The sequence below is a fragment of the Rhinoraja longicauda genome, chromosome 13, assembly GCF_053455715.1.
Source record: "Rhinoraja longicauda isolate Sanriku21f chromosome 13, sRhiLon1.1, whole genome shotgun sequence".
NCBI classification, from domain to species: Eukaryota; Metazoa; Chordata; class Chondrichthyes; order Rajiformes; family Arhynchobatidae; genus Rhinoraja; species Rhinoraja longicauda.
The window spans coordinates 23,172,455-23,304,608 of NC_135965.1; the positions used below are offsets into that span (position 1 = coordinate 23,172,455).

The 132,154-nt window shown below is 45.9% G+C and overlaps 4 protein-coding genes across 8 annotated transcripts; 1 reads left to right on the plus strand and 3 right to left on the minus strand.

Annotated features, from left to right (window-relative positions):
• The first annotated feature begins 13,848 nt into the window (after nt 1-13,848).
• slc7a14a (solute carrier family 7 member 14a) lies at nt 13,849-80,926 on the plus strand. Of its 5 annotated transcripts, none has more exons than XM_078410570.1 (10): nt 13,849-14,170; nt 18,607-18,643; nt 32,211-32,302; nt 34,468-34,951; nt 51,269-51,505; nt 53,748-53,965; nt 55,305-55,451; nt 61,403-61,611; nt 66,058-66,935; nt 72,369-80,926. In XM_078410570.1, exons 4-10 carry the CDS (start codon nt 34,648-34,650, stop codon nt 72,680-72,682), a joined length of 2,307 nt encoding a protein of 768 aa, XP_078266696.1. In that variant the 5' UTR covers nt 13,849-14,170; nt 18,607-18,643; nt 32,211-32,302; nt 34,468-34,647; the 3' UTR covers nt 72,683-80,926. The 5 variants fall into 5 exon arrangements, with proteins under 5 accessions (XP_078266696.1, XP_078266693.1, XP_078266695.1 ...); XM_078410567.1 differs by having other exon boundaries at nt 32,211-32,256; XM_078410569.1 differs by lacking the exon at nt 18,607-18,643.
• A 6,392-nt stretch (nt 80,927-87,318) lies between these two features.
• On the minus strand, nt 87,319-99,582 carry LOC144599550 (claudin-11-like). The gene is made up of 3 exons (XM_078410572.1): nt 99,181-99,582; nt 89,487-89,651; nt 87,319-88,097 (listed from the first exon to the last, which is right to left on the minus strand). The coding sequence occupies exons 1-3, from the start codon at nt 99,404-99,406 to the stop codon at nt 87,853-87,855; spliced, it is 636 nt and encodes a 211-aa protein (XP_078266698.1). The 5' UTR covers nt 99,407-99,582; the 3' UTR covers nt 87,319-87,852.
• A 10,859-nt stretch (nt 99,583-110,441) lies between these two features.
• LOC144599173 (EEF1A lysine methyltransferase 3-like) lies at nt 110,442-114,465 on the minus strand. Its single transcript, XM_078409911.1, has 3 exons — nt 114,313-114,465; nt 112,403-112,514; nt 110,442-110,908 (listed from the first exon to the last, which is right to left on the minus strand). Exons 1-3 carry the CDS (start codon nt 114,463-114,465, stop codon nt 110,442-110,444), a joined length of 732 nt encoding a protein of 243 aa, XP_078266037.1.
• A 9,550-nt stretch (nt 114,466-124,015) lies between these two features.
• Nucleotides 124,016-127,054, minus strand: LOC144599055 (EEF1A lysine methyltransferase 3-like). Its single transcript, XM_078409778.1, has 3 exons — nt 126,902-127,054; nt 125,407-125,518; nt 124,016-124,407 (listed from the first exon to the last, which is right to left on the minus strand). The coding sequence occupies exons 1-3, from the start codon at nt 127,052-127,054 to the stop codon at nt 124,016-124,018; spliced, it is 657 nt and encodes a 218-aa protein (XP_078265904.1).
• Between the last annotated feature and the right edge of the window lie 5,100 nt (nt 127,055-132,154).

A 132,154-nucleotide genomic window follows, 5' to 3' on the forward strand; every position in this document is an offset into this window, starting at 1 on the left:
GCAGATGGAATGGACAGACGATGTTTTGGGTCTGGACCCTTCTTCACACTGGTGGAGGAGGGAGAAGAAAGCTGGAAAAGAGAGGTGGAGAAGAGATACGGACTACCCTTTGTGAAAATATTGCCCCTGAGGTCTCTTAGGCTCTCCCCTCAGGCCTAAGTCTGAAGAAGGATCTGAAACTAAAGGATCTTGAACTGAAACGTTACCTATCCATGTTCTCGAGAAATTCTGCCTGATCTGCTGTCTAGCACTATTATTGTTTGTTTTTATGTGTATGTATACGTGTGTGCGTATATATATATATATATATATATATATATATATATATATATACACACACATACACACACATATATATATATATACATATACACACAACGAACACATTTTCTCATTTATTATATTGTTCACATAGGACTATGTTTACATATTTTGTTGTGTTGCTGCAAGTAAGAATTTAATTGTTCTGTCTTGGACATACTACAATAAAACACTCTTGACAAAGCATGCCCTTTTTTAAGCATACGGCCTCATGTGTTAGAATCTACCCTGGGGGAAAAAGGCTGTGTTATGGGTTATTATCTACAGGAGGTGCTACCTCAAAAAGGCAGCCAGCATCATCAAAGCCTTCCACCACCCTGATCGTGCTCTTATCTCGCTGTTACCATCGGGAAGAGGGTGCAAGAACCTGACAACCATGACCTCCAGGTTCATGAACAGCTTCGGCCCAGCATCCATCAGGCTCTTGAACGCTAACCCCAGCAACAAGGCTCTTCTGTGGACAATGGTTTTGGTTGCACTTAAGGACTTGGGATTTCGAACTATTATGGTTAACTACTGTTATGATTATTATTTTATTGTGTTATCGATTATTATATATTTATTTGCGTTATTGCATTTACAGGCCTGTTAAGCTGCAGCAAGTATGAATTTCATTGTCCTGTTGTCGGTACATATGACAATTAAACGCTCTAAACAACCCAGCCCCTGGTCGCCCTGTGGACTGGAGAGTGGGGGGGGGGGGGGGGGGTGGGTCTGACCGAGGAGCTGGTTAGCGGACCAGCGGAGGGGGGCAGTGCGAGGCCCGCTGGAGGCCCTGGAGCAGCCTGCCACTCGACCCGGTGCAGCGTTCCCCGGCGAGACCCCAGCCGCAGGCCTGGCTCAGCCTCATCCACCACGGGACCAAGCGCTCGCCTGGAGAGGGAAGGCCAGCAAGCCCGGCCCCTGCTCTCCCTGTAGACCGGGGAATGGGGATGAGGATGGAGGGAGAAGGTGGCGGATGCTGGACAAAGGGCCCGGTTAGAAGAACCGGGGGGGTGGGTGGGTGGTCTCACCTTCCGTGCCCTGGGGAAGGTGCCCCCCCCCCCAAGGAACAAAGGAGAGGGATGATGGTTGACGGGACAACCGGACGGAGGTGACGGCTACAACAGGACTTTGTGACCAGCTGCAGCTGGGACGGTAAAATGGTGCCAAAGTAGTGCCTCTTGCATATGGACTCAGAAGAAACCAAAGTGCTGGAGTAACTCAGCGGGTCAGGCAGCGTTTCTGGAAAACATGGATGGGTGATGTTTCGGGCCAGTACCCTTCTGTTCCCACCTATCCCGACCTGCTGTTACTCCAGCATTTTGTGTCCTTTTTGATTCCACACTTGACTCGAATGCAGTTGGAGCTTCGGTCACCAAGCGCGGCCCAAAGAGAAGACCTTAGGGGTGGAATGGGCGGAGGGTGGTGACTGCCCGGCCGGTGGGTGGAGACCACAATGACTGAGAAGGCGGAGGAAGGCTGTAGCGAGGACAGACTTCCCAACTCTGGTGTCTATGCCATTGCATTGGGTCCTTCCTGTGGGTTTTGAGACGGCTGAAGCGGCCTCTCCTGGAGCCACAGACTTTAAAAGTCTCTCCAGGTTCACACCCGTGGGTGACATCTTCCAATGTGGGCAGCACGGTGGTGCAGCGGTAGTGTTGCTGCCTCACGGCACCAAAGTCCCGGGTTCAATCCTGACTACGGGTACTGTCTGTACCGAGTTTATACGTTCTCCCTGTGATCGTGTTGGTTTTCTCCGGGTGCTCCAGCTCCCCCCCCCCCCACACTCCAAAGACATGCAAGTATGTAAATTAATTGGCTTCGGTAAGATTGTAAATTGTCCCCAGTGTGTGTAGGATAGTGCTAGCATATGGGCTCATCACTGGTCTGCATGGGCTCGGTGGGCCGAAGGGCCTGTTTCTACGCTGTATCTCCCAAGTCTAAAATCATTGCAGTGCAGTTTTGCTGTTGCACATTGTAGTTCAACATCTCTCTGCAGGCTGGGTCGGGTGGTGTGTGAAGCGCTACATAAAGGCAAGACTTGCTGGCAGCACAGGGTGTGTGCTGAGTTTGGGGCAGTCACTGGCCAGATGTTTACTCACTCCTGTGTTTTCCTGGGGCAGATGTAATTATTATTGAAGAGCAGCTTCTATAACTCAGCCTCCACTCATTTCCTGCCTGTTGCTTATCAGCTTTAATGCAAACAATCTCCTCAGTGCGATCACAGATTGATTTGTTTACCAGCTAGGTGCGTTCCTGCTGTACGCCCTCAGATTACAGATTAGTTTATCGTCATATACACCAGGGTGCAATGAAATTACTAGTTCGCATGAAGCTCACGCAGTAAACATTACACACGCAGAAACGATAAATACAACCATAAATACAACACTAAACGCAAATCCACAGAATAATGCAAGTTTGTAGCGCCAAGACTAAAGATCATGCCGAACATGGGCTCCAAGTCCCCGACACAGTTGCCTGGCATTTACTTGATTGAAAAAAAAGACACAAAATGCTGAAGTAGCGGGCCAGAATGATCAGCCATGATCACATTGAATGGCGGTGCTGGCTCGAAGGGCCGAATGGCCTCCTCCTGCACCTATTGTCTATTGTCTATTGTCAGGCAGCATCTGTAGAGAACATGAAATAGCGACGTTTCAAGTGAGGAAGCTTCTTCAAATACCTCTCTTTTCCAGCTTTCTCCCCCCCCCCCACCACAATCAGACTGAAGAAGGGTCCTGACCCGAAACGTCACCGATTCATGTTCTTCAGATATGCTGCCTGACCCGCTGAGTTACTCTAGCACTTTGTCTTTTTTTTAATCATGAAAACAGATGATTTTATGTCAGAGTTTGATGCTGAATAAATTGCCTGTCATGCTTCCTTTCCACAGTGGCTACACAATGTGATGACATATGCCGTTAAGCTATTTGAGGCATTGTGAGGATGAGGGAGGGGTTATAGGAATGCAGGGGGCTTTGTTCCCCTGTAATAAGAAGGAACTGCAGATGTTGTTTTGTACCAAAGGTAGACACAAAGTGTTTGAGTAACTCAGCGGGTCATGCATCATCTCTGGAGAAAGTGGATAGGTGACGTTTTGGGTTAAGTCCCTTTTTCAGGCTGATTGTGTGTGTGTGTGTGTGGGGGGGGGGGGGGGGGGGGAAGAAGGGTCCTGACCCGAAACGTCACCTATCCATGATCTCCAGAGATGCTGCTTGACCCGCTGAGTTTCTCCAGCACCTTCTGTCTATCCCTCATTCCCTTGTCCGTCCTTCCCCGAGATGCGGTGCTCATGTCCGGAGTCAGGAGTCAGTGCACCTGCGGAGTTCCCAGCGGGAGAGATTGGAATGCCTGCAGCCTCGCTTACCTTTACTGCAAACACTCGCTGCACGTTAAGAAGCAAAGATGGTAGACTGGCCGTGGCAGTGGGTCTCGACAGATAGGGAGTCTAACAAGGGAACCCTGCCCAGCACAGCCCACACCTGAGTCAGGGGGAACACGTGTGAAGCACGCATGCAAATGTACACGTGAATGCATGCAAACATACACACAACACACACACATATGCACTAACGAATGCAAACACATACCATGCACACACACATTCATGAATAAGTGCAAACACACATATATATAAATGCACACTCCCTCAGACTCAAGCATGCAAACACACATGCACACAGACACAAACATACATCACACATGCACGCACATACACAGTCGTAATACATACATGCACACACTGAAGCGCACACGCATGCACACACACATACACACATGCACGGGCACATGCAAACACATAAACACATACAAAGGCACACATACACACACACACACAGCTCCTGTACACAGTTGTCTGTGTGCCCAACACAGAGCAACCCTGGAAAGCACCCCTGACGAACTGTGTGCCCCAGTGTTTGTGTGTGTGTGTGTGTGTGTGCATGCACCATCTGTGAACAGCCATTCCTGCTTTGTTTGAGGTGAAAGCTGAACATCAGCACACAATGAGGCTCTGTGCTGTGGGACGGAGCTGATTATCGTGTTAGAGGCTGCACACAACAGAAGCCTGGAAACACTCACGTTATGAGAGAGGAGCAATTTCAGTAGTGACAGAGGTGGGGGCTGTGGGGCACGATCGTGCCTCTGTTGGTTGTCATGTGGAAGCCCGTATTTACGTAGCCCCAGTGGAGGTTTGTTGCAAATCAATGGCCTTGGTTTACAGCATAGAAGGTGCTGATCACTGCTGTCTGGTGTGCACGTACTGCCTTACCACACATCCTCTGGGGAGCCGACTAATGTTTATGTGATTGTCAGAGAACTGCCTGCTGGAAGCAATAGTATAAATACAAAGTGCTGGAGTACCTCAGCGGGTCAGGCAGCATCTCTGGAGAAAAGGAATAGTTGACATTTTTGGTCAGGACCCTTCATCAGACTGATTGTAGTTAACTACCTCTGGTTTCATTTCTCCCCACACCACTCCCTGCAATCCTTCTTTAGACAAGGAACTGCAGATGTTGGCTTACAAAAAAAGACACAAAATACAGGAGTAACAGTGGGTTGGGCAGCATCTATGGAGAACATAGATAGATTATGTTTTGCATCAGAATCCTTCTTCAGACTGATTCCTATTCCCAATCCTTGCATCATTTCTCCCCTCTCCCTCCCCCTATATTTCTTCTTCTGGCTTCACAATTTGCAACTCTTCAATCCATATCTCACACCTTTTGTCTTTTCATCTCTAGCCTATCAGAAAAACCCTCGCATGTATCCACCTGTAACTCACCAGGCTTTGTCCTGCCCCTCCTCTCATCGAGATTTGTCGTCGTCCCCCTCCCCCCCTCCACTCCCCATTACAATCAGTCTGAAGAAAGGTCCCAACCCGAAACGTCACCTATCCACGTTATGCAGAAATGCGCTGAATTACTCCGGCACTTTGTGTCTTTTCTTTTCTTGGCAAGTGATAGGTGGTTACAGGTGAGGAGTGAAATCTGAGGACGAAATGTGTAGGAAGATGACGAAATGTGTAGGAAGTAACTGCAGATGCTGATTTAAACCGAAGATAGACACAAAACGCTGGATGTAACTCAGCGGAACAGGCATTCTCCAACGAGAATTCTGCAACATCCTCTCTCATTGCTATATCTCTTGTTTCCCCTTTCCCCGAACTAGTCTGAAGAAGGGTTTCGACCCGAAATATCACCCACTCCTTCTCTCCAGAGATGCTGCCTGACTTGCTGAGTTACTCCTGCTTTTTGTGCCTATCTTTGGTTTAAACCAGTATCTGCAGTTCCTTCCCACACGAATATTGAAAGGTAACATTTTGGGTCAGGGCCCTTCTTCAGTGATCGTGGGTGGGATGAGGGGGAGGAAGAGAAAGCTAGAAGGGAGGAGGAGCAGGACAAAATGTTGAAACAAAGACCGCAGATGCTGGTTTATACATAAGATAGACACAAAGGTCTGAAGAAGAGTCTCAACCGGATATGTCACCTATCCTTTTGCTCCAGAGATGCTGTCTGACCCGCTGAGTTACTCAGGGGAAGGGCAAAGTCTGGCACAGAGGGAAAACAGCGGGAGAGGGTCTCACAGAACTCCTGTCGGAGGGAGAAGAACCTCTTCAAACCGATTCATTCTCCTTTCTTTTGAGAATGTAAAAGGAAACCTTTCAAGTGGTTGGCTGAAGCCGTCTGTTTGATGAACTGGTGGGGGGAACAGCAGTGATACTCCAATCTGTGAAAATGGCATGTAGCACAGCTGAACTGTCTACTGCTTCCTGCACTCAGTGATCTGCTTTCCTTCTAATCAGATAGCACGACCGATAGCTCCCCCACCGTGACTCAGTCGGAGGGCGTCTTGCTGCTTTGAAGAGGAAGAACAGGTGATGAAAAATAATCCACAGTCATTAGGAAGTTACTCTGCTGCTTGTAAATCAGCTCAGCAACTGGGGGACATGTTAAGGAGGAACATGTGGATGATACAGTTAAGGGCTGCAGGCAGAAAAGTCTGTGGCAAGGGATCGGAGGGCAAATAAAAAGGCTAAAGTCACTCTGTTGGGCAGCAGAGTGGCACAGCGGGTAAAGCTGTTGACTCACAGTGACAGAGACCCAGGTTCGATCCTGACCTTGGGTGCTAGCTGTGTGTAGAGTTTGCACATTCTCCCTGTGATCACGTAGCTTTCCTCCGGGTGCTCCGGTCTCCTCCCACACTCCAGATAGACGAGCGGATTTATAGGTTAATTGGCCTCTGTAATTTGCCCCATAATGTGTAGGGAGTGGGTGAGAAAGTGGGATTAGAACATAGAACTAGAATGAACTGGTGATCGATGGTCGGTGTGGACCCGATGGGCCGAAGTGTCTGTTTCCATGCTGCATCTTTCAATCAATCAATCAACTCCTTGGAAAGGGCATGGAGGAGATTTACTGGATTTGATGTTACATGGAGACTTTGGGATTCTACACCTTGGAGGCAGACGAATGTCCAGGAATGAAGGAGATTACAGTGTTGAGGACACTGCCACGGGTACTGACCTCTTCACCACCAAAGGGATTTACAGGAGTCACTGCCACAAAATGGCAGCCAGCATCATTAAAGGCCCACAACACCTTGGCCACGCTCTGATTTTGCTCCTGCCATCGGGGAGGAGGTACAGATGCCTGAAAAACGTGACCACCAAGTTCACGAGTAGCTTCTTCCCATTTGAATGCTTGATTGGACCTTATTGGGGTTATTAATTCATTGGACATTTTTGTAATCTTTGTGTACTGTGTTTAAAGGCTTGTTATGCTGCTCTGTAAGAATTTAGAAAAAAGGAAATGCAGATGTTAATTTATACAACAAAGGACACAACGTGCTGGAATAATTCAAGGGGTCAAGCAGCATCTAGAGTCAACACCAACTGGAGAATGGTCCTGGGCTACTATCCACCTCACTGGAGACCCTCGGACTACCTTTAATCGAACTTTTCTGGACATTATCGTGCACTAAATGTTATTCCATTTATCCTGTATCTGTACACTGTGGGCAACTCGACCGTAACCATACATAGACTTTCTGCCGACTGGTTAGCATGCAACAAAAGCATTTCACTGTACCTCAGTACATGTGACAATAAACTAACCAAATCTGTAGAACATGGATAAACGATGTTTCAGGTCTAAAGAAGGGCTTAACCCGAAACATGATCTATCCATGTTCTCCACAGATGCTGACTAACCTGCTGTGTTACTCCAGCTTTTTGTGTTGGAATTTTAATGGAGGTCACACTCTCCGCTGCTCTCAGGTCTAATTTGAGGCACCAGCGTGGAGGATGGAGAGAGCAGGGAATGACTCACAAGGGAAAGGAATTTTACCAAGTGCCCTTCAAACATCTTTATCATGGCATTAGTTATTTCGTCTTTCATTTGTTTAAGTGCTCTTGGACACTTTCCACTGACCCATGGAGCTATAAGTGCCACAAGATGCCAGTTATCAGGACATTTTGATAAGCTATATCTCCTTGAGATGAAGTGCCTTAAAGGACTTGCAGGATTTTCTCCCCATACCCCCTCACTCTGCTATCCTTAAGAGCTCTATCCAGCTCTCTCTTGAAAGCATCCAACGAACTGGCCTCCACTGCCTTCTGAGGCAGAGAATTCCACACCTTCACCACTCTGTGACTGAAAAAGTTCTTCCTCATCTCCGTTCTAAATGGCCTACCCCTTATTCTTAAACTGTGACCCCTTGTTCTGGACTCCCCCAACATTGGGAACATGTTTCCTGCCTCTAATGTGTCCAATCCCCTAATTATCTTATATGTTTCAATAAGATCCCCCCTCATCCTTCTAAATTCCAGTGTATACAAGCCTAATTGCTCCAGCCTTTCAACATACGACAGTCCCGCCATTCCGGGAATTAACCTAGTGAACCTACGCTGCACGCCCTCAATAGCAAGAATATCCTTCCTCAAATTTGGAGACCAAAACTGCACACAGTACTCCAGGTGCGGTCTCACCAGGGCCCGGTACAACTGTAGAAGGACCTCTTTGCTCCTATACTCAACTCCTCTTGTTACGAAGGCCAACATTCCATTGGCTTTCTTCACTGCCTGCTGAACCTGCATGCTTCCTTTCATTGACTGATGCACTAGGATACCCAGATCTCGTTGAACTCCCCCTCCTCCTAACTTGACACCATTCAGATAATAATCTGCCTTTCTATTCTTACTTCCAAAGTGAATAACCTCACATTTATCTACATTAAACTGCATCTGCCATGTATCCGCCCACTCACACAACCTGTCCAAGTCACCCTGCAGCCTTATTGCATCTTCCACACAATTCACACTACCCCCCAGCTTAGTATCATCTGCAAATTTGCTAATTGTACTTTTAATCCCTTCATCTAAGTCATTAATGTATATCGTAAATAGCTGGGGTCCCAGCACCGAACCTTGCGGTACTCCACTGGTCACTGCCTGCCATTCCGGAAGGGACCCATTTATCCCCACTCTGATTTCTGTCTGTCAACCAATTTTCTATCCATGTCAGTACCCTACCCCCAATACCATGTGCTCTAATTTTGCCCACTAATCTCCTATGTGGGACCTTGTCGAAGGCTTTCTGAAAGTCGAGGTACACCACATCCACTGACTCTCCCCTGTCAATTTTCCTAGTTACATCCTCAAAAATCATCATCAGGAGTTTGCTGACAGTTGCTGTTAAACGATTTCTAACCATTTCAATTCCCGTTCCCATACTATCCTCTCTGTCTGGGGCCTCCCCCATTGCCATAGTGACGCCACACGAAAAATGGTGGAACAGCATCTCATATTCCGCTTGGGCAGTTTAAAACCCAATAGTATGAATATTGAATTCTCCAATTTTAAATAACCTCCAACAAGCCCCCTTTCACCCCCCCCCCCCCCCTTTCCCCTGTGCTCCACCTGGACTCACACCTATTCCTCCCCTCCCCTACACCTACATTCCTTCCTCTAGCTTCACAATTCGCAACTCCTCAAAGCTGGCTTCACAATTCGCAACTCCTCCAGCACTTTGTGTCTTTTTATGTTAGTTCAATACATTGTGATTATTACAGATGTTAGTCACAGCCCAGTGGGTACTGCTCTTGCATTCAGCCGAATATTGCCAGTTCAAGCCTGAGAATCACCAATGTTTCCCAGTCCTGAAAGAGAATTGCCAAGGGGGCACTGCACTGTCAGCGGTGTCCACTTTCAAATGGGATGTTACGCTGAAACCACATCTGCTTCATTAGCAAGTTTGCAGTCGTCTCAAACATTGGTGGAGTTGCGGATAGAGAAGAAGTTTGTCAAGGGATACAACAGGATATAGATTAGTTGGAGTTTGGCAAAAAAGTGGTAAAGAATTTAATCCAGACAAGTGTGAGATGTTGCACTGTGGGAAGTCAAAAGTAAGGGGAAGGTTTACGCTAAATGGGAAGACCCTTTGTATCACTGATATACCGAGGGATCTCAGGGATACAAATTCTAGCTCCCTGAGAGTGTGAACACAAGACAAGAAGGCATATGGCATGCTGGCTTTCACTGATTGGTGCACTGAGTCTTAAAGTTGGAAAATCATGTTGCACCTGTATAAAACTTTGTTTAGACCACATGTGGAGTATTGTGTGTTCTGGTAGCCCCATTACAAGAAGGATGTAGAGGCTTTGATGTGGGTGTAGAAGAGGGTTATCACAATGTTACCTGGATTAAGGGGTATAAGCTGCAAGGTGAGGTTGGACAAATTTGGATGATTTTCTCTGGAGGATTAGAGAATGAAGAGAGACCGGATAGAACTTTACAAAATGATGAGGGGCATAGGTGGGGTAGATAGTGGGAGTCTTTCTGCCAGGGTGGAAAGGTTAAATACTAGAGGGCATAACAGGGTGAGAGAGGGAGTGCAGCTGTTTACACAAATTCTACTTGCACTCCCAACAACTCCACTCAAATTCGACCCCACACCCACAGTATGAAAATTATGGCAGCCAACTTACAGAGGTGTCATTCACCCACCAACTCCCACCAAAGCACCTGGAAGAAACCCACGCGGTTACAGGGAGAATGTGCAAACTCCACAAAGGTAACACCAAAGGTCAGGATTGAACTTACACCCTTACACTGAGCATGAATGTGCCTAATGTTTGGTAGGATTCTCGCTGCATTGCTAGAGTGAGCCCACACACAAACTGGAGGAACAGTACCTCATATTCCACTTGGGTAGCTTACAACCCAATGGTATGAATATTGAATTCTTCAATTTTAGGTCACTACAAATCCCCACTCTCTTCCTTCTCCCCCCACACCCTCAGTTGCAGCTGCATTGAATATAAGAGTGAAGAGATCAAGTTAGCTGGTTAGGCTGCATTTGGAGCATTGGGTGCAGTTCTGATTGACACATTATAGGAAGATGTGGAGACTTTGCAGACGGTGTGGAAGTTTATAAGAAGGCTGCTTGGATTAGAGACTGTTGTCTAAGGATTGTTTTTTCCAGAGCATCGGTGGTTGAGGGAAGACCCGATAGTAGTGTATAAATTTATGAGAGGCATAAATAGGATAGACAATCTGAATCTTTCTTCCAGATGGAAATGTCAAAGACTAGAGGGCATAACTTTAAGGTAAGAGGGGCAAAGTTTAAAGGAGATGGGCGAGACAAGTGCTTTTATGCAGAGGGTGCTGAGTACATAGAATGCGCTGCCAGGGGTGGTGTTGGAGGCAGATATGACTGGTGTTTTAGATAGGCAAATGGATATGCAGGGAATGGAGGGACATAGATAACATGCTGGCAGAGGAGCTTAGGTTAACTTGGCATCATGTCCAGCACAGACATTATGTGCTGAAGAGCCTGTTCGTGCGCTGTTCCATTCTACATTCTCAACTAGAAATATGCAGTTTTGATCTCCTGGAACTCCAATGGATTAGAAGGCTGCACATTCTGCTCCTCACAGAAGGATGGAGAATGAGTATTTGGAATACTTGGCCAATTTATCTGCTGTCAGGAGGAAAGGAAGTATTGGATTGGGATCAATTATAAGGCCAGTGGTAACAAGGCACTTAGAACAGCAGATTGTAATTAGTCGGTCAACGCCTTTTTTACAGAAAACTTTTTTTTGTTTAGTTTGCCGACCAAGGAACCGACCAAGGTACGATGAAAAGCTTTTTGTTGCGTGCTAACCAGTCAACGGAAAGACTGTATGTGATTGCAGTTGAGCCGTCCACAGTGTACAGATACAGGATAAAGGGAATAATGTTTGGTGCAAGATAAAGTCCAGTAAAGTCCAATTAAAGATAGCCCGAGGGGCTCCAATGAGATAGATGGGAGGTCAGGACCACTCGCTTGGCCAACCTCATGTTAATTTTGTGGCTGTTGCAGGAATCTTGAGTTTATAGAAAGCATTCAGTAATGTGACAGAGTGAGGTAATCAGACAGGATTACTGTTGGGTAGCACAGTGGTGCAGCTGCTGTGACTCTATATGGCATTTACCTGCCCTTCCCTGCTTTGTATTCTGATTCCAGCAGTCCAGACCTGACCTCCACTCCCTGCCTCATTGCCAGCACTGATTCAAAGCCTCCCAGCTAATCTGTCATCTGGGCAGGAGGGCCATGATAGCATGTCAGCCATTTTATAAGAACATTAAAAATAAGCAGGAATAGGTCATTCAGCCCATCGGGTTTGCTAGCCCAGATTGTAAAAAATAAATAAAAGACAAGGAAACGGAGAGATGAACACACACACATATACACACACACACACACACACACACGCACACGCACACACAATGATGAGCCAAAACATTATGACCACCTGCCTAATATGCTGCTGGACCTCCGTGTGCCACCAAAACAGCACCGACCCACCGAGGCATGGACTCTACAAGGCCCCTGAAGGTGTCCTGTGGTATGTGGCACCAAAACATCAGCAGCAGATCCTTCAAGTCCTGTAAGTTGCGAGGTGGAGCCGCCGTGGATCGGACTTGTCGGTCCAGCACATCCCACAGATGCTCAATTGGATTGAGATCTGGAGAATTTGGAGGCCAGGGCAACACTGTGAACATTTCATCATGTTCCTCAAACCATTCCCGAACAATTTGTCAGTGTGGCAGGGCGCATTATCCTGCTGAAAGAGGCCACTGCCATCAGGGAATACCATTGCCATGAAGGGGTGTACCTGGTCTGCAACGATGTTTAGGTAGGTGACACGTGTCAAATTGGCATCCACATGAATGGCCGGACCCAGGGTTTCCCGGCAGAACATTGCCCAGAGCATCACACTCCCTCCACCGGCTTGTCGTCTTCTCACAGTGCATTCTGGTGCCATCACTTCCCCAGGAAAACGGCACACACATACATGGCCATCCACGTAATCTAAAAGAAAATGGGACTCATCGGACCAGCCAACCTTCTTCCACTGCTCCAAGGTCCTGTTCCGACGCTCGCGTGCCCAATGTAGGCACTTTGGACAATGGTCAGGGGTCATCATGGGCACTCTGACTACGCAGTCCAACCTGGGGCTCCCAGCACACGCTCAATGCCCAGCCTCCAGCTGTCAACCGGCCCCACGGACAGAGTCCCAGAAACGCTGCAGCAATCCTCCTGCAGCCTGCTGACTCTACATGCTGGATGTGGCTGTGGAGAAATACAGGCTGTGTCTGTCTGTCTATCTGTCAGCCTGTCTGTCAGTCTGTGTCTTGTTCACAGTCTGAGTCTGTGTGTTTCTGTCAGGCTATGCAGCCCCATACGCAGCAAGGTGCGATGCACTGTGTATTGTGACAAATTCCTCCCATGACCTCCATTAAAATTTTCTGTGACTTGTGCCACAGTAGATCTTCTGTCGATTCGGACCAGACGGGATAGCCTTCGTTGCCCTCGCGCATCGATGAGCCTTGGGCGCCCAACACCCCATCGCCGGTTTGTGGTTCGTCCCTCCTCGGACCACTGTCGGTAGGTACTCACCACTGCTGACCGGGTGCACCCCACAAGCCTTGCCGTTTTAGAGATACTCTGACCCAGTTGTCTGGCCATAACAATTTGGCCCTTGTCAAAGTTGCTCAGGTCTTTACCCCTGCCCATTTCTCCTGCATCCAACACATCAACTTCAAGAACTGACTGTTCTCTTGCTGCCTAATATATCCCACCCCTTGACAGGTGCCATTGTAACAAGATAATCAATGTTATTCACTTCATCTGTCAGTGGTCATAATGTTTTGGCTCATCAGTGTGTGTATATATATATATATATATATATATATACACACATATAAATACTCACACACACATATATACATATACACACACACATATCAATACACACACATATACATACATATATACACACACACACACACATGTACATATACATACACACAGGTGCCCACATTCTGACAGAAACACACAAACTCAGACTGTGAACAAGGCACAGACAGGCTGACAGATAGACAGACAGACGCAGTGGGTCGGCCTGTATTTCTCCACAGCCACATCCAGCATGTAGAGTCAGCTGGCTGCAGGAGGATTGCTGCAGCGTCTCTGGGACTCTCTGTCCGTGGGGCCGGTTGACACCTGGAGGCTGGGCGTTGAGCGTGTGCCTGGAGCCCCAGGTTGGAGCGTAGGCGGCTCCGCCTGTCAGCGTGAGGAGGGCGGCGTTAGTTAGTTAGTTACTGCCCTCGATGTGCCGGCTGCCCTTTGACGCAGGACTGCTGCTGGAACCGGGAATTAAATAATGAATTGGCGCGATCACGTGAAGCGTCGCTCTGAAAATTCAATGTGCTGGCGAGACGAGATCGCCTCTCTCAAACTCCCCAGCCCAGCGACCCTGGAGACGGCCCGCAGAAAGGGAGACCGTTGCTGAAACAAGCCCCGTGGTGAACGGTTCGGGGGTGAGTGTGCCCGCATTTTTGCAAATCATTCCCCTCTTGTCTCTGTTGCATCCGCGGGTCGGTTGTGCGAAGCCCCGTCTGCCTGTTTAGAAAACCACGTAGTGCTGCCGTGGGATAGAGATAGGTGGGATAGAGATAGGTGGGATAGAGATAGGTGGGATAGAGAGAGGTGGGATAGATGTGTGAGACACAGGACATGGAGGTTTGGAAAGACTCAGCCCGTTTGCAGTCAGCAATGTCCCGGACAGCGAGCGCGTAGGGTTTCTCTGCAGGGAATGAAGGAGTCTGCATCAAGAAGGTGTCGTCATGGTCCGCATGGCCATGTTGCAGCTTTCTCTGCAAAAGTCCTCCAACACGGGGAGAAATTGAGCGATAATTTAGTTGGAGCCCGGCTCAGACAGCGGCGAGGTTCGCTGGCGGGACGCCGCAGTGTCACAGGTCAAGAAATATTATGGTTCACGAGATGTGATGCACTCACCTTTCTCTGGTTCCTATCTGTAATTCGAGGCTAAAACACAATGCAGATGCTGGAGACCAAACAAATAAAAACAGAGGCACAAGCAACTGCAGATGCTGGAGTCTTGAGCAAAACGCAAAGTGCTGGAGGAACTCAGCGGGTCGGGCAGCGTCTTTGGAGGGAAATGGACAGGCGACGTTTCGGGTCTGAAGAAGGGTCCCGACCCAAAACGTCTCCACAGATGCCGCCGGACCCGCTGAGGAATCCCAGCACGGGGTTTTGTAAATAAAAACAGAAGATGTTGGAAATGCTCAGCGGGTCAGGCAGCATCCGTGGGAAGGCATCGACACAGGGTTTTGGGTTAAATTTTCTCGCGATCCTTGCACTATTCGGAGGGTGCTGAATGAAAGCTATTGAATGAAACGAGTGTGAGGGAGCTGAGCACAATAGTGTTACCGAGCGAGTAGACAGACTCGCCCTTCTCTCCCAGTCTCCGCGGCCCGAGCGCTATCCGTGGTGCTGAAAGAACAGAAGGTAAACATTGCTCAGACATTGTTGGTCGCAATACTGGCGCACTTTGCCATTGTAATGTAAACGCTGAACATTAGCCAGATTCGGGTAAGGGCAGGATATGGTGTTCGTGCGGCGAGTGCCCCCAATATACAATTCAGCGACTTACTCCGAATTCTCATTGCAATCGGCGCCATTCTATGTTTGTGTATCACTTCACAACAGCCTGATTTATTCACAAAATGCTGGAGTAACTCAGCAGGTCAGGCAGCATCTCGGGAGAGAAGGAATGGGTGACGTTTCGGGTCGAGACCCTTCTTCAGTGAATAAATCGATTTGTACCAGCATCTGTAGTTATTTTCTTATGCTTCACAACAACCTGTTCCCTGGAAGTGTCAAATGTTTGAAAATCTATTCTATCCAATTCCCGAAAGAATAAACGATAATCACTGTGCTCGGCTCTGTGCTAATTAACATATTCACATTTTTTCCCAATTGTAAACACATACACAATTTTTACACGAAAATATGTGCACGCATATACATGTATTGTTCTTTAATATGTCACATCATATGTATGCTGTGTCCATATGCATAACAGTTACAAATAAAGCCAATGCTTATGTAATTATTTCAGTTTCAGGGCTCAGAGATAGTCCGCTCTTGACATTTCAAACTTCCCTTTGCTGCCCAGTCTTAACCTGTGAACTGAGCTAACTATTTACTGGGAGAAAGATCCAAGGGGAAATTTGAGGATGACGTTGCTGTTTCCCCTGCCCTCCGACCGAGATGTTCTTCAGCATAGAACAGGTAGAGATTGCCCACACACTGCCAAGAGATCTTTGGTTCACTCACTTTTAAAATATATTTGGACAGATAAACGGATAGGAAAGGATTAGAGGCATATGGGCCAAATGCAGGCAAGTGGGATTAGTGTAGGTGGGGGCATCTTGATTGGCATGGGCAAGGTGGCCTTTTCTGTACTGTGTAGCTGTGTGACTCTACAACGCGATGATATCCTGCCAATATCACAAACGTTACTCTTGAATCTGTAAGGCTTGCTGAACAAATTTCATCACGAAGCAGCCATCTTCAGATCCCTTCTGATTTATCTTCAGAAATCGTCCCCCTTATATCTGTGAGAATTGTTGCTAACTACTGCATATACACTCTGAGGCTCAGTGCTGGTGACAGGTTTTTTCTCTCCCTCTTGAATCATTACAGTTCCAGCTCTCGGTGAAATATTAGTGCCCTCCTGCACAGTGTCGTTCCATTATTACAGTGCAGTCATCCTGAATCTCAGCCCCCTTCCAAAGGCGATTACTTTACTACACTGCTCAGGGGCTGAGAGAGAAAATTGACCCATAAATCTCCAGTAAACACTTCAAGTTAACCCCCTTCTTCATTGGTCAATGTATTTGGACATGTGTGGTCAACACAGAGGACTTATGGTTAGAAATACACAATCTAATGTCATCTTCTAATTGCAAATTTCTTCTCTTTGTAAATAGAGCACAATGCAGACTTTACGTGTTGATGGGCAAGAGTTATTTTCATTCCATTTTCATTGCTTTATCAGTGGTGCATCAATCTAACAAGGGACAGGTATAGGTGGGAGTGGTGTTGCATTTGGTTGGGAGGTGAGATGGCACAAAGGTCTCTTCATGATCTTCAGACTTGGTGACATTTCGGCAGGTTAGATGAAACAGTCCATCTTCTCCTTCTGTCTGAAATCTGAGAAGGATCCCACCCCAAAATGTCACCTGTCCATTCCCTCCACAGATACCGCCTGACCCATTGAGTTCCTCCAGCACTTTGAATTTTGCTCAAGGTGCCAGCATCTGAAGTCCCTTGTATTTCCAGTTTTCTCCATCTTACCAATTATATGTTTGAAAATGTATCTTTCAACAGTTAAATGATTAAAACTGCATGAGGTGCAGCCTATCCCTTCAACAGCATGAAGATTGTTGCAACTGGAACATAATTTACAATAACTAGCAGGCTTCAAAACTGAATTTATCTTGTTCCTGAGTTATTTCCGTAATTCCTTCATTTTTTAATGATTTAATGTTATTCTGGTCTCTATGGATTTCAGGATGTTGGATACTTTTGATAAAAATTATCACTAATGGTAAATGTGGGAGCTGGTACATACATCTCCCTAAATTTAGATAGCGACGTAGAACTTTACAGCATGGAAACAGATCCTTCAGCCCATCTTATTCATGCCAAACAAGTTGGGATGGTTCCATTTGCGTGCATTTGGCCTGTGTTCCTCTAAACCATCCCTATCCATGTATTTGTCCAAATGTCATTAAAAGCATAATTGCATCCAATTCTTTAGCTTCCTCTGGCTGGTCATTCAAGATACATTCCCTCTTAAAATCTCTCTCCTCCAGCCTGTGCTCTTTAGTTCTTAGAATGTACTGTGGCCACGGTGGCACAGCGGTAGAGTTATTGCCTTACAACGCTTGCAGCGTCGCAGACCCGGGTTCGATCCCGACTATGGGTGCTGTCTGTACAGAGTTTGTACGTTCTCCCCGTGACCTGCGAGGGTTTTCTCCGAGATCTTCGGTTTCCTCCCACACTCCAAAGACGTACAGGTTTGTAGGTTAATTGGCTTGAGGTATGAGTGTAAATTGTCCCTGATGTGTGTAGGTTAGTGTTAGGACGGCACGGTAGCGCAGCGGTAGAGTTGCTGCTTTACAGCGAATGCAGCGCCGGAGACTCAGGTTCGATCCTGACTACGGGTGCTGCACTGTAAGGAGTTTGTACGTTCTCCCCGTGACCTGCGTGGGTTTTCTCCGAGATCTTCGGTTTCCTCCCACACTCCAAAGACGTACAGGTATGTAGGTTAATTGGCTGGGTTAATGTAAAAATTGTCCCTAGTGGGTGTAGGATAGTGTTAATGTACGGGGATCGCTGGGCGGCACGGACTTGGAGGGCCGAAAAGGCCTGTTTCCGGCTGTATATATATGATATGATATGATCATATATATGATATGATATGATAATGTGTGGAAATTGCTGGTCGGCACGGACTCGGTGGATCGAAAGGCCTGTTTCCATGCTGTATATCTAAACTAAATTAAACAAAATTCTCTACACCGGGAAAAATATATGTTATACTATTGCGTACGCTAATATGAGGCAATGGATAAATTGTAAATGGGACAAGTTCTTGATATACTGAGGGGAAAGTCATTGATGAAACAGGTAATCGCGGTTGGTGTCCTGCAATAGCTTCCCATGACTGTGATGAACAATCTCCAATGGCTACACTCAGCTTCCTTGGTGCTAGCCAGGACTCTCCTTTTTGGAAGATCTGTGCATTTGCTCCTTTTGCCACGTGTTTTGCAGCAGAATATTAATATAATTTATAATCAAATGTTCCTTAATGTCGTGACGTTAATCCCCACCTTTGCTCTGACATTCATCTCTTGCATTCATGCCTGAATCAAATTTGCAGAGAGGTTTTGGTGGATCCCAAACCAAGCAGGTATTTGGTGAGTAGATGTCTCTTTTCTGTACCAATTGATTACTATTTCTGTCACTTCATTAATGGCTGTGCTGCAGCAGAGAGGGTGTTTGGATTTACAGGCATGAGAACCTAAGGTAGACTCACCATTGTGAATTAGTGTCAGAGTAGCTGTGGAGAGGATTGTCAACAGAAATGGCTACCTCTGGCACACAGATACTTAACTTGAAGCTTGAATGTTGCCCATTAGCGATAATTATACCCCTACCCCCTCACTCATCCATTGGCAGAACTCCTTAGAAGTGACATTAAGGGTAATGGAACAAAGTTAGGTGATGGAATTAAAGTAAGTTTAGCTTAAATCAAGTGGAAGAGAGATGTGCTGAATGGTGAATGGTTATTCCTTCTCTTCTTACTCTGTCAGCCGCCCTGCCAATGTTTGAGAATTGTAACATTCTGGCGAATGATAATATAATATTGCTTTTTATATTAAGAGGCTGTTTGGCCCATTGTGCTTACGCTAACTTTCTGGTCTTGGTATTTGGTTTAATTTATGTCCTGTGTACTGAGATACAGTGAAAAATGTTGTCTTGTGTGCTATCCAGGCAGATTGTACCACACTTGAGTACAATAGGTAGTGCAAAAGTAAAAATAAAATTTAAAAAACTGAAGCAAACAGAAAATAAAGTGCAACAAATATTTCCTTTGCAAGTGTAGGCACAATTCCCCTTTTTCACAAGTAATTGCTGTCATGTTCAGTCTAAACTTTATCTGGCCCTGCTTTTTATCCTTCTCACTAGCCACTGTCTCAGATTGTTATAATCTATGTTGTGTATCTTAGAGCTGAGCTTTTCACCTGGTAATTTCTCCATCACAGAGAGAGTGCCAATTTTCAATTTCGGTATCACTGCCAGCCCACACGTACAACATCATATTTCCATCAGCTTCTTCCTCCATTTGCCCAGGTTCCTTAGCTGAGCTGCTTGTACACTGACTGACAGGGCAGCCACTTGACATGTCGCATCTCAACTCACCTGTTCTGTGTCTCAGTTCAACAATTATTTAATTTCACAGTATTCACTGTTTTCAATCTCCTGTGTCCTCAACCCACCCTATCAGTCGAACCTCTTATAAACCTGTCTGCCCCTACATCTCCACAGCCTGTGCTTCCTCCAGTATTTTGCCCCATCACTGTGGCGGTGTGGACTCAAACCACCTGGATTCTTGCCCAAACCAGTCTCCTTCATTCTACACCATTTATGATGCATTGTGACCCCTCTTCCCACTCTCCACTTTCCTAATTGAGTGTGGCCTCAACCACAATGCCATTATCAGTGTCTGTCACCAGTCCTGTTGGTTTCTTCTTTGTCTCGCTGTTATTCTAGATCTGATCATGCTCCTGTAAAGTATCTGATGATCAATGCCATGCAAGTCTGCTGCCATATTATTCCACAAGATCTTGTTCCGTATTTAAATATCATTATTTCGCATTTTAAATGAAAAACACCCAACAGTTTTAGGTTCAAATACAACATGATTCTGAACTCTGTGGAGAGCTGGATTGGAGTTAGGACTATAGCTTTGGTCCTGATTTTCTGATGCAGGTCCTCACTGGGAGCACAGGTGCACTATGACTATGACTGGGGTGATTATTGTGAAGACATTGAGTAACTTCCTGTCATTGCGTCCTACATTGAAGCAGTCAATTTCCCCACATTCTGTCCACTCTCTGTGGCTCCTGAACATGGTAGCCACAGAGAGTGTGGCTGCCTGTGAATGCCTGCCACCAGTACAGTGCTGCAGGGGCCCCACGCTATTGGAAGAGCTATGTTTCAGCTGGGGCATGATACCAAGCTCCCTTGGTCCTTTCAGGCAGACGGAGAAGATCCGCTGCCCAACCCATGAGAAAGAGAGCAATATCATCCCTTAACTTACACTGTTGACAATTAAGCAAAAATAAATGGCAGATGCTGGAATTCTGAGACAAAAAAAAAAGAGAATATATGAAACACTCAGCAGACCCAACAGGATCAATTGAGAGAGGAGTCAAAGTTTCAGATCAATGATCTTGACTCTGCTTCATTCTCCAATGATGCAGCCTGATCGATCATGAGTTTCTGGCATTTGTTTTGTTGTTTACATCTATCTCTATTATTCGCAACTGCTTGGAGTGAGGATATTAGTCACTGTTTTCAATTGAATAATGGACAATGCTCAGGTGAGAGGCAAATATCATTTGAGCAGCGGAACTTCTCAGCAATGACAATCTCGGACACGGAGAAACTAACACCCTTAATAGTTAATGATTCCACATCTCCTAGCTTTCATTTTCAAAATCTTTGGGTGCACCATTGACCAGAAATGCACATGGACCAACTAAACGTAAATAAAAATCAGTCTGAAGAATGGTCTCGACCCGAAACGTCACCCATTCCCTCTCTCCTAGATGCTGCCTGACCCACTGAGTTACTCCAGCATTGCGGGATACATAAATACAAGGGTTACAAGAGCAGATCAAAGGCTGTGTATCAGGTGGTGAGTGACACAACTCCTGATTCCCCAAGGTTTTTCCATCTACAAGTCAGACACATCCTGCATGCACTCACCACTTGCCTGGAGGAGTGTATGATTAGGAAAGATTGCGAGGGATATGCAACAAACAGACGTAAGTGGGAGAAACAAGGAATTGTAGATGCTGATTAATACCAAAAAAATGCAAAATGCTAGAGTAACTCAGTGGATCAGGCAGCATCTCTGGAGAACATGGTAGGTGACGTTTTGGGTCAAGCCTGAAGAAGGGTCCTGACTCAAAACAACAGAGATATTGCCTGACCTGCTGAGTTACTCCAGCACTTTGTGTCTTTTTTTGTGGGTAAATGGGACCAGTTTCGATGAGTCGGCATGGACGTTGGACAGAAGGGACTGTTTTTGTGCTACATAATTCTATGAGTACAGCTTCAACATCAATCAGGACAATCCAATGCAAACCATGCAAAAACATCCTTCCCTCCATCAGTAGCACACCAGAGCTGCATTGGTTGCCATCTACAAAATGGATTTCATACATTCACATGATCTTCCCTGATAGCCTCTTCACAATGACTATAACCAAGGGGGAGAAGGGGAGCACCTCAACCTGCATCTTCCCCTCTAAGTTGCACACTATCCTGACATTCATATATTGCCAGTTCTTTATTGTCTTTGGGTCTAAATCTTGGAACTCCCTGCCCAACCACATTGCAGGAGGACCTTCACCAGAAAGTCTACAGCAATTTAGGGGATAGTTCATCACCACCTTCTCAAGGATGATTGGTGTTGGGAAATAAACGCTGGCCTTGTCGGTGACATTCTCAAAATAATAATTTTAAACACTTTAAGTACTTTATTGGCAGGAAATATCACGGCATGACTTAAGGTTACAAAGAAATTTAAAGGAATTAAAAGTAACATTAGCAAATTTGCATATGACACAAAGCTGGGTGGCAGTGTGAACTGTGAAGAGCATGCTACGAGGATGCAGAGTGACTTGGACAGGTTGGGTGAGTGGGCAGATGCATGGCAGATGCAGTTTAATGTGGATAAATGTGAGGTTGTCCACATTGATGGCAAGAACAGGAAGGAAGATTATTATCTGAATGGTGTCAGGTTAGGAAAAGGGGAAGTACAACGAGTCCTGGGTGTTCTTGTACATCAGTCACTGAAAGTAAGCGTGCACGTACAGCAGGCAATGAAGAAATCTAATGGCATGTTGGCCTTCATAACGAGAGGAGTTTAGTATAGGAGCAAAGAAGTCCTTTTGCAGTTGTACAGGGCCCTGGTGAGACCACACCTGGAGTATTGTGTGCAGTTTTGGTCTCCTAATTTGAGAAAGGACATTCTTGCTATTGAGGGAGTGCAGCGAGGTTAATTCCTGAATGGCTGGACTGTCATATGATGAAAGAATGGAGCGACTGGGCTTGTGTACACTGGAATTTAGAAGGATGAGATGGGATCTTATAGAAACATATAAAATTATTAAGGGATTGGACACGCTAAATACAGGAAACATGTTCCCGATGTTGGGGGAGTCCAGAGCCAGGGGCCACAGTTTAAGAATAAGGGGTAGGCCATTTAGATGCAGAAAAACTTTTTCACACAGAGAGTTGTGAATTTGTGGAATTCTCTGCCTCAGAAGGCAGTGGAGGCTGATTCACTGGATGCATTGAAAAGAGAGTTTGATAGCGCTCTTAGGGCTAGCGGAATCAAGGGATATGGGGCAAAGGCAGGAACGGGGTACTGATTGTGGATGATCAGCCATGATCATATTGAATGGCGGGCTGTCTTGAAGGGCCGAATGGCCTACTCCTGCCCCTATTGTCTTTGCATCTATGTATGAAGCGTTCCATAGAGATACAATTTGTTTCTTTTCTCAAATATAACAGGAACACCACATTCATGAAATTAGCAGTGGTAATTACTCTATTGTCACATGTCCCTAGATACAGTGAAATGCTTTGTTTTGTGTATAATCCAGTAAAATCATTCTAAACACAAGCACAATCAGACATAAGTACAGGGGTGAAAGAATGGAGAAGATCTCTTCTGCGGCAGTACACAGAGTCACTACATTTCTGTAGCTTTCCAGTATCACGTTCTCAAAGATATCGAGTCTTATCTTGGCCTTTGTAGGTACATCTGAGGCAATGCCTTGTCCTTACTTTACAAAACAAACTGGAATGTGAGCAGATTGTGAGAATGGTTAATGTATCAACAAGTTCTAGCACAGTGCACGGAGCTTTCCCATGTGCCAAGGGACCAGACTGTCTGGTACATGACACAAGCCATCTGGATTATGTATCGGATGACTGTTCCTCACTGTAAACCATCATATCCAAGCTTGACCTCACCTTAGAACCTATAAATATTTATTTTCAGCAGCTGCTGAGCAGCTTTAGAGATGGAGGTGAAGGAACCCTGGGCTGCAGTTCAATGTAACTCAAAAGCACAGACATTACAACTGGATGCCAGCTTTATTCAACTGGTGCATCGCTAGCCTAGACAAAATGTTACAAGGTCAATCGACTGCGGTTTGAGGGAGCACAGTATCCCATGATGTACAATGCCTGTGCAAGTTGGAGCTCCCCTTTTGGGTGTCAGAACGCATTGCTTACAAAATAGTTGGAAGTGTTGCCAATTATACAGCAAGGATCTGAGCATCAGGAGAGACAGTGTTTCTGGTCAGCCAATACGATTTAGCTGCTGGGGAATGAAGAACAGAATGAGCTGAGTTTGAGTTTAGTTCATTGTCACATGCACCAAGGAAAAATGAAGACCTTTTGTTGCGTGCTAACCAGTCAGTGGAAAGACAATACGTGATTACAGTCGACCCACCCACAGTGTACAGATACACGATAAAGAGAATAATGTGAATAACGTTTAGTGCAGGATAAGTCCAGAATTAGTGAGAATGAGGGTGAATTACAGTGAATTAACTCAAAGGCAGCTTGAAGAGCTGGAGAAAAGATCAAGGCCGGCAACAAATGACCTCAGGCAGGGTGCTGCCCTGGTGGGCCCATTGTTGGCTGGGGAAGGTGTGATCTCACGAGGGAAACAATGTAGAGAACTGTGGAACTGGTAAAATGACTAAGTGAAGGAAGGGAGCGGGGGGGGGGGTGGGGGGGGAGAGAAGGGAGGGGAGGGAAGTGTAAGTAGAATTTACTTGAAATTAGAGAATTCAATGTTCACACAAAATGCAGGAGTCATTCAGTGGGTGCTTCAGATTCCTCCCACATCTCAAAGATGTGCAGGTTTGTAGGTTAATTGGCCTCAGTAAATTGCCCCTAGTATGTAGAGAGTGGATGAGAAAGTGGGATAACATAGAACTAGTGTGAATTGGTGATCAATGGTCGGCGTGGACTCAGTGGGCTGAAGGACCTGTTTCAATGCTGTATCTCTAAACTAAACAACTAAGTCTTCCCAAAGTTAGAAAAGGCGCTTTGAAACACGTCTATGTCGATGGTCAGTATGAACTTAATGTCCATCACTCCACAGAAGCTGCCTGGCCCGCTGAGATCCTCCAGCACTTGTGTTTTGCTGAATGTTCCATGCTGTATCTTTTGGTCAATCAATCAACTCTCTGGTGTGAATTGATGAATGGTTGGTGTACAACCTCGTGACAATCACAAAGCAGAGTTTGAGTTTACATTGCCATCTTTACAAAGCTAACGATGGAACAACAATTACCATCCAGGCTCCTGCAACAATTTTTCATTCACCATGAATCTCTGATCCGAGCAAACTGCTGGAAAACTAGTACATAATCTACGGCGAGGTTTCAGACACTGTTATTTCACCAATGCCTGGCCCTGTTGTGTTTAACCATGTATATAATTCCAAAGCTATCTGGGGCCTCATTCCAGTCACAATGCTGTTTAAAGGCCAATAACTGGCAGCAGAAATGGGTCCTAAATTAATCATAAGGGTTTAAATGGCTGTGCCTTCAGTAAGATTGAAGCAGCATTTAGTTGGAAATGGCAATTTCAACAATATATATATCCTGGTAGTTGTATTTTCACTTGGACCAAATAGAAAGGCTGAGTTTAGTTAAATTTTGTTTAGAGATACCGCAGGGAAACAGGCCCTTCGGCCTACCGGGTTTGAGCCAACCAGCGATTACCCCGTACACGAACACAGTCTTACACACTAGAAAGAATTTACAATCTTTACCGAAGCCCATTAACCTACAAACCGGCATGTCTTTAGAACATGGGAGAAACCCCATGAGGTCACAGGGAGAACATGCAAACTCCACACAGATAGTACCCGTAGTCAAGATAGTACCCGGGTCTCCGGCGCTGTAAGGCAGCAACTCAACCGCTGCGCTAATGTGCCATACTGAAGCACTGAGGGTGAACAACAGCTACATGGATAGCAAAGGTTTAGAAGGATATGGGCAAAACACGGGCAAAGGGAACTGGCTTAGATGGTGCAACTTTGTCAGCAAGAATGTGTTGGGCTGAAGGGTCTATAATATTTTAGGTTTAGGTTTATTTTTGTCATGTTTATATACCTGCATCTGCAGTTCCTTGTTTCTTAAAATATAGCTATTGGTTTATTGGTTTATTATTGTCATGTATACTGGGATACAGTAAAAAAACCCACTTTGTATGCATGCTTTCCAGTCAAATCACACCATACATGAGTGCAACAGGTGGTGCCAAAGAGAAAGGAAACAGATTGCAGAATATACAGCTTCTGAGAAAGCGCAGATTGAAAAAAGTGCAGCGTTCACAATGTGGTAGATTGGCAGCTCAGGAATTCATCCAATTAATCTAATTCATCAATTAGATTCAGGGGAAATTTAAAGGATGTAGAGTAAAACGTTGAGTGATTTTGACAAAATTGAAGGAAGCTGTTTCCAATGGCAGAGGAACTGATAGTAATTGGCAGAAAACTGATGCAGAAGCGGGGAAATAAAATTACCCAATGCAACAAAGTCTCCGGTAATGTGTTGCAGGACAATCGAAGGAGATTCAGTGGCGAAGATTCTCAGTAATGTGTAGAGCGGTGGGAAATAAAGAGGCGGGCCTGGGTCTAATGGAGAGCTCTGTTGAAGAACCAGGACGGACATGGTGAATGTACGTTCACCCTCTGTCCTCGGTATCCTCTGATCCTGATTAGACAATGGAAATCAAGAAAGGTTATTAATGACAGGAGTTTTCATTTCCTTTTGTGAGGCCAGGGGAAACAGCAAAGGCCATTTGGAGTTTAGACTTCAGAGATACGCCATGGGAACAAGCTCTTTGGCCCACCAAGTCCACGCCGACCAGCATTCACCCCAGACACTAGCAGTATCCTACTCACTAGGGCCAATTTACAATTTTACTGAAGCCAATTAACCTATAAACCTGTAATACTTTGGAAGGCGGGAGGAAACCGGAGCACCCGGAGAAAACCCACGCGGTCACAGAGAGAACGTACATACTCCATACAGACAGCACCCATAGTCAGGATCAAACTCAGGCCTTGCGCGCTGTCAGGCACCAGCTCTACCCGCTGTGCCGCCGGGCCGCCCAATTGAAAACACTTTTTTCCATAAGGCTAATGTTTACTCCGATGAGAAGCCCCAGATTCTCAAGCCCTCACTTACCTGTTACCAGTTTCAAGAAGGGTCCCGACCTAAAAAATGTCATCTGTCTATTCCCTCCACCAATTCTGCCTGATCCACTTGAGTTCCTCCAGCACTTTGTGTTTTGCTCTAGATTTCAGCATCAACAGTTCCTTGTGTCTCCATTCACTGGAGATTTCCAATTGGTGGTTGAATAATCACCACTTGATGGTCGTCTAGTCTATGAAACATCATTAAATGCTGCCATTGGTAATAAACTCACTCATTCAGATTAAAGAACTCTCCACAATTGTTGATGTTAAGTTGCCAGGGAGCAGTTTAGTCAGCCAATGTTTGTAGAAGTGGTTTATCTGATAATTAGTGCCACTCAGCAACTGTCTGTCCTTAGTCTCCATCCTGTTTAAGATTCTCTGCTGTTGCTTTCCTAAACTTCTCTTTGCCTTCACATTTCTGTGCATCTTAAGTAACAGGTTTAAAGTGAGAGCAGGCAGGTTTAATAGGAAAGTGAGGGCAACTTTTACATACAGAGAATGGTGGATGTATGAAACGAGCTGCCAGAGGAGGTACTTGAGGCAGGTACTATAACAGCATTTAAAAGAAACTTGGAAAGATACATGGATCAGAAATGTGAAGAGAGATATGGGCCAAATGTGTGAAAATGGATAGGAAATGTTTAGAGGGATATAGGCCGAACACAGGCAAATGGATAGGAAATGTTTAGAGGGATATGGGGCCAACGCAGGCTAGCTTACATGGGGATGGATACATTGAGCTAAAGGGCTTGTTTCTGTGCTGTGTGACTGACTCAGTAACAACTTGGGACAGCAGATACTGGAATCTGGAACAAAAAAGCATAATATATTCTTTACTTAGATGGAGAAGTGTGCACTATTTCTTCGAGTTTGCTGACAGGTATGTCGTTAAAATTAGAACGATGCCATCAGAGAGCAGTGATTCTGTGTGACCTATTTTTGTTCCTCTCATCCACGTGCGTAGATTGTCCAGGGGATTGCGTGGATGTGCGCACAGGTACTCATCAGGTGTGGACAGCACCTTGTCCACAACTGGCCTTGTCCACGATGCCTCACTCCCAGATTGATCGTTCTGCTCTGTTGTAAGATGTACAGGGGACTCAAAAGGCAGACACACAGAGAACGTTGACAGCAACCCAGAGACTTTGCCCTGAGAGAAGGCAACTCTGACTGTATGACCAGGCCAAGAGTTTAGAGCAGCTTTTCAAAATCTCAGCAACCGAGTTGAGTGAGTGACGTCTTCTCCCCTCTCCCATCAGGCAAAAGGTATAGAAGTGTGAAAATGCACACCACCAGAATTGGGGACAGTTTCTTCCCAGCTGTTATCAGGCAACTGAATCATCCTACCACAACCAGAGAGCAGTGCTGAACTACTACCTACCTCTTTGATGACCCTCACACTATCCTTGATTGGACTTTGCTGCCTTTACCTTGCACTAAACGTTATTCCCTTATCATGTATCTATACGCTGTAATTGATCGATTGTAATCATATATTGTGTTTCTGCTAACTGATTAGCATGCACAAAAGCTTTTCACTGTACCTCCATTGTCATATTGGCATGTGACAATAAACCAAACTGAATCACTAAACTGAAATCATTAAACTGACGTCAGGCGTGCCAACTATTAATAGAATGATCCTCAGTTGCCTGCTCTTGTTTCTGGGGATTCTACCCAATTAATGAATTCGACCAGTCCCTCTATACCTATCAATTTATGCTGCTATGAATCAGCCTGACTGAACACTGAGCTGTCCTTTTCCAGTAAAGGAATTGTTTTTTAATAAATGCAGATGCCGGAGATCTGAAACAAAAATAGGATATGCAGGGAAAACTCAGCAGGTCAGGCAGCATCTGCAGAGAGAGGAGAGTGGAACGTTTCACATGTCAATAAATCATCTTTGACTTGAAACATTACCTCTATTTCTCTCTCCGTAGATGCTGCCTGACCTGCTGAGTGTTTCTACCATTTTGATCTGATATCTCTTTCCATACTTGTTTTTAGTTTTTGAGTCAAGAGGCTGTATTGGCATTTTTAAAGCGGGTTACAGTGGATAAATCCCCAGGTCTTGACCAAATACATCCTTGGACCATGTGGGAAACTAGGGAGGCCTGTGCACTGATATTTATATCATCATTAGCCACAGGTGAGAAATGGATAGGAAGGGTTTAGAGACCAATGGGCCACATGCAGGCAAATACAGTCACACATCATGGAAGCAGACCCTTCAGCCCATCATGCCCATGCCGACCAAGACGCCCAATCTACACCAGTTCCACCTTCCCATGTTTGGCCCATATCCCTTGAAACCTTTCCTATTCATGTACCTGTTGAAATGTCTTTTAAATGTCGTTCTTATACCTGCCCCTACTGCCTCCTCTGGCATCTCCTCTGGCAGCTCCTTCCTTATACCCATCACCAACTGTGTGAAAGCGTTGACCCTCTGGTTCCTATTATATCTTACCTCTCACACCTTAAAATGGGACTAGTCTGCTATGCCAACCTGGACAAGGTGGGCCGAAGGGCTGATTCCCGTGACTCTATAATGATGACTTTAATTGGTTTCTTCGTTGGGACAGACACCGATAGAATAATCTAGGTTCCTTTGCTCGTCAATTCTGATGGCAACACCATATCTTTCTCCCCAACTCACCATAATAGGGAGAAGTGGGCTCCAGGGCAGTGCTCTTAATCACCAGAAATTGGAGTAATAGTGTGGAGAGACACAGAGCTGGGGGAGTGGAGGTCTGAATGGAGTGGGAGGTGTGTCAAAGGAAAGAGAGAGATAAAAGAGAGAACATTGGGCCAAGGAGGAGAGGGAAATTGAGTTAGAAATTGGAGAGAAATGGAAGGAGAAAAAAATGAACAGGAGGAAGTATCATTGGGACATGTGAGAGGAAAGTATGTGGTTTAAGGTGGGAAAGAGGAGAGCGGGTTGGGAAGAGAGTGCAGAAATTAAGGATTAAAGGGGAGAGGAGAGAGGCAATGAGAGCTCCGTGAGGGAGAAATCCATGCTTCCTTATATTTCATAGAACATAGGACAGGACATCATAAGATTAAGTCCTTCTGGCCCCCAATGTCCATGCCAATCTACTCCCTTCTGACAGTATGTGATCCATGGTCTGAAATCCTCCAATCCCTGCATACACATGTACCTATCTAAAAGCCCCTTAAAGGCCATTATTGTACCTGTCTCCATCACCACCCCTGGCTGGTTCCAGATACCTTTATGTAAAAAACTTGCCCTGTACATTTCCTTTAAGCTTTTCCCTTCTCACCTTAAAGCTATGCCCCTCGAGCTTTTGAAATGTCCACCCTGGGAAAAAGATCTGACTGTCTACCTTATCCATTATAATTTTACATATTTCTATCAGGTCACCCCTCTGCCTCTGACATTCCAGAGAAAACAATCCAAGCTTGGCCTTATAGCTAATACCCTCCAATCCAGGCAGCATTCTGGTAACCCCCCTCTGCGTTAACTCCAAAGCCAGTACATCCTTCCTGTAATGGGGCAAATTGAACTGCACACTGTACTCCAAATGCAGCCTGACCAAAGTCCTTTAAAGCTGCATCATGGCTTCCTGACAAGCACCTTCCTGTCTCATTTCCCCTCTACCACCCTCTCATTGGCTTGTCTAGAAGGCTGCTGCCTATGTCCTGACTCACCCGTCACCTCTCCTTATCGATAATACTCTCCAATCCAGGCAACATTCTGCAGCCTCCCCAGAGGCTCCACATTCTTCCTGTAATGGGGCAACCAGAACTTGTTCTCCCCTCCATTCTGTGCAGGTACCTGACGTTCCCCAGAGAAAGTTCCTTTTGAGTTGGTCCCAGAGTTATCTCAGGGCCCCTTTCTGTCCCTCTCTGCCATGGGGCAGTCTAATGGTGCTCACGCAGTTACAGGGCGAACATACAAACTCTGTACAGACAGCACCTGTAGTCAGGATTGAACCCAGGTCTCTGGGGCTGTGACGCAGATACTCTACCACTGTGTCACTGCGCCATCCCTTATTTATTATAATACAGCATTTCAAAGGCGGTTGTAAAAGACTTTGGAGGGTTTCTGAGTTCTGCGGGGCTTTATATACTTCAAAAGACTTTGTTTTGATTCTGCTGCTAATGAGATCCTTTTGTTCATTTCCAACGATGGCTGTGAACACAATGGGACCTCCCACTGCCAACCAAGCCTGACTCAGTGCATCGCCCGTGGTCAACGTGCAGTCACTCACATAAGGAGCCTGAATTACTCAGAGCACAACAGGATCCTGAGCCACAATGAGCTGACTCAAGAGTAGTGAGCCTTGTTGATTCTTCAAACACTTGCACGCACGTCAAAGATGCATGCCTGTGCACATGTGAAGGCACGCAAAATGCACCAAAATCACACACAATTTAAACACACACACTAAAACACAGACAATAGACGATAGGTGCAGGAGTAGGCCATTCGGCCCTTCGAGCCAGCACCACCATTCAATGTGATCATGGCTGATCATTCTCAATCAGTACCCCGTTCCTGCCTTCTCCCCATACCCCCTGACTCCGCGATCCTTAAGAGCTCTATCTAGCACTCTCTTGAAAGCATTCAGAGAACTGGCCTCCACTGCCTTCTGAGGCAGAGGATTCCACAGATTTACAACTCTCTGGCTGAAAAAGTTTTTCCTCATCTCCATTCTAAATGGCCTACCCCTTATTCTTGAACTGTGGCCCCTGGTTCTGGACTCCCCCAACATTGGGAACATGTTTCCTGCCTCTAACGTGTCCAACCCCTTAGTAATCTTATATGTTTCGATAAGATTCCCTCTCATCCTTCTAAATTCCAGTGTATACAAGCCTAGTCGCTCCAGTCTTTCAAAATACGACAGTCCCGCCATTCCAGGAATTAACCTAGTAAACCTACGCTTCACACCCTCAATAGCAAGAATATCCTTCCTCAAATTTGGAGGCCAAAACTGCACACAGTACTCCAGGTGCGGTCTCACTACGGCCCTGTACAACTGCAGAAGGACCTCTTTGCTCCTATACACAGACAGGTACAATTATCCATGCAGTCATACGGAACCATGTACAAATGCTCTCAAGACACAAAACACGCAATAGACACAGATACTCAAGCAAACACACATACAACAACGCATGTACTCACAAATAGGCACCCTCATGCGAAAATCTTGCAAAACCTTAAAAGATATTTGGACAGGATGGATAGGAAAGGTTTAGAGGAATATGGGGCAAACATGGGCACGTAGGACAAGAGTAGATGGGGGCAAGTTGGGCTGAAGGGCCTGTTTCCATGCTGTATGACTCTGAGACTCTATGTGTGTACATTACATGCACATCTACTCAACCTGCTGGGATACAAACAATGTGTTGAAGTGCTGGAGTGTAGTCCACGAAAGTTACCACTTAGCTTGAAACCTAGATTACATCTTCTAATGCTTCTTTTCCTGCAGGTTCTCTGAAGAAGTTGCAGAGCGGAGAGACAGACAGGAGACCAAGGTATTGAAATGCCCCAAACCGCGGAGATTGTGGAGAACAGTCACAGGTACTCCACCCGCTTAGACATAGTCTGACCTCACTGGCTGACAAGCAATCTTTGCACAGTGGCGGGTAGAGCTCCTGCTTCACAGTGCCAGAGACACTGGTTCGATCCTCACCTTGGGTGCTGTCTGTCTGTGTGGTGTTTGCACGTTATCCCTGTGACCATGTGGGTTTCCTCTGGGTGCTCCAGTTTCCTCCATGTCCCAAAGACGCGCAGGTTTGTAGGTTAATTGGCTCTCTGTAAATTGCCCCAGTGTGTCGGGAGTGGATGAGAAAATGGGACAACATAAAATGAGTATGAACGGGTGATCATGAACTTGGTGGGCCGAAAGGCCTGTTTCCATGCTGTATCTCTAAACTAAGCTTAACTGAACAGTAGTGAGATGGTTAGACTTTAGACTTTTGAGACACAGCCCAGAAACAGGCCCTTCGGCCCATCGTCCACACTGACCAACTATCACCCTGTACATAAACCTGCACATACAAGGGACAATTTTACAACTTAACAAAGCCAAATAACCTATAACCCTGTACATCCTTGTAGTGTGGGAGAAAACCGGTGCACCCGGAGAATACGCAGACACGGGGAGAATGTACAAACTCCATACAAGACAACACCCAAGTCAGGATCAAACCCGGGTTTCTGGCACAGTAAGACAGCAACTTTAACGCTGCACAACTGTGCCCCCCGTTGGCCTGATAATGTTCTCAACTGGGATGTTGTTTGGGAGGTAAAGGTTGGGAAGACTAGGAGAAGCAACCTTGGCTGTCCGTTACCATGGGCTACACTGGAATTTAGAAGGATGAGAGGGGATCTTATCGAAACATATAAGATTATTAAGCGGTTGGACACATTAGAGGCAGGAAACATGTTCCCAATGTTGGGGGAGTCCAGAACCAGGGGCCACAGTTTAAAAATAAGGGGTCGGCCATTTAGAATGATGAGGAAAAACTCTTTCAGTCAGAGAGTTGTAAATCTGTGGAATTCACTGCCTCAGAAGGCAGTGAAGGCCAAGTCTCTGAATGCATTCAAGAGAGAGCTAGATAGAGCTCTTAAGGATAGAGGAGTCAGGGGGTATGGGGAGAAGGCAGGAACGGGGTACTGATTGAGAATGATCAGCCATGATCACATTGAATGGTGGTGCTGGCTTGAAGGGCCGAATGGCCTACTCCTGCACCTATTATCTATTGTCTATTGTCTATTTACATCCACCAGGACAACCACTCTGTCCATGAACATTAAATCAGACATCCACTTCACACAGAAGAAGTCCTTTCTGCCCATCGTGCCTGTATTGGTGCTTTGAATATCAAACTAATCCTATTTTCTTGCTCTTCTCCCATAGTTCTGTAGATCCTTCTGACTCGCTGATTTTTTCCAGCACATTGTATTTTGCTTCAGATTCCAGCATCTGCAGTTCCTTGAGTCTCAGTGTTATTATCTGAACTTGTCTCTTGTGCCTCTGTCAGCGCTGAATGGGCAATGGCTACATATCAATCTGTTCAGATCTGGCCTGTTGTTCCTCTCCTCGTTCCAATTGTTCTATTACTAAGGCTTCATCTTACCAGCGATGATATCCACTTTGATTCTCCTTCAGTGCCTTCTCCTCTCAGCCGTGGAGGGTTATTGCAATATTGATGAAGTATTTTTTTTAATCATTATCCAACTCGGGGCTATTCTGCAATCAGAGACCGAACTTTGCTGTGACTCGATAACTGTGTGTGTCATGTTATACACTCTCTGGATCAGACAATCATCACCAGCCAAGCTGAATGCTGACATAACTGTTTCCATGTCAGCCTTCCATTATGTAGGTCAGAGTCGGCCAGGTATCATTGTTAAGCATACACACCTCAAAGTTGGAGATTTTAATGTAACCAGATTAAAATAAATGATACATGAAAGACATTAATATATTAATATCAGTCTGAAGAAGGGTCCCGACCCAAAACGTCATTTATCCACGGTATAGAGTCATAGAGTCATACAGCGTGGGAACAAACTTTTCGGCCCAACTTACCCATGCCGACCAAGATGTCCCACCTGAGATTCGGGTCAAACGGGTTGAAGTATTGGATAAGAAAACTGCCTTTAATATTTCTGGTCCTTCTGTGGACTTTATTGTTGAACACTTTTTAAGGAATTCTCTCTTCTGTTTGTTCTGACAGATTCGAGGTGTTTCCATCAGCCGCCATTCACGGACCCAGCACTATGTTCCGCGTGTCCTGGCCCACCGCCCTGTGAGCGGCTGGATGGTCTCTCCTTGACATTCTACTCTCCACAAGACCTCTCCGTCCCACTGAGACGTTTAAGTAGCGGCTGCAGCCTCCCCCTCCCCTCTTGTTGCGATGAGTGGCTTCCTCTCGTACCTGGACCCCCGGCGGGTGCACTGGGGCGCCACATGGGTGGCGTTGCATTCCCGCGTCCTCCGCACCAAGCCGGTGGAATCCATGTTGGAAGACTCCACCCAGCACAGAGCGGGCCGCTCCAAGCTGGCCCAGGTGCTCACCACCGTGGACCTGGTTTCTCTGGGCGTGGGCAGCTGTGTGGGCACCGGCATGTACGTCGTCTCGGGCCTGGTGGCCAAGGAGATGGCAGGACCTGGAGTCATTGTCTCCTTTATCATCGCGGCAGTGGCCTCCATCTTATCAGGTGAGTTACTGCAGGAAGGAACATTAAGTACCTTTCCGAAACTCAGGTTGTGGGCAGCCTAGTGCTGAGTCCCACTGACCAGGGCTTGGTCCTAGGATGTCCTGAACAGAGCCATATTAAGCTAGTGCTAATAACCTACAAACCTGTACGTCTTTGGAGTGTGTGAGGAAACCGAAGATCGCGAAGAAAACCCACGCGGTTACGGGGAGAATGTACAAACTCCGTACAGACTGCATCCGTGGTTGGGATGGAACCCGGGTCTCTGGTACTGCAAGCGCTGTAAGGCAGCAACTCTACCGCTGCGCCACCGTGGGGAGAATGACGGAGGATTGCGAGAAGAGGGCTGGAGGAGTGGGAGCTGAGGGTGCCAGAGAAGTAGACGGAGGGCTGGAGGAATGTGGGAAAAGTAGGGCCGGAGGAGTGAATAAAGGCGGGACTGGAGGTATAGGGTGAGAGGGACGGAGTAGGGGTAGGAAGTGCTGGAGCAGTGGATGCTGAGAGGCATGCAAGGTGTGGGTAGAGGAGGTGGTAGAAGAGTGGAGGAGGAGACAGGACCCGGGAAGTGAGGAGAGACCGGGGGATTAGTGAGAAAGAGGGGTCGAGCTTTTGGGATGGGTGAGAGGGAGTTGGAGGATTTTGGGAGTATGTGCCAGAGAGGAGAGAGAGAGAGAGGGAGAGAGAGAGAGGTACGGACGCATAGTGACTGAGAAAAGGCTGAAAGTGTGAGGGAAAGGTGCCTATGGAAATGGAAAGTAAAGGCTGGAGGAGTGGGGGTCATGGAGGGAGGTGTTGGGGAAAGAGGTTCAGAGGAAACGGAGAGAGCGTAATGGAGATGCGCAGGGGGGAGAGTGGGATGGAGAAGAGAAGGGAGAGTGGGACAGAAGACTGGGAATAAATGGGGGAGGTAGATTGGCGGAAGACAGGACTGGAACAGTAGCTATTTGGAGGGATGAAAGTCTGGGAGGTGAGAGAAAAGGGGATTGGGGATAGAGACGCGCAGTGGAATGGAGAGAAGGAGAGAGCCGGAGGAGTGGGGAGAGAGAGAAGACCGCAGGAGTGAAGAGAAAGAGAAGGCCCTAGCAAGGAGAGGGAGGGGTAGAGAAAGAACAGGCGGAAGAGTGAGCGGAAGAGTGAGCAGCGGAGGATTCGGGGGAGCAAGTGCCAGAGGAGTGGGGAGAGAGTGCCGGAGGAGTAGGGAGAAGGAGGGCCGGAGGAGTGGGAGAGATGGGGAGGGGGGAGGGGGAGGGGGGGGGGGTTGATATGGTGGTGAAAGTGGCCCGGGGACTTGAGAGAAAAGAGCCGATGAGCGAGAAGTGAAAGGTCCAGGATGTGTGAGGAGACAAGGCCAATATTCGAGCAGAGAGGTCTGGAGGAGTGAGGTGTTTGGGTGAGGCCGGAGGTGTGTGGAGTCAGAGGGCCGGAGGTGTGTGGAGTCAGAGGGCCGGAGACTGGGCGGTTGGGCGGTGACCCGCCGGCTGCCTATTGGTCCATGCAGCCCCGCCGCCAACACGTTCTAATCGTGGCGTTGGCAACACGTTCTAATCATGGCGTTGGCAACACATTCTAACCGCGGCGGCTGGTGAGAGGCACACGCAACACAGCGTCCCTCAGTGGGATGCCGATTTCAAGCATTTAATGCGGGACCCTCGAAAGTGCGGGGCCCATAGCAAATGCTACTTTTGCTACTATGTCAATCCAGCCCTGGTCCTGAAGTTGTTTTTCTCACCAAGGAGCAGGGGAAGGTCATTCATGTTCACGTCATCAGAGTAGAATTAAGCCATTTGGTCCATCAAATCTACTTCGCCATTCAATCATGACTGATCTATCTTTTCCTCTCAACCCCATTCTCTTGCCTTCTCCGCATAACCTCTGATACCCTTGCTAATCAAGAATTTGACAGTCTGTACCTTAAAATATCCAATAACTGCCTCTACCGCTGTCTGTGGCAATGAATTCCACAGATTCTCCACCCTCTGGCTGAAGAAATTCCTTCTCATTTCCATTCTCGAGGTACATCCTTTTATTCTGAGGCTGTTCCCTCTGGTTCTAGACTCTCCCACTAGTGAAAACATCCTCTCCACATTCACTCTATGCAGGAATATCACTATTCAGTAAGTTTCCATGAGGTCCCCCAACCCTTTTAAACTCAGACCTCAAGCCCATTGATTAGATCTTCCTTGAACTGTGCCCGATCATCATTTCCTCTGAGGATAGACACAAAAAGCTGGAGTAACTCTGCGGGCCAGGCAGCATCTGTGGAGAGAAGTGACATTTCGGGTCGAGACCCTTCTTTAGACTGGTTAGGGATAAGGGGAAACAAGAGACAGAGATGGTGATGTGGAGAGATAAAGAACAATGAATGAAAGATATGCAAAAAAGTAATGATGGTAAAGGAAACAGGCCATTGTAAGCTGTTTGTAGGGTGAAAGTGAGAAGCCAATATGACTTGGGTGGGGGAGGGATAAAGAGAGAGGGAATGCCAGGGCTACCTGAAATGAGAGAAATCAATATTCATACCACTGGGCTGTAAGCTGCCCAAACGAAATATGAGATGTTGCTCCTCCAATTTGCGTTTAGCCTCACTCTGACAATGGAGGAGACCGAGGACAAAAAAGTCTGTGTGGGAATGGGAAGGAGAATTAAAGTGTCCAGCAACCGGGAGATCAGGTAGGTTCACGTGGGCTGAGCGAAGGTGTTCCGCGAAACAATCACCCAGTCTGCGTTTGGTCTCGCCGATGTACAAGAGTCCCCATCTTGAACAATGGATACAATAGGTGAGGTTGGAGGAGGTGCAAGTGAACCTCTGCGTAACCTGAAAGGACTGTCGGGGTCCATGGTCAGAGTCGAGGGAGGAGGTATAGCAACAGGTGTTGCATCTTCTGCGGTACCTGGGGAGGAGTTGGTTTGGGTGAGGAGGGATGAGTTAACCAGGGAGTTGCAGAGGGAATGGTCTCTGCGGAAGGTGGAAAGGGGTGGAGATGGGAAAATGGGACTAGTGGTGGGATCCCATTTGAGGTGGCAGAAATTTTGGACGTTTATGTGTTGTATGCGATGGCTGATGGGGTGGAAGGTAAGGTCTTGGGGGACTCTAATGCGACTGGGGGAACGGGGAGCAAGCGCAGAGCTGCGGGGTACCGAGGAGATATGTAAGGGCCTCATCTATGATGGGAAAGGGGAACCCCTGTTCCCTAAAGAATGAGGACATCTCGGATGTTCCAGTATGGAACACCTCATCTTGGATCCTCCTTATCTGTTGATTTTCTTATCCAAAAATAGTTTGTTGAACTTGCTTTAAAACTTTCCTTTGGCCCTTGATCTCAATAGCTATTTGGAATCCTTGACCCTAGCAAGATGTGGCTGTTTGTTCACTGACTATATTCAAGGCCAAAATAGATCTTTGGAGATTTAAATTCTTTGGGGAATGGGCAGGAAGGTGAAGCTGTCAAGATTCAATTAGTAATGATCTTATTCAATAGTGGAGAGGGCATGAGAAGTCTTGTGGCCTTTTCCTGCTCCTGTTTTTTGTGATGTTATTAATATTAAAGATACCCCTGCAAATATCCGCTACCCCTTGTTTGAACTCACACAAAGACGCACCCACATCTGTAGTTCAGGCCAGGTGTGGGTCTAATGATTTTATAATTCTCACCCTCAATTACAATCCCCTATCTTTTAATCAAGATCGAAATGCCACAGACAAGCATGGGATTTATCGACTTTCCCGAATTATTCACAGTAAGATGACCCGCCTCCCTGAACTGCTGCAGACCTTTTAGTTAAAGTCTTGTGGTAAAATTGCTTTCATGGTGCTGTTGGAGAGAGAATTCCAGTGTCCAGAACCAAGAATGAGTAAAGATTGTAGCTCTTGTCTCACTGAGCTGACCATCAACATTCTGAACCGCATAAAGGACTCAGAGGTTCATGAATCTCCTTCAGGAAGGGACCTCTCCCTGTAACACAAGACTGCAAGGCCTGGTGAAAATCCCCTGCACCCTTTCCAAGGTAACAACATCCTGTATCTGAGTGATAGGGAGATGGATGCAAAACGGAAACAGACCCTTCAGCCCACTGAATTGGTGCCGACCATCAATCACCCAGTTTTACACTAACCCTATCCCAATCCATTTTATTTTCCCCACATTCCCTTAAATTGACAATTTATTCCATTTCCCCACCAATGCTGCACATTTCATTTGTATTGTGGGAAACTAGAGCAGGCCACATAGTCTGGGGAAGAACATGCAGCAGTCATCTCAGGGTTAGGTAGAGATGGGCAGTAAACTAGTGCAGCTGTTAGAGCCACTGCCTCACCGCGCCAGAGACCCAGGTCCGATTCTGACCTTGGGTGCTGTCTGTGTGGAGTTTGCACGTTCTCCCTGTGACTGTGTGGCTTTCCTCCGGGTGTTCTGGTTTCCTGCGACATCCTTAATTCCTGCAGATTTGTAGGTTAATTGGCCCTCTGCAAATTGGCCCGAGTGTGTAGTCAGTAGATGAGAAAGTGGGATAACATAGAACTAGTGTGAACGGGTGATCAATGGTCGGCGTGAACTTGATGGGCCAAAGGGCCTGTTTCCATGCGCTATCTCTGAACTAAACTAAACTAGTGCGTATAGGATGGGTGACAAACTGGGATAAAATAGATCTACTGTGAATGGGTGATCCATGGTGGGCATGGTGGGCCGAAGGGCCTCTCTACATGCTGTATCTTTCCATCAATGGCCAATAATTGCTGGCCTGACCAATGAATCCCACCAGCCCATGAACAAATGCACAAGAAATAACTAAATCCCTGGGCATTTAATCTCCGAGCGCACTGCAAAATGGCAATCTATCAAAGGTCTCTGTCTAATTAATGTAATGCATCCAGTCTACTGACTTGAATTATTGATGTGAGTCATCTGCTGTGTATCCTGATAGAGTTCCTTTGTGCATCGTGCTTTACATTGATCTGTAATATTAAGGTCAGCTGTCCCAGCATCCGTGACTCACTGTATTAATAAGATAAAGTGGCCTCCAACACAGTGGATGGTTCATGTTCTCAGCCTCCACCCTCTGAGCTTGGTTATGGCGGGGGATGGGGGAGGGGGGGGGGGGGGAGTGTCAGGGTTTCTGTGCGAGGGAGGGGAAAATGACAGCCTGGTCTCCCATTCCTTTTGCCCTACTATCAGTGGCCATGCCTCACCTCTCCCTACTCCCCACTTCTTTCTCATACTTTAAGATGCTACTTAAATCAAACTTTTGTTCAAAAATGGACAGAAACTGTTGGATTAACTCAGTGGGTCAGGCGGCATCTCTGGAGAACATGGACAGGTGACATCTCAGGTCAGGACCCTTCTTCAGACTAGTCAGGCCTGGTGGTGGAGGCAGATACGACAGGGACGTGCAAGAAGCTTTCAGATTGGGACATGGAAACGCAGGGAATAGAGGGATATGGATCGCGTGTAAGCAGAGGAGATCCGTTTCATCTGGCATCATGTTCAGCATGCAGTGTGTGGGCTGAATGCCTGTTCCTGGGCTGTGATGTTTTGTGTTCTAAATGCAGTTCTTAATTTCACATCTCAATGGCCTGGTGTTATTGTTTAGAATGAAGATAGACACAAAACGCTGGAGTAACAGCGGGACAGGCAGCATCTCTGGATAGAAGGAATGGCTGACTTTTCGGGTCGAGACCCTTCTTCGGACTGTTTCGGCTCTGTTCCTTGCCTGTAAGCCATGGGACCGTCCACATCCTACTCAGAGACTTAGACCAGGCCTTGGTCTAAAGTCTATATTAAAAGGCAGTGCCAACCCAGTCATTTATTGAAGTGTTCAGTAACAACCAAAATCCGGGAGGCGTTCAGCAGGTCAAGCCGTAAATGTGGAGTCAAAGGGACAGTCAGTGGTGAGGACCTGATGCAGGGTCTCAACTGAAACATCTGCAGTCTCACCTCCCCTCCCCTGTCCTGCCCTCCCATCCTCACCCTTCCCCTCCCATCCCCTTCTCTCCCCTCACCTTCTCTCCCCTTCTTTTCCTCCTCTCCCTTCCCTTCCCTCCTCTCTCTTCCCCTCCCGTCCCCTTCCCTCCCCTCACCTCCCTTCCCCTTCCCTCCCCCCCTTTTTCCTCTCCCATCCGGAGAAATATTAACCTATGTTATAGCCTCAAACCATTGTGATCTAAGCTACAGGGACATTATTCCTTCGAACGCAGGAGGCTGAGGGGTGAGGGGTGCCTCAATAGGGGAGGAAGGAGGTCTAAGGGGAGCAAGCAAGAGAGAAGGTTGCAGGGTGTGAGGGATGGAGGTACAGAGCAATTTCACTGTGGCAGTGAGCACATGTGCATGCACAAAAACACACATGTGCACACACTTGCATACATACAGCTGCAAACACATTCGTGTACACAAACACATAAATGCGCACACACAAACACGCATGTACACAAACTCAGACGCACACAAACCCACATGTACACAAACATAAATTCAGACACACAAACACACATGTACACTAACGCATAAACTCAAACACACACACGCATGTACACACATCATTTACACACATAAACTCAAACATACACACACACATACACACACACAAATACACAAGTACACAAATGCATAAACTCAAACGCATGCACACATTCAACAATCACACAGACACATATCCACGCACACTCGCCTGCACACACACACACAGCTCACACTCCTCTCCCTCCAGAGGCCTCTCTCTGACATTCAGTCTACACCCTCTCTTCCATGTCATCCCCTGACTCTCTGTGTGATGTGACAAGGGGTCAGAGGTCCTCTGAACTAATGATCCTTCCAAGTTGCAAAGTCATCCTTTTTTTACATTAACTCTCACACACTCGATCCTGGGACACAGATGTATGGGAACCCTATGCTCCCCTCTCCTCTTCCCCTGCCCTTCCCTCCCTTCCCCTCCCTTTCCCCTCTCCTCCACATTCTTCTCCTCCCCTCTCCTTTCCTTTCCTCCACTCCCTTCCCCATCCCTTCCCTTCCACTCCCAATTCACTCCAAACCCCTCCGCACCTCCTCCTCTCCAGCTTTCCCTCCTGCCTCTCGCACCACCTCCCTTCCTTCCATAAGCTGGGGTACTGTCCAATTCACCTCTACCTCATAGTAAACATTGGACTTTGTCTCTGCAACTGTTGTGCTACAATGCTGAGAACTATATTCTGCACTCTGTATCTTCCTCTTTGCCCTACCTATTACACGAGTTTGACTTGATTGTATTTATGTATGATATTATCTTATCTGATTGGATAGCATGCAAAACAAAGCTTTTCACTGTATCGTATATGTGACACTAATTAAGTTAAACCTAAACAATTTGCGACCTGCATGCTGGGGCTGTCATGATTAAAATGCTCAGGCAGCAAGTGGCTCTTGTGTTCATAGACTAGGCGTGGGATTATTCAGCCCTTTGCAGTTGTAACATCTCCTTGAAACGAGCTCGCACATGCACTCCCGCACTGTGGCTTTTTCCCAATGACCCTGCTAATACGGTGGAAGGATCCATAGATACTGGTTTACATCAATGATGGACACAAAGTACTGGAGTAACTCAACAGGTCAGGCGGGAGGTCTGGAGAACATGGGTAGGTGAAGTTTCAGGTTGAGTCCCTTTTCTTCAGATAAAGGGGTCCAAGAAATGAACATAGAACATAGAGCAATACAGCACAGGAACAGGCCTTTCGGCTAACAATGTCAATGCCAAGCATCATGCAAGATTAACTAATCTCATCTGCCTGTATGTGATCCCCACCCCTCCATTCTCAGCATATCCATATTTCTTAAACACCTGCTTCCACCACCACCCCTGCTGTTGTGTTCAACGCACTCACCACTCAGTGTAAAAAAATGGCCAGCACATCTCCTTTTAACTTTGCCCTCTCACCTTAAAGCTGTGCCCTTGAGTGTTTGACATCTCCACCCTGGGGAAAAAAGTTGCCTCATAATTTTATATCCATTTATTAGGTTTCCCCTCAACCTCAAGTGTTTGAGAGAAAGCAATCCAAGTTTATCCATCCTTATTAATGTACGATTAGTGCCAATGGATGGTGATGGCTGGCATGGATTGAGTGGGTCGAAGGGCCTGTTTCCATGCTGCATCTTTCTATAAGAAAATAACTGCAGATGCTAGTACAAATCGAAGGTATTTATTCACAAAATGCTGGAGTAACTCAGCAGGTCAGGCAGCATCTCGGGAGAGAAGGAATGGGTGACGTTTCGGGTCGAGACCCTTCTTCAGACTGTATCTTTCTATGACTCATGTGAATACATCATTTTGTAAACACATCACAAGATGGGAGAGGAAGGAAGATGTAAACGGAAGATATGTTTGACAGGACTTCCAGCATCATTGTCTTGTCTTTCTCCTGAAAATAATTCATGACATGTTGGCGTGGGAGCACTAACTGGGGAGTGGAAGGCCACAGTTTAAGGGCAGTTCCGAGGTTACAAAGGGCTCAGGAGGCTGCCAGCTAAATCGGGCACCCAGACACGATGGGAAACAATGAGAAGAGGCACAGGAGTCATCAAGGGGCATTGAGAGAGAGTGAGAATGTGCTATTGAAATTTCCATATTTCCTTAAACATTCTGTCCCATTTAAGAGACTTCTGTATAAGGACATGATTATGCAGGGAATGAGGAATATGGATGATGAGCAAGTATTTAAGAAATGGGTCTTGGCACGGACATTGTGGGCTGAAGATCCTGCTCTTGTGCTGTACTGTTCTATGTTCTATGTTCTTTCAATGTAGGAGGCCATTCAGCCCATCATAGTCCCACCTATTTGCCCTGTAACTTTTGTTCCTTACTCAACTCCCCAACAGCTCTCCCCTAGATCTTGTATAGTCTTTCCGCTGACAGGTTAGCACACAACCAAAGCTTTTAACTACTTCAGTGCCTGTGACAGTATGCGACAGTATGCTAAACTCAACTAAACCAGATTCCACCACTTACCCATACAATAGGGGCTATTTACACAGCCCAATTAACCTACCAATCTGCAGGAGGAAACAGGAGCTCCCGGGGGAAATCCGTGCGGTCACGGGGAGAACGTGCAAACTCCACACAGACAGCACCCAAAGTCAGGATTGAAGCTGGGTTGCTGGAGATGCAAGGCAGCATCACAATCTTGTGTATCCTCATGCCAGTGTGTTATATTGAGAGATGAGTTGTATCAGGTGTTCATTAGCCTTTTCAAATTCCAATTCCTTCACTTCCCCACTTCTGATCGAGGTTACTAGACATGATTCATTCATTCTGGTTCACTTTCCACAGATGTTGCCTGACCCACTGAGTGTTTCCAGCATTTCCAGCATATCTTAGTTTAGCAGCATCTTTCAATTTCCACCTTCCCTCTTCTATTCCGCAAATTTCCTTCATTCTGACACTGTTGTTTTCAAATGGTGTTCTTCCAAACATATTTAAAGTTTAGATATACAGTATAGAAACAGGCCCTTCAGCCCACCGAGTCCATACCGACCATCAATCACCCATATTCCCAATAATTCTATGTTATCCCACTTATCCACTCCCTACACACTAAGGGCAATTTACAGATGGCCAATTAACCTACAAACTTGCACGTCTTTAGAATGTGGGAGGAAACCGGAGCACCTGGAGGAAGCCCAACGGTCACAGGGGGAACATTGCAACCCCAGACAGCCCCAGATGTCAGGATTGAACGTGATCTCTGGTGCTGTGAGGCAGCAGCTCTACCAGCTGAGCCTCTGTGCCGCCCTTAAATGTTTCCCAAGGTTTCCTGGCAAAATGCCCATCTGCTCATTTTCAAAAAAGGTCACATTACTTCATGAAGGAAGCAAATGATTTCCTTTTCCCTGAATGCTCTGTGACATGTTTTCAGTTTCAGACGAAATACAGTAAATGTATGGCAAATAGTTCACCGAGGTCGGTTCAACTTTTGACACAGCTTTTGTTTGTGGGTGGATTTCTGTGCTTGCTCGGTGATGGATGTTAGCAGTTGGGCAGGGAGCTTCTCATCAGGAGCAAGCGGTCCATCTCATTGTAGAGCCCTGTACCAAACAAGTGTTAGATTATTTTATCACCTGGGCTACAATGAGTCATTTTCTTCCTTAAATGAGTGTATTGAAATTATGTCGGAGTCTTAAAATAGTAGAATCCAATCTCAAATTATTGATAGTCCTTTCCTGAGAGATAGTCACAAAGTACAGGAGTAAATCAGCAGGTCAGGCAGCATCTCTAGAGTAAAAGGATGGGTGACATCCTGGGTTGAGACTGAAGAAGGGATCGGATCCGAAACATTACCTATCCATGTTCCCCGGAGACCCGACCCGTGCACTATCTGACCCGCTGAGTTACTCCAGCACTTTGTGTCTGTCTTTCCTGAAAACGCGGTGATTGGGAGTGGGATGCGGAACTTGCTCTCATTGACTGGAGACAGAAGGAACTTCAGAACAGCTATGATTGAATGGCAGAGGGGAGGCGATGGGCCAATTGGCCTAATTCTTTCCATGTCAAAGTTGTGCCTGTGGTCCTTAAATCTCTCACCTTAATCTGGTGCTTTCTAGTTTTAGAATCCTCTACCTCAAACAGTGGAGATGGAAGTGGATGTAGACACAAGGGTTAGAGCAATGGAGGCTGATGGTGATGCGGGAGGTGGTGACTGTGGCTGGAGGCTGAGGTGTAGCAAAAAGAGTTGCACGGAGCAGAGGAGCCGGAGCCTGTTTCCAAGGGGTTCTTTGGAAGCTGATGTGGCACTCATGGATCGCGCTGTTTGGGCCTGTCAAGACCCATGGACTACCTGCAAAGGCATCATAGAATTGTAGCACTACAGAGAGGTACAGCAAGAAATGCAGGAAAGGGAGGGGTATGGATCACATACAGGCAGAGGAGGCATCACAACGATAGAGCTGCTGCCTCACAGTGCCAGAGACCCGGGTTCGATTCTGACTGCGGGTGCTGTCTGTGTGGAATTTATACGTTCTCCCTGTGACCATGTGGGTTTTCTCCGGGTGCTCCCGTTTCCTCCCACACTCAAAGGATGTGCAAGTTTGTAGATGAATTTGCTTCAGTAACTTGTTCCTGGTGTGCAGGATAGAACTAGTGCATGGGGTGATCGTTGGTCGGCATGGACTTGGTGGGCCGAAGGGCCTGTTTCCACGCTCTACCTCTAAAAATTAAAAGAAAACTAAATACAATGTTAATCTTGGATGTTAATCTTGGCATCATGCTCGGCACAGACATCGTGGGCCGAATGGCCTGTTCCTGCGCTGTACTGTTCTGTGTTCCATGTACCAAATTGAAATCTTCAGAGTTGCTTTGATGGGTTTCAAGTCCATATGCTCCTGAATGATTAATTCAGTTACATAACTGCTCTGCCATCGACTGCGGTGTTAGTGGTTACACACACTGAGAGCTACATCATCTGTTGATATAATTCCACACACCCATGGCTGACATACAGTAGTTTCAGTGTTACAAAAGCTTTGAGATTAAAGGGCAATGCCTGATTTAGCTTTGGGAGTGATAGTTCATCTGTCTAAACATCAGTCTCCAGGGATTAACGGCAACAGCACGTGCTTGTCTGTCCCGAATAAAATCACCGGAGAGACAAAGCCGCAGGGAATTATTCACCTCTCGGTTTACACAGAATTATGAGCAACCAACAAAGCGTTGGAGGAATTCAACAGGTCAGGCAACATTGGTGGAGGGAGTCTGGAGCAGGGTCCTGACCCGAAATCTCATCCATCCATTCCCTGCTTATCCATGTAAAACTGATAACATAACATAACATAACATAACAAAACTTTATTGTCATTCGGTATAAATACCGAACGAAATTTCAGCAGTCACAAGACACAGCAAAAAAGAAAAGAACACAGGACACACGACCCCAACACAAACATCCATCACAGTGACTCCAAACACCCCCTCACTGTGATGGAGGCAACAAAACTTCCCCTCTCTTCCCCCCGCACCCACGGACAGACAGCTCGACCCCTACCGAGGCAACCGACACGCACAGCCCCCGCAAGGGGATGGAAGGCCCCGCGGCCGAGCCGCCCCGGGCACTGAAACGTCCCGCGGCCGCACTGGGCGATGTTAAGTCCAGCGGCCGAGCCGCACCGGGCACTGAAACGTCCCGCGGCCGAGCCGCACCGGGCACTGAAACGTCCCGCGGCCGAGCCGCGCCGGGCACTGAAACGTCCCGCAGCCGAGCCGCACCGGGCACTGAAACGTCCCGCGGCCGAGCCGCGCTGGCGATGTTAAGTCCAGCGGCCGAGCCGCGCCGGGCGATGGAAGGCCCCGCGGGCGAGCTGCGCCCCGGGGAAGAGACCTAATAAAAGAAAGGTTTCCCCCCCCCCCCCACCCCACCCCACCCCACCCCCACCCCACCCCACCCCACCCCACCCCCCCCCCACACACCCACCCCCCCCACACATACACAGCCAAAAACAGAAACAAAATCCATCCCAACACCGACACAAACAAAAAAAAGAAAAAAAGACAAACAGACTGCCAGAGAGCCGCAGCCGTTAGGCGCAGCCAACTCCTCCCATGTTCTATGATATGCACCCATCTACTTGTTTTCAGTGCTATGTTATTATAGGGTGGTCATAAGGTCATAAGTGATAGGAGCAGAATTAGGCCATTCAACCCATCAAGTCTACTCCGCCATTCAATCATGGCTGATCTATCTCTCCCTCCTAACCCCATTCTCCTGCCTTTTCCCCATAATTCCTGACCCATAACTGGGTGCTCTGGTTTTCTCTCGCACTCCAAAGACGTAGAGGTTTGTGGATTAATTGGCTTGGGAAAATTATAAATTGTTCCTTGTGATATAGGATAGTGTTAGTGTGCAGGGATCGCTGGTTGGTGCGATGCTCTGTTTTCCTTCCACACTCCAAAGTCATACAGATTTGTAGGTTAGTTGGCCTTGGTAAAATTGTAAATTGTCCCTAGTTATTTTTTTTAGAGGTACAGCAGAAACAGGCTCTTCGACCCACCGAGTCCATGCCGACCAGTGCTCCCCGCACATGAGAGAAAACCGGAGCACCCGGTTATGGGTCAGGTGTTATGGGGAGAAGGCAGGAGAATGAGGTTAGGAGGGAGAGATAGATTAACCAAGATTGAATGGTGGAGTAGACTTGATGGGCTGAATGGCCTAATTCTGCTCCTATCACTTATGATGTTATGACCACCCGGAGAAAATCCACGCAGGTCACGTACAAACTCTGTACAGACAACACCCGTAGTTAGGATCAAACCTGGGTTTCTGGTGCTGTACAGCAGTAACTCCACCACTGCGCATGTAGCATCGTGCCACGTATGTAACATTGTGCTGCTGTAGAGGATGATTGCTGGTCAGTGCAGACTCAGAGGGTGGAAGGGCCGGTTTCCAAGTCAGAGTTTAGTTTATTGTCACATGTATGAAAGGCTTTTGTTGAGTGGAATCCAGTCAGCGGAAAGACAATACATGATCACAATCGATACATCCACAGTGTGCAGATACATGTTAAAGGGAATAACGCGAATAACGTTTAGTGCAAGATAAAGTCCAGTAAAGTCCTATCAAAGATAGTCCAAGGGTCTCCAATGGAGTAGATAGTGGCTTGCCTGCACTCTAGTTGTCGGTCGGATGGTTCGGTTGCCACGCTGTATCTCTAGCGCTGAAGCTAAACCCCAAGAGCATCCAACTTCAGCTGTGACTGTTGAAAGCCCAGCTAACTGGCATGACGCTCTACTCTGACATCTTTGAAGGAACATGGGAATCACGAGCGAGCAGGCGAGCAGAGGGCATCAGGTCACCTGCCTTTGCCACGGTCAGCAGGTGGGGCAATGACGATGGAGATGTCATCAATCACTGCAGTCACAGTTAATCGCTCCACTGTTGTTTGGTCAACTGGTGGGGGGGGGGGGGGGGGAGAATAAAGGTTTAACATGATGAGTTTCTAAAACGTTGGATGGATGTAGATTCCAAACAGATGACCCAGGAGACTAATAAAACAATCAACCTGCAGATTTGCAGATAGTTTTCTTTGTACCTAGGGAAGTTTTTTTTAGGACGTTCTGGGTTCAAACTCTGAGAACAAAATCCAAATCCTCTCCCTGACAATCAAAGAAAACTTTGAAGAAACAGCTCAGGCAAGTAAGGAAACATCTCTGCTTGCAGAGGCTGGTGGAAACCGAAACGCAAAAAACAATGAATGCAGGGTTAACTATTAATTTGAAACAGGATGCTGATGCATTTCCTCAACTAGAAAGATAAAAGGACATGAGGGAAAGTGGGTCCATGAAGCTCGTCCATAAATCGGCCTTTTTACTGGTTTGAGGAACAAGCCCAAAGGGCGGAAAGCCTGTTCCTATGCAAGCAAATATGTCCCATATACTGTACCATCTCATAATATTCCTGGAATGCCGGATGTTGAGGGGAGACTTGTTAGAAGTATGTAAAATTATGAGAGGCATACATTGGGTAGAGAGTTAGACCTTTTATTCACAGGGTGGAAATGTCAAAGAATAGTGGGCATAGCTTTAAAGTGAAGAGGGGCAAGATTTCTTACAAAGAGAGTCATAGGTGCCTGGAACTTGCTGCCAGGAGTGGTGGTGGAGGCAGTTATGATAGTGGCGTTTCAGAGATTTTGGGATAGGAACAGATATGCAGGGAATTAATTTTAGATAATAGTTGGTCTTGGCATTATGTTCAGTACAGACATTGTGGGCTGAAGGGCCTGTTCCTGTGCTGTACTGTTCTATGTTCTGTATTATAGTATTTCCTTTACCGTCTTTTGTCAGCTTCAGGGACGTTCCAAGTCCCAGGCTCGTTTACTTATTGGCAACACTCACTTCCTTACATCTGGCCACCTTTTCAGTTTGCCATAACATGACACACGTTTCCAGTGTAGTGTTTTATTCTTGCAAGGAATTTTCTCTCATTGAAAATTACGCAATGCTTCTTTAAAATGTTTTCAATTGTTTACCTACTGGAAAAGTCTTCAATCTCATTTTCCCATCAATCATAATCAACTTTCGCATTATTTTTATGTAAGGGTTCCAAGTCCATGCCCAAGTGTGTCATTACCTATCAATGCAAATTTGTAATAAAACGGAACTGCAGATGTTGCTTTATACCAACAATAGACACACAGTGCTGGAGTAGCTCAGCAGGTCAGGCAACATGTCTGGAGAAAATGGATAGGTGACGTTTCTTCTGACTGATTTTGTGTTGTATTGTTAATGCTTTTGAAGATTAAAAGCCTCTCAATCACTAAGGGTGATGGGGAACTGGCACAGATGGAAAGCTAGCCTCGGGAGATCAGCCATCACCGGATTAAGTAGTGGGATGGGGCACGTTGGTTGCCACGGGAAGGTTGGGCCGAAGGGCCTGTTTCCATGCTATATGATTCTATGAATTCTGAGGTACAATAGTGGCATTTAAGATGCTTTTAGAGAGGAACGTGGATATGTATGGAGTGATATGGATCACTTGCAGGCAGAGGAAATTAAGCCTTAGATTGATTTGAGCTGCGCAGTGGCACAGTCGGTAGAGCCACTGCCTCACAGCACCAGAGACCCAGGTTCCATCCTGATGTTGGGTGCTGTCTGTGTGTTGTGTTTTGCACATTCTCCATGTGACTGCCTGAATTTCGTCCGGGTGCTCCAGTTTTCTCCCACATCCTACAGATGTGCGGGTTTGCAGGTTAATTGACCTCCCTAGTGTGTAGGGAGTGGATGGGGAAAGTGGGATAACATAGAACTAGTGTGTGAACGGGTGATCAGTTGTTGGCATGGACTCAGTGGGCCCAAGGGCCTGTTTCCATGCTATATCCTTCAATCAATCAATCGATCAGTCAATTTCAGCATTGACACACGCCACTGCGAACAACAAGAATTGGATCTAAACTACGCGATCTAGTCTAACCTGGTAGAAGGACACAAAATGCTGGAGTAATACAGCAGGTCAGGCTGCATTCTACGAGTCTAACTTTGCCTCGTATTTCGCATGGACATTGTGGGCTGAAGGGCCTGTTCTGGTGCTGTACTATGTTCTATCTTTCCTTATAACTAATTGTTATAATTGCAGGTACTATTGCACTGTTTAATAAACATTTTGACAGATACATGGTAGAATAGGTTTAGAGGGATATGGGCCAAATGCAGCCAGCTGAGACTAGTGTCGATGCGGTATGTTGGTCGGTATGGACAGGTTGGGTCGAAGGGCCTGTTTCCACATGTATGACTATGACTCTATAACACTTTGTTTGGTCTAACTGTGGGCTGCTCTCCCTATTCACACAGCTGCTTGCGCTTTGCTCTTTGCCGTTGCAGGTGTGTGCTATGCTGAGTTTGGAGTGCGGGTGCCCAAGACCACTGGATCGGCCTACACCTACAGCTACGTGACGGTGGGGGAGTTTGTGGCCTTTTTCATCGGTTGGAACCTGATTCTGGAGTACCTCATCGGCACAGCGGCTGGAGCCAGCGCTCTGAGCAGCATGTTTGACTCACTGGCCAACCACACCATGAGTCATTGGATAGTGGATGACGTGGGCACGTTGAACGGGCTGGGTATGTCAGAGCAATTCACGGCACTGGGCCTGGACACGCTGGAATTTAGCATAATGAGGAGGGACCGTATTGAAATGTGCCAAATAGTGAAAGGCTTGGGTAGAGTGGATGTGGAGAGGATGTTTCCACTAATGGGAGATTCCAGGACTAGAGGTCAAAGTCTCTGAATGAAAGGAAATTCCTTTAGGAAGGAAATGAGGAGGAATTTCTTTAGTCAGAGGGTGGCCAATCTGTGGAATTCTTTAGCACAGAAGCATGTGGGGGCCAAACCCATGGATATTTTAAGGCACAGATAGATGGATTCTTAATTAGTACGGGTGTCAGGGGTTATAGGGAGAAGGCAGGAGAATGGGGTTAGGAGGGAGAGATAGATCAGCCATGATTGAATGGCGGAGTAGACTTGAAGTGTTGAATGGCCCAATTCTGCTCCTGTCACGTGACCTTATGAGAGCACTCACTGCTGGAGCTAAATGGCAACACTGCTCACATCCAATAAACAGCCAATAAACGTACACTAAACAAGACACAGAAAAAATAAGAAAGGAGATACAAAATACGGAGGGCCAATTAAGCTACAAGCCCGCACATCTTTGGGATATGGGCAGAGACCAGAGCACCCAAAGGAAACTACATTGTCACAGGGAGAACATGCAAACTCTATATAGACGGCACTCAAGGTCAGAATCGAACTCGGGTCTGTGGAGTTGTGCTACTCTGCTCCATGAACATTGGCTCTCAGTTAAACTATACTGTTAAGAAATGTAGTAAAAGTGAGTGAATCCACAAGGCAGGAACAGGCCATTCGGCCCATCTACTCTGTCCTAGGTTTCTGCTTCACACATCTCCTCTCCACCTTTTTTCTCCCCCTCTCCCTCTAGTATTTATCCAGCTTACCATGAAATGTTTTTCTGCTGTTTGCCTCGACCTCTCTTGAGAATGAGTTCTGCATTCTCTGGGTGTCTGGGTGGAGAAGGCTGGAGTTTGTAGTTGGATTTATCACCTACTGCCTAATATTGCTGACTTCTAGTTCTGATAGTTTTGTTTAGTTTAGAGATACAGCGCGGAAACAGGCCCTTCCTATGTGATCCCCGCACACTAACTCTATCCTGCACACTAAGAACAATTTACAATTTTACCAAGCCAATTAACCTACAAACCTGTACGTCTTTGGAGTGTGGGTTGGAAACCGGAGCATCTGGGAAACATGCAGGTCACGGGAAGAACATATAAACTCCGTACAGACAAGCACCCATAGTCAGGATCGAACCAGGGTCTCAGGCTCTGTAAGGCAGCAGCTCTACCACACCATACCTGTCGGCTGTCTCCTTAACAAGCAAAAAAGTATTTTCTTAGGTCAATTTTTACTGATGCCCGCCATCCTTACCTCCCCCCCCCCCCCCCCCCCACCCCACTAAAACTAGTAGAAACAGAAGATGGATGACAAATCCAAATGGCCACTTGCAGACACAAGGAACTGCAGATACTGGACTCTTGCAGGGAACCCAAAGTGTTGGAGCTACTAAGTGGGTCAGGCAGCATTTGAGGAGGACATGGATAGGTGACGTTTCGGATTGGGACCCTTCTTCAGAAATTGTAGTGAGGCAGAGGTAGCTGGAAAAGAGGTGGGTTCACGGCAAAGTCTGGCAAGTGATGATGGACACCAATGAAGGGGAGTTTTGAGTGACCTGTGGGTGGACAAAGGCTGGAGGAAAAGGAAACCAAACGGTGACAAAAGGAGACTAAAGGAGGCAAACCGGGGACAAAGGGGTGTTGATAAGGGGAGAAGAGGTTTGAAAGAACGGTGAAATAGAAAGCCAGAGGGACGGATGTAGGGGAAAAGAGGGGGTGGAATAGTGGGAGAATGGATGCACACTGGGAGCAGGAAAGAGGGGAAAAGAAGAAGAATGGGGTGGGCTGTTACCTGGAATTGGTGAAGTCCGTGTAATAAAAAGGAACTGCAGATGCTGGATGGACACAAAGTGATGGAGGATTAACTCAGCATTTCTGGAGGAAAGGGATTGGTGACGTTTCAGGTTGGACCTTCAAAAGTCTGAAGAAGGGTACCAACCCAAAACGTCACCTATCCCTGCTCTCCAGAGATGCTGCCTGACCCGCAGAGTTACTCCAGCACTTTATGTCTATCTTTGGAGAATTCAATGTTCGTTGGCCAATTTAGTGGCCGATGATCACTCTCAAATGAATCCTGACTGAGCGGGGTGTTTGCTGTGGATGGTTTGTACAGGGAAAGGAGAGGAGTCCTATCCTGACATCCTGGCCATGTTCATCGCGCTCATCATGACCGCCATCGTTTCGCTGGGAGTGAAGAATTCTGTGAGCTTCAACAACGTGCTGAACATCATCAACCTGGCGGCCTGGGTCTTCATCATGTTCTCCGGCCTCTTCTTCGTTGACAGCACCAACTGGGATGGAGGCAGGTTCCTGCCGTTTGGGTGGTCGGGGGTGAGTAACCACCTCAGTGAGTCCTCACTGGCAGAGTGATAATATAATGGTGGGAACAGCGCGTGATCTGTCCCTTTCCCTGACATGTTCCAATGTAAGATCCTCCAGCTCACCCCTTGTTAATGAAGTGTAGATGATGTTGCCATGTAGACAGCCAATTTGCGCTCAGCATGATCATAGAGCCCTAGAGTCTAACATAGGCAGGACCTACACAGTGAATGGTCGGGCTCTGGGAGTTTATTATAGTTTAGTTTAGAAACACAACATAGAAACAGGGTCCTTCAGCCCACTGAGTCCGCACCGACCAACAATCACCTCGTCCACTAGTTCTATCTTACACTCAGGGACAATTTAGAGAAGCCAATTGACCTACAAAGCTTCGGAATGTGGAAGGAAACTGGAGCATCCAGAGAAAACCCATGTGGTCACAGGGAGAAACGTACAACTCCATACAAACAGCACCCATGGTCAGGATCGAACCCGGGTCTTTGGTGCTGTGAGGCAGCAACTCTACCGCTGCGCCACTCTGCCGAGTTTGTAGAACAGAGGGAACTCGGAGTACAGGTACATAATTCCTTGAAAGTGGCATCACAGATAGATAGGGTGATCAAAAAGGCTTTTGGCACATTGGACTTCATCAGTCAGTGTATTGAGTGTGGAAGTTGGAAGGTCATGTTGCAGTAATATAAGACGTTGGTGAGGCCCCATTTAGAGTATTGTGTTTAGTTTTGGGCACCATGTTATAGTCAAGATGTTGTCAAGTTGGAAAGGGTTCAAAGAAGATTTACGAGACCTTTTCCAGGACTCAAGGGCCTGAGCTATAGGGAGAAGTTGAGCGTTCTAGGACCCTATTCCTTGGAGCGTAGGAGGATGAGGGGTGATATTATAGAGGTGTACAAAATCATGAGAGGAATAGTTCGGGTAAACGCAGATTCTCTTGCCCAAAGTAGGGGAATCGAGAACCAGAGGGCATAGGTTTAAGGTGAGGGGGGAAAGATTTATTAGGAACCTGAGGGGTAACCTTTTTACATAAAGGGTGGTGAATGTATGGAACGTGCTACCGGAGGAGGTAATTGAGGCAGGTACTATCGCAACGTTTAAGAAACCTTTAGACAGGTGTATGCATAGGATAGATTTAGAGGGTTATGGGCCGAACATAGGCAGGTGGGACTAGTGTAGATGGGACATGTTGGTCGGCGTGGGCAAGTTGGACCAAAGGGCCTGTTTCCATGCTGTATGACACTATGACTCTATGATTATGTTCTACTCCCAGTAACACACTACAGATGTTCACCTCCCAGCCACACTGACTATAGATGTTCTTAATCTGCTAACACAGGTACTGCAGGGAGCAGCCACGTGCTTCTACGCATTCATCGGGTTCGATATCATCGCCACGACTGGAGAGGAAGCAAAGAATCCAAATACTTCCATCCCTTATGCCATCACTGCCTCCCTCGTGATCTGCCTGACTGCATATGTATCAGTAAGTCAACCTATGTTCCTTCACTTATGCGGTATTCATTTATGTCACTTATGTAAGATGCTCAATCATGGAGTCATGGAGCAGTACAGCACGGAAACAAGCCCTTCAGCCCACCTTGTCCATGCTGTCCAAGTTGCATGTTGGACTAGTCTCATTTACCTGCAGGGCTCGAAGGGCCGAATGGCCTACTCCTGCACGATTGTCTATTGTCTATTGTCTATTGTCTATTGCTCCATATCATTCTAAACATTTCCTATCCAGGACATTTCCTATTTCAGTCAGAGGGTGGTGAAGGTGTGGAATTCTCTGCCTCAGAAGGCAGTGGAGGCCAGTTCGTTGGATGCTTTCAAGAGAGAGCTGGATAGAGCTCTTGAGGATAGCGGAGTGAGGGGGTATGGGGAGAAGGCAGGAACGGGGTACTGATTGAGTGATCAGCCATGATCGCATTGAATGGCGGTGCTGGCTCGAAGGGCTGAATGGCCTACTCCTGCACCTATTGTCTATTGTCTATTGTCTATTGTCATATATCTGTCTAAATGTCTTTTAAAAGTCACAATTGAATCCACAGGGTCATAAAGTCATAGAGCCATACAGCGTGGAAACAGGCCCTTTAGCCAACTTGCCCACAGCGACCAACATGCCCCATCTACACTAGTCCCACCTGCCTGCGTTTGGCCCATATCTCTAAAAACCAATCCAATCCATGTACCTGTCCAAACATTTTTTAAATGTTGCGATAGCACTCACCTCAACTACCTCCTCCGGCAGCTCGCTCCATACACCCACCACCCTGTGTGTGAAAAAGTTATCCTTCAGGTTCCTATTCAATCTTTCCCCCTTTACCTTAAACTTATGTCCTCTGGTTTTCAAGTCCCCTACTCTGGGCAAGAGACTCTTCCGTGGCTTCCAGAGGTTCCTCTGGCAGCTCATTCCAGATAATTCCCATATTCCTTAATAATCTTACATAACTGAAAAGCAATATAGTTCAGATACTAGAAATCTGTAAAAAGAACAGAAACTGCTGGGAATTCTCAAACAGTCATTCAGCTGCAGTGGAGGGTGAAAATCATTTATCGTTCAAGTCAAAGACAAAGTGCTGGAGGAACAGCTGGAGAACGGCAGTATCTGTGGAGGGAAATTGACCCAATATTTCAGATTGAGCCCTTTCTTCAGACTGATGGAGTGCGAGGAGAAGGCTGGAAAAGAGAGGTGATTGGGAGAAAGCCTGGCAGGTGATGGGTGGATACAGGTGAGGGGAGGGTGTGATTGGTAGATAGGTGGAGTAAGAAACAAAGACTGGAGATGAAAAGGAGACAAAAGGGTGTCAGATAAGGAGAGGAGTGAATTGTAAAGCCAGAAGGAGTGATATGGTTGGAAGGGGACAGAGGAGAGGGGAATGCAGAGGATAAAAGGAAAATGGGGGACTCGAGGATGGGAGCTGAGTGAATGGAGGAGGGGAAAGAACAACAAGATTGGGTGGTGAGAGATGGTGGGGGATATGTGTGCGTATTAGGGTAGGGGAGAGCAGGGGAAATAGAAGAGGGTTGTGGGGGGGGGGCGTTATTACTTGAAATTGGAGAAGTTAACATTCATACCATTGGGTTTTAACCTACCTAAACAGAACATGAGATGCTGTTCCTCTAGATTGCATGTGGCCTCACTCTGGCAATGGTGGAGGCCTCAGCACAGATGAAACTGTTTCTCTCCCTGAATCCTTCCTGTAGCTGTGTGAACGGAACTGCACACAGTACTCCCTGTACCACTTGTATCTTGTACCATGTTTGCGAACGGTATCAGAATGCAACTCAGCTTCTGACCTAGTCCTATTCATAGTCCTACAACGTGGAAACATGCCCGTCGGCTCAACTTGCCCATACTGACCAACATGCCCCATCTATGCTTGTCGCACCTGCCAGCGTTTGGCCCATATCACTCTAAATCTATCCTTTCCATGTACTTGTCCAAATGTATTTTAAATGTTATGATAATACCTGCCTCAACTACCTCTTTCTGCAGCTCGTTGCATATACCCACCACCCTTTCTGTAAAAAAGTTGCTCCTCAGGTTGCTATTAAATCTTTCATCCTTTGCCTTCAACCTATGTCCTTTGGTTCTTGATTCCCCCACTCTGGGTAATAGATTCCGTGCATTCACCCGATCTATTCCTCTCATGACTTATACACTAAGGGAATAATAAGAGATCAATGTGATTTTCCTCACATTTGATTTGAGCTCTGTATCCTAGTATCAATCTGCTGAGCTCCATACGCAGCTCATGTGCCCAGAACCCAAGGTTTGATCTAGGGCTAGGCAGTAAACAGGTGAAGCATCGCTCCCTCATATTGACATTCCCTCTTCAGCTTCTCTGCATTTAGCATCAAAACTTCCTTATCCTTTTTAATTGCTCATCAGATCACTTGCACTTGGGTGAGGTGCCATCTGTTCTCTGAGATCGAAGTGAAACGACAGATTGCTGAAACCACATTTATCATCACATTGTAAAGCAGCTCCTATCAGCTATCTTTGGAATTGAAAAATACTCTCATAAAATATTCAATTTTTTTAATATTCAGATGTGTGTGAATATTCCCAGGCCATGGAATTCCTGGCACTTCTGCCTGTTACTACATAAACGTGTTGGATGTGGCTTTTCCTTGTAGGTGGGAGAGCTAATAATAGTTAACATCAGAGCAATAGGTGCAAGCTCTTGCAAACACGCTGCATTCTGGTTCCTTCCCGTGTGAATTATGTTGTTACCCAGTGAAAAGCCATTTGCATCTCCACTTTTTCCAACCACGTGCTGACTCCATCAACTTCCCGTGAATTTTAGGTCAACCTCATTATTTTCAAGACTCCCTTCCAACTGGGCATTCACATGATATTGGTATTCATATTGATATTGGTATTGATATTGGTTTATTATTGTCATGTGTGTCAAGATCCAGTGAAAAGCTTGTGTTTGTGTGCTATTCAGTCAAATCATACCATGCATGAGTATACTCAAGCCATACATGTTCAACAGGTAGTGCAAAGAGCAAAGTGCCAGAGTGCAGAATACAGTGTTGGAGTATTATAGTGTGATAATTACAGAGGCAAATTAAGTCAGCTGGACGATCAGGACACACCCGAGCTTTATGAGAGGACTGTTCAGTAATCTGATAATAGAGGAGAAGAAGCTGTTCCGGAGCCTGGTGGTAGGCACTTTCAAGCTTTTATATTTTCTTCCCGACAGTAGAGGGGAGAAGGGGTCACCTGTTCCTATCAGAGTGGTTGGTGTTTACCATGGGGCTAGGACAGACCTCACTCACTCTGCTCACCAACCCTGCCTACCTACACCCTCTGGTGAGAACTCCACCCTCTCTGAATTTTTAGTTTAGAGATACAGCATGCAAACAGGACCTTCGGCCCACCGAGTCCATGCCGACCAATGCTCACCGGTACACTAGTTCTATCCTACACACTAGGGGCAATTTACAGAAGTCAATTAACCTATAATCCCGCATGTCTTTGGGATGTGGGAGTAAACTGGAGCACCCGGGGGGAACCCACGCAATCACAGGGAGAACGTACAATCTCCGTACAAACTCCATATGGTCAGGGTGGTGCAAGCCAGCCTACCTGACCAACCACGAGTGGCTGTGCCATTGGAATCCTTGTTCCCTGGCCCTAGAACCATCTACATCAGGAACTGTGACACAACTGCATTGTGGTAGCACCTTCAGCAAGACTCCAGAGATGTTACAACTACAAATAGAGAATAGGATCCCTGCTCTCCAGTCAAGAGCCTCTGGCCTTTCCCAGCTGAAAGTTCCATTACCTTTGTTTCCTCATTCACACTGGGCTTTGCTGCAATATGTTCACTTTGGACTGTCGCCAGCAGGCTCGATAGCAAAGCGCTGCCAGATGGCAGAATGTGATGGACTAGTAGTGATAACAGAACTATCTGGACATCCCTCCAGAGATAGGCCATTAAACTGACTGCATTGAAATGACTATTTGTATTAGCTATATGGGGAGAAGTTGATGGCCAGAGGAAAAGGCAGACCAGAGGATTCCAAAGATAGGAGGAGGCGAGTAATGAATATTGAGTGACAGTTCATATTCCACGCAATGTGGAAGGAAGTTACGCAGACTGTCAAGTCTATGGTGACATGAGTATTCACTGCAATCCCATTCCCCCACATTATTCCCCATGACATGTTCCCTCTCAGATGCCCATCAATTCTCCTACTGATTCTCAAGCTACTCATCTACTCTGGGTGAAATTGATGGGCCGAGTGGCCTAATTCGGCTCCTATACTTACGACTTTATGAACTTATGAAACTAACGTACCAGCACGATTACGGTATGTGGGGTGAAACCAGAGCACAGTGGGAGGGTCCATGCTGTCACAGAAAGAAGTTGGGACCAGAAACGTGGCAATTCTTTGTACTACCTCGGTGAAGTCTACTATACTTATCTATGATTGTGCTTATCTAGAGTAGGATTTTTGTATGCAAAAGAAAGAATTTCACTTTTCCTTGCCACATGTGACAATAAAGTATCTTTAAATCATTAAAGCTACAAAGTGAGAGAATGGCAAGATGCTAAAGTCAATAAACAAAGAGGAAATAACTCATCATATAGCAAAATAATTTAATCAAACCTCAACAAATCTGCATGACGTCTTTGAGGATGTGAGAATGAGAGATGATTGAGGGGCACCCGTTGATGTAAGTGCATTTGGATTTTCCAAAAGGCACAGAGAAGGTGCCATATGGGAGACTGGTGTCTGAATTAAGAATGCAAGGTATTGACAGATCTGTGTTAGCATGGATTTAAAATTGGTTGTCACTAGAAAACAGAGAGTTGGAATGAATGGCACCTTTTTAGGTTGGAGGGGTGTAGTTTTTAGAGTAATCCAGGGGTCACTTCATGGCCTTCATTATCCACATTAATGAACAAAATGTAAGCTTTGCCGATGACACAGAAACAGTGGAAGAGCAAGTTGTGTCGAGGAATTTGTGATTCCACAACAGGATGGAGATAGATTGAGTGATTGGGTGAAAACCTGGCAGATGAAGCGTTTGGTTTTGCACTTTGGTATGTGTCATAGAGTCACGGACTGCTTCTGAGCTCTATGTTCTGCATAATAAGTTATCCAAATGAGAATGATATCTACGTATCTTTAGACTTTATACTTTAGAGATACAGCGCGGAAACAGGTCATTCAGCCCAACGAGTCTGTGCCGACCAGCGAACGCCCCGTACACTTGCACCATCTTACACACTAGGGACAATTTACAATTTTACTGAAGCCAATTGACCAACAAACCTGTAAATCTTTGCAGTGTGGCAGGAAATTGGAGCACCTGGAGAAAACCCACGCAGTCACAGGAGGAAAGTACAAACTCTGTAAAGACAGCACATGTATTCAAATTCGAACCCTCGTCTCTGGCGCTGTGTGGCAGCAACTCTACCGCTGCGCCACTGTGCCATCCCTCTCAATCTCCACAATGTTGGGTAGCACAGTGGCACAGAGGTAGAGTTGCAGCCTTACAGCTCCAGAGACCTGGCTTCAATCCTGACTATGGGTTGCTGTCTGTATGGAGTTTGCACATTCTCCCTGTGACCACGTGGGTTTCCTTCGGGTGCTCCGCTTTCCTCCCACATCCAAAAGACTTGCAAGTTTGTAGTTACTTGGCCCTCTGTCAATTGCGCCTCGTGTGTAGGGAGTGGATGAGTACGTGGGATAATATTCAACTCGTGGGAATGGGTGATCGATGGTAGGCACGGACTTAATGAGCCGAAGGACCTGTTTCTATGCTGTATCTCTAAAACTAAAACCAAGTTCTTGGAGGGAGAGCTAAGGGAGATTCTTCGTAGTCTTGAGTGCTCTCCTTGCAATTCACAGCTATCTGAATGGCATTGAGTTACTGACAAAGTTTTGGCTTCCTCCTCCCTGCACTAGGTCAGTGTGATCCTGACACTGATGGTGCCTTACTACGCCATCGACACTGAATCGCCGCTGATGGAGATGTTTGTGCTTCACGGGTTTCACACGGCCAAGTACATCGTGGCTATCGGATCAGTGGCGGGCTTGACGGTCAGTCTGCTGGGTTCCCTCTTCCCGATGCCGAGGATAATTTACGCAATGGCTGACGATGGTCTACTCTTCAGGTTGGTGTCTTTCAGTCTTCTTGGGGCATGCTTTTTTTGTCCAAGAATGTGTAACCAAGAAAGTGGTTTGGAAATGTCTCCCAGATAGGGATGCCATGTAGATATATTGTCTGTATGGAGTTTGTACGTTCTCCCTGTGACCCCAAGCGTTTTCCCCAGGTGCTCCAGTTTCTTCCCATACTCCAAAGATGTGCAAGTTTGTAGGTTAATTGACTTTGGTGAAAAAAATTGTAAGCTTTCTCTAATGTGTAGGTAGTGTTAGTGTACGGGGAACATTGATCGGCATGGACTCAAAAGGCCGAAGGGCCCATTTCCGCGGTGTATCTCTAAACTAAACTCAACTAAAGTAAGATACAAGGAACTGCAGATGCTGGAATCTTAGACAACAGACAATAGGTGCAGGAGTAGGCCATTCAGCCCTTCGAGCCAGCACCGCCATTCAATGCGATCATGGCTGATCACTCTCAATCAGTACCCCGTTCCTGCCTTCTCCCCATACCCCTCACTCTGCTATCCTTAAGAGCTCTATCCAGCTCTCTCTTGAAAGCATCCAACGAACTGGCCTCCACTGCCTTCTGAGGCAGAGAATTCCACACCTTCACCACTCTGTGACTGAAAAAGTTCTTCCTCATCTCCGTTCTAAATGGCCTACCGCTTATTCTTAAACTGTGGCCCCTTGTTCTGGACTCCCCCAACATTGGGAACATGTTTCCTGTCTCTAATGTGTCCAATCCCCTAATTATCTTATATGTTTCAATAAGATCCCCCCTCATCCTTCTAAATTCCAGTGTATACAAGCCTAATTGCTCCAGCCTTTCAACATACAACAGTCCCGCCATTCCGGGAATCAACCTAGTGAACCTACGCTGCACGCCCTCAATAGCAAGAATATCCTTCCTCAAATTTGGAGACCAAAACTGCACACAGTACTCCAGGTGCGGTCTCACCAGGGCCCGGTACAACTGTAGAAGGACCTCTTTGCTCCTATACTCAACTCCTCTTGTTACGAAGGCCAACATTCCATTGGCTTTCTTCACTGCCTGCTGTACCTGCATGCTTCCTTTCAGTGACTGATGCACTAAGACACCCAGATCTCATTGAACATCCCCTCTTCCTTACTTGACACCATTCAGATAATAATCTGCCTTTCTATTCTTACTTCCAAAGTGAATAACCTCACACTTATCTACATTAAACTGCATCTGCCATGTATCCGCCCACTCACACAACCTGTCCAAGTCACCCTGCAGCCTTATTGCATCTTCCTCACAATTCACACTACACCCCAGCTTAGTATCATCTGCAAATTTGCTAATGGTACTTTTAATCCCTTCATCTAAGTCATTAATGTATATCGTAAATAGCTGGGGTCCCAGCACCGAACCTTGCGGTACCCCACTGGTCACTGCCTGCCATTCAGAAAGGGACCCATTTATCCCCACTCTTTGCTTTCTGTCTGTCAACCAATTTTCTATCCATGTCAGTACCCTACCCCCAATACCATGTGCTCTAATTTTGCCCACTAATCTCCTATGTGGGACCTTGTCGAAGGCTTTCTGAAAGTCGAGGTACACCACATCCACTGACTCTCCCCTGTCAATTTTCCTAGTTACATCCTCAAAAAATTCCAGTAGATTTGTCAAACATGATTTCCCCTTCGTAAATCCATGCCGACTCGGAATGATCCTGTTACCGCTATCCAAATGCTCAGCAATTTCGTCTTTTATAATTGACTCCAGCATCTTCCCCACCACTGATCTCAGACTAACTGGTCTATAATTACCCGTTTTCTCTCTCCCTCCTTTCTTAAAAAGTGGGATAACATTTGCTATCCTTCAATCCACAGGAACTGATCCTGAATCTATAGAACATTGAAAAATGATCTCCAATGCTTCCACTATTTCTAGAGCCACCTCCTTAAGTACCCTGGGATGCAGAACATCAGGCCCTGGGGATTTATCAACCTTCAGTCCCATCAGTCTACCCAAAACCATTTCCTGCCATAGAACTTAAATATATGGAGTAACTCAAGGGGGCAGGCAGCATCTCTGGAGGACATGGATAGGTGATGTTTTGGGAAGGGTCTCAACCTGAAACATTGCTTATCCATGTCCTCCAGAGATAGACACAAAATACTGGAGTAACTCAGCGAGCAACATCTCTGGAGAGAAGGAATGGGTGACTTTTCAAGACCCTTTTTCTGATAGTCATCGGAGAAGGAGACCAGAGATTTGGAAGGGTAAGGTGTGAAAACGACAGATCAGAGCAGATGTTAATCAAGGAAATAGACAATAGATAATAGACAATAGGTGCAGGAGGAGGCCATTTGGCCCTTCGAGCCAGCACCGCCATTCAATGTGATCATGGCTGATCATTCTCAATCAGTACCCCGTTCCTGCCTTCTAGAATGGGTTATTGTTAAGAATTGAAGGAAGTTCTTTTAGGAAGGAGATGAGGAGAAATTTCTTTAGTCAGAGGGTGGTGAATTTGTGAAATTCTTTGATGGGCCGAAATATCTACTGAATTCTTCACAGAAGTCAGTGGATATGTTTAAGGCATAGATAGATAGATTATGGGGAGAAGGCAGGAGAATGGGGTTAGGAGAGAGAGATGGATCAGCCATGATTGAATGGTGGAGTAGACATGATGGGCCGAATGGCCTAATTCTATTCCTATTCCATATGACTTAATGATTGTTAGTTGAGGGGACGATGACTACGAGGTGTACAATCAGTATAATGAAACAATTAATTAATTAATCCAGAGATGTTACCCGACCCATTGAGTTACACCAGCACTTTGTATCCTATCTAGGAATGACGAGTGAGCCACCAACTCTTTATGACCCTTCCATCAGTACATTTGCAATCTCACAGTGCCAGAGGTTATGTCCCAAGCAAACCCACTGGATCCAAAGTTCCACCAGCATGTGAGAGTTTGGCAGAAGATCCAGAGATCTTCCAGCTGATGGGAACCCCTGGAGCACGGTGGGGCCAGTGACCATGCCACTTGGGCATGTTTTAAATGGCCGCAGCAGAACCCATCCGTTTTTCTCAAAGAGTGTTGAGAGATTCGCTTGAAAGATTCAACAGGGGTGGTGAGATTAGATATTGCGACACATTTGGACAGCCCCAGTATAGTCAACGGGTGAGTGACTTTTGCTATGTTTAGTTAAGAGATACAGCATGGAAACAGGCCCTTCGGCCCACCGAGTCCATGCCGACCATCGATCACTCTTTCACACTGGGTTCTATGTTATCCCACTTTCGCATCCACTCTCTACACACTAGAGACAATTTACAGAGGCCAATTAACCTACAAACCCGCATGTTTTGGGGATGTGGGAGGAAATCAACGCCCAGAGGAAACCAACGCGGTCGGGGTGAGGATGTGCAAACTCCACACAGGCAGTGCCCGAGGTCAGGATTGAACCGGATCTCTGGCTTTGTGAGGCAGCCGCATTTACCTTTTCTGCTGGGATTTTGAACCCCTGTGACATCTCGCGGAAAAACCTTACAGCCAAGAGGGCAAAGTCATCGGGATGAAACTTTATAATATTGTCAAAAAACCATGAACAAGTTATCCACCTGTCGTAAGCAGCAGTCAGTGGGACAGGGTGGCACAAGGCAGACTCTCACGGCAGTGCACACATCCACTGCTCTAATAATGGGTCGCTGCTGTGACTTTTACCCCCTCAATGATAATGATCTTGTCCAGAGGGGTGTATGAACATCTGTCAAGTTGAAGACACAACATTTTGACGGGATCCTTGGGGTGGCACGGTGGCACAGCAGTAGAATTGTCTTACTCTGTGTAGGATGGACTAATGTAAGGGTGATCGCTGGTCGGCGCGGACTCGGTGGGCCAAAGGGCCTGTTTCCACGCTGTATCTCCAACCTAAACTAAATTTAAAATCTACCCCACCCCCTGCAAAACTTCATCTCTCGTGCACGGCCTGGATGGTGGGATCCCCAATGGTAGATGCCACTCGTAAGGGATAAATGCAGAGTTTTATACCCAGGGAGTGGAATCAAAAACAAGAGGACAGGTTTAATGTGAGAGAAGCAAGATTTAATATGAATCCATAGGGTAGCTTTTTCACTCAGAGGGTGCTGGGTATATGGAACAACCTGCCAGAGGAGGTAGTTGAGGCAGGTACTCTAACAACATTTAGAAGGTATTTGGATGTACGTGGAAAGATAAGGTCCAGAGGGATATGGGCGGAAGGGTCTGTTTCCATGCTGTTTGACTCGATGACTCTGTGCCTCTATAACTCGATGAATCAATGACACTATGACTGAAAATCTAAGACTCTAAGACTCTTTGACTATGACACCATGACTATGACTTTTCTATGACTCAATGACTTGATGACTCTATGACTCCATGACTATGAGCAGTCTGCAGCCTTGTCCTTTGTAATTCTGTGACCGTGTCGTTATCCAGGTTTTTAGCTCACATCAGTGCTTACACGGAGACGCCGGTTGTGGCCTGCATCGTTTCGGGCTTCCTGGCGGGGCTGCTGTCCTTGCTGGTCAGCCTGCGGGACCTGATTGAGATGATGTCCATCGGGACACTGCTGGCCTACACCCTGGTGTCGGTGTGCGTCCTGCTACTGCGCTACCAGCCCGAGAGTGACATCGATGGCTTCGTCAAGTTCCTGTCGGAGGAAGGCACCAAGAAGAAGGAGGGGGTTCTGGCCGAGTGCGAGAAGGAGGCCGCCTCTCCGGTCAGCGAGGGCGAGGACTACTCCGGCCTGGACAAGAACACGTGCGGGGCCAAGAACCTGCCCTCACTGGGGGACAACGAGATGCTGATCGGGAAAGCAGACAAGTCAAGTTACGGCGTGAGCCACCCCAACTACGGCACGGTGGACATGAGCTCGGGCATTGAGGCAGACAGTTCGGAGAACATCTATTTAATAAAGCTGAAGAAGCTGATCGGACCTCGCTACTACACCATGAGGATCCGCCTGGGGCTGCCTGGCAAGATGGACCGTCCCACCATCGTCACCGGCCGTACCGTCACCACCTGCGTGCTGCTGCTCTTCATCCTCTGCTTTGTCTTCTGCTCCTTCGTGATCTTCGGCGAGGAGTACGTCTATGAGCAGTGCTGGTGGGCCATCCTCCTGGTCATCCTCATGTTGCTGCTGATCTGCTCCCTGGTCTTTGTCATCCTGCAGCAGCCCGAGAACCCCAAGAAGCTGCCGTACATGGCTCCCTGCGTCCCATTCGTGCCCGCCTTCGCCGTGTTGGTCAACATGTATCTCATGCTGAAGCTCTCCACCATCACATGGATCCGCTTTGCCGTCTGGTGCTTTGTGGGTAAGTGCATCGCTGGCTCAAAGACAATAGAATATAGAGCACAGGACATGGAATATGGAACATAGACAATAGAATATAGAACACAGGACATGGAATATGGAGCATAGACAATAGAATATAGAACACAGGACATGGAATATGGAACATAGACAATAGAATATAGAACACAGGACATGGAATATGGAACATAGACAATAGAATATAGAACACAGAACATGGAATATGGAACATAGACAATAGAATATAGAACATGAAACACAGACAATAGAACATAGAATGGAACTGTACAGCACAAGAAAAGGCCCTGCGGCCCACAATGTCTGTGCCGAACATGATGCCAAGACCAACCCTTATCTGCCTGCACGTGATCCACATCCCTCCATTCCCTGCATCAAGAGTCCAGACCTGAAGCGTCATCCATCCTTTTACTCCAGTGATGCTGCTTAACCCACTGAGTTACTCCAGCACTTTGTGTCCATCTATCTGTCTAAGCGCCTCTTAAACACCACTATTGTTTCTGCCCCCACACCCAACCCGAGCAGCGCATTCCAGGCACCCAGTACCCTCTGTGTAAAAAAACTTGCCCCACACATCTCCTTTAAACTTTGCCCCTCTCACACAGAGCATAGAACATAGAACAGTACAACACAGGAACAGGCTGTGCAGAACCTGATGCCAAGACCAATGAACTGGCAACATTTCTGGTTGGGACCCTTCTTCAGATTGACGGGAATAGAAACATAGACATAGAAACATAGAAAATAGGTGCAGGAGTAGGCCATTCGGCCCCTCCTGCACCTAGGAGGAAGAAAGCTGGAAAAATGAGGTGGGGGCAGGTCAAAGCCAGGCAAGTGATAGGTGGATGCAGGTAAGGGAAGCTTTAATGGCAGATGGATGGAGTAAGTGACAAAGGCTGGCGGCAAAAAGGAGACAAAAGGGTGTCAAATAAGGAGAGAAGGAGTGAAATGTAAAGCTGGAGGAAGAGATGTGGGTGGAAGGGTCTAGGGAGGAGGGAAAAGAGCAGGGGTAAAAAGGAAATGGGGAACTTGGAGTAGGGAGGGGTGAATCATCAGCAGAAGGAGAAGGAGCAGGAGAAAGGAATAGGATATCGGGGTAGTGGAAGAGAAATGTATGCACCAGAAGGGAGAGGTGATAAGCGGGGGGGGGGGGGGTCGGTGGTCGGGAGCTTTCTTGAAATTGGAGAATTCATTGCTTATACTGTTGGATTTCGGGCTACCCAAGTGGAATATGAGATGCTGCTCTATTCAGGTGTTTTGGGCCTGGCTAAGAACGTTAAGGGATTAAATGTTTAATTGGTTATGGATTAGGAGAGCAGGAGGAAACCACTGCACTGCCATTCAAAAAGGTTATGGCTGGTTGGATTTTAAACTGCTCTCCACATTTCTGTCCAGCCATTTTAACTGTCAGCCTTTCCATCAATAATCTATCCACTTCCACCGTAAAAATATTTGGGATGTAGAAGCAAGAAACTGCAGATGCTGGTTTAGAAAAAAGACACAAAGTGCTGAAGTTATTCAGGCAAGATGATCTTCAGTCTGAAGAAAGGTTCCAGACCTGAAATGTCACCTATCCATGTTCTCCAGAGATGCTGCATGATCCGCTGAGTTACTCCAGCACTTTGTGTTTTTCTTTAACATTCAGAGTCTCTTAATATTCAGAATATTAAGAGGAAGATAACAGCTTTTAACTGTACTTTGGCACACATGACAGTAATAAACTAAACTTAAAGAAGAGTTCCAAATACCCTGAGGGGTAAAATTGCCACACCTGGATACCCCTTATTTAAACAGTGACACATACCGTGTACAAATATTATTATTTACAGCTGTTATCTAAATTCCACTGTACAAAGAACTTCACTATGTTGGAAACATGGTGAGAATGTCTACACTGTAAGTTCCCATATAGAACAATGTGATCATGGGCTGATAATCTTAGCAATAAGTTGCATATTCAGGCAATGGCAACTGCACATTGTCAGATGTTGTCTGGGGAGTAGGTTGTGTGTTCCCAACAGGGCAAGTAGGGCTTCAGCTGCATTGTGGGGAGAAGGGCCTGTTCTGTACCATACTGTTTTATGTTATACTAGGCGGGTGTGCATCCATTGGGTGCAAATCACTGCTGTAGCCAGTCCTGCGGGCTCGGCTGAGGGAGGGGGGGGGGTGGTAAGGGGGGGTTGAGGTGAGATGGAGTGGGTGAGTGGGTGAGGGAGGGGGGGTTGGGGGGGATAAAGGGCCTGTCCCAGTTACGCGATTTTTTAAGGCGACTGCCTGCGACTGTCAAAGTCGTAGCAGATCGCCGAAATTTTCTTTTACCCTACGACAATGACCACGACAATGCCGAGTCAGGTCGATACAAGTTACTTTTTTTGTGAAACTAGTACCTGGCTAAGAGATTACACCGTCTTCGGAAACATCGCAAAATTCCCGACTTGGGAATTAGCTGCCCGTCAAACTGTCGTCTCCAATCTACCTGTCAAATGTCCTGACAGTAAATAAATTGGTTAAACAAAACTATCTTCTGGTATCTTCAAATGCCTTTTCTTAATTTAATATTACGTGCTTCTAAATGCATCTGCGACCATCTAGCAAACCTGGGGACAGCGTGCGACAGCGCCCGCAATAAGCTACGATACCTGGCGACAAGGGGCCACAGTTTAAGAATAAGGGGTAGGCCATTTAGAACGGAGATGAGGAAGAACTTTTTCAGTCAGAGTGGTGAAGGTGTGGAATTCTCTGCCTCAGAAGGCAGTGAAGGCCAGTTCGTTGGATGCTTTCAAGAGAGAGCTGGATAGAGCTCGTAAGGATAGCGGAGTGAGAGGGTATGGGGAGAAGGCAGGAACGGGGTACTGATTGAGAGTGATCAGCCATGATCGCATTGAATGGCGGTGCTGGCTCGAAGGGCTGAATGGCCTACTCTTGCACCTATTGTCTATTGTCTATTGACAAGCCAGCCGTCGCCGAGAAATTTCTATCTGGAAAATGTTTCTGCGACGCACAGAAATCCACTACGATTCATTGAAGACTCCTCACGATCATGCCTGCGACACCCCGGCGAACGTTCGGCGACAGCCTAGTCGCCGGCAGTGACCTTAAAATTGCTTAAGTGGGACAGGCCCTTAAGGGGGGTTGAGGAGGGATGGAGTGGGTGATGGGGGGGAGGGGAGGATGAGGGTGAGTTGGGGGAATAAGGGGGGTTGAAGGTGAATGGAATCAGGGAGTGGGTGAGTGGGGGGGAAGGGGGGAGCGGGAGTGGGAGGGGGGAGTGGGGGGGAGGGGGGTGATGGACCATTCAGGAGAGGTTTGGGATGGAACCGTTGGGTGGAAAGCTCTCCTTACCCTACCGATCCATGGACCCATTGCTGGGCGGTGAGTGTCCTCTGGGGCCGTGCCAGGCCCAGCAACCCTACCGATCCGTGCCCTCATTGGCGGGCGGGGAGTGTCCCCTGGGGCCGTGCCGGGCCTAGCAACCCTACCGATCCGTGCACCCATTGGCGGGCGGGGAGCATCCCCTGGGGCCGTGGGCGGGCGAGGGGAGACAGGGGAAAGCCACTGACCTCAGCCCCATTTCTCCTGCGTGCATCTCCTGGGGACTGGGTAACCCTCCCGCAAGTGACGATCCTGCGGGGCATGCCAGGACCGGCGCCGGTCCTCCCACGTCCTCTCAGGGGAGAGGGGGGGAAAGGGGGAACGCATTTGTTAAAGTTAGCCCCCCCCACTGGTCGCGACTCCCTGCCCCCCCCCCCCATTGGCCGTCACTCGGGTGGGTCCCATTGTGACATCACATGCTGAACATGGCAAGCAATCGGTTTAATAAGGTAATTTTGAAATTTTAAAATCTCTCTAACTTTAAAAATATAAGACCGATTTGAATGAAACTCGTGTTAAACACTGCCGAGGACAATGGTGAGTAAGGTAGGCCTAAAATTGTGTGGGTCGTGTACCGTTTTTTTGTGAATGAGAAGGGCATACGGAAACAACGGGATACAGAAATAACATGAACAAACATACGGAACAAACAAGATAAGAGTTTTAGAGATAGATAGATAGATAGATAGATAGATGGATGGATGGATGGATGGATGGATGGATGGATGGATGGATGGACGGACGGACGGACGGACGGACGGACGGATGGTTGGAGAAGGACCTGTTCCTGTACTGTTCTATGTTCCATGTAGATTATGGGTAGAAGGGCCTGTTTCTGTGCTGTACTGTTCTATGTTCTATGTAGATTATGGGTAGAAGGGTCTGTTCCTGCACTGTATCCTTCTATGTACATGCAATTGACAGCACTTTCGACAGACCCTCGAGTCTACCCTGGGAGTGAGCCCAGAACGTTTCAACCATGAGATGAATGTAATTATTCTCCCTTCTGTGATCCTGTAGCCCAAGCAGAGCTGAGCTGGAGACCAGATACAACAAGGTCAGAGGTCAGGGTAACATTAATCCCATTGCAGAACCGCCAGCTCTCTAACAAATCTGGTGATTGATGGATAACAGCTGGGCTGCACCAGTACAGGAACAAGGAGAGGCCGATCAGCCCCTCTAGCCTGTACTAGCTTACAATGAAATCATGGCTTACCTTTAAGCTAACTCCAGCAATTCCAAGTGTGTTTCCTGATAGAGGTAGACAGCCTCATGAGAGCCAAAGATAGGGTAGAAAGATTTCCCAGGGTGCAAATATCAAAGATGTACAGGTTTGTAGGTTAATTGACTTGCAAAATGTAAAAATCATCCCTAGGATAGTGTTTACATGCGGGGATCACTGGTCGGCGCGGACCTGGTGGGCCGAAGGGCCTGTTTCCACGCTGTATCTCTAAACTAAACTAAACTAAATAGAGGGCATATGTTTATGCTCAGAGGGCCAAAGTTTAAAGTAGAAGAGCGGCAAGTGTTTTTTTTACACAGAGAGTGATGGATGCCTGGAATGCACTGCCGGGGGTGGTAGTGGAGGCAGATACAACAGTGGCATTTCAGAGACGTTTAGATAGCCACATGGATCTGCAAGGAATGGAGAGATATAGGTAAGGGAAAAGGTCCCATACTTGCAATGTGGGATGAACAACCTGACAGTACTCCAGCTCATGGGAGAACCATTCAATAGCCTGATAAAGAGGGGAAGAAGCTGTTCCTGAGTTTGGTGGCATGTGCTTAGAAGCTTTTGTATCTTCTGCCTGATGGGAGAGCGGAGAAGAAGGAATGGCCAGGGTGGGACAAGTTATGTTGGCTACTGTAACAAGGCAGTGGGAGGTCTAGATGAAATTGATGGTGGAGAGTTTGGTCTGTGTGATGGACCGGGCTACCTACACATCTCCAAAGCCCTTCGAGTATTTCTTGCACCACCTCCCCCCAGTTAGTTGGCATCAACACTAACTGGCCAATGACTTCACACTCTTTTCCCTTTTCCCAGGTTTACTGATTTATTTTGGCTACGGGATCTGGAACAGCAGCCTGGAGATTGGTGCTCAACAGGAAGCTCTGAGTCAGAGTACGTACCAGCGTTACGACGTGGATGACAGTGTAGCTTACCCGGAGGAGGAGGGCAGCGAGTGGAAGGAGGAATTGCCACCCTCCGATCAGATGGGCTACCAATCTCAGCAGGCAATGCCCGACATAGTGGGCAACCACAGGACCTACAACAGTAAAGCCAAAAGCAAAGGGAAGTATGTCAAGACCTCAGAAACACTGATTGCAAATGATGAGCTTGATTATTCCCCTGAGTAGCAGATCCTGACCCCTCAGACCCTTGGACTAGTATCATGGATGTGATCTCTCCTTTAATAGACATCTTGCAGTGGTGTGGCATTAAAAAGGCAATATGCAGTTTATTTGAGGCTTCACAATGTTGACTTATTAAAGGGGCCCCGTTTTCAACAATAAATGTTTGGCAAACATTTAAAATAATCGGAAGTATATATATTTTGGGCGGCACAGTGGCGCAGCGGGTAGAGCCGCTGCCTCACAGTGGCGGTGACCTGGGTTTGATCCTGACCTCGGGTGGAGTTTGCACATTCTCACAGTGACCGCGTGGGTTTCCTCTGGGTGCTCCGGTTTCCTCCCACGTCCCAAAGACGTGCGGGTTTTCAGGTTAATTGCTCACTGTAAATTTTCCCTGGGGTAATGAAGTGGAATAGTATAGCACTAGTGTGAATAGGTGATCGATGGTCAGCATGGACATGGTGGGTCGAAGGGCCTGTTTCCATGCTGTTTTTTTCAATCAATCGATCAACTACAGCTGATTTTAACGATTATAATTTCACAGGGAAATGAAGCAGATCTTTCCAAGTGACTCCTATTGCCCCAGATGCTCCATATATACAGAAACTTCATGTTGAAATTTGCCAGATATTTGCCCCTTTAATCAGTAAGTCAAGGCAACAAGAAAACTCTACTCAATACACTCCAGCCATCTGACATTTGACAACAAGGTCTGATTATGAAGTGTCTAGAACCAGAGGGCACAGGGCACAGCCTCAGAATAAAAGGACGTACCTTTAGAAAGGAGATGAGGAAAAGTTTCTTCAGTCGGAGGGTGGTGAATCTGTGGAATTCATAGCCACAGATGGTGGTGGAGACCAAATCATTGGGTATCTTTGAAGTGGAGAATGACAGGTTTTTGATTAGTTAGGGTGTCAAAGGTTACGGGGAGAAGGCAGGGAAAGATAGGTCAGTCATGATTGAATGGTGGAATAGACTTGATGGGCCAAATGGCCTAATTCTGCTCCTATGTGTTATGGCCTTATGATAATAGGCCATCATATCACTTAACGGCACTAAACGTACCAAAATGCTCAGGTGAAAAGCATGGGGATATCAGACTGAGTGCTTTGTGGGAGCTGACGGGACACTGTGGTTTGAAATATTTGGGAATTTGATGGTTTAATCTTAAGCTTCATGTTAGGTATGTATATATTTACATGAACTCTTGTTGTGTGGGAATGAGTAAGAGTCCAGAACAGATCAGCTCAAGGCCAGTTGGTGCCGAGGTAACCGACTTGAACCAGAGCTGAGAGGAAAAATAGATGGTGTATAATTAGTGAGGAGTTGCTGTAATAAATGCAGCTACGGTACCTGTTATTTAACCCTGTGGACTCTTGCTGTGAAGTCGATCAAGGCAAGTGTAATGTCAAGTCACCCACAGCTGAATAAACTGGTGGAACATCTGACCACCTTGAGAGGAACAAGATAAGGAAAGGTTGATAATGTGCAGTGCATTCAGTCACCAAGTCTGCATTCACTGCCCTTGCTCCCAATGGCTCTCGCTGATTGATTCGAGAACAGCTTTCACATTTGTTTCATAAACAAATACTTCTTGGTGGTAGTAATGCTTGCTGCACGTTATCTCAGAGCTGCACAGCTATAAATTATTTCTGTGAATGAAAGATACGTGACTTGCTAAGTGAATGTTTTGGTTCCTTTTCTGGTTTTTGAACAAAGTTTTTGCCCAGCCAGCTAAGCTGAGCGACATTTCACTTCCTTTAGAAATGAGGATACAGATATAGCCAGGAAGTCCAATTGATTCATTTCCTTTCTTTCACATAACTTACACAACTAAAGATCTATGTGTCTATTTTTAAGTCTCATTATTTATGTACAAAGTAATGTTTATTTACAAAATTGAAAAAAATGAGCTTTGAATCTTAAAACAAACCTGCAAAAATACTGGACATTTAACTGAAGAGGCAAAGTGAGTTTCATCATCTCGACCTTCAGGTAGACGTACAGCAGGGAAACAGGCCCTTCTGCCCAATTTGTCCATGGTGACCAAGATGCCCCATCTAAGCTTGTCCCACTTGACCGTTTAACCCATATCCCTTGAAATCTTTCAAACATGTTTTATTCTGAATAGTTTACATCAATAAAACCATATTGCTTTCTCACTGGGTTTATTTATAATTGTTTCTATGGAGATGGTATCTTAGGAAATGATAAGATTATAGAATGCTCGAGGCATAGAAGAAGAAAAGGAGACTGCAGGAGTGACCTTTTATAGAGGTCTATAAAATCATGAGGGGAATAGATGGGGTGAATGCCCAGAGTCTTTTACCCAGGGTAGGGAAATCAAGAACTCAGGGACATAGGTTGAAGGTGAGAGGGGAAAGACTTAATAGGAATCGGAAGGGCAACATTTCACACAGAGGGTGGTGGGTATTTGGAATGAGCTGCCAAAGGAGGTGGTTGTGGCAGGGACAATAACAATAGTTAAAAGACATTTGGTCAGATGTTGCCGGAACGTGGCGACTCTCTGCTTACTGTTCCAGAAGAGGATTTATTGTACTCTTGTATAGTATGATTTGACTGGACAATATGCAGAACAAGCATTTCACATTTTTTCAAGACACGTGACAGTGTATAGAAATACCAGTGAACCAGGTATATGGATAGGCCCATTGGTTTGAAGAAGGGTCCCAACCCAAAACGTCACCTATCCATGTTCTCCAGAGATGCTGCCTGACCTATTGAATTATTCTAGCACTTTGTGTTATTTTTATTTTACATGGACAGGATAGGTTGAGAGGGATATGGGCCAAATGCAGACAGGTGGGACGAGTGTAGATGGGGCATCTTGGTCAGTATGGACAGGTTGGGCCCAAGGGCCTGTTTCTCCGCTGTATGACTCTATGACTCTACACTTGGCCCATTGGGTCTTTAGAGATTAATTGAGTCAGTTCCATTCCTTTCCTCTTCCCACAAAGTCTTGCATCTACCACCTCCATGGGCAGTGTGTCCCTGATTCAAACATTCAACCTGCCAAATAGGTCTTCCTCACATTCACCCCGCTTCTTTTGCTTGCTCTTTGAACCAGTGCCTGCTGGTTCTAAACATTGCTTAATGGGAATAATGTATTCTTTTCTAAATCCTGTGCAATATAAAATCACCTCTCAACTAGCCCTGCATCAAAGAGGGGGATCCCAGCTTCGAGTCTGAAATTGTTCGTTGAAACTGGTCATCCCCACACCCACTGTAGTCAATCTGCACCATAATCAGATCCTTCAGGATGAATGTCTACCAGTCACTATCAATAGCACTGTGCACCATGTTGGCTGATTGTATGCACTGAAGGAAGCTAATCCTGAATGATAGTTCACCAATGTTCATCCTTAACGTTGGATACCATTGGTGTAAATCAGGTGAGATGGAACTGTTAGTAAAATAGATTGGCAAAGGAGTATTGATTGAGGAATTGTTGAAACAGGTTTTCCCTCTCAAATTGGCTTTAGGTCTCTGGAGCAGTTTATTGGAAGATATTTCTCCTTTAATTTGCATCTTAGCTTTAAGGTGAGAGGGGCAAAGTTTAAAGATGTGTGGGGCAAGTGCAAGTGGGGCAACGATTCTGGCAGTGTGGTTCACCTGCAGTACTGCACTGTAAGCTTTGAGACAAGACTTCTTAGATAAGGTGAATACACAGAGTCTTTTACTCAGAGTAGGGGAATCAAGAACTAGGGGGCACAGATTTAAAGTGAGAGGAAAAAGATTTAATAGGAACCTGAGGGACACCTTTTTCACACAGAGGGTGGCAGATATATGGAATGAGCTGCCAGAGGAGGTAGTTGAAGCAGATAAAACAACAAAATACAACAATATTTAAAAGACACAGAATGTTGGAGAAACTCCGTAGGTCATGCAGCATCTCTGAAGAAAAGAAATAGGTACCATTTCGGGTCGAGACCCTTCACCGGACCTGTCCAAATGAAGGGCCTTGACCCTAAACATTACCGATTCCTTTTCTCCAGAGATGCAGCCTGACCCACTGAGTTATTCCAGCAATTTGTGTCTATCTTCGTTGTCAACCAGCATCTACAGTTCCTTCTTACACAATATTTAAAAGACATTTGATCAGATATATGGATAGGAAAGGTTTAGAGGGATACAGGCCAAATATAGGCAAATGGTTGACTTGGACGTTAGGCCGAAGGGCTTGTTTCAGTAGAATCAAAGAACTGCAGATGCTGGTTTATACCAAAGATAGACACAAAGTGAGTAATTCAACGTGTCAGGCAACATCTCTGAAGAAAAAGGGTGGGTGACGTTTCGCTTCAGGAAGGAGGAATCTGAAGAAGGGTCTCGACCCGAATAGTCACTCATTCTTTCTCTCCAGAGTTGCTGCCTGACCCGCTGAGTCACTGTCTCAGGTGAGAATACTTTCAATATATGCCCAACTCCTGTTCACCTTTATTTCTGAGTAACATCTAACACGAAGATGGATTTTAAGGAATGCCATCGTAACTGGAGCAGAGTGCATTGTACACATACTAAATGCCTAGAAATTTAATTACAATATTCTGTTTATTTCCCTAATGGAATATTGTCTATTCCGTATTATGCAATTGCATTATTCGTACTTAAGACTGTGACAGACTCCTTATGCAACACCTTAGAATAGCCCACAATGTCTGTGTACAACATGATGTCAAGTTAAATTGATGTCATCTGCCTGTACATGATCCACATCCCTCTATTCCCTGCACTTCCAAGCACCTATCTAAAACACCACTATCGTATCTCCCTCCACCACCATTCCTGGCAGTGTGTTCCAGGCCCCCATAACTATCTGTGTAAAAAAATTGCCTTGCACGTTTCCATTAAACTTTCTCCTTCTCACCTTATCGCCATGCCCTCTTGTGTTGGAGATTTCCACCCTGGAACAAAGGTTCTGACTGTCTACCCTATCTATGGGGAGAAGGCAGTAGAATAGGGAAAGATAGATCCGCCATGATTGAATGACGGAGTAATCTTGATGGGCCAAATGGCCTAAGTCTGCTGTGTCTTATGAACTTATGAACTATGCCTCTACCATATCTATGCTAAAATCATGACCCAAAACATGAACCCTTCCCTTTTCCTCCACAGATGCCGATCTGCTGAGTTCCTGCAGCAGTTTATTCTTTTGCTCTCGATTATGGTCGCCTGAGTCCCAGCACCTTATACCCCACTCCATATGCAGGGCTCAGGGCTTGAAATAGCCCGACAAATGTTTACAATCATCTTAAAGAGTGTGCTCTTAAATTAATTTGATGCTTACTTTAAGGCATTGATCCAATATAAAATGGAAAGCATTTAAAGACTGTGGCATAATTTACGTCAAAGCGATTAAATATCTTAAATGCTTGCCAAGAGTTAGTTTGAAAGGTAGAGATATTTCTGTGCAACAAGATTCCTCACCCTGGTTGAAATTAGCATTTGAAATAAATTAGTTTATTGGACTATGAATGAAAAACAAATCCATTTTTGTTCATGTTATTGATTAGAGATTAATGCAGCCTATCATCCGGTTGTCAGTGCTGTAATTCGAGGAAGTTGTGCCTTTTGAGATGTGGTGTTCTCTGCAGTATATAGTGCCTGAGTCAGTGTTACTGTGAAGTCTTTGTATTCGCCCGTTTGGTTTTTGATGCAGTTGTCTTTATAATATTTCAGCCAAAATGAGCAGACAGTGAGCACTTCAATGCTGTAAATTGAACATAAGATTGCTCCCTGCAGAAGAAATTCCATTATGGCAATTACCTTCTGTATGCTCTCGTTCATTGCTTTTAATATATGCTTTGACAAAAGTAATCCTGAAGGCATGGAAGTGAAGTCCATCCGTTATTAACACTCCAGTACAAGAGCCCATCTGGGCATAACAGTTCCTGGAGGAAGTCGCTGCAAATTACTGTTGTTTGTTGATGGGAGTCCAATGACTGATTCGGGTACAAAGCACAAAGTGCTGGAAGAACTCAACGGGTTAGGTAGCATCTGGGGGGGAATGGACAGACGACGTTTTGAATCAGGACCCTTCTTCAGACTGATAGAGCAGGGGGAGAAAGGTGGAAAAGCGAGATGGAGGCGGGACAAAGCCCGGTGATACAGGTGAGGGCATTGCTTGACAGGTAGGTAGAGTAAGTGACAAAGGCCGGAGGTGAAAAGGAGACAAAAGATTGATAGATAAGGAGAGAAGAGGAGGAGTGAAATGTAGAGCTGTTGAGAGTGGTATGTGTGGAAGGGGACGGGGGAGAGGGAAGAGGGGAATAACGTGAAATGTGCCAGTCGGGGATGGGAGATGAGTAGAGGGAGAAGGAGAAAGGAGCAGGGTGAATGGGAAGGGGGTATGGTGGAAAATAGTGGAAGAAAGTGTGCAATGGGATGGGGGAAACGGCAGTAAAAAGTGAAAGGGGATGGTGGTTACTTGAAATTGGAGAATTTTCAATGTCCGTATCACTGGGCTGTAAGCCACCCAAACAGAACATGAGCTATTGTTACTCGAATTTCAATGTAGCCTCACTCTGGCAATGAATCTGTTCTGGGAATTTGGAATAAGTGAAGTTAGCAAAATCAGATTCTATGACTTGAATTTGTACATCATATCATGGTTGGCAAAGAACAAAAGACCTTTCAATATCTTTATATCAACATTTTGAAGTTGTGTTCATTGATATAAATGACAATGCTTTGAACAAAACACAAAGTGCTGGAGTAACTTGGCGGGTCAGGCAGCTTCTGTGGAGGGAATGGACAGACGACGTTTCAGGTCGGGATCCTTTGATCAAAGCTGGATAGACAGTGCTGGTCGTGGCTTTACAGATCAGGAGACCACTTTGATTAAAAAGCTATTTCTAAATCATTGTCAGTCAACAAAAAATGCTGGCAATAATCAGTAGGTCAGGCAGCATCTGTGGAAAGAGAAAGAATTGACATTACTCGTCAAAGACTCTGATGAAGGAGATTGGGCTAAGCTGTTAGGGAGGAAGATTCAGGATATAACCCAGTGAAGATAAACTATTGGAATTCCAAGTTCTTTATTTGTCCAATAAATCTAAGGCTGAAATTAATAGATGTTTGGACACCAATAGAATAGAGGAATGCAGGGTTGGAAAGTGAGTTGAGGCAAAGGGTCGTCTGTGATCTGTTGAATGTCTGAGTTGGCTGAAATAGCTGTACATTTGCCTCTTCCTATTCTTCTGCAAGGCTGATCTATGTTCCCACTGGAATGAGGTGTGCACTCGAAGGAGTTAATGAAGAAGCTAAAGACTTGCATTTGACTCTATTTCACAATATCAAGACACCCTACGGTGCTTCACAGCCCATCTGATCCTTTTGAAATGTAGTGCGAAAAGGTAGCCCAGCCAATGGTCACACTTGGTCCTGGGAGGGGTAGAGGTTGGGGCGGAAACCAGCTGAGTGTCTTCAGTGAAGCTGAATTTCATCAACAAGGGGACATCTTGGAGCTAATGCGCACTTTGCCAGGTCAGAGTTGATCATGATCTCCAACAATATTTTTCTGTCATATTCTGCACTGTATCCAGCTGTGTGGTGATCTGTGTCTGACGTATTTGATTATTATTGCCTATGTACCAATGCCCTGTGCTTCACCCCATGGGATGGCAGCAATGCTGGATGTTCTACATCAACTGCTCCCACAGCTCTCCACGTATCTTCTTGATCTAGTCCAAGGGTCAGGTGAAAGAAGCAATGACTGAGGCAGTCTGCCCAGAAACAGGATTCATTTCATTCATTAAACAAGCATGAATGTGATATCCCTCTTCACTACTTCTGTAACTTCAAAAATAAACATCCAATGAAGAAACTGAGGCCTTTTTGGAGAAAACGATGCATAAATATTTACTCCTGGCTTCTGAACGGTCAGCAGAGGTCAAAGGCTTGTTTCTGTTCCTTTCCATTTGCAGTCAAGATTTACCCAATATCTCACATTGCTTCTTCCCAGTTCCAACATGAGCTCACCCATATATCGTTTAACCCTGTACATTGGTTCTCTGGTCTGAGTTGAAGTGTACTTCTTGTTTTTGATTTTCATTTTATTTCGAGGAATGAATTTGGTTTACTTTTCTGTATATTTTGAACTTCTGGTTATGGAATTGCTGTATATTTGTTACCAGTATGTACACTGTGAACCTGTTTTTGTGTGTTGTGTTCCATTACTGTACCAAAGCCATGCAGAGAAAAAAAAATGATTGCAGAAGCATTTGATGGAGTGATTCATTTATTGACTTTTCATTATTTTCACATGGAAATCTGCAAGATAAATACAGAGATTTGCAACTGAAAGGGTCTTGCATTATCCTGTGTCTATGTGTGTATATATATTTATATTATATAAATATATAATATATACATATAACCCATTGAATGAGTATATTCAATGTAAATGTATGTTGAATATATTACATACTTATATGTCTATATGCAACATATATTGCATATTTTATACACATATATATGTTATATGACACAACTTAATCTTGCAACAAGAACAACTCACTTCAGTTCTTGAGTTTGTTTCACCATCAGACATTGCCAAGGCTGATCTATACTTCAGATGTTCTCTTTCATACCTTATCACTTAATTCCCTTGCATTGTGACAATCTCAGTCTCACAATGGAACAGATCAGCTTCTCCAGTCTCTTGAGAGGCAATGTTCCAATTTCCACCATCACTCCCCTGCCCTCCCTCCCTGTGCTAGAGGTGTTTCCAACTTTTCTTCAGAAGGTTTGCATCTAATGTTTGGACATTCCCTGGGTGAGATTTGCGAAACCCCATCAGTTTTCAATAATACCTGGAAACTTGGCTTCTTTCCAGAAACCTCATCACTTAAGCAAGCAATAAAACAAGTTGCTGGAGTAGCTCCGCAGACCAGACAACATCGGTTGCGATAAATGGATAATAACGTTTTGGGTCAAGATCCAATGCATGGTCTCAACCTGAAATATCAACTATCCCTCGGCCTCTACAGATGCTGCCTGACACGCTGAGTTAATCAAGCAGTTCGTTTTTTAGATTCTGGCATTTGCAGTCTCTTTTGTCCCCGCCTCGTTACTTAAACCTTGGAGTCTAAGTAGCATTCTGGTATATCTGCTTTGCATTCCCTCCAATGTATCTTCAAAATGTGGGCCACAGCACTGTTCAGAGCACCCCAGGTATGATCTATCCAGGACTTTGCACAACTGTAGCATGACTTTATACCTTCCCACAAAAGTTACATCTGACAGAGGACAGATTTGGACAAACTGAGCCATGTTAGATCATTAAATATCCATCTTTACTGTACTGGCATGTCTCTTCCAGTTCAAGGACATGAGCTAGGAGCTGGAGTCAACCACACAAAGCCACAAACCTCTCTCTACAACTAATACCCTCTAATATAGGTTGAGAGATTTAAGTACACTGTCAGATAAATTCGGGCACGCCTTTCTTCAAACCATCTTCTTCCTTCCTGGGAGTTTGCTGCTGAGAAAGACTGGAAAATCTTCAGTCTAGGTAAAACCACTAAAGACTTCACAGAGATCTCTGAGATAATGTTGCAGGTGGCAAAGTGATTGCAATAAAGAGGCTGGAGAGGCATCCTGGAATATCTTCACTACCTGTTGGAAGCAAGAAGGAACTGACTTGCATTTTCACGAGCAACTCGAAGTGCACCATGAATGATGTTGCTTACAATAATCCACCGGCTTTTAAAAAAATAAAGCCACAATATGTATTAATATCCACGTGCAGGCAAACAGCATTTCAGACTTCCAACAATGAAACACTCCCTCAGTACTGGCCCCTCATAGTGCAGTTACTTCTCTTTTCTGGTCCCGGACAGAAATTAAACCAGATTTATATTTATTTTATTATATATACCAGTGAATATATTAATCATGAAAATATTGTTTGACTATTCCATAATCTGCAAATTGTGCATGAGAGATATTTTTTTATTTAGAGGTACAGCATGGAAATAGGCCCTTCGGCCCACCGAGATCACACAGACCATCAATCAATATTGACCACCGAGATCACACAGACCATCAATCAATATTGACCACCGAGATCACACAGACCATCGATCAATGTTCACACTAGTTCTATGTTATCCCAGTTTTCCACCCTCTCCCTACACACCAGGGGAAATTTACAGAGGCCAATCAACCCACAAACCCTGACATCTTTGGGATGTGGGAGGAAACTGGAGCGCCCGGAAGAAACCCACACAGTCACAGCGAGAACATAATAACGCCACACTGTGCGGCAGCGGCTTTACCCGCTGCGCCGTCCACTATTACACTGTGCGGCAGCGGCTTTACCCGCTGCGCCGTCCACTATTACACTGTGCGGCAGCGGCTTTACCCGCTGCGCCGTCCACTATTACACTGTGCGGCAGCGGCTTTACCCGCTGCGCCGTCCACTATTATTTGCTAAATATTGCAAACCCTATTGGTCACCTTTAATAATGATAATAAAATAATAATAAATATACTTTCTAATCCTAGTGATGCGTCAGTTTCCAATGCCCTTCTGCACCACTTTAGTCTGTCAGAGCCAGCCGTGACTTTACATATCACTAAAGTCCCATTATGGGGCCTCAGTCCCTCTGTACTGATCTCATACCACATTTCCCTCACTCATTGAGTGTTATGGCATGGACAGGCCCTTCGGCCCACCTTATTCATGCCTACTATGTTGGCGTACTGGGCTGGTCCCATTTGCCACTATTGCTCACGCTGGATTATTGTTCTTCGGGCAGCACAGTAGCACAGCGGATAGAGCCACTGCCTCACAGCACCGGAGATCGGGTGCTGTCAGTGTGTGGAGTTTACACGTTCTCCATGTGACCGCATGGGTTTCCTCCAGGTGTTCCAGTTTCTTCCCACGTCCCAAATACGCTTAGGTTTATAGGGAAAAAAACTGCAGATGCTGGTTTAAATCGAAGGTAGACACAAAATGCTGGAGTAACTCAGCGGGTCAGGCGGCATCTCAGGAAATCATTCCTTCTCTCCCGAGATGCTGCCTGGCCCGCTGAGTTACTCCAGCATTTTGTGTCTACCTTAGGTTTGTAGGTTAATAGGCCCTCTGTAAATTGCCCCGGGTGTGTAGAGAGTGGATGAGAAAGTGGGATAACATAGAACTAGTGCGTACAGGTAATCGATGGTTGATAAGGACACGCTGGGCCGAGGGTTCTTTTTTCCATGTTGCATCTGTAAACTATACTAAACCATGTATCACTCCCTTACCTTTCCCTTTTAACAGCGCAGCATTTTCTCAGTAGCACCTCTCCAGCCGTGCAGCACTTAATTGATGCTGCCCTTCCAACACGACAGGGGTTCCTCAGTACTGTCTCTCTGTCAACACAGCTCTCCCTCACTGGGTCTGGTCTTTGTACTCATGCATCTATATGCATGACAACCAGGTTCAAGAACAGCTTCTTCCCACCAACCATCAGGCTCTTGAACACTACACAACATGAACCTCAGCTGTGAACTTCTGTGGACTGTCTTTGGTTGCACTAAGGACTTTGTGTTTTTATTTGCACTAGTATTTGGTTATTAATTTATTGAATTTGTTTATTATATGTTATGTGTATATATGATGTGTATATATTATGGGCGTTACGGTGGCGCAGCGGTAGAGTTGCTGCGTTATAGCAAATGCAGCGCCGGAGACCTGGATTCGATCCTGACTATGGGCGCTGTCTGTACGGAGTCTGTACGATCTCCCCGTGACCTGCGTGGGTTTTCTCCGAAATCTTCAGTTTCCTCCCACACTCCAAAGACGTACTGTAGGTTAATTGGCTTGGTAAATGTACAAATTGTACCTAGTGGGTACAGGATAGTGTTAATGTGCGGCACGGCACGGCACGGCACGGACCCAGTGGGCCGAAAGGGCCTGTTTTCTGCACTGTATCTCTAAAGTAAATTAAACGAAACTAATTCTATTTGCAGGCCTGTTATGGTGCTACCAGTAATAATTTCATTGTCTTGGTGTCAGTATAAATGATGATTATACACTCTTGACGCTTGGCAGTGAAACTCCAAGGCACTGAGCTATGACTGACATCAGAGCAAGCCCACAGTGCAAATTAAACCTTACTAACACTCCGAGCTCTTTCACCCACCGTGTACTAATGTTATTCTAGACTGAACAAGATTTACTTTCTCTCCATGGGATTTCAATTGCCCTGGAGGTCTGTGAAGATGGAGACATTGTAATAATCTGGAGTTTCCAAGGTTACAAACACCACCCACTTCAACCTACCTGATCAATGTGTGTGGATGATAGTTTATTTTGCCTGGCATTTAAAGACCTCCTGTTTGTTCGAGCAGCCGGCCACGAAGGGATTATTACATCATGGAAAGACACAAAATGTCGGAGAGCGGGTCAGCCAGCACCCCCACACCCATTTCCCCCAGCCTTCTGCTATTGTATTCCCTTGTTGCATTGATGAAGGTAAAAGTAAACAATATATCAGATTTATTTTTCTTTTATTATATAATCACAAGTCAAGTGAGCATATTATACATGGAAATAATGTTTAACTATTTTACATTCTTCAAACTGTGCAGATCATTTGTTATCTTGAATCTCATTCCGTGCTGACATTGCAGACTATTGGCCACCTTCATTAATAATAATAATAATAATAATAATAATAATAATAATAATAACAACACTTCTGTTACAACACCTTCTAACCCCAGTCATGCATCAATGTCTTCCTGCACAACTTTAGTCTGTCATAACCAACAGTTACTTTGCAAATCATTCAACTCCCTTTCAGAGGCCTCATTTATTTTATAATTTACTTATAATTCCCACGTTCCTAATTAATGGGGCTCAGAATTGGATGCGGGCTAGATTTTGGATCAATCAGCTTCCATTTGTCACACCCCAATTGTGCACACAGAACATAAAACATAGAACCTCTCTGGCGGAAGAGGTTGCATAGGCTAAGACTTGATTCTTTGGATGTAGGAAACTAAGGGGTGAGCTTACTGAGGTGTACAAGATCATGAGGGGCATCTTCTGTAGTGATTATACACAGTGACATACCATATTCATTTACCGCACTCACAAAGCTTGAGAACACTGAGGTAGAGTGTTTCAATATTAGACGACTGACCACCTAGGTGCCACGGCAGGGGAGTTCTAAGCTATCATTTATCTCCAGCTAAGTGCCTTCTCAAATATTACCATCTTACTGATTGCTGCCACTTCTCCCCGTCCCCAGTTCCCAGCCCTGGTTATCTGCTCAACATCTCCTTACAGGCCATCTACTCTGTGGGACCTTCCAAATCACACCCCACCACAAATGGAAAAACATTGTCTTTTGTTCACTGTTGCTGCGTCCAAATCCTGGAACTTATTCCCCAATAGCACAAAGGCACACTTCAGTACATGGGATGGAATGTTCAAGGTGATAGGATTGTTAATGCTTGCCTTACCTCGGTAATGTTTAGATAGCTCATAGGAGCAGAATTGGGCTAATTCAGCCCATCGAGTCTCCTCCACCAATCAATCATGGCTGGTATTTTTCTTTTTCAACTCCATTCTCCTGCCTTCTTCCTATCCTTGCTAATCAAGAATCTATCAATCTCCGCTTTTTAAAAATACCCAATGACTTGGCCTCCACAACCATCTGTGGCAATGATTTCCACAGATTCACCACCCTCTGGCAAAAGAAATTCCACCTCATCCCCTTTCTAAAGATTTGTCCTTTTATTCTGGCGCTGTGCCCTCTGGTCCTAGACTCTCCCGTTATAGTGGAAACATCCTCTCCACCAACACTCTATCCATGCCTTTCTTATCCTATGGGAAAGAAAAATAATCATCCCAATCCTTGTTGCCCTCTGCCAAAATGATCATCTCTTCAGAAGTTCCCACTTGCAAGTGATGGTCTGTCCAACTGCAACCTCTACTCCCGGGACAATGGAAGAAGACGGAGGAATGCCGGAGCTAACTCCCTGCCCTAGTGTATGCTGGGATAGCAAACTTCCTTGTTGAAACCAATTAGCATAGTTCTGAGCATCTCCTTGTTACTCCAACCCTAAGTATCCCCAATACACTTAGTCACTCAGTCACCACCTCTAATGTCTCAATTAACATTGCTCACTTCAATGCCGGTGCCAGAGACTTGTTGAACACATGATTTCCCCTTTGGATGCCTGTTTTAATTGACTTTGCTCCTAATATCAAAGGAAGTGTTTACTGTTGGTTAAAATTGAGCCCTGCAGTGAATGGGGCTTTAGTGTTCCAGCTACAGTCTTATCTCCTCAAGGGCCTATATATAGTTCCTCATTGTTTGGTGTTTTAAGATGCTCCACGGTAATTAAAAACTATTTGTAAATTAGCTGGCATAAAATAGAATTACAGGGCATGTGGTTCCCAGGGAGCTGATATTGCACAAAGACCATTGGAGGATGTTCAAGTTTAATTTAGCTTCAAAGATCAGTGCTGACTTTGATGGGGATTGAGAGGCATTATCAGCAGGTTGGAGGCCCTAGTTTTGGAGATGCAGAGCGGAAACAAGCCCTTGGGCTCACCGAGTCTGCGATGACCAGCGATCACCCCATACACTAGCACTATCCTGCACACTAGGGGCAATTTACAATCTTTACCAAAGCCAATTAACCTACAAGCCTTCTCCTCTTTGGAGTGTGGGTGGAAACTGGAGAACCCAGAGAAAACCCATGTGGTCACAAAGAGAATGTACAAACCCCATAGTCAGGATCAAACCCAGGTCTTTGGTGCTGTAAGGCAGCAACTCTACTGCTGCGCCACTGTGCCACCTACTAGCCTGCTGTACCTGTGAGTCCAGCTTAGATCAGTATCTAACCACAAACTAAGTCCTCCCACCCAGCCCCTAGCTCTTGTTTCTAGCGTTTGATGCTAAAATAACCACGGACTCATAATTCCTCATTGAAACAGGAGTTAATGACTTTCATGTTTGAATGCGATCCAGGCAAAGATGAACAATAAAAATCATATTTGAGGATTGATTTATCTGTCCACCATTGTGTGACTTCAGTCTCTTCTCCTTCCAGTCAGAAGAGAGTGTATTTAAAAGGTTGACTTTTGCCACAAGTTGTCACCAGCTGAATGCCACGGATTCTGCCGGGGCTCCTCAGGGCTGGGTGCTTGTCCTTTAGACATTCGCGCTCTTGGCGTGTGTTGGGTTTGCCATGGACGACGAGCCTTGTGAAGCGTAATAATACCTGTTCTCCTGACGATCACGTGAAGGGCCGGCGCAACAGGCAATCACCACCCCTCCAAACAGGCAGAGCATTGTGCCGATCCAGCCCACGAAGAGTGAATACCCAAAATTGAAGAGGTACTCTACATTGTGGACCCCCACCGGAAACCAGATGGTGGCCACTGCTGAGCAGATCGCTGGAAAATACAAACAGCAGGAAGGACTTGTGATTATGTGCCAATATTGACCATCTTTTAATGGTAGTTGAGGCAGGTAATATAACAGCATGTAAAAGACGGGGTACTGATTTTGGATGATCACCCATGATCGTATGGAATGGTGGTGCTGGCTTGAAGGGCCGAATGGCCTACTCTTGCACCTATTTTTTATGTTTCTATGTTTCTACTTGGACAGTACATGGACAGGAAAGTTTTAGAGGGATATGAACCAAACAGGGCCAAATGGATGATGGTCAGGATGGATGAGTTGGGCTAAAGGGCCTGTTTCCCTGTATGGTTCCAAGATTCTATGAATCTTGAAGTGATGACCATGCATCACAATATTGCTCGCCTCATTCTTAATTGAAAATAATTATAAAAGTGAGATGTGCTTCAAAGCACCTTTTCTAACTTTGTGACGTCTTAGTTGTTTAGCTTTAGAAATATAGCATTTAAGGAAGGAGACCATTCAGCCCACTGAGTCCATGCCAAGCATCGATCACCAGTTTCATGTGTGCGATCTATGCACATAGTTCGATATTATCTTTCCCATCCATTCCCTACATACTAGCGGACATTTATAGAGGGATAATTAACTTGCAAACCCGTACACCTTTGGGACATGGGAGGAAGCCGGAGCACTGGGAAATCCACATGTTCGAAGGGAGAAGGTGCAAACGCCACACAGACAACACCCAAGGTCAGGTTTGAACCCGGATCTCTGGCACTGTGAGGCAGCAGCACTACTAACTGCACTATTGTGAGGGCGAGATGATGTACTAGCAAAGGATCCAGGGACAGAAATGACACAGCTGAGTGTGATATAATCCTTGTAGAAACAAGGAGCTGCAGATGCTGGTTTGCCAAAGAAAGACACAAAGTGCTGGAGTAACACAGCAGGTCAGCCAGCATCGCTGGAGAACCCGGATTGGTGATGTTTCGGGTCAGAACCCTTCTCCAGATTGATTGTAGCGGTGGGGGAAAGGAAAGCTGGAAGTGAGGAAGGGCTGTCCCGCAACATGTACTCCTGCAGTCTGGAATGGACAGTCGACAACATTCTCTGACGGATATCTTGCTGTGCTGGGGGGTGCAGGGTAGCGAAAGACCTTTACCAATTGTACAGACCTGGGCTTTGTGAATCTATCCCACCGCCCCCACCCCCCAACCCTTCCCATAAATTTATACCCCCCTCTCCAAATTCCCTTCCAGGGAAAATCCCCTGGGGCAGTGAATCAGTAACCCATGAACTATCTGAAGAGAACAATTTTTCTCCACTTCTTTGGCTCTTCAGTTAGCTGGGGAAGGTCTTTCCCAATCATGGTCGACAGGGGGATGATATGCTTTCCCTGAGCCACGCGGCTTACTTACCCAGCAGAATGAGGAGAAAGGCACCCAGCAAGGATCGCTTGTGTTTGGAAGAGTGGGACTCGGTTCCGCAGCGCATGCATGGCAATGCCATGAGAACGAGGAGAATCGCGGGCAGTCCCAGGATGGAGGCAGTGATCATCAGTGCACGACTTGTCTGGAGGTAGGCTGCACAAAGGGAGAGAAGTCATATGTTGAGCAGGAGGTCAGAGAAGCAACGCAGATGATGCTTTCAGGCCAGTGGGGACTCGAAGAAAGGCTGAGGAAGTGGAGTCTATTTCTTGGAGGAGTTAGATAAAGGAGACAGAGAGATCTTGGCCTCCAAGTTCATCCCTCCCTGAAAGTGACAACACAAGTAGATAGTGTAGTGAAAACAGTATGTGTATTGTGCCATTCAACGTAAGAATCAGGAAGTCATGATGCAGCTTTATCGGACTTTGGTTAAGCAGCATTTGGAGTATTGCATGCAGTTCTGGTCGCCCCATTGCAAGAAGGCTTTGGAGAAGGTGCAGAGGAGGTTTACCAGAATGATACCTGGCTTAGGGGTATTAGCTACAGGGAGAGATTGGACAGACTTGGATTATTTTTCCTGTAATGCTGGCAGTTGTGGGGAGACCTGATAGAAGTATATGAAATTATGAGAGACAAAGAATGAGTTGCTGGGGATGGTGGTTGAGGCAGATACAATACAGGTCGACCACTGATTTTCCAGCACCTTGGTTCCAGAGCCTTGCCATATTATCCATTTTGCTGGACCATTTGTGGGCCTATCTCAAGGGGCCGAGATACCGACCCACAAATTTGGCCTTGGAAGTTGGCTATGGGAACGGATCTGCCGGCTCCGGCCGGACCAGCATTCCAGAGCCCCTGCCGCTGAGGGCAAATTCGACTCACCAATCGGCCGTGGAAGTCCCGGTGAAGTCGAGATCGCCTGCTAAGCGTGACATTTTCAGGGGGACTTCCGGGGTGGAGGGGTATTTTAAGTGCTCTCTCGTAATTTTGTCTGGATTAAAGTATGTGCCCGTTCTTCCAGATGCCAAAAAATCTGTGGTGGACCTGTAGTGGTATTTAAGAGACTTTTGATAGGCACATGGATATAACGGGGATTGGAGGAATATGGATTATGTACATGCACATAAGATTTAGTCGGCACCAGTTCCGGTGCTGTACTGTTGTACTCTCTATGTGAGTGGTGTAATAGAGAGCTTTATCAGTGAAGAACACTCCCTCGACCCATTCCACTCAGCAGCACGCTAATGATCAAGGAAGTTGGCAATAAAGAGGATGTTGTTTCTGGAACAGCCCCAGCAGAGTGGAGGGTAGCAAACATATCACAGACTTATTTAAGGAGGGAGAGAACAAAACAGGAATCTGTCCATCACTGAGCCCAATCTCTGTTGATGACAAGATGCTGATATCCATCATTGAAGAAATAGTCACAGGGTACTTAGAATATCACTACATAATTCAGCAGATTCAATGCATTCTTTTAAGGGAAAGTTCACATCTGACAAACCTTTTAACTTTTCAAAATGCAATGAGCATGGAGGAGGGGGGAGCAAACTAGTGGATGTAATAAAGATGTATTTTCAAAACTGTTAGGATTGCGATTGGGGAAATATTAGTTTAGTTTTTACTTTAGTTTAGAGGTGAAGCAGGGAAACAGGCCCATCTTGCAAACTCCGCACAAAGAGCACCTGAGGTCAGGATCGAACCCGGGTCTTTGGCGCTGTGAGGCAGCAGCTCTACCCGCTGCACCACTGAGCCACCCATCAATTAGTTTGTATTGATTAAGAACAGAAAGCAGAGAATAGGAATAACAGGAGATTTTTAGGTTCGGCTAGCTTGATTAGGCAACTTAGATGGCATAGATATGTTGGACTGAAGTTTCCATACTGCATGGCTCTCTGACTTTAGGGTAATGCTCCATCCGCTTTTTATTTATTAGTCCTGAGCTTCTGAAGGAGACTGCAGAAGCTGGTGCCAATAACATGGGTATGGTGGTCGTATCACCAGACTGGTGAGTCTACTGCCTGGAATTACAACCCAGAGACCTAAGATCAAACACCAACATGGCTCGCCCTAGAGAGGACATGACTGCTTTGGTGAGGGTCTGGAGGAGATCCACCAGAATGTTACCCATGGAGGAGGAATCCTATTAGAAGAAATAACATGCTGGCAAATACAAGAGATTACAGATGCGAGAACAAGATGAAAAAAGCAAACTGCTGGAAGAACTCAATGGGCGACGTCAAGAGTCAAGAGTGTTTATTTGTCAGATGTCCCGACAACAGAAATGAAATTCTCACTTGCCTCAGCTTTACAGGCCTGTAAACGCAATACGGATAATGCCCAATTAACTAAATATTCAATAAATTAATAACTGCAACCCTCAAATCCTCTATGCAACAAAAACAATCTGTAGACGTTTATAGTTGAGGTTACCGTTGTGTACATGTGTAATGTTCAGAGCCAAGCAGCATCTGTGGAGGCAAAGAAATGGTCGGCATTTCGGGTTGAGTCTCTGAATCAGGACTTTATTCTACAATCTCATCAATCCCCTTGGGTTCCTTTGCCACTTGTGTACACCTGTGGCAATTAACAGCAACCCATTTCCTCATCAGCTGGTGAGGGATAATTGGAACACTGACACCAGGGACCCACACCATCATGCAGCAAACCCCACAAAGCGAGATGACTAGTGAGGTACTAATACAAAATTGGGAAAGCGAGAAGGAGAGGGGTAAAGAGAGCCATTGAAATAATTTAGCAGGGGAAAGAGGGATTAAAGCATCACTGGCTGATAAAAATGAACACTCAGTGGGCAGCACAGTGATCTGTCTGTATAGAGTTTGCACATTCTCCCTGTGACTGTTGGTTTCCTCCAGGTGCTATGGTTTCCTGTCCCACATCCCAAAGACGTGCGGTTAATTGGCCTCTAGTGTATAGGGAAAGTGGTATAACATAGAACTAGTGTGAATGGGTGATCAATGGTTAGTGTGGTCTTGGTGGGCTGAAGAGCCTGTTTCCAAACTGTATCTCTGAACTAAACAAAACTAAAACTAAACAGAGCATGTTATGAGAACATTAGGAACCAAGGAAAGAGATGGTCCAATTAGGAACAAAAAACAGAAACTCTTTCTTAGTTCTCAGTTCCAATCAATGGTCATATTAACCTTTATTGTTTCTCTTTCCCAGGTGCTGGCTGTCCTGCTGAGTTTTTGCCAGCATTTTCTGTTTTTATTTCAGATTCCCAGCATCATTTCAGCTTTTTAGTTAGGGACTGAAGTGGCAATCTGTGCATGGAACAACAGGGCTTATGTGAAGACTTAATGATCTGGATTCACTAAGGAGAAGGATATTGAACTTGTAGAATAGAGAGAGGGACGGTGAAGTTCTAGAACGTTAGGAGGAGATATTTGATGTCTACCCAGGCTTAAAGATATATCTCCCGGACCTGAGGAGATCCCAGGCTAAGAGAGAAGATTGCCCCATGGATTGGTGCTGGGACCTTTATTACTTGTCATATGCATTGACAATTTTGACGTGAATGTCATAGGTATGAGCTCAGTGGTTTTGCAAGTGACAAAATGGTGGTGATGTTTCTGATAGTCAGGAGGAGCATAATCTAGTTATGTATAAAATTATGAGAGGCAGAACCTTTTTCCCAGGATGGAAAAATCAAATACTAGACGGCATAGCATGAAGGTGAGAGGGACAACATTTAAAGGAGTTGTGGGAGGCTACTGTTTTACACAGAGGGTGGTGGGTGCATGGTGCACTCCGCTGGTGTTGGTGGTGGAGGTAGATACGACAGTGGCGTTTAAGAGTTTATTGGATAGGCACATGGAAATGCAGTGAATGGAGGGATAAGGATTATGCGCTGACAGATAAGAGATGGTCTTGGCATCATGTTCGGCACAGTCATCGTGGTGTTGTTCTCTACTGTTCTATGTTCTATGTTCTATGTCCTGTGTTACAAAACGGTATTGACTCAAGAGTAGATGGAATTCAATTGTGTGGTCATATATACTGGGAGAACCAGTGAGGACAAGGCATACACGATGTGTGGTCATATATACTGGGAGACCAGTGAGGACAAGGCATACACGATGTGTGGTCATATATACTGGGAGACCGGTGAGGACAAGGCATACACGATGTGTGGTCATATATACTGGGAGAACCAGTGAGGACAAGGCATACAAGATGAATGCTGGAGCCCATGGGAGTATTCAGTAACAAATAGACCTTGGTCAACATCCATGGACCATCCTCCACCATCTCAATGATTAACACATGTACTCTTTGGGCTGAAGGGTCTGTTTCCATTCAGTACATCCCTGTGACACCATTGATCTAAAAGGGAGAGAGTGACACAGGAGGTGGGAGTCTGTGAGAGAAGAGGAACAAAGAGAGAGAGACAAGCAGGTGTGGAGAGTGAATAGGAGTGAGCAAGTGAGAGGGAGGGAGGGAGAGAGAAAGGGGGAGGGAGCGAGAGAAAAGGTGATGGAGATGGAGAATACCAAGAGTGAGGGATGGAGAGAGAGCTGAGAGAGAGAAGGGGAAAGGAAGAGGGGGAGGGAGACGGTAGTGAAAGGGAGGGGGGAGACGGAAAGGGAGAGAGAGGGAGAAAGTGCATGAGGGAGAGAGAGAGAGAGAACAAGGGAGGGAGAAAGAGGGAGTGCAAGGGTGAGGAAGGGAAAGAGGGGGAGATAGAAAAAGACAGAAAGGGAGAGAGAAATAGAGCAGGAAAGAGGGGGAGAGTGAAAGAGGGATGGAGAAAGGGAGAAAGAGAGAAAGATTAAACGTGAGGGGAGAGAGAAAAAGAGAGAGAGAGAGGGAGTGAGATGGGAGAGAGAGAGCGGAGGGAGAAAGAGTCAGGGAAAGTGTGGGAGAGAGAAGGGAGATAGAGACATAGGCCGAGAGAGAGGGGGTGGGAGTGAGGGGGTGAGAGGGTACTAACAGGAAGGCAGAGAAAGGGATGTTGATGGTTTGTCACAGATGGTAAGACAGAGTGAACTGATAAGTGAGAGAGGCTGGCACACAGATGGGAAACACATTTCAACCATTGTCAGTGATATAGAAACCATGGACAATGGAAACACGAGCTGCCGCTGCGGACCGGTGACTGGCTGCAGGGTTCTGATGTAAAGGGGGCATGATGTTTTACATTGTTCTTCCTGTTGCAGAGGTGTGAGTGGCCACATTTCCACCTCACTCCGGCAGCACCGTGTTGTGACGATGGGCTGTTTACTCGCAAGGAAGCAATTGCGGGGAGGGGAGGGGGGGGGGTAGTTCTTTTGTGTGCTGCAGCCTCGCGGTTTCCAGCTGCTGCTCGCTGCGGCGTTTCCTGCGTTTGTGCCTCTCCTTCTCCAGCTGCCGCGGATCTCAGCAACCTGCAGCTGGAAAAACATCGCAGGCTGCCCCCTGCTCACACGCACGGCGCCCTCATCCCCCCTCCCCTCCCCCCTCCCTCCAGCGCCCAAGATCTCTTGCAATAGTAACTGAGAACCGTGGCGAAGCGAAAGGGTTTAGACCGAGTTTGTTATGTGTAACAGGAACTCCTTGAGGGTCTCTGACTGGGGCTTATCAAATGTCGCTGCCTGTGTGTCACAAACAACTGGGTGGGTTTTATTGGGAAACTATTACGAGAAAGGGAGTTGCAGGGTGGGCTGTAAGCTCTCCTGCTTTGAGACTTTCACCTCGCCCCCCTCCCCGTGCTGAAACCAGGTTGACCGAAGGAGCACTGCAAAACCAGAGTTCTTTGAAGAGAGATTATGGAGAGATTAGGCCCTGCTCCCACTCACAGCGGTTGGAAAATATCCCTTGCTATCGGTTTGAGGAAAAGCAGGGCCAATTCTCTCAGCGGGCTGCCTAATATTTATACTTCACCCCGCACCGCTGAAACAAACCACCCGGCCCTGGTCTATGTGCTGCACAAATTGCTCGCCGCCTTGCTATATTTGGAGGTTTTCGCACATTCAGGGCGTTGTGGAGAGACATCGGTCATAATCCTGCGCTCTGCTCCTTGGATGCATGTTTGCAAACGGTAGACTATGAGGGGCAATGGTTCTATGATCAATCTGTCAGACCTAACACCCATTCTCAGACAGAGTGATGAGTGAGACAGGTGGACAGACAGTGCGAGTGGGAGAGGAAGAACGAGAGAGAGTGGGAAGGAGAAAGATGGAGACAGAGTCAGAGAAACGTGATGTGTACTGATGACCTTTATAGTCATTGAGTCATGGAGTTACTTCACAGTCAGTTCATAAACCACCTCCCTTCTTTGGGCCATGTGACACATTCACAAGGTCACACAGCATGGGAACAGGCCATTCGTCCCAGTGCACCTACGCCAACCAGTGGGGATCCACCCTGATTAATCCAATCTTCTATCACTTGGGCCATGGTTGAGCCAATGCGACTCAAGTGCTGGTATCTCAGCTTGCTCTTATTGCCCACCCGTGAGGAACTGGGAAAGGATGGCTGCGATGGGGGCAAGTGCTGAATGTGTTTGCCATTGATAGTCTGGTGAACACCTGGGAGACCTGCATTCACACCCAGAAGCAGAGGAAAAAGATCATTCTCAATTTTGGAAACCAGAGGCTTGGATTGGCATATTTCCTGCCGACAATGGAATAAAAAGCAGGAATGCCATCTCAACAGATTACAATAGAAAGAAGGAATTTGGGTTGAAGCAGAACTTTCCACAACCTCAAGATGTCCAACTTTCCACAACCGATGAAGCGCTTCGTGAGTGTAATGATGCTGTGATGTACAGGAGTTAATTAGTGCACAGCTGCCTCCCACCGACAGGAGAGAGGTGAAGGACAAATTGTTTGTTTAAAGTAGACACAAGGAACTGCAGATTCTTGGTTGTTAAAAGTATTAGCTGTGGGATCAAAGTTGTCACAGGAAATGGGGAAAATCTACCCTGCTCTATGTCAAACAGTGGAAATTCTTACGCTGACAAGAGAAGAGACGGGGTCCCCATTTGTACACTCAGCAGAGGGAAGCTGCATCTCTTGTGAATCCAACCCTCCTCCGCACTGCACCAGGGGGCTGTGGGGATGGTCGGCTTAGGGCGAGAACTCAGATCTCCGCAGTGGGCTTGGAACCCACAATTTTCACCCTCTGTAATGAGGGATCATGAGTCAAGAGAATCAAGAATGCCCAATTGTCATATGCACTGATAATGGAACAATGAATTTCTAACTTGCAGCAGCTTAAACATGGTTGTAATCATGTGCAGTCTTTCCGCTGACTGGTTAGCACACAATAGAAAAGCTTTCCACTTTACTTCGGTACACGTGACAATAAATTAAACTAAACTAAACTAAACTAAAGATAGACACAAAATGCCAGAGTAAATCAGTTGGACAGGCAACATCTCTGGAGAGAAGGAATGGGTAACGTTTCAGGTCGAGTCCCATCTAACTAAACTAAACTAAACTAAACTCAACTAAACTCAACTAAACTAAACTAGACTAAACTAGACTAGACTAAACTCAACTCAACCAAACTAAACAAGCCAGGAAACACAATACACACAGATAATATATAATTTTTAAAATCAATAAATTAATAACCACAATTATAGTGTAAAAAAACAATTGCCCTCAGTGCAACCAAAGATAGTCCATAAAAGTTCATAATTGAGGCTAGTGTTGTGCAGTTAACTCATTGAACCACAGCTGACAATGAGGTAAAAGGGTATGGTTAATAATCTTTGGAAAGAAAGCTTGGTAACTTCGTTTTCTTTGCTGTACTCCACAAGGGGTTAACATTTTCTCTTTGGGGAACGCCATCTGCTGCACTTATTTTAAACAGGATTTCAAATCATACCATGGACGCGAGCACAGGAATTATTAAGATATATGTGCAATCATTTCTTCCCTTTGTATTTTAACACTTTGAAGATGAAATGGGTGATGTTATCAGCCTCTGCAGAATGAACCAGGTATTGCTTAATGCATTCTACTGCAGTGTTCAGACACACTCGGTGAAAGAACCAGATGTTGGAGACAAAACATTCGATTAGATTTCGAATAAAGGAGAGAGAGAACGGTGCAAGAGAAGAGAAGAGAAAATTCGATGAGAGGAGTGGACAATGGAGTGTTGTAAACTGAGTGTGTATATCTAAATATCCAACTTGTAAAATAAAGTTAAAGGAACAGGTTATGGCGGCGCTGCCCTAGCAGCTGCGGCTACACCTGCGGTCCATTTGTCTTGTGTTTTTGTTGGTTTTGTTTGTCTTAATTGTAGTTGTGATGTGGTGTTTTTGTGTTTGTGTACTATGTGTGTATGTGGGGGGGAGGGGGGGAACTGTAACATTGTAAATATGTATCCCTTCCGAACGGGGACCCGACCTTTGTGTTCTGGGCCGTGTCTCCGTTCCATCTGCGGCCTACCATCGGCCCAACTCCTGGAGCTGTCGGCCTCCAGGGCTCTGGTTCACAGAGCCCGCGGATCGGACTTCCCACCACCGGAGCCGGCCGTCTTCGGAGGCTGCGGGAGCAGCTGCGACTCGCCTTAGGCTCGGGCCGCGTGGATGCCGACATCGGGAGCTCCAGCAGCGGCAGCGTGTTCGCCCGCCCCGGATCACGGGGCTTGGGTCGCGGACATTTCACCGTCCGGCGCGGCCTAAGATATGCCGCGGGATATTTCTCTGCTGGGCGGGGGCTTCAATGTCGGGAGCCACGACCGCTCCGACGTGCAGCAACAGCGGACTTATCATCGGCGGAGCCGGCCGTTTTCGGAGGCTGCGGGAGCGGCTGCAACGCGACGCGCCTTAGGCTCGGGCCGCTGCGGACCGTCCGGCGCGGCCTGCAACCACAACAGCCTGACTGCGGGCGAGGACAGCAGGAGAAGGGAAAGACATTGTGGCCTTCCATCACAGTGAGGAGAGGACTGGAGGAGACTCACTGTGATGGATGTTTCTTTGATGGATGTTTCTTTTTTTGTGTGTTTTTGGGGTTGGGTAATTTTAATGCCTATTTAATGCTTTTATTGTTGGACTGTGTTTTGGGGGTTTTGGGGTTGTGTAATTTTAATGCCTATTTAATGATTTTATTGTTGGACTGTGGGTGACCGAATTTCGTCCAATATTGGATGACAAAACGTGGGTTTTCTCCGAGATCTTCGGTTTCCTCCCACACTCCAAAGACGTACAGGTATGTAGGTTAATTGGCTGGGTAAATGTAAAAATTGTCCCTAGTGGGTGTAGGATAGTGTTAATGTACGGGGATCACTGGGCGGCACGGACTTGGAGGGCCGAAAAGGCCTGTTTCCGGCTGTAGATATATGATATGATATGATATGACAAATAAAAGCTATCTTGATCTCTATCTTGATCTATCTTGAATAAAGGAGAGAGAGAGAACGGTGCAAGAGAAGAGAAGAGAAAATTCGATGAGAAGAGTGGACAATGGAGTGTTGTAAACTGAGTGTGTATATCTAAATATCCAACTTGTAAAATAAAGTTAAAGGAACAGGTTAGAGGAAATAAGCTTAGTTTAGTGTAGTTTATTATTGTCACGTGTACTGAGTTACAGTGAAAAGTTTTTTTTTGTTGCGTGCTAACCAGTCAGAGGAAAGACTGATTACAATCGAGCCGTCCAGTGTACAGATGCAGGACAAAGGGAATAACATTTAGTGCAAGATGAAGTGCAGGGCACTAAAATGTGGAAGTTACCTGGCATTCTGAGGATGTCAGACATCGTCTTGCAATGGTAAGCAGAAGATGATCGGTAACATTCCGTCCACAGCCCCCGCAGCTTGAATTCGCCAAAGTGATGACAATCAGAGCCCTGTATTGAGCAGGTCTGGACCCACTCTTTGGTGCCAGTGGCAATCAGGATACCAATCCAGCCCACGGAGCTGAGGATGAAGCCCAGAACGTGCAGACACATAGAACTCATCTCGCCTTCAAACACCCGAGCTCGTCAGCAGTGATCAAATAGTTCGTGTGTTGTTTCTTCTGAATGCGTCCCCTGAAACTGTTACCGAGAACACTCGGAGTCAAAGGCTTCCAAAGTACAGCCCGTTTGTGTTTCCTTTCTCTGCTGCTGCCTGCTTCCCCTTTGGAAAGAAAGTCTTCCAGCGATCTGTTCACACAAAGTGAGGCTCATCTGTGATAAACTCTCAGAATCTTTGGCCTGAAACTCTGAGCAGCCAATGAGGGCTACAGAAATCACCCCGAGGGGCAGGGATAAGTTTTCCTAGCCTATCTGTGAAGTGCATAGTAAGATGGTGATGATTATCTCTGAGTGCATGTTTCCAGTTAGGGAAACCAAGTCCGGTACATGTAATTTACGCGATTATAGATCAGCTGTAGAAATTGGCGGAGAAGTGGCAGAGGGAGTTTCATCCAAATAAATGTGAGGTCTTGCACTTTGGGTGGTTGAATGCAAGAGGACAAAGTAAAATAATGGCATGACCTTTAACAACATGGATGTAAAGAGGGATGTTCGGGTCCAAGTCCATAATTCATTGAAAGTGGCAATACAAGTAGATGGAGTGATATAGAGGACATCAGGTATGCTTGCCCTCAATGGTCGGGGCATTGAGTAAAAGAGTCAAGAAATCACAATGCAGATTTATAGGACTTTGGTTAGGTTGTATTCGGAGTATTGCGTGCAGTTCTAGTGACCCCGTTACAGGAAGTATGTTGACATTTTGGAAAGGATGCAGAGGAGTTTTACCAGAATGATAGACACAAAAAGTTGGAGTAACTCAGCGGGCCAGGCAGTATCTCTGTAGAAAAAGACTGGGTGACGTTTCGGGTCAAGACCCTGCTTCAGACTGGGAGTCAGGGAGAAACGAGAGATATGAAAAGTATTTACCAGAATGGTGCCAGGATTGGAGGGTGTTAGCTACAGAGAGAGTTTGGACGGACTGGGGTTGTTGTCTCTGGAATGCCGGCGGTTGCAGAGAGACCTGATTGGTTTGGGAACAGCTTCATCGAAGACTGTAAGAAATTGCAGCGAATTGTGGACGCAGCCCAGACCATCACACAAACCAACCTCCCTTCTAGTGACTCCATTTATCCTCGGCTAGGCTAGCAGCATAATTAAGGACGAGTCGCACCATGGCCATTCACTCTTCTCCCCTCTCCCATCAGGCAAAAGGTAGAGAAGTGTGAAAATGCACACCTCCAGATTCTGGGACAGTTTCTTCCCGGGCAATCTGTTATCAGGCAACTGAACCATCCTATCACCAACTAGAGCTACTATCTACCGCACTGAAGACCCTCGTACTATCTTTAATCGGTCTTCATCTTGCACTAAACGTTATTCAATTTACTATATATCTGTACACTGTGGAAGGCTTGATTGTAATCATGTATTATCATTCAGCTGACTGGTTAGCACGCAACAAAAAAAGCTTTTCACTGTACTTTGGTACATGTGACAATAAAATAAACTAAACTAAACTAAACTAAACTGATAGATGTATGTACAATTATGTGCGGTATAGATAGGGTAGACATTCAGAACTTTTTGTCCCAGGATGGAAAAATCAAATACTAGAGGGAATAACTTTAAGGTGAGTGGGGCAAAGTTTAAAGGAGGTGTGTAGCACAGGTTTTTTACACCGGAGGTAGTGAGTGCCTGGAACACGCTGCCAGGGGTGGTAGTAGAGGCAGATACGATAGTGGCATTTAGGAGACTTTTGGAAAGGCACATGGATGCGCAGGGTATGGAAGGATATGTATTATGTGCAGGCCAATGAGAGTTGGTCTTGGCATCATGGTCGGCCACTGAAGGGCCTGAGCTTATGCTGTACGCTTGTATGTTCTACCATTTTCACAACCTTACGACATTAAAACATATAGCAAGACAAATGAAATGCAGCATGAATAAAGGCCCTTCAGCCCAACTCGTCCATGCCGACCAAGATGTCCCATCTAAGCTAGTCCCACCTGTCTTCTTTGGGATCATATCCCTCTATGAGAAGGAATAGGCCACTCTGCCCCTCAATCCCTTGCTTACCTAGAATCTAACTCCGTCTGCCTTTAAAATGTCCAAAGAATGATTTCACTATCATTTGAGGAAGAGTTTCATGTTCTAGGGACCACCATAATGCCGTTAAACTATTCTCCTGACCATAATGCCGTTAAACTATCCTACACTGACCATAATGCCGTTAAACTATTCTCCTCTGCCAGAACCTGATGCAAATCCCACAATTTCCTGCTTATCCATGCGCCTATCTAAAAGCTTTTTAAATGCCGTGATACTCTGCGAAAAAGAAAGATTGCATCATTAGATTCAAGAGCAGATTCTTCCCCACTGTTATTAGACTGCTAAACTGGCCTCACATATGCTAAGGATGTATTCCAAATCTTCCAATCTATCTTAACAAGGCCTTTGTACTTTTTTTCTCCTGCATTTCCACTGCAAATGTAACTTTATATTCCACACTCTGTTTCCTTTCTCTTTGAACTACCTGATGTCCTGGTGTACTGTGTGGCATGTCTGGATAGCATACAAAACAAAGTTTTTCACTGTCACTCAGTACGTGATAATGATAAACCAATATCAGTACCAATATCAATACCAAAACCTGTACCAATACCAATACCAATATTCATACCAGTACCAATACAAATAAAGGGGTGATATCTCATTTTAAGCCAATTCTCCTGAATCTAAACTCTCTCAGAGTTGGAAATATAATTTTCATGCAGATTGGATGACTGCTTTGTGGAACATCTGCCCTCAGTCTACAGAACTACTACAGAGCTACCTGGTACAGCCTCTTCTTCTCAATCCCAGTGTCATTCCCATCTGCCTACATCCTTTTCCACTCCCCAAGTGAGACCCAATATTAACAAGAAAAAGGGACGTATTATATCCCATCTTGGGATTTTTCTTCTAGGATGGATTTTGAATTTTACGAATTTCCTGTGACCCGTGGGTGTCTACACTTTCCTCCCATGTCCAAAGTCAACCTGGCAGGTTTATTGATCACTGGGTGAGCAATAGAAGATCTGGGAGGAACTGATGAGAAGTGAAGAAAGTGGGGAGAGGTTGGGCAGGCTAGGACTTTATCACAAGGAGAGCAGGGGACTGAGGGGTGATCTTATAGAGGTGCGTGAAATAATGAGGGGAATAGGTAGGGTAAATGCACCGGGTAGGGGAAACAACGACCAGAGGACATAGGTTTAGGGTGGAAAGGGAAATATTTAATAGGAACCTGAGGGGCTACTTTTTTACACAAAGCGTAGTGGGTATATGGAACAAGCTGCCAGAGAAAGTAGTTGAGGCCGGTACTATAATGCCATTTAAAACACATCTAGACAGACAAGAAAGGTTTAGAAGGATACGGGCCAAATGCGGGGATATGGGACTAGCGTAGATGGGGCATCTTTGTCAGCATGGGCAAGTTGGGCCAAACCTGTTCCATGCTGTATGGCTTTATGACTCTGACTCTAATGGAATTGCACAGACTTGATGGGCCCAATGTATTGCAAAATATTGTCACAAAATACGAGATCCGACTGCTGAAGGCTTCTGTCACCCTCTGGTGCTTTATCCCTGCACTGCAGCTTCAGTGTGGACAGGGCTTGGGAAGATTAACGAGGGCAGGAGGCTGCAGAGGCTGCAATCAGGAGCAGCATGCAATCTGCTGGAGGAACTCAACGGGACGAGCAGCATCGTTTGGAGACAGAGTGTTGGCTACTTTGTGAAATGAATACTTTCTGCAGTTAAACAGGGGAGCAAGTCACAGATGTTAGTGTGTGTGTGTATTTGCATGCATGTGTGCATGTATTTGTGCATGTGCACATGTGTTCATGTGTGCTTTTGTGGGTGTATGTACGTGCGTGTACATGCATGTGCATGTGTGTGTGTCCATGTCTGCGTGTGTTTGCATATGCGTGTGCACGCACGTGTGGTGGGAGGAGAAGGTGGAATTAGAGTCAGTTATACAGCACAGAAACTGGTCCTTCAGCCCAACTTGTCGGCCCCATAGCAGAAGCGTCCACGTCGCGGGGCTGGAAACTGGAAGTGTGCTGAGCTAATTCTGCTACCACCATCATCTATTGTACAAAAGATGGCTCCCACTGATTGTCGCCGGAAGCTTGCGCCATTTTCAGGACGGACGATGACAGTGATGTAACATTTGAAACATGGATGATGGACACAAAAGAAGAAGAATCCCAACTTGTTAACACCAAGTTTTATAACTGCGTTGGTAACACTTGACCATGCTATAGACAAAAGACAATAGACAATATGTGCAGGAATAGGCCATTCAGCCCTTTGAGCCAGAACCGCCATTCACCGTGATCATGGCTGATCATCCACAATCAGTACCCCATTCCTGCCTTCTCCCCATATCCCTTGACTCTGCTATCATTAAGAGCTCTATCTAATTCTCTCTTGAAAGCATCCAGGGAATTGGCCTTCACTGCCATCTGAGGCAGAGAGTTCTGCAGCTTCACAACTCTTTGAGTGAAAAAGTTTTTCCTCATCTCCGTTCTAAATGGCCTACCCCTTATTCTTAAACTGTGGCCCCTGGTTCGGGACTCCCCCAACATCGGGAACATGTTTCCTGCCTCTAGCGTGTCCAATCCCTTAGACATATGACAGTCCCGCCATTCCGGGAATTAACCACGTGAATCTGTCCCTCCCTTCCCCTCCTCCTTCCCAGATCTCCCTCTATCTTCCTGTCTCCACCTATATCCTTCCTTTGTCCCGCCCCCCTGACATCAGTCTGAAGAAGGGTCTCGACCCGAAACATCACCCATTCCTTCTCTCCCGAGATGCTGCCTGACCTGCTGAGTTACTCCAGCATTTTGTGAATAAATCCCTTAATAATTTTATATGTTTCATAGAAACATAGAAACATAGAAAATAGGTGCAGGAGTAGGCCATTCGGCCCTTCGAGCCTGCACCGCCATTCAATATGATCATGGCTGATCATTTAGCTCAGTAGCCTGTACCTGCCTTCTCTCCATACCCCCTGATCCCTTTAGCAAAAAGGGCCACATCTAACTCCCTCTTAAATATAGCCAATGAACTGGCCTCAACTACCTTCTGTGGCAGAGAATTCCACAGACTCACCACTCTCTGTGTGAAGAAATGTTTTCTCATCTCGGTCCTAAAAGACTTCCCCCTTATCCTTAAGCTGTGACCCCTGGTTCTGGACTCCCCCAACATCGGGAACAATCTTCCCGCATCTAGCCTCTCCAACCCCTTAAGAATTTTATATGTTTCAATAAGATTCCCTCTCATCCTTCTAAATTCCAGCATATACAAGCCCAGTTGCTCCAGTATTTCAACATATGACAGTCCCGCCATTCCGGGAATTAACCACGTGAACCTACGCTGCACTCCCTTAATAGTACGAATGTCCTTCCTCAAATTTGGAAACCAAAACTGCACACAATACTACAGGTGTGGTCTCACTAGGGCCCACTACAACTGCAAAGGACCTCTTTGCTCCTATATTCAACTCCTCTTGTTATGAAGGCCAACCTTCCATTAGCTTTCTTCACTGCCTGCTGTACCTGCATGCTTACTTTCAGTGACTGATGAACTAGGACACCCAGATTTCGTTGTACTTCCCCTTTTCCTAATTTGACACCATTGAGATAATAATCTGTCTTCCTGTTCTTACCACCAAACTGGATAACCGCACATTTATCCACATTAAACGACATCTGCCATGCATCTGCCCACTCACACAACTTGTCCAAGTCACCCTGCATCCTCATAGCATCCTCTTCACACTTCACACTGCCACACAGCTTTGTGTCATCTGCAAATTTGCTAATGTTACTTTTAATCCCTTCATCGAAGTCATTAATATATATTGTAAATAGCTGTGGTCCCAGCACCGAGCCTTGCGGTACCCCACTAGTCACTGCCTGCTATTCTGAAAGGGTCTCTATCCCTACTCTTTGTTTCCTGTCTGCCAACTAATTTTCTATCCATGTTAGTGCCCTACCCCCAATACCATGTGCTCTAATTTTGCCCAATAATCTCCTATCGAAGACCTTATCGAAGGCTTTCTGAAAGTCCAGGTATACTGCATCCACTGGCTCTCCCTTGTCCATTTTCCGAGTTGCATCCTCAAAAAATTCCAGAAGATCAGTCAAGCATGATTTCCCCTTCGTAAATCCTTGCTGATTCGGAACGATCCTGTTTGCTGCTATCCAAATGCTCCGCAAATTTTTCTTTTATAATGGACTCCAGCGTCTTCCCCACCTCCGATGTCAGGCTAACTGGTCTAAATGGTGTTGGCCCATATCCCTCGAAACCTTTCCTTTCCACATACCTGTCCAAATGTCTTTTAAACATCATCACTTTACCCACCTCTACAACTTTCTCTGACACCTCTTTGTACATATGCAACAGATTGTATGCATACTACACTCTGAGTGAAAAAACTTTCCCCTCAGGTCTCTGTTAAATCTTTGCCCTCCCACCTTAAACCTATGCTCTCTTATGACCCTCATGATTTCATTCAGCAATCAGCCTCCTACACTCCAGGTAAAAATGTCCCACCCAATCCAGCCTCTCCCAAATTCAAGCACTTAAAGTCTGGTAACATCTTGTTCAATATCTTCTATACCTTTTCCAGCTGAATGACATCCTTCATACATCACACCGACCAGTATTGCACAGTGCTGCAAGTGTGGTCCAGGGCTTCATACAACTGTATCATGACATCCCAACTCCAGTACAGTGCCCTCACCAATAAAGGCAAATGTGCCAAATGCCTTCTTCACCACACCTGTCTACCCGTGTCACCACTTTCAGGGAACTATGTACCTGTACCCCTCGGTCTCTCCGCTCTACAACACTCTCCAGGAACAAGGTGGGCAAAGGGCCTGTTTCTGTGTTGTACTTTCATACTGTACTTTTCAATGTTTTTTCTTTGTGGCCAATATTTAACAAAGATTTTATTTGTAAGCTATCTATTGCAACATTTACTCTTTTTTTTCCTCTGTCAACCAGTCCTGGGCAGTTTAAGAAAAGACTGCAGCAGTTATCAGCAGGCAGGGTTTGATTGAACTTTACTCAATATTGTATTTTTTATTTAGTTAATGTTTTCTGTGTTTGCTTATTATATTATCCATTGGGTACTGTGTTTACAAACCTGTTGCGCTGCTGCAAGTATGAATTTCCTTGTTCTGTTTCGGTACATATGACAATAAAACACTCTTGACTTTTGTGTATGAAGGAACTGCAGATGCTGGTTTAAACCAAAGATCCTTTGGAAGGGTCTCGACCCGAAACGTCACCCATTCCTTCTCTCCAGAGATGCTGCCTGTCCCACTGAGTTACTCCAGCATTTTATGTCACTCTTGACTCTTGATGAGTGGGTTTGAAGCTGGAGATTTTGTAATGGACAGTGACTCTGAAGGTTGTGTGCTTCTGCTCTCTAGTGGCCACTGTATGCAATTACCAGTGCAATTCACCTTCATCGCTTGATTTATTTACTGGTACCTTTCTACATCAAGCTTCTCCCAGCTGTTTCACAGCCCGAGAGATTTATTCATGTGGCAAACCGTGCTTCCAAGGTGTGCATCAATTGCTCTACCTATTGTACTTGAGTTGGTGCCATCAAATCCATGCAGACCATCGATCACCCGTTTACAGTAGTTCTAAGTTATCCCACTTTCTCATCCACTCCCCACACACCAGAGGCAATTAACAGAGGGCCAATTAACCGACAAACTCACATGTATTTGGAGTGTGGGAGGAAACTGGAGCACCCTGACTCAGCCCTCCCCACCATCGAAAGCATCTGCATGAGGCGCTGCACCAGAAGGCGGAATCTGTCATCAATGATCCAAACCATGCTCTGTTATAATGATGCCCCCATTAACCTTCACCACCCCCTTTGACATAAAGCATGGATCTCCTTCCCCACTTTCCCTGATGCCCTTCTGTGCAGCCAGAACTAAGATCAGCTTCTTCCCCACTGCGGTCAGATTCCTGAACCAGTTTCCTTTTGCAGTTTTCCTCCTTCCCGCAGGTCCTGCCATGTATTCTTTCCCTTACTCAACTCTACCCAATTCCATAATTGCACATTATTTTTTTTTGCATTACAATCTTCCACCATGTTACCTTTTCCTCCCATTGTATTTATTATTGTATTTATCAACACCTTATGTATTCTGTTTATTCTATGCGTGTTAAGGTAACATGCAATATCATTGTACCCTGGTGTGCATGATAATAACTAATCTGATCTGAATCTGAATCTGCAATTTGTGAAACCTCTTACCCTGCACCAGGAAGACAACGCACCATCTTTAACTCTAGAATGTAGAAATAAAAGAACTACAGATGTTGGTTTTACACAAATGGACAGAGTACTGGAGTAACTCGGCGGGCCAGGCAGCATCTCTGGAAAACATGGATGAAAAATGGTCCTGACCGCGAAATGTCATCTGTCCATGTTGTCCAGAGATGCTGCTTGACCCATTGAGTTACTCCAGCCCATCGTGTCCTAATATATCTTTCACCCTGGAGCTTGCTTGCCAAGAATGACAAGGAGTCATATAAGGAGTCCCTCGGACGATCTTTAATTGGACTTTACTGGACTTCATCTTGCACTAAACATTATTCCCTCTATCCTGTAACTGTACACTGTGGAAGGCTCAATTGTAATCATGTATCGTCTTCCACTGATTGGCTTCGGTAAAGATTATAAATTGTCCCTTGTGTGTATGATAGTGCTCGTGTATGGCGTGATCACTGGTCAGTGCGGACTCAATACTGTAACTCTAGACTAAACTAAACTAAGACCAGATGAATTTGAAATGTTTGAGTAACAAAACAGCAGAATTCTCTCTTGCTTGGGACCTGTCACTAGATCATATGGATAGACTGAAGATTCACAATTTAAATTTGTAAATAATCACAGAGTTTTCATTTCTCCACGCTGCGATCCATTTTAAGTCTTGACCTAATTTTAAAAATCACTGATTAAAAGATCTTCATAGAATTGCTCCCAATAAATTTTGAAGACCGCCAATGCAAAATTTGTAAAAGTTGCATATTTCAATCTATCAACTAAACCACTGCTTTTCAGTTATCCTGTGAAATACTGCACTGAGGATTTGATAGGTCTGCGATATCTGATAGCAATTTTCAGAAGCTATTATTATGGTGTGAATATTAAATAGGAAATACTTTCCAATGGAGAAAATTGGAAAAAAAGAGAAAGTAGAGTTGGCAGAACTGTCGAAACTCATGGATGCAACAGAGATACAGTAATATCCAGACAATTAATTTAAAATAGCGAAATAAGTAGGTTTATTTGGGAAACATATTTATCAGCAACTTTTGTTACAGTGCTCTGGATAATATATAAATTAGGTGATTTCAAAATAAACTTATCCCAAAATTACATGACTGATTTAAAGAACATTCATTTTAGGGATTACAGCATGGAAACAAGCCCTTCGGCCCACCCAGTCGATGCCGACCATTGGTCACCAGTTCTATGTTATCCCACTTTTTCATTCAGCTCCTGCACACTAGGAACAATTTACAAAAGCCAATTAACCTACAAACCCACACGTCTTTGGGATGTGCGAGGAAACCAGAGTACACAGAAGAAACCCACGCAGTCACAGGGAGAACATGCAAACTCCACGCAGACAGCACCCGAGGTCAGGCTGGAACCTGGGTCTCTGGCGCTGTGATGCAGCAGTTCTACCCACTGCGCCATCCAAAATAGATATACTTCTGATTCGAGTAGATATGGTTTTATAGCAACCAAAACTCTTGTCCAAAGTAATGACAATAACTAATTAATTTTATTGAAAACAAAAAGTTTGTAGTGTTTTAATAAATGACAGAACCTTTAACTGGCCAAAGTTTGTTTAGGCTCATTACCTCTACCAGAGTAACACATCCTGTCAACTGAACAAAACACAAAATGTAAGAGGAGCTCAGCAGATCAGACAGCATCTGTGGAGGGAATGGATTGGTAATGTTTTGGATCGATTCCCTTCTTCACATCAATTGTCAGCAATGGGGTCGAGGTGAATGGCATACTTTTCTAGCTTATTGAAGAGTGGGTTTTGGTGCCTGATAACAAAGAGGAAGAAACTGTTCCTGAGTCTGGTGGTGTGTGCTTTCAAGCTTCTGTACCTTCTCAATCTGTATCAATCTTTCTCATTCAGACTCTGCTCAATCCCTCATCAGACAGCAAATCCCATCCCAATCTGACTGCATTCCTTCGCTGACAAGCACTTGCTTTTTACTCAAGGGAAAGGTATAACAATGAAAGGTTGCTCTAAAGGAGATGTAGACAGGAAAAGCAGAATAGCCTTCTTAAATTACATTAGGGAAATAGCGTGGGTGCTGGATATCTAGAATTGAAATTGATTATCTGAAATTGTTGCATTTGAAAGGGCGGGAGAGTGGCGCAGCGGTTAAGTTACTGCTTTATAGCGCTAGAGACCCAGGTTCGATCCTGAGCACGGATGCTATTTGTACGGAGTTTGCACATTTCCCGTGGGTTTTCTCTGGGTGCCCCGGTTTCCTCCCACACTCCAAAGACATAAAGCTTTGCAGGTTAATTAGCTTGGGATAATTATAAATTGTCCCTAGTGTGTGTAGGGGATCGCTACACGCGGGGATTCGGTGGTCCAAAGTACCTGCTTCCACACTGTATCCCTAAACTAAACTAAACATTGAGTCAGGAGAGTTTGCGGTAGAATTGCAGTAAGTTCATGTAGCTTATCCAGGTTTACCCAGTTCGGCTGAAAAATAGTCAATCTGACATTCCTGCTCTCCCCACAGATGCTGCCCGACCTGTTAAGCATCTCCCGTATTTTTGATCTTACTGTAAATTACCGATCTAGATTTTCTATACAATGTAACCACCAGGCAGCGATGACTTCTGTTCCCATTCAGTACCTGAGCTGGTTGCTGGGTGCTTTGGCCAATCCCTGCCTCTGTTTCTTTGCTGCTGTCAACCTCAGCGGGCGAAGCCATTAATCATCGCGTTGTAGGAGAAATTGAATTCATCCTCGATCACGGGAGGTGCCCTCCAGTAAGACGAGCCTATCTTCGTCATTCTGTAGACATTGATGTCTTCTTCTTCATACCTGTCCACGAGGTCAATGTGGAAGTACTCGGAGAGCTTCTGGTAGGTGAAGCTGATCATCCGTCGATGAATGGACATGGATGAGGCAAAATAGATGGTGGTCCTCTCGTTGCTGAGATGTTGAAGGGTCCTCAGTATTAAAGGGACGCTTGCGGGGTCGTACAGGATGTCTCCACCAAGGATGAAGTCATAGTCTGAGGGAAAGAGCGTGTGGTCGTATCCCCAGGACAGTGCAGAGACGATGGCGCGGAGCCTGTCCGGGTAGAGGACATTGGCGGACACGTTACGCTCTATGTTCTTCAAAAGGCCTGGTCTGTCGGTGATGGTGACTTCGCCACCTGAAACGAGAGCAAGAACGAGCTGTCTCAGTGGCGCAGTGGTAGAGTTAATGCTTTACGGCGCCAGAGACCCCGGTTTGAACGTGCGTACGAGTGCTGTCGATACGGAGTTTGTACTTTATCCCTGTGACCGCGTGGGTTTTCTCCGTGTGCTCCGGTTTCCTCCCACGTTCCAACAATGTACAGGTTTGTAGGATAATTGTCTTAGGTAAGTTGTAAAATTGTCCCTAGTGTGCGTAGGTTGGAGTACGGGGGGGGTGATCGCTGGTCGGCGCGCACTCGCTGGGCCAAAGGGCCTGTTTCTGCGCAGCATGTTTAAACTAAACTAAACTAAGAAGGCAAACCGTGATCTCAGGTCACAGGGAATGGGTACTTGAGAAGAAGGGGGCAACAGATTGGAAGGTAATACGGCAAGAGGAAGTCAGACCGTGAGGGGTGGTCCCAATATTTCCTGGTGTCGGACTGGTGCCAATAGGCAGCGTGGGCTCAAAATTCAAGTGCCCACTGCCCGAGTTTCTATCAAGGTTTCAAAATCAGAACCATGGACCTCTCAAACATAAAGTAACAATTCATTAACAACATGAAAAAAGCAGAAGTCGTAGACGTAGAATATAGAACATAGAACATAGAACTTTAAGCATAACAATCAGTCCCCCTCAGCCCACAATGTCTGTGCTGGACATTATGCCAAGCTAAACTAACTGATCCACGTGTCTCCATTCCCTGCATATCCGTGTGCCTGTCTAAAAGACTCTTAAACACTATTATCGTATCTACGTCCACCACCATCCCCGGCAGCCCATTCCAGGCACCCACCACTCTGAGCAAAGAAAACCTGCCCCGTGCATCTCCTGCCCATTTTACCCCTTCCCCCTTAACGCTATGTCCACTGGTCTTTGACATTTCCACCCCGGAGAAAAGATTCTGACAGTCTACCCTATCTATGGTACTGACTATCTTATCTATGTATCGGTGGCACAGCGGTAGAGTTGCAGCTTTCCAGCGCCGGAGACCCGGGTTCGATCCTGTCTAGGGGTGCTGTCTGTACGATGTTTGTTCGTTCTCCCCATGACCTGTATGGGTTATCTCATTGTTTCTCTCACACTCCAAAGACATACAGCCTTGTAGGCTAATTGACTTGGTTTAATTATAAATTGTTCCTAGTGTGTTGGATAATGTTAGTGTGTGGGGCTCGCGGGTCGGAATGGGCTCGATGGGCCAATGGGGCTGATTGGGCGCTGTATCCCTAAACTAAACTAAATCTCAACATGTTATAGACGTCTATCGGGTCTACCCAATGTTCCAGAGAAAACAATCAAAGTCTGTGCAACCTCTCCTTCGAGCAAATACCCTCAATTCCAGACAGCATTCTGGTAAACCTCTCTGAACCCTCCCCAAAGCCTTCACATCCTTCCTGTAATGAAGCGACCAGATTGACCAGCATGGCTGTTTCATTAAATTATATCTTTTAATGCACAGGGCCTTTGCACTCACCCAGAAGTACAGCAAGAATACCCAGCATGCCAGTGCCGGCTCCTAGTTCAATCACCTTTTTATTGGAAAATTTTATTTTCTGTTTCTCGAAGTAATGACACAGAGCACGACCCTATAAAACGAAACACACACATTACCGGTTATGCGGACAGGTGACCCTGCAAGGAAAGCCGTAAGAGAGTGACGCAACTGGTAGACCTGCTGCCACAGAGCACTAGAGACCCAGGTTCGAGTCTGTCCTCGGGTGCTGTCAGACAAAACCAATCCAAGCTTGCCCAGCCAATCCTGATATCTAGTACCCTCTAATCTAGCAGCATTATGTTAAACCTCTTCTGCATCCTCTTGGATGGCTTACCGTATGGAGTTTGCACGTTCTCCCTGTGATTGCATAGGTTTTCTCCGGGTACTCCGGTTTCCTCCCACATCCCAAAGACATGCAGGTTTGTAGGTTCATTGGGCCTCTGTAAATTGCGCTCAGTTTGTGGGGAGTGTACGAGAAATTGGGATAACATAGAATTAGTGTGCATGGGTGATCAATGGTCGGCGCGGATTCTGATGGCTTATGTCCCTTCTGTATCTCCATAACTAACCAAAAGTTGGCGAATATTCTACCCTCAACCAATACCACCAGAACATGACTACCTGGCCATTTGTCCATTATTGTATGCCAATGATGTATTGCTTGTTTCCACCTCTTACAGGGGCACCTAAAACAAACCTCCCCAACTCCCCCCCTCCTCTCCCCCTCCTCTATTCCGTGCCCTATTAAGATTGCCTCCAATTTTTCGCCTTCTCCCCTACCCAAGCTCCTGTCCCTTTCGAACTATTTTACTCTTCTAGCTTTACAAATCATACCTCTCACACTTTTTGTCTTCTCATCTCTTGTGTTTATTCTATCACCTGCCTATTTTAAAAAACCTCACCCGTATCCACCTATCACTTGCCAAGCTTTGTCCTGCCCCCAACATCCTTCCAGCATTCCCCCCACTACAACATTCTGAAGGTCCCGATCCGAAATATCACCTATCCATGTTCTCCAGAGATGCTGCCCGACCCGCTGAGTTACTTACACAGCGTCTGTCAGTGACGACAGTTCATTGACCGTATCTAATTTTGAACTCCAGTCTTAAACCATATCAAATGCAGGATGGAAAATTGCGAGAGGATTTAAGTGTTGAAAGGCAAAATATTTGCAAAATGCAAAATGCAAAAATGCAAATCACCGGTCAAATTAATTTCCAATTACACTTCAAAGCAGAAACGTGTCGATAGAAATTTTGATCATATTTTGAATCATTTGGCTGCAAACAGGATAATTAAAGAAACATGTCCCAGAAAACATTAGAATCATTTGAAAAATAATTGTTTAACATCATAAATTAAACTCCAATGATTAGAATAATATACATAGAAAAAAAAGTTGTCAAGTTGGAAAAGATACAGGGAAGATTGATGAGGGAGTTGCCAGGACTCGAGGGTCTGAGCTATAGGAAGAGGGTGAGTAGGTTGAGACTCTGTTCCTTGGAGCGCAGGAGGATGAGAGGTGATATTATAGACCTGCACAATATCATGAGAGGAATAGATCGGGTAGACACTCAGAGGCTCCTGGCCAGAGTAGGGGAATCGAGAACCAGAGAACAGGTTTAAGGTGAAGGGGAAAAAACTAATAGGAATCTGTGGTGTGACTTTTTCATACAAAGTGTAGTCGATGTATTGAACAAACTGCTGCGGGAGGCAGGGGCTATCACAACGTTTGAGAAGCATTTGGACAGGTACATTGATAAGATAAGTTTAGAGGGATATGGGCCAAACTCAGGCACGTTGTACTGGCGGAGATGTGACATGTTTGTCGACGTGGGCCAGTCGGGCTGAAGGACCTGTTTCCACGTTGTGTGACTCTATGAACTTACAGCACCCCAGACAGCGGTTCCAAAACCAAGCTCGGAGAATGGGCGCACGCCGATTTCTAAAAGGAAACCACAAACATGGTAGGAATCCACCATGGAGAAATTCTCGTCTTTATGCACAGCGCGTAAGGATACTCTTTTCAGCAGGGCTGTCATCGTCTGCTCCAAAATCCGGATGGGTTCCTTTCAACACGACTTCACTCGGTCCGGTTAAGTCCCGGCGAACCTTCTTCGCGCCTTCTGGAGAAAGGAACAACGTTGAAGTCATGATTTGAAACCGCAACAAATTGCAAACATCCGTGTACAGAAATACACACCAGTCTTAATTGCTCTCACCGAGAGACAGTGAGCATCTTTGCGTGCTATCGGGCAAATCATACCATACAATACCATACAATCAAGCCATACACAAATACGACGGGGAGTGCAAAGAGAAACATTCCAGAGTGCAGTATTTCTCAAGTTGACGCAAAAGAAAAAAAAATGAAGAGGCTGTAAATATGAAAAAAATGACAGAAACAACTGGAAATATCCTCAAGTTCGGGCAGCAACCGTGGGGAGTGAGACAGAGTTAACGTTTCATCTCCGAGAACCGTCAGAATCTAGAAACAAGAAACTGCAGATGCCGGTTAATACACAAAAGGACACAAAGGCCTGGTGTAACTCAGCAGATCAGGGAGCATCTCTGGAGAACATGGAGAGAGAGAGAGAGAGAGAGAGAGAGAGAGAGAGAGAGAGAGAGAGAGAGAGAGAGAGAGAGAGAGAGAGAGAGAGAGAGAGAGAGAGAGAGAGAGAGAGAGAGAGAGAGAGAACTTTTTCAAAGTAGGCACACGTTGAGGAGACTTCGCAGCGGAGCAGTCAAATTATAGAAACAAAGAACCTGTAGTTGCTGGTTAAACACACAAGGATATACATTGTCTGAAGAAGGTCACCTATCCATTTTCGCCAAAGATGCGGCCTGATCACTGAGTTACTACTCTGTGTCGTTTCGTTCGAATCTGTGGCCAGGGTTCTCGGAGCTGAAAGTTTAACTCTGTTATCTTGCTCAGATGCTGTTTCATCGACCAGTTCTAACAATGTTTGCCTCCACCCGTCGCCCCCTTCATTTGTCGACCCTTCTGCTATTGGCGAGTTTGATTTTACTTCCCCCGTAAGGAGAGCGTGCTCCGAATTGTAGGTCGCATCATTGTGAATGTGTTACTGCAGTGATGGAGTTCCACTCACGGCGGGCCGCCACTGAACCTCTCCCCAATACAACGGGCAAGTCCCAACGCTGTCAGCGATGCTCCAGAGAACGGGAACGCCTTCTGCAAGTTGCTGATCAAGTTCAGGATTTTAAACCATGCGACTCTGACACAATTTTCCAACAGCCAATAAAAAGGCCGGCCGCTGAGCGAACACCGACTGCGCGGCGGACGACTGGATTCACAACACGGGTGTCCTATCGGTGCGGAGTGACAATAGACAATAGACAATAGACAATAGACAATAGACAATAGACAATAGGTGCAGGAGTAGGCCATTCGGCCCTTCGAGCCAGCACCACCATTCAATGTGATCATGGCTGATCATTCTCAATCAGTACCCCGTTCCTGCCTTCTCCCCATACCCCTGACTCCGTTATCCTTAAGAGCTCTATCCAGCTCTCTCTTGAATACATTCAGAGAATTGGCCCCCACTGCCTTCTGAGGCAGAGAATTCCACAGATTCTTAACTCTCTGACTGAAAACTTTTTCCTCATCTCAGTTCGAAATGGCCTACCCCTTATTCTTAAACTGTGGCCCCTTGTTCTGGACTCCCCCAACATTGGGAACATGTTTCCTGCCTCTAACGTGTCCAACCCCTTAATAATCATACGTTTCGATAAGATCTCCTCTCATCTTCTAAATTCCAGTGTATACAAGCCTAGTCGCTCTAGTCTTTCAACATATGATAGACCCGCCATTTCGGGAATTAACCTAGTAAACCTACGCTGCACGCCCTCAATAGCAAGAATATCCTTCCTCAAATTTTGAGACTAAAACTGCACACAGTACTCCAGGTGCGGTCTCACTGGGGCCCTGTACAACTGCAGAAGGACCTCTTTGCTCCTATACTCAACTCCTCTTGTTATGAAGGCCAACATTCCATTGGCTTTCTTCACTGCCTGCATTCATTGGGCGGGAAATGTGCGGGAGATTTGTTCTCAGAGATCTCCCGCATGTAAACACCCTACGGCCTAACGAGTCCATGGCGACTCGGTGGGCCAAACTGCCTGTTTCAATACAACGTCTCCAAACTGAGCCAAATTCCTGTTGGCAGTGCTTGCGAGGACCCAGAATTCAAAGAGGGCTATTTTGCTCCTATTTTTTTGTTTTTAATCGCCGCTGTAGGATGGATTTAGCCTCTTGTTGGGGCTAGCTCGGCCAGTGATGCTCCTTCACGACCACACTGGGCACGGCTCTACCTCCAAGGGTGGAACTCTCACCTCTGTCTCCCAAGCTCCTGGTTTCTAACCTCAAACTCAGCAAAACAAAACAATGAAAGATACGGCATGGAAACAGGCTATTGGGCCCATCGAATCTATCACAACCGTTTATCCGTTCTACATTATCCCAGGTCCTCATCCATTCCCTACACATGAGGGGCAATTTACAGAGGACCAACTAACCTACAACCTACAAACCCACAGCACGTCTTTGGGATGTAGGAGGAAATCGGAGCACACGGCGGAAACCCACGCGGTGGCAAGGAGAACATGCAAACTCCACAACAGAATGGTTCGAGGGATAATAGATCTCAGCTACAAGATTAGGCTCCAAGAGTGGGGTTGTTCTTATCGGGATATATGGGATTGAAAGGAGATAGTGGTGTACAAGATTAGATAGGGCGGACAAAGTCAATCTCTTTCCATTAACTGGCGATCCAATGATATGGGATCAAATTGAGGAAGGAGACAGAGGGAGGTGAGCAATCCACTGGTTGTGGTGATGGTGGAAGCAGAAACGATCAATTATTTCATAAGAAAATTGGATGAATGAGGGGAAATAAGCGTTCAGACTAAAAGGATTGCTGAACAGAACGGGGGTGTAGGGAAAGGGGGCAGGATTATACTGTGGAGACCTGACGAGATCATATTGGGGCCGTTATAACTTCAATGAGATCATAATAATATTAGGAAACTAGCTCTCAACAAGAGGTTTTAGTGCAGATCTTAGTTACTGGTATATTTTACTCAGAATTACATCTGACCTCCTGGGAGGTCTCCCAAGGGTGATAATTAGGAATCGAGCCTCCTAAAAGCGCAGAACAATTTCAGCATAAGTTGATTTTTAAAAATAGCTTAAGATTTAATGTAGGAAAATAACTGCACATGCTGGTACAAATCGAAGGTATCGCAAAATGCTAGAGTAACTCAGCGGGCCGGGCAGCATCTAATGAGAGAAGGAATGGGTGACGTTTCGGGTCAAGACCCTTCTTCAGACTTTTTCGGCTGAAACCGAAACGTCACCCATTCCTTCTCTCCTGAAGGCTGCCTAACTCGCTGAGTTACTCCAGCATTTTGTGATACCTTAAGATTTAATGTAATCATTTTATTTACAGAATTATACATGGGGGAACGTGTTACGAAATAAAACATCGGGGAACTAGTTACTAAATAAAACATAAGACAAATTGTTTGCATCGAAATGTACAAAATGGATTTTATATTCTCCGCAGAGCACGAAATGTCCCTAAATTATGATACATTTGTGCAGCGCAACGCATCATTCATTGTTCTCCTTATTCAATGTAACTTGTTTTATTATGTGAGTGGGCAGATGCAGAACAGGTAGGCAGATTATTATCTGAATGGTGTCAAGTTAGAAAATGGGGAAGTACAAAGAGATCTGGGTGTCCTTGTTCATCAGTCACTTAAAGTTGGCATGCAGGTACAGCAGGAAGTGAAGAAAGCTAATGGCATGTTGGCCTTTATGACAAGAGGAGTTGAGTATAGGAGCAAAGAGGCCCTTCTGCAGTTGTACAGGGCCCTAGTGAGACCGCACCTGGAGTACTGTGTGCAGTTTTGGTCTCCAAATTCGAGGAAGGATATTATTGCTATTGAGGGCGTGCAGCGTAGGTTCACCAGGTTAATTCCCGCAATGGCGGGACTGTCGTATGTTGAAAGACTGGAGCGACTAGGCTTGTATACACTGGAATTTAGAAGGATGAGAGGGGATCTTATTGAAACATATAAGATTATTAAGGAATTGGACAGATTAGAGGCAGGAAACATGTTCCCAATGTTGGGGGAGTCCAGAACCAGGGGCCACAGTTTAAGACTAAGGGGTAAGCCATGTAGAACGGAGATGAGAAAAAAACGTTTTGGGTCAGAGAGTTGAAAATCTGTGGAATTCTCTGCCTCAGAAGGCAGTGGAGGCCAATTCTCAGGATTCAAGAGAGAGCTAGATGGAGCTCTTAAAGATAGTGGAGTCAGGGGGTATGGGGAGAAGGCAGGAACGGGGTACTGATTGAGAATGATCAGCCATGATCACATTGAATGGCGGTGCTGGCTCGAAGGGCCGAATGGCCTACTCCTGCACCTATTGTCAATTGTCTATCCGGTAAATATTTACAATGGATGGTTTTGCGACCGATTTTTTTACCGATTACTCGATTTTATCTTTCACGGCCTTCAATACAACTGACCTCGATTGAAACCTTCCGTGGATCCGTTTTCCCTGGAATTCTACAGAATTACATAAATACATCAGAAAAGACCATGAATAGATGCCCATCGATGGAACAACCTCGATTGATATTGTCCATTGCAAACACATGTCCAATGCAAATAGCTGCACGGCGCATCTAATCCAGGATAAGGAATGTGTTTACTAGTTTATAGACGTGGATTGTCGGTCACCAATTATCTAATTCACTATGTTTAAGGTTTTTATCTCAAATTGTCTTCCAAACGATGATGCGAGCTAGGAAGTGACTGGAATCTATCAGCAAGTCAACGGAGATCAAGGAAAACATAGAAGTAGAAACTAGGACTGCAGATGCAGGTTAACAAAACAAGGCACAAAGTACTGGGGTAACTCAAAGGTCAGGCAGCATCTCTGAAGGACATAGAGTGGTGACACTTCAGGTCCGGACCCTTCCTCATACTGGAAGGGTCCCGACCCGAAACGTCTGCTATCTATGTTCCGCTGTTACTCCAACACTTTGTGCCTTTTCAAGGAAAACATGTCATTTGCAGAATCCAAATGGAGCCCCAACCAATATAAAATAGATGATCTTATGTTATCACACGTTGGACATTATTTGCTTGGACATTTAATATTTTATGACACTTTCGACGTCCTCCTCCCTCCTCCCCTATGCGCAGCGTGTGCGACCCCATGGATATCAGTAACACGTATTTCTCTGCTTACGAAGAACTCACTTAGAAATATAATAATCAAAACATGTCAGTGCATATATTCCATGGAGACTGGAATTCCGTCAATTGGCCCAATCTTGGATCTACTTGCATGCTAACTTACTACGAGACCCTCCAGGAAGTAGGTGAGATTAAATGGGAACAAAATGAACTCCTAATAGTGGAATCTTGAGCAAACCACAAAGCGCTGGAGCAACTCAGCGTTTCAGGTAGCATCTTAGGAACAGGGGACGTACAACGAGATCTGGGTGTCCTAGTGCATCAGTCACTGAAAGGAAGCATGCAGGTACAGCAGGCAGTGAAGAAAGCCAATGGAATGTTGGCCTTCATAACAAGAGGAGTTGAGTATAGGAGCAAAGAGGTCCTTCTGCAGTTGTACAGGGCCCTAGTGAGACCGTACCTGGAGTACTGTGTGCAGTTTTGGTCTTCAAATTTGAGGAAGGATATTCTTGCTATTGAGGGCGTGCAGCGTAGGTTTACTAGGTTAATTCCCGGAATGGCGGGACTATCATATGTTGAAAGACTGGAGCGACTAGGCTTGTATACACTGGAATTTAGAAGGATGAGAGGAGATCTTATCGAAACGTATAAGATTATTAAGGGGTTGGACACGTTAGAGGCAGGAAACATGTTCCCAGTGTTGGGGGAGTCCAGAACAAGGGGCCACAGTTTAAGAATAAGGGGTAGGCCATTTAGAACTGAGATGAGGAAAAACTTTTTCAGTCAGAGAGTTGTGAATCTGTGGAATTCTCTGCCTCAGAAGGCAGTGGAGGCCAATTCTCTTAAACCATTCAAGAGAGAGCTAGATAGATCTCTTAAGGATAGCGGTGTCAGGGGGTATGGGGAGAAGGCAGGAACGGGGTACTGATTGAGAATGATCTGCCATGACCACATTGAATGGCGGTGCTGGCTCGAAGGGCCGAATGGCCTCCTCCTGCACCTATTGTCTATTGTTATCTGTGGAGGGAATGGACAGGCCCATCTTCGAACTCCTCCAGCAGTTTGATTTGGTGGGAATGATCTCAACCGGGGTACAAAGTGCTCCCTCCACAGACGCTGCCGATGTGTTTTGCTCAATATGAGATTAATTGAGAGTTAACTGGTGCAGAGGAGACTTTGAGGCGAGACTATTTCTTGGATAAAAGAGCGGGGATGATTAAAGTTATCAGTTAATAGAATTTGCATTTGTTTTTTTGCGCCCATTTATTGCAAAGGGTATCTCGGGGAGCATACATGCCATATGTTACTGAAAGAGTTCGTCTCTTGAGAACTATCCCGCCGCCCAATCCCAAGAAATGAACGGCAGGGCCGTCTTAACGCATGGGCCTGATGGGCACTTGCCCGGGGCCCCATGAGCATAGGGGCCCCATGCTGATCTGTGTATGTTAAGTGACTTGCATTAAATAAATACTACTTAAAAAATGTAGGTTCAATAAGTGCTTTTTTCGCAACATTTACGGTCACTAAGTGCTTCTCACAGCGATCTGGAAGCGCTTTTCGCAACAATGTAGCACCCTAAGTCCATCGCTAAGTGCTTTTCGGTAAGTGCTTTTCGCCGGCACGACAGGGGAGGGGGGGCTGGTAGGGAAAGGGGGGTGGGGGAGTGTAACGATAGGGGCTAGTTCATACCAAAGATAGGCACAACGTTCTAGAGTAACTCAGCGGGTCAGGCAGCATCTCTTAGATTAATCATACTCAAGAAGGGTCCCGACCCGAAACATCACACATCTACGTTGTCCCCGTGATGCTGCCTGACCCGCTGAATTGCTTATTGTGTCTATATCACAGATCACAGTTAATGAAGAAGGGTCTCGACTCGAAACGTTACCCATTCATTCTCTCCAGAGATGCTGCCTGGCCCGCTGAGTTACTCCAGCATTTTGAGTCTACCTACATTTGATTTCCTCCTCCTGTCTGCCGGCAGATATAGAAACATAGAAACATAGAAAATAGGTGCAGGAGTAGGCCATTCGGCCCTTCGAGCCTGCACCGTCATCCAGCTCAGTAACCTGTACCTGCCTTCTCTCCATACCCCCTGATCGCTTTGGCCACAATGGCCACATCTAACTCCCTCTTAAATATAGCCAATGAACTGGCCTCAACTACCTTCTGTGGCAGAGAATTCCACAGACTCACCACTCTCTGTGTGAAGAAATGTTTTCTCATCCCGGTCCTAAAAGACTTTCCCCTTATCCTTAAGCTGTGACCCCTTGTTCTGGACTTCCCCAACATCGGGAACAATCTTCCCGCATCTAGCCTCTCCAACCCCTTAAGAATTTTATATGTTTCAATAAGACCCCCCCTCAGTCTTCTAAATTCCAGCGAGTATAAGCCTAGTCTATCCAGTCTTTCTTCATATGAAAGTCCTGCCATTCCAGGGATCAATCTGGTGAACCTTCTCTGTACTCCCTCTAAGGCTAGAATGTCTTTCCTCATATTAGGAGACCAAAACTGTACACAATACTCCAGGTGCGGTCTCACCAAGGCCCTGTACAACTGCAGCAGAACCTCCCTGCTCCTATACTCAAATCCTCTTGCTATGAATGCCAACATACCATTCGCTTTCTTCACTGCCTGCTGCACCTGCACGCTTGCTTTCAATGACTGGTGCACCATGACACTCAGGTCACGTTGCATCTCCCCTTTTCCTAATTGGCCACCATTCAGGTAATACTCTGCTTTCCTGTTCTTGCCGCCAAAGTGGATAACCTCACATTTATCTACATTATATTGCATCTGCCATGCATTTGCCCACTCTCCTAATCTATCCAAGTCACTCTGCAGCCTCCTAGCATCCTCCTCGCAGCTATTGCATTCAATTCCCTCGTCCAAATCATTAATATAACGCTGTACGCCTGATCTGGCGTCTATATAAAGTGCGTGTAACACAGTGACAGTTGATAAACATCTGTGATGTACGTACACACGGGCTTCCAGAAACTCAAACTGTGTTGTGAGTTCAAGGCTGAACAAATGTTACAGAAAGTTCCTCCGTGTTCCAACGTTATCATCTCGGTTCCGCCGTTGAGCAATGCACATCTATTTTTGTTCTGACGTCGTTGCTGACACAAGCAGCGACTATGCAAAGTATCCAAACTGCTCCCATTCTCCAAATAAGATTGAAACAATGAAGATTGTTTTTCCAGGAATGAGTTGACGTGGTTTGCTCTTAGATATTCGCCAGTAAAACGTCGCAAAGAAACTCCAATCTATGCCATCTTTTTATTTGATTTATTATGCTACATTTTATGTGCAAAATCGTGAGAGGAATAGATCGGGTAGACGCACAGTTTCTTGTCTAGAGTAGGGGAATCGAGAACCAGATGACACCAGGGGGGAAGATTCAGTAGGAACCTGAGGGGTAACCTTTTCACACATAGGGTGGTGGGCATATGGAACTTGCTGCCGGAAGAGGTAGTTGTGGCAGGTACGTTTAAAAAACATTTAGATAGGCACACATATAGGACAAATTTGGAGGTATATGGGGCAACCGCAGGCAGCTGGGATTAGCGTTGATGAGACATGTTGGTTGGTGTGGGCAAGTTGGGCCGAACGGCCTATTTCCACACTCTGTGACTCGGCAACAATGTTTACCCAGTGAGACAGGGGAACGTATCTGTTGTCAGATCGTTTTGTCCATTCAGTGGATGTCTGAATGGGTAAGTGAAAGCACGCATTTTGTGCCATGAAAATGAAACCAATTTTAAAAGGAAATGCAAATACTGAAAATATAATAATCATAGAGTCATACAACATCGAAATAGGACCTTCGGCCCAATTTGCTCGTCCTGATCAAGATGCCGTATCTAAGCTAGTAACGATTTGCCCGCATTTAGCCCATATCCGTCTAAATCTTTCCTGTCCATGTACCTGTCCAATTGTCTTGTAAATGTTGTTATAGTGCCTGCCTCAAACTACCTTCTCTGCCAGCTCGTTCTATCCAGTCACCACCATGTGAGTGAAAAAAACTTCCTGTCAAGTCGTATTAATCCCCCCCCCCCCCCCCCACCCTCCCCCCTCCAGATACGTCAGGACCGCTCTCCAGTTGGTGATAGGACGGTTCAGTTGCCTGATAACAGCGTATCGCAGGTGTGTTTTGCTCGCCCTCTTGGATGTTGAAAGACGAGCTGGTGATTAATTGGAAAATTGAAACTAAAGTATAGAAATGTTATGAATAATGCTGCACACAGGTGGGAGAAAAGTAACGGCAAATGATAAATGCGAGATATTAAAATATTGAAATGAAATTTAATTTATTCATTCAAGGTATGAGCGGGAGTCGGTCTTGTGACATGGCCACCATCAGTGGCACCTTTTTTTGGTCAGTCTGTACACATGGACATCCTTGTCTATGTACTTGTGGACGAGGTTAGAATCAAAATGTTCAGATAAGGCCTCATATCCAGATTCGACCACTCTGCGACATATCGACATTGTCGAAGCCAAATATATTACCGTCCTTTCGTTGCTGAGGTACTGAAGTGTCTTCAGAATTAAAGGGAAGCTTTCTGGCGTGTAGACAATATCTGTGCCCATAATAACGTCATAGTCAGATGGGAAGTGGATATGGTCATGGCCCCAGGATAGAGCGCGCACCTTGACGCGAGGTGTGTCCGAAGAGGGGATGTTGACGGACACATTTTGTTCGATTTGCCTCAGAAGTTTTGGTTTGTCGGTAATGGTGACCTCAGCACCTGCAATAAGATACACAGCGTTTGGTTCCCGTGTCATTGCGTTATGCCGCCCCTTCCGCACCCGATCCACGCCGACCATTGTTCATCATATCATATCATATCATATATATACAGCCGGAAACAGGCCTTTTCGGCCCTCCAAGTCCGTGCCGCCCAACGATCCCCGTACATTAACACTATCCTACACCCACTAGGGACAATTTTTTTAAACATTTACCCAGCCAATTAACCTACATACCTGTACGTCTTTGGAGTGTGGGAGGAAACCGAAGATCTCGGAGAAAACCCACGCAGGCCACGGGGAGAACGTACAAACTCCTTACAGTGCAGCACCCGTAGTCAGGATCGAACCTGAGTCCCGGGGCTGCATTCGCTGTAAAGCAGCAACTCTACCGCTGCGCTACCGTGCCGCCCTTTACACAAATCCAACACCAATCCCATGTTGGAGCCACAAAGTGCTGAATTAACTCAGCGGATCTGGCAGCATCTCTAGAGAACATGGACAGGTGACGTTTCGCGTCGGGTCCCTTCTTCAGACTGATTCTGGGGCCTGGGGGCTGGGGGTAGAACGCTAGGAGAGAAGAGAGGCAGGGGGCCACAAGAAAGCCAAAAGTAGTCTGGGGCCTGACGCCGAACGCCACCGATACGTGTTCTCCAAAGATCCAACAACCTTTTCCTCTTTTGACTTGACGAACCAGATTCTCACCCATCTAGCATCTCGTCAGAACGCCGGTCTCCATAAGACATAGGAGCAGAATTAGGTCGTTCGGCCCTTCGAGTCTACTCAGCCATTCCATCATGGCCTCGTGATATTTTGTTTCAGTGGTTTGGCCATGTCAACCAAGAGGGATGAGCGGGGAATGAACAAGACCCCAGACTACTTTTGGCTTTATTAAACAGTAGAGAGGGTCCATGGTTAGTGAAGTAGAGTTCTTCCTACCTCATATCTAATTATCCAAAAAGGTTTTCACAATGGAACACGGAACCCCCTTCACTCACCGAGAAGGGCAATCAGAATACCTAACATTCCGGTGCCGGCTCCGAGTTCAATCACCTTCTTCTGCGAAAAGTTCGTCCTTTGTTCATCAAAATACTGGCACAATCCTAGAGCCTTGTGAAACAAAACACAAGCAAGTTACACATGTCGTGCACGTATGTCGGCGATAGGATTAACGGGAACGTATTGTTTAAGCCCGCACCGTCCGTCCCCTGTGATATTTCTCCTGTCTCTACTATTTACTTCAATTAAAGTTGTTTTCCACACGAAAGACTTCGGGTCAGTGAGGAAGCGACGCCCACCGCTCCCCTCACTGTTGAAAGCACGCGAGCGTTCAGATAGTTCTTATAAAGGATTGTGCGATAATGCATCGGGAATTAATAAAACGTTGATATTATTTAGTTTTGACGTTATTAACCTTTTCATAATCCTCGAAATATAATAATTTTGTGGAGATAAAATATTTAGGATTTCAAATTCAAATGCTTTTCCAATAGGCAATATTATAACGTATTTGATTGGATTAATTGAAATAATAGAAATTGCCAGAATGTTGTCTGGATTAGAGGCTATTAATAACAAGGTGAGGTTGAACAGACTTGGATTCTTTTCTCTGGAGCGGCGGGAACAGAGGAAAGACTCTTAATGGAATTATCTAAAAATATGACAGGCCTGAATAGGATAGGCAGTCAGATGTATTTTCTCCCGGGAAATATCAAAGACTAGAGGACATAATTTTAAAGCGAGAGAGAAAAAGTTTAAAAGAGATACAGTAATCAGGTTTTTCTACACGGAGAGTGGTGGGTGCCTAGAACGCATTGCAATTGGGTGGTGGGGGAGATAGACAAAATAACGGGGTTTAAGAGGCTTTTAGATAGGCACATTGATATGCAGAGAATGGAGGGATATGGATCACTTGCAGGAAGAGGAGATTAGCTTAAATTGACAATGTTCGACACGGTGGGCCGTTATTCAAATGGAAGAATTAAAGACATAAGGACAGCATAGTATTGGAGGTGTATTCCGGAGCATGTACCGGGAAATTTACAGGATGACTTGGGAGAAGTTGTTGTACATTACCTCAATATCAGTCTCTCTGCGAGATGTTTACAGTGCTTGTGTTTTGTGTCAAAGTTTCCAATGTGTACTTTATTTTGGGAATGAACTGACTTTGCTGGATTAAGTCAGTGTATTTTCCTCAAACAGCCTTACATCCACTGGGCAGTGGTCACCCAAACCGCGAGCAGACCTGTGAATCACCCTTGTAATTATTAACCTGATTTATTCTCTGTGCGTGCGGATATTTGTTGGGGAAAGCGAGGGATTAGAAAGTCTCCCTGTTTACTCGTTCGTGCACATTGGCAACCATCCTGACAACGAATTCTCAATAATGTGTATCACACCGGAGTTGTGTTGAAAACACTGAACAATATTAATTTCTATCAAAGATAGAATGCTCTTGGTCCCCTCCCTCTTAACAATTGGAATCAAACTTACACCATCCCAGATGACAGTTCCAAACTCCAGCTCAGATACAGGATTCACATTGATTTCTAAGTTGAAGCCACATATTGGGTAGTGCAGTTTGTAAGTAAAACCATGGTCGCCGCGGACAACATGAGAACATGTTTTTTTCAACAAGGTCGTCATCTTTCCTTTTCAACGTTACTTGGACTTCGTGTAATCTCAGTCTCCGTGGCTTGCGTTACACGTATGTTTTGTCTAAAATATATATTTGAGCATAGTCATTAAAAACGTCTCAATACTTCGTTTCTACATTAGAACATTATTCACACAATTATACGTATCAAACTTTGGAGAAGTTCGGAGACATTGCGGTAGACAGGCACCTTGACAATTAGTCGGCAATGGTCATTAACCTTCTTCACGCTGTTCAGATGTTCTTCGATGAAAATGGGGGCGGCTCCCTGACGCAGCTGATAGCGCTGCAGCCACACAGCGCCAAGAGATCCGGTTCGATCCTGGCCTCGGGTGCTATATTTGTGGAGTTCGCACGTTCTCCCTATGGGTTTCCATTGGGTGCTCCGGTTTCCTCGCACTGCACAAAATGTAGTGGGTTGTAGTTTAATTGGCCCGTAGATTGTCCCGAGTGTGTAAGGAATGGATGCGAAAGTGGGATAACATAGAACTAGTGCGAACAGATGATCGATGGTCGGCGTGGACTCGGTGGGCCGATAGACCGGTTTCCATGCTGAAAATCTAAACTAAACTAAAATTCTTCAGTTCGGTTGCTTCGTTTGCTGATGTACTCTCCCAGCGCCTGATACATAATTTATTCTCCCTACGGAAGCACACCAAAGGTTTCACCCTTTCAGTTCATTGCTCCATTCAACGCTCTTGAAGAGTTGCCCGACCTGTCTCACAGCCGTGGTATGCAAGCATACCCAACGTCAGTAATAACTGGAAAACGATAAGGTGATGCAGTGCGTAAATCAGGTTCCTCGCACGTACGCTAATGTAAACGTGTTGACCTTAAATAAAGTTAATAAGTTAATAAATTCATAATTTTTAGGAGGAGAATTAGGAAATTCGATCCATCAAGTCTAATCCGCCATTCAATCATGGCTGGTCTATCTTTCCCATTCAACCTCATTCTCCTGCATACTCCCCATAACCCCTGACACCCTTACTAATTATGAATCTGTCAATCTGCGTCTTAAAAAGTTATGTTTGTTCAGTTAAAAATTCTGTTATCTATTGAAGCATTTCGAAGATGTTTCTTCAATAAAATGAATTAACATCATTTTCAAGAAATCAGTTTGAGGAAGAGTCTCGAACTTGGACGAAACGTGGACTGTCCATTTTCTCCACATACTCTACTTGACCGCCTGAGTTTCTCCGGCACTTTGTTTTGTTTGCTCGCGCTTTCATCGACTCCAGCTACTTGTGTCGACAACGACAATGGTCATGAGGGGAAACGGGACTGAGATACGAGATGGAAAACCAAAAATCGGACGTCATTGTAAACAAGTAGATTTGCGAAGAATGGACACGCTGTATAGGGACAGACCAAGTGCTGCTTTGTATCAAATTAATTGTCATATATTCACGAATCAGTGGCGTAGCGGCAGAGTTGCTGCCTTACAGCACCAGAGACCAGGTTAGATCCTGACTACGGGTGCTGTCTGTATAGAGTTTGTACGTTCTCCCTGTGATTGCGTGGGTTCATCCTACTCTCCGAAGGCGTACTATAGGTTCTGTAGGTTTATTGGCTTCGGCAAAAAATGTAAATTGTCCCCATTGTGTGAGATAGCGCTAGTCTGCGGGTGATCGATGGTCGGCGCGGACTGGGACTGGGACTGTTTCCCCGCTGCATTTCCAAACTAACAAAAGTAAACAATGCAATATATTGGCCACAAATACTACGGACACGGCTTGACGCTACACCCTAAATTAAATCAGAAACATTTAGAAATATTAATTCTCGATCATTATAAAATACTTAAAACTTACTTCAGTCGTCCTAAACCACTAGGAGTCATGTAACTGCCGCACGTTTGCGCCAAACACCGACACTAAGTCACATTTATGTTCGTCAGGCTGTCACGTGATATGCCTCGCTAATAATCGAAATCACGTGCTTTCAACAAAACCTTGAGTAGCTGGGCAAGTGGGCCGAGAAATGGCGAATAAAGTTCAATGCAGATAAGTGAGAGATGTTGCATGTTGGGAAGTAGATCTTTCACAGTGAATGGCAGTGCCCTGGGGAGTGTTGTAGACCAGCAGATCTACAAACTCACATTACAATCGCTCTACACTCTTACATTTCTACTCCTACTGCATAATTTCTTACTTTATCATTGATCAGACCTTGCTGGCTTTACCTTGCACTGAACGTTATTCCCTTATCATGTATCTATACACTTTGTCCCCAGCCGTCCCGACTATGTCTTGCTGCTGGAACCCGATAGGCCAGGACGGGAGAGTGAGGCCGACGATCTGCGCAATTCCCCCTCACGTAAATCCAAGTCAAGCGCAAGTCATGAATTCAACCCCATACCGTGCAACCTCAAGTCCTGTGGCGATGGGAGAGTGGCGAAGCAGCAGGTGTGGATACACTGGAAGGTGTAGTCACGAACCTGCACACAGGCGGCCCAGGGCATAGCGTCGCTCTCTACTGGACCGAAGCAGCAGTGGAGTTCGGCAGCCCCCCGGGTGTCTGAGCAGCCCTCTTTAGGATTCGCTCTGCTCACCTCCATGGAGGAAGGGGCTAGAAAAGGTGCCTCAAACATAACCCGCTTCACTTCACCTTGGCCAGCATACCGCGGCTGGCGAGGATCCCAATCAGCGGTCGAAATAATAAGAAAAAACAAGTTGAAGGTGCTCAGCCTCGGCACGTGGAAGTGCGAACCCTGCTGGATAACATCAAGGCAGATAGACGCACTGCAGAGGCCCAGAGGAAACGCGCCGAGCGCAAGGCCCGGGCTACCTCCACTTCCACTGCAGCACCCATCCACTTGTGAGCTACGTGTGGGCGTGCCTTCCGGGCCCGGATTGGCCTCACCAGTCACTTCCGGACCCACAGTCACCAATCCTCCAACTGAAAGTGAAGTCATGGTCATCTTCGAACCCGAAGGACCAACACCAACAACAACAACTCTATACACTTTAAATTGATCGATTGTAATCATATATTGTCTTTCTGCTGACTAGTTAGCACACAACAAAAGCTTTTTGTACCTTTCACATGACAATAAACTGAGCTGAACTGAGTGCAGATACATAGTTCCCTGAAAGTGGTGTCGCAGGTAGAGAAAGTAGTCAAGAAGGCTTTCAACACATTGGCCTTCATCGGTCAGAGTATTGAGTGGAGACGTTTGGACGTTGAGTTATAGGAAGAGGTTGGACGAGGTTGGGCAAGCTGGGAGTGATCTTATAGATGTGCGTAAAATCATGAGGGGAATAGATGCGGTGAATCAGCACAGAAGCAGGCCCTTTGGTCTTTTACCCAGAGTAGTGGAATCAAGAACCAGGCGACATAGGTTTAAGGCAAAAGTGGCATTATTTAATAGGAACTTGAGGAGCAACTTTTTTCACTCACAGAGTGGTGGGTATATGGAACGAACTGCCACAGGAAGTAGTCGAGTCAGATTCAATTACACCATTAAAAGATATTTGGATAGGCATATAGATAGGAAAAAATAGCGGAATATGGGCTAAATGCGGGCAGGTTGGTATTGGTTCGATTGGACTTCATCTTGGCAAGGACGAGTTGGGCCAAAGGGCCTGTTTCTTTGCTAAATAATTCTATGTCTGAATAGTGAGAGGATAGACAGGAGATTCCATGATAGCAAACGACGTGGCCATATGAGGCACGTTAAGGTGGATAAATCCCCAGGGGTTCCCTAAGTGCATCATTAGATCTTTTGGAAACCTAGGGAAGAAATTGTGGAGGCAACAGCCGATATATTTTTACCATCTTTAGCCACAGGTGAACTTCCAGAAAACTCGATTCTAATTATTTATTGTTTTTAAGAAGAGCAGCAAGGACAAATCAGGAAACTACAGGCTGGTTAGCCTGACATCATTGGTGCATCAAGTTATTGGAGGAGTTTCTGACAGATAGAATCTACCAACATATTTTACGATCAGTAAAAATCAACATGTGTGCGAAAAATCACGTCTTGCAAATGTATTCGTTTTTTGAAGAGATAATCAAGAGGATTGGTGAGAATAAGGCACTGCATGGCGTCTATATTGACCTAGGCAAGGTCATTTAAGTCGTGTGATAGGTGTGTCCACGAGCTGGATTACATGGGATCCTGAGAGATCCGTCTAATTGACTACAAAATCGGCCTGGCCCGGGGAATTAGTGGGTGATGTGAATGGTGTTTTTTTTCAGACTCAGAAAACTGTCTCTAGTGGTGTGCCTCTGATCGTGCTGGGCCCATCGTTGTTAATCATTAGCACAAACGATTTGGATGAGAGCATACAAGGTATGGTTAGTAAGTTTGCAGATCAGTTAGCCAGTTCATAGGCTATATTTAAGAGGGAGTTAGATGTGGCCCTTGTGGCTAAAGGGATCAGGGGGTATGGAGAGAAGGCAGGTCCAGGTTACTGAGCTGGATGATCAGCCATGATCATATTGAATGGCGGTGCAGGCTCGAAGGGTCGAATGGCCTACTCCTGCACCTATTTTCTATGTTTCTATGTTTCTATGTTTCTATCACACTGAATAGGTGATATTTTAGACAGTTAAGGAAAGTTATCAGCAATTACAGTGAGATCTTGATCAGCGAGGCAATTGGGCGTACGTAGGCGCAAAGTATGGCAAATGGCATTCAATTCAAATCATTATGTCATTTTGGTAAGTCAAATCAGGATAGCACTTCCTTAGGGGCCTGGAAAGTGTTGTTAAAAAGTGTGCCCAAGGAGTATAAGAATTCATGTAAGAGCACAGTTCTCTGGTAGTGGTGTAGCGTTTAGCTAGGGAGCTGAGGAAGGCTTTTTGCAAGCTGGCTTTCGACAGTCAGTGCATTGAGTACATAAGTTTGAATGTTATGTGGCATATGTGCAAGACGACTCGTAAGCCTGTGTATTGGGTTCAGCTTTAGTGATACTGGAAAGACGTAATTAAGATGGAAAGAGTGTAGAGAAGATTTACGAGGATGTTTCCTGGACTCGAGAGCCCAATCTATAGGGCGAAGTTGGGCGTGTTAGGACTTCATTTCTTGGAGTGCCGGACGCCGAAGAATGACCTTTCAGGGGTGCATCAAATCAGGAAGGCAT

Bases quoted from the DNA above. Each gene is read 5' to 3' on its own strand.
- LOC144599550 (XM_078410572.1), bottom strand. From the start codon at position 99,406: ATGAGTTCTATGTGTCTGCACGTTCTGGGCTTCATCCTCAGCTCCGTG. The intron at 89,652-99,180 runs GTAACTTCCACA...CCCTTTGTGCAG, and splicing joins TGACATCCTCAGAATGCCAG to CCTACCTCCAGACAAGTCGT. The intron at 88,098-89,486 runs GTAAGTAAGCCG...TGTATTTTCCAG, and splicing joins CTTTCTCCTCATTCTGCTGG to CGATCTGCTCAGCAGTGGCC.
- slc7a14a (XM_078410570.1), top strand. From the start codon at position 34,648: ATGAGTGGCTTCCTCTCGTACCTGGACCCCCGGCGGGTGCACTGGGGC. The intron at 51,506-53,747 runs GTATGTCAGAGC...TGGTTTGTACAG, and splicing joins GGGCACGTTGAACGGGCTGG to GGAAAGGAGAGGAGTCCTAT. The intron at 61,612-66,057 runs GTTGGTGTCTTT...GTCGTTATCCAG, and splicing joins GACGATGGTCTACTCTTCAG to GTTTTTAGCTCACATCAGTG.
- LOC144599173 (XM_078409911.1), bottom strand. From the start codon at position 114,465: ATGACAGCCCTGCTGAAAAGAGTATCCTTACGCGCTGTGCATAAAGAC. The intron at 112,515-114,312 runs GTAAGTTCATAG...TTCGTTTTATAG, and splicing joins GAACCGCTGTCTGGGGTGCT to GGTCGTGCTCTGTGTCATTA. The intron at 110,909-112,402 runs GTGAGTGCAAAG...CTCTCGTTTCAG, and splicing joins TATTCTTGCTGTACTTCTGG to GTGGCGAAGTCACCATCACC.
- LOC144599055 (XM_078409778.1), bottom strand. From the start codon at position 127,054: ATGACGACCTTGTTGAAAAAAACATGTTCTCATGTTGTCCGCGGCGAC. The intron at 125,519-126,901 runs GTAAGTTTGATT...TTGTTTCACAAG, and splicing joins GAACTGTCATCTGGGATGGT to GCTCTAGGATTGTGCCAGTA. The intron at 124,408-125,406 runs GTGAGTGAAGGG...ATCTTATTGCAG, and splicing joins TATTCTGATTGCCCTTCTCG to GTGCTGAGGTCACCATTACC.